Below are 126,944 nucleotides of genomic sequence, written 5' to 3'. Positions count from 1 at the left end.
TCTTTGAATGAGAAGGCGTGTCCAAACTTTTGGTCTGTACTGTATATGCGATAGATAGATATGAGATAGATATAAGATAGATAGATTATACCTGTCTCCAGGAAAGCTGGTTTAGCGTCCATTCACACGCCCATATGTGTATTGCGGATACCGGCAGACTGCACATCGCCGGCACTCTCATAGAAAATGCCTTTTCTTGTCCGCAAATGCGGATGCGGACAGCAGATTCCGGCCCTATTGAAAATGAATGGGTCCGCAACTGTTCCGCAAAATTGCGGAACGGATACAGACCCATTTTGCGGACGTGAACTGCCCACAGCATTCCCTGAACTGGACGTAATTGTGTAACGGCTAAACATACTTGAACAGAAAGGTAAGAGTCTTTGGGATTTTTCACCATCTTGTAGGGAATTGCCATTTAAGACATTCAAAATTGGATTCTAATGGGTGATAAACTAATGTGGACAGCAATGCATTTGGCATTCCTAATACACTGGGTTCTGCAAGAGCGGTGTGGACAATCAGGGAACAGAGGGGTTAAACGGTGAAGATTGGTAACAGCTCCGATCATGGCTGTTGCAGGGTGTTAGCTGTATAAGGGTGGTTTCAAGTAGTCTTTTTTTCTTTGTGTCATTACTGTTTTTTAGACTTTTTCCCCCCAATGTGTCTAGAATGTCACTTTAATGTCTTGAATTCTGAAATTCATTACAAAGCTTTTTTTAAATATAAATTAGTCACAAAAAAAACAAAAAACTGGATTCAAACCATTTTTAAACCATTAGTTATAAAAGCTCAAAACATTGCATCTTTATACTGTACCCCTTAGTCAGGCTGTCTAGACCTGAACCAGATTCATCACAGGGGCTCAAGTTGGACGATATATGTGGTGGAGGGCTAGACACTTGTCTAACTCTATACCAACTATTGGTTGGCTTATTTTGAAGAAGAACTTTACACCAGAATGGTGGCTCAATTTTGGTGCCAAATGGTGCATCTTAGGCCAAGTCTTATTCCAGTTAAACCCTGCCCCTTTTTGCTAAACCCATTCCCTTTTGGAGAAGTTGAAAAAAAAAAGGTGTAAAAACCTTAGTTGAACCAAATTGTGCCAGAATTGCTCCAATTTCTGCCACTTTCTAGACAGATTCTAGGTGCAGACACATTACTAGATCTGGGCCTGTGTGTGTAATTTTTTTTTAAACTTTGAAAGAGTCATGTACTCTCAAGATGATCTGTAATACTCAGAAGTGTTGCAAGACTGCAGCATGCAAAACATTTCTCTTACTTCTTCAATTAATGATAAAACAACCCTTGGTTAAATGATTGTGTAATGACCCGGAGTGCCATTACCACTCCTGCACCCCGCTACTGTCTCCTATGGTCTAATTTCATGTCATCTTATGTATTTTTTTGCAGGTCAGTCACAATGTGCATATCTATTTCTTGTAACGGTTATGTTCAGATGTAAGGTACCTGGAAGCAAACATGGCAATGCTACTTTTACAGAGGATGGCACCCTTCTTTCCATTCTAAACCCTCTCTCTAAAGAGACTAGTTAGTTGAGAGTCCCCCCCTGCCAAGGGAGGAAGCAGGTCCATGTCCCTGCTGGACGTGTCATGCCTTAGCCAGTTAGAGCACCTTCAGCTCTGCTGGATATGGAGGCCACAGCTTGGAGCCTCATCAGCCAGGATGAAAAGTTCCCTGGATTAATCTAGAGTCAAACTACAGAGATAGAAGTTGAAGGCTAAAGCAGAAAGCAAAGATTCCATTTGAGCCTGTCAGCACAGCAAAGCCAGAGAGTAACAGATGTAGCAGAGTTGAGTCTGCCCATTACGAACACCAGGGACCCTGCCGCCAAAGCACCTTAACAAAAACCCATTCCACTCAGGGCACCTCAACCACCATCTAATGAGATTCCCTGGACAAACAGAGAGTGCCCCGAAGGAACTGGTGCTGTCCTTCCCATCAATGCACGCTGGCCCAGGGAGGCTCCGCTAACCATGAGTAAATCAACTACTACCCCCATCGGCCCACCGTGCCTCACGTGTTGCCCCTGCGGACCCGATCACTGCAATTGCTTAATGCAGGAATCTTTTCTAGGGGTACCATCAATAGTTTTTTTATTTATTTTTTTATTATTCTGTTGAACCACAATTTAAAAGTAATGTCAGATTTTCATTAGTTGATTTTCAGTAAATGTTTCGTATTACTTTTGTCAGTTTCAAGATATTTTAGTGACCATTGTGGATTTTTCTTTCTTTAATGGAAGGGTGCCAACAATTTTGTCCATGTGTGTATATCTCCTAGACTCCAACCAAAAATTATTACAGTTAATGTGGTTATTTAAGATAATACAAAATCTTGGATATGCCCTGAATAATGGTAGCACCCTTGGCACACATCTCTAATCAGCCCACATATAATACCCCCCTCCCCCCAATATCACTGAAAAATATTGTTGTGCAAATATTAAAATAAAAGTGAAACTTAAAACCTAGTAACTTGGCCAGGGACTGGAGTACAGTCTCTTTTTCTGGCAAGAAGAAAAATGTACACTACCAATATACATGCACCAATAATCCCACAATACTGTGACCACACAGTGGTCAGATACCATGTATACATAGGACCACTGCAGAGCATTATCACACTGCAGATCATACATGAGAATACAGCAATCAGACCCAGTCACAGGAAAAACAAAAGACAATTAGAGGACCTGTCACCTCTCCTGAGCTGTCTCTCATAGTAATAATAATACTTTTATTCCTAATGAAATAACAAGTCTCTTCATTATTCCATTCCTCTGTGTGTCCTCCTGGAAATCTATAAATAAGCCCTAGACTTCTTGAGATGCAACTAACTGATTTTAACTATTATGCTATATTACAGTTTAAAGCAGGCATCCTCAAACTGCGGCCCTCCAGCTGTTGTAAAACTACAACTCCCACAATGCCGTGCTGTAGGCCGATACCTGTAGACTGTTCGGGTATGCTGGGAGTTGTAGTTTGGCAACAGCTGGAGGGCCGCAGTTTGAGGATGCCTGGTTTAAAGTCTTCATGTAGGCTAGGCCTTATTTATATATTTCTAGGAGGCGTAGAAGTCCACAAGTAATGATGCTCCAGAATTTTTCTCTCTGGATAATGCAAGGATCTACTAGAACACAGGTAATGTCTCCACTGACTGTAGACATTCAGTTTCCTTTTCTTCTCCATCCAACCCTGACTACTTTAACATCTCTTGATGTCTCAGTTTGCTGCTGACACACCTTTGACAACTCGCTTCTGTGCCCAATCAAAAGCATTTTGGTTAAAAGGGTTTTTCTCTTTAAACTACATTTATCCACTATCCGCAGAATTGTTTAGGGTCTGACTGCTGGGACCCCTACTAATCACATGAATCCAGTTCACCTTTATGAATGGGACCTCATATTTGTCTTGGTTTCTCACAGCAGCATGCCATGTAGCAGCCAGTCTTGAATCATTTGACATGGCACTATAGAGCAGTTAGGCCCATTAAGGGGAACCTGTCAAGGGGAACCCGCAGCGCTGCCGGCAGCAAACTTTCTCCGCCCTCATGTAAGAGAGGAGGGAGAAAGTCTCCGGTGCAGGGATTGGGTCCCCCAGCTACCCCATAAGGCACCGATGTCAGCCGTTTAACCCCTTCCAAGCCGCGGTCCATAGGGACCATTGTATGGAAGGGGTTAACAGGGAGGGGGCTCCCTCCCTCTCCCATCGGGCCGCTGCACTGGTGTGGCAGCGTCCCAATGGTTACCATGGTGACAAGACGCATTCACAGGCTTCTGGCTTGCCATGGTGTAGCCTGATCAGGCTCCTGGTAAGGCAGGAGCCTGATCAGGCTACGGTCTCTTGCACACGACCGTATGGCTTTTTCAGTAGTTTGCAGTCCGCAAAAAACGGATCCACAAAAAATGCAGATGACGTCCGCGTGCATTCAGTTTTTTTTGGAACGGATACACTATATTACGGGCAGTGGATGTGGATTCACTGTGCCAACTAACCGGTTAGACTTTGGCCTAGTCCTGTGGGCATTATCCTGTCGGTTCCCTGGTTTTCACCCATTAATCCCTATACAGGGATCTGGCCTTTGCTACAGGAAACCAACCAGACCACTACCTCTTGGAAAAGTGCCAGTGTGGTTGGCTGCTGACTCACTGGGATCAGAGACACCAGTGCCTGGCACAGATGGATCGGGAAATATACGTATTCAGAAAACAGGCAGGAGTCAGGGCTGGGAGAGTTTGTGTGAACCTGGGAAGCAATCCAAAAGGTCAGGATAGCTTGCACAGCATCCAGGATTCAGGCAGTAGTTGGTACTCAAGCCTGTCCCCAAATGACTGTACATAACCCCCCATCTTCCATCCCCCTGACACACAAAACTAAAGCGGAGACAGACAAATCTTGCTTCTGTTCAGTACAATTGAAAGAGGTATGCTTCTTAACTACACATTTACTAAAATAATGTATATGTAAGAGTGAGTTCAAAATATGAGGTATTCTACTTAATTTTCCCGGAAAAAAAAAACAGAATCCCATGAGGCACCTTAAACCAGCATCTTCAGTGCAGAATGTATTACCAGGCATTATGAGGCCTGTCGTTCAAATTAGACACATGTATAACTTCTAGCAGAAGTCAAGTTGGTAAGTCAGGTGTGTCTATCTATCCATCTACCAAAGACTGATTCAAACTTAGGCTACTTTCAAACTAGCGGCAGCCTTCTCCGACAGGCTGTTCAGGCGGGTGAACAGCCTGCCGGATCCGTGCTGCCGCTAGTGGGGGCGGGCCAGAGTTCCGGCAGCAGCACGGCAAACATGCCGAGAGGCGGCCGGAATAAAACTACGACATGTCCCGCCGGAACAGCCTGCCGGTGAAGGCTGCCGCTAGTGTGAAACTAGCCTTAGACATACAATTTCACTTAAGGTGTACTCAGCATTCAAGATGAAGTGTGTCATTCATTCTAGTCATGAATTTCCACACAGTAAGGAAATTCCAAATTTATTCACCTAGCTGCTATGATCTTCCGAGCCTGATGCAATATTCTTTGTAACAATATGTTGTCATCTTTATTACCTAATCCTAAAATTCTCATTTGGGTTCCAACACTGGTGCAGAAGAACTCCCTGAATAAAGTCAATAATTCCCTTCTAAAAGGCACCCAACCTATTACAATACAAAAACATATGGACTAAGTGTACATCCTCCACACCATATCTAGTGCAAACCCTTGCTTAAGGATAATTTACAAATCATTTCTAGTATTCTGTTCCATTGTTCCTCAGTTAAACCTTCACCAATTTATACCTAACCTTGAAAGGGAATGCTTTCAAATATGACAGAAGTTGTTTATATACTGTATTAAGGATATAGCCCCTTTGACCCACCCTTTCTGTGCAATGTACTCTAACAAAACATAAAAGGAGGCCTGGACCGACAACTCCCTATTAAATGCATGAAGTAACTGGAGAAACTGAAAAATGAGTCTGTAGGTACAACGTTTTACAATAAAACACCTCTTCTCTCTCGCGAATGTAACAAATTCTGGCAATTGTGGATTTCTCCACAGGGGAGTATGCAGAGACAGACTTCCAGATTTCTCCCAAGTTTTAATCATAAGCAACATAGTGGGGATTTTGACCCCAGTCGCCTCCATTTATTTGGCCACAAGGGCAGCCAGAGGGTTAGGTTAACCAGAGACATTTGCCACTAATCTCCTGACACCCCTGAGATCTTTTGCATTTCCTCAGCCCTTCAGAAGTTGAAGATGCTCCACCAAGAAGCATAACCATGGATTTGGAATAGCCAATGCACCAGACTCTTAATCCTAGGAATCTTTTTCTTCCAAATCAATTCCCGAAATATATTTTGAATTGTATAGAAGTGCCGATAGGGCAACCACACCGGAGAATTATACAAAATATAAAGAAGTTGGGGCATTTTGATTAAAGGAATTTTCTGATCATCTACAATTAGGGGGCATATCGCTAGAATATGCCCCCATTGTCTGATTTTTGCGGGTCCCAACTCTGGGACCCCCACCTACAACGAGAACGGAGCAGAGAAATGAATGGAGGGCGTACTGCGCATGCGCAGCCACCCTCCATTCATTTCAATGGGACCGCTGAAAATACTTGCTCGGCTATTTCTGTCTGCCCCATAGAAATGAATTGGAGCAGGGGCCGCTCGTGCGCTGTTTGCTCCCATTCACTATCGATATGCCCCCATTGTATGTGATGGGAATACCCCTTTAAGTTACTTCTAATATAATAATAGTTACTTCTAATATAAGAAAGCATAGATCTTGTACCAAGAGACAGGTCAATTCTGGAAAGGGATTACCAGGAGCCAGAATGGCATGAATATTGCCTAGTGGTGGGGTGTCTAAGCAGGGGTGCACCTAGCTTTTCTGCTGCCTGAGGTGAAAACTGAAACGGCGCCCCCCCAATACCAATTTCTTAACCTAACCCCTTTGCCTCAATGAAAACGCTCATTGCCCATGGCCCTTCCGATTCCTCCTTCTTGCCCCTACCTGGTGCTGCCTGAGGTGATCGCCTCACTTGGCCTGATTGTTGGTGCACCCCATGTCTAAGTCTCCACAAATCATGTAGATCACATTCAGACAACAGTCTTGTCATACCAGTTAGGGGAAGGGGGCTTCAGGAGCCACAATGTCACTATGGTATTTATCTAGAAAAGTTCATAAACATTTATTAAACTCTCCTATCAAAAGAACAGGAGCCATGAGGATTCTGCTATAAACACAATAACCTGTTTAAGGAGCTCTGAGGAGTTGCAAGGTACGTATACTGCTGCCAACACAAGATGAACCTGATATATGGACCTCAGGATAGGTCATCAATATCAGATCGGCCGACACCTGGCACCCCACCGATCAGCTGTATGAGGACATGGCGCGCGCAGTGCGCACGTGACGTCTCCCTTCTCTCTTCCTGTCCGCTTCTGTAGTCTATGGTCTTTGCCATAGACAGGAAGAGAGACGGAAGGTGGCGTATAGCTGGTCATCAATAGTAAAAGCCTAGACAACCCCTTGCATTTCAATACTGTCATGAAGCATAAACCAGTCTTTGAACTGTCAATTATAATTGTTTTATCATATCTTTGGACATAGAACCTGAAAGAATGTCACAGAATAATTTATTTCTAATCATGGTCTATAAACATGAAGTGAATTGAGTTAAACGCACCTCTGAAATATTAGGTTATTATTAACTAGCAAGTTAAAAAGTACAATACTGCCCATGGCCAAAAGGTGGCAGTAAATACTATTTTGTAAAATTCAAGAAGGTCAAATAGTAAAAAGTAGTAGAAAGAAAGCAAATGAGTACGTCATGGGTTGTTTAAGGGCAAGTGTAATTTTTACCCCCAGCAAAATGTATATGAGAATGAGGTTTTTAGGACGGATAGCTGTTTGCATAATGATCGTTTCGCTAACGGCTAATGTGTACAACTGCCTTAACTGCTTACTGAAAAGTACATGTACATGTGACATACAAATACATGTAGAGAAGAAACAACACATCTAACAGGCTAATACACTGCACAAAACTACCAATAGATGCATATTTTACTGTAATCTAGTCCAAGATGGGTCAAAATCTTCATCACGGTGTACATTAACCCTGTACTGGTAAATCACTGTCTGCATTTTCCCGTGCTCTGCTGGGTTCCCTCGCTGTAAACATCTGGTTTGACATCACTGGCCGCGGTGGAGGCCGGATCGGATCCCCTTGCGTCATGTGACCATTTGTCACGAGATAAGGGGACACGGTCAAAGCTAGGGCCAGTGAATGAATAGGTCCACATCCAATCTGCAAAAAATGCGAATCGGATGCGGGCCAAAAATACCGTCATGCCTGTGAAGCCTCAGACAGCACTGACCTAACCTTTCACCTGATGTTTTATGCAGTCATCTGCTATAGGCCACATGCACACGAACGTATTTTCATTCCGTGCCCATTAAGTTTTTTTTTGTGAACCGTAAATGGAACCATTCATTTCAATGCAAAGAAAAACGGAAGGTACTCTGTGTGCATTCCTTTTCTGTATGTCCGTATTTCCGTTCCGCAAAAAAATAGAACATGTCCTATTATTGCCTGTATTACGGAGCCGGATAGGACTGTTCTATTAGGGGCTAGCTGTTCTGTTCCGCAAAATACAGAATGCACACGAATGTCATCTGGATTTTCTGCGGACCGTAAAATGCATACGGTCGTGTGCATGGGGCCATACTTGCAGCTTGCACAAGCTTGACTGAAGCAGTGGTGAATCATTACTAGAAACTGCCTACGCTAATAGAGCTTTGCTGCTAATGCTGTTGCATTCCACCAACATGTGCGTTGCACATACTCAGATGTACTGTGACATGCAGGACTCTGATCTATTGTCACAATTTACAGAGGATTTGATTATATTAAAGCCAGCGCTGATGGTCGGGGGGACATCCTCCCTCCATTCTGTCTGTCTTCTATGTTTAGAAGGCGTTCTATATGGAGAAGGAAGGAAAGAGATGTAAAAACATGCTGGAAAATCTCTTTCGTCAGTAGCAGAAATGTCTGCAACAGATTTGCCACGTGTATTCAGGGTGGTTTCACAAATAGCACTTTTTGGAAAAACTCTATGGGGGTCATTTACAAAGACTTCTATTATGACGGAAGGCAATACGGAATGCCTCTTATAGGTTTCCGTGGTGCATGCCGTCATAAATTTCCGTTATGGTCCGTGGTAGCGGAATCCATAACGGGATTCTTAGATAATCCGAACCTTGTACACAGTTTGCTCAACACTAATTTGAAGTCACTTACAAAGACCAGCTATTTACACCGGTCTTTGTTTTACCTCTGCTCTGCTGGCGGGTTTGCCTAACTTATGACGAGGTGTATGCTGCCTCATAAATTAGGAGCTCCTCTGGCATTCCATGGGGGAGATTTATCAAACTGGTGTAAAGGAAAACTGGCTCAGTTGCCCATAGCAACCAATCAGCTTTCACCTATCATTTTCCAAAGGAGCTCTGAAAAATGAAAGGTTGAATCTGATTGGTTGCTATGGGCAACTAAGCTAGGTTTCCATTACACCAGTTTGATAAATGTGCCCCTATGTACCTGAAGTAAAAACTACTCCAGCTTCTGACTAGAATAGTTTTGACTCCATGTTAGGCTAGGTCTACATGACGACATTTGTGTCGCGCGACAGATAGGGCGCAACAGTTGTCGTGCGACATTTTGTTGCACCAATGTCGCGCGACAATTTTTATAATGGCAGTCTATGGTGTCGCACTGCTACATGCGACATGTTGCAACTGCGACGCGACAGTCGCAGAAAAATCCATCTTGAATGGTGTCGCAGCATGTCGCATGTTGCAGTGCGACACCATAGACTGCCATTATAAAAATTGTCGCGCGAAATTGGTGCAACAAAATGTTGCGCGAAAAATGTCGTTGTGTAAACCTAGCCTTAGGCCCCTTTCACATGACGGATTAGGTCCGGATGCGTTCAGGGTGCGTTCAGTGAAACTCGCACTATTTTGCAAGCAAGTTCAGTCAGTTTTTTCAGTCTGCGATTGTGTTCAGTTTTTTCTGCACGGGTGCAATGTGTTTTGATGTATTTTTCACGCGCTTGATAAAAAGCTGAAGGTTTACAAACAACATCTCTTAGCAACCGTCAGTGAAAAACGCATCGCACCCGCACTTGCTTGTGGATGCAATGCGTTTTTCACGCAGCCCCATTCACTTCTATGGGGCAAGGGATGCGTGAAAAATTCAGAACATAGAACATGCTGCGATTTTCATGCAACGCAGAACTGATGCGTGAAAAACAACGCTTATGTACACAGACTAATTGAAATGAATGGGTCAGGATTCAGTGCAGGTGCTATGCGTTCACGTCACGCATTGCACCCGCGCGGAAAACTCGCTCGCGTGAAAGGGGCCTTAATGCTTGTTTTCAGGTGCAAATGAAATTTGCCAGCCCTCACCATTCCCAAGTGCCGAGAAAAGCTCAAACACCGGGACGACAAAATATAGTTGCATGGGAGTCGCAAAAAAGGGTCTTGCAACTTTCATTTTAACATTAAAAACTGCCATCAAATGTTCAGAAATGCCCCCCTCATCACCTAGGAATATATACAGTGTAAAGGGTGCTACTCAGAATTTAGAATACATCTCAGGGTTTGGCTTATTTTGTGGAACCAGAAATCTCAGCATGCCTCAGCTGAAGCCAGGCTGCTGGAAGTAGAGAGGGATGCGAGAGTAGATATAGGCGTTATTTTGAGATTTGGGAGGGGATCTGGGAGGAAATGTTGCTGCTGAGGAGGAGGAGGGGGTGGGAAATGCTGCCTGGAGTGTGGAAGAAGCAGGAGTCTAGTCTCTATTTACATAAGGACAGGTGGGGCTGGAGTATGACTGAGGGGTTCCTAAAACATTTGGCACTTTCCTGTTCCTCTGAGGGACTGGGTACAAAGGCTCAGTCAGCACTGGGTGACAGCACAGTACCTGACTGTTCGTGGAGTGCACTCACAACTACTCCCATCTAGGAGCTGCTGCTATTAATCGCCAGGATTGTATTGCTCAAGCTGGTTGTCGGACAGAGGCTGCGAACTCCACCATTTACAGGTATCTTCTGTTATTTATTGCTGGGTAGGGTCAGACAGGTACAGATGTAGCAGAGCTGAGTTTGCCGGCATCAGAGTGTGCAAAGAGTGAGTGACAATTTTACCACAGTATAGACATGTGTCCCTGCAGATTGAGGCTGGGTTTTTACACAATCAGATTTTCTGATGCAGTTTTTGGGGCCAAAAACAAAAAAAAATCCACACTTAATTTTGGCTTTAAAAACCCCATGAGAAATCCTGAACATGAAACCCAGTCACTATGTAAGTAGACGCTGGCCACGAAGAGATACAAGGCTCATGCATGACCATACACATTAGTATAAAGTAGGGATGAGCGAACTTGTGTTTTTAAGTTCGGTGTACAAGTTATGGTCCGTGGTAGTGGAATCCATGACGGAATTCTTAGGCTACTTTCACTCGCGTTTTGTGCGGGTTCGTCATGGACGGATCCGTTCAGAACGGATTCATTTGTATTATCTGTAACATAGCCAAGATGGATCTGTCTTGAACACCATTGAAAGTCAATGGAGGACGGATCCATTTTCTATTGTGCCAGATTGTGTCAGAGAAAACGGATCCGTCCCCATTGACTTGCATTGTGTGCCAGGACGGATCCGTTTGGCTCAGTTTCGTCAGACGGACACCAAAACGCTGCAAGCAACGTTTTGGTGTCTGCCTCCAAAGCAGAATGGAGACTGAACTGATGCATTCTGAGCGGATCCTTTTCCATTCAGAATGCATTAGAATGCAAACTGATCCGTTTCGGACCGCTTGTGAGAGCCCTGAACGGATCTCACAAACAGAAAGCGAAAACGCGAGTGTGAAAGTAGCCTTAGATAACTCCAAACCTTGTACGCCAAACTTGAAAACACAAGTTTGCTCATCCTTAGTACTAACGTGATTTAATTCACAGGGTGAACAAGGATCAGTTGTTTTAGTCGACCGATGACAGACGGGATGGAATATTTTTTATTCAAATAAAGCTTATTCCTGGATGAAAGGGTTCTACGAAAGAATATTCTCAGAAAGATTGTTCGTCCTTCACCTAGTTTCATTGAGCATTTAGTGGGGGCCATTTACTAAAGACTAGAGTTTCACATGGCAGTCTTAGGGCTACATTCACGAGACAGGGGGAGAAAGACAGACGTAAAAAAAAAAAGGAGAACGGTCCGTTTGTAACTGCCATTTCATGGATGCCTTTCTGATAAACAACCATGTATTGCATGGAGGCTGTTGGCCATTAGGCCTCTTTCACACTGGCGTGTGCGCCCCGTTGCCGTATTGCGGACCGCATTTGTGGATCTGCAATACACGAGTGCTGTTCCTATTCACTTCAATGGGTCTGCAAATCCAGAGATGCGGAATGGTGCAGAACGAAACCCTACTGAAGCACTACGGAGTGCTTCCATGGGGTTTCGTCCTGTACTTCTGTTCCGCAAAAAGATAGAAGATGTCTTATCTTTTTGCGGAACGGCCGGATCGCGGACCCATTCAAGTGAATGGGTTCGCGATCTGCTGCGGCTGCCCCATGGACTGTGCTCGTGCATTGCAGCCTGCAGCACGACCACTGGGCGCACACGCCCATGTGAAACAGGCCTTATTCGCAGCACATTATAAAATAGCCCTTTGAATAGACTGCAATGCACGAATGTTAGTAAAAATCCTGCTGGAGGTAGGAGGCACACACCTCTTAATAAGGCTCCATTCACACATCCGCAATTCCATTCCGCATTTTGCAGAACGGAATTGCGGACCCATCCATTTCTATGGGGCTGCACGATGTGCGGCCCCGATCTGGAATTGCGGACCCGCGCTTCCGGGTCCGCAATTCTGATCCTGAAAAAAATAGAACATGTCCTATTCTTGTCCGCAATAGCGGACAAGAATGGGCATATTCTCCTGGTGCCGGCAATGTGCGGTCCGCAAAATGCCGAACACGCATTGCCGCTGTCCGTGTTTTGCGGATCCGGATGTGTGAATGGACCCCTAGTTTGTCACATATTCTGCTGTCCGTCTGCCAGCACTGAAAACACATTGTATCTGGATGCCTCCTGTTTTTCACACAAGCACCATTCATTTCTTTGGGGCCGGAGCTGCGATTTATATATAAACGTACACAGGCCCATTGAATTAGTCAGGATTCAGTCCTGATAGTATGCGCTTGCAACACGCATCGCATCTGGGTGGAAAATTAGCTTGTGTGAAAGAGGCCCAAGTGTATCTGAACACAATGCGGATTATGTTTGGTTTTTCTGCGCAGATTCTCATGCAGAAAAAATCCAGCGTACTACAGTACCAGCGAAGTGTATGAGATTACGCAAATCTCATGAACACTTAGCTTTTTTTTCTTAGGTGCAGAAATTGACCTGCTGTGCGGATTTTAAAATTTTCTACGTCAGTTGTTGCATTTTTCTTGTGCGGATTTTAGTTTTCAATGGAAGGGGGAGCTCTGCGGAAAGTCTGCATCAAATCCACAATAAATATTGCGGATTTATGTGCATTTTTTGTGAGGTTTTGGTGCAGATTTCTTGAGCATTTTCTGAACACAAATCTGCACTGTGTGACGGCATCCCAAGGCTGCTTTCACACGTCCGTGATTATGATCAGTAAGGGTACTACGTTGGATGAAACATCCAAAGTCAATTCGCGTAAAACTTGAATACTGTACGGAGCGCTGAGATGAGCCAAAGTTATTACTTCGCGCAGTCTCGCGAGACTTCGGGCAATAATTTCAAAAATGAATTTCTATTGTTAAAAACCTTTTCCTGGAACTCTGGTTCGGTTCCAAGTGGTACCTTGGAACCGAACCAGAGTTCAGGAAAAGGTTCTTAACAGTAGAAACCAGGAGTGGATCTAAAAAGTGGAGAAGTTGCATCTGTCCTTAAGGGCTCATTCATACGACTGTAGTCCACTAGTGCTGCTGACGTCTAATTGCGGTCTGCAATACACAGGCACAGGTCCTCATCCAAAAGCCTGACTGTGTTGAGAGAACTTGTGTTTTCAAGTTCGGCGTACAAGGTTCAGGTTATCTAAGAATTCCATAATAGTCTCCGCTACCACGGACCATAACCCGAAGCCGCACCTTGTACACCGAACTTGAAAACACAAGTCCGCTCATCCTTGGGCCTCATGCACACGGCCGTTGTCCAGCTGTGGCCGCATTGCGGGGGGTCCGTAATATGCGGACACCGGCCGTGTGCTCCCTGCCTCATGGATACGGACCTATTCACTTGAATCCGGAGCTGTCCTGTGGAACGGAGGCACGGAACCACTACAGAGTGCTTCCGTGGTGTTTATGTCCGTGCCTCCGCACCGCAAACAATAGAACATGTTCTATTTTTTTGTGGTGCAGACGGATCACGGACCCATTCAAGGTGAATGGGTCTCAATCAGTCCCAGCTGCCGCACATAACAGCCGCACAACGTCCACATGCATGAGGCCTTAGTCAGCACTCTGAGGTCTCATGCACATGCCCATAGTTTGTATGCAAAAAAAAAGTGGATCGGATGCGGACCCATTCATTTCAATGAGGCCGCATAAGATGTGGACAGCACACATTCCGTTCTGCCGCCCGCAAAAAATAAATAATTATAGGACGTCCTATTTTTGTCCATTTTGCGGACAAGGATAGGACATTTCTACAGCTGTTAAAAAATATATTGTGGCATGCACCAGGTGTTCACTCGCAATCACTGATTAAAGTCGCTGACCAAAACACTGACTTGTGAATCAGACCTAAGACCTCAATCAAATTTCCATGTCTGTTTGCCTTCTGTGAAAAAAATCTGTCCGTTTCAGATGTCGTGTTCGCCCATCTGTTCTTGCCCTCAGTGCGTAATCCATATTCTACTGCTACTCTAAAAGTTAATCGAGCAGAGCATCTCCTATTAATGGTCAGTGAAAAATGGACCAAACATGGTCACAACACTGATTTCATCATGTCGTGTCCATGTTTTTTCACGGACCCATAGATTTATCAAAACTGGTGTAAAGGAAAAACTGTCTTAGTTGCCCATAGCAACCAATCAGATTCCACCTTTCACTATCCAAAGGAGCTCTGAAAAATGAAAGGTGGAATCTGATTGGTTGCGAGGGGCATGTTTGGTCTGCATGTAGTGCATATCTCCGTGATTTTTTTTTTTTTTTACTGACCCCCGGTCAGTAAAACAATACTGATATGTGAAAAGACACATTAAAATCAATGGGTACATATGCTGTCCGCAGAAAACGTGGACAGCACACATCAGTGAAAAACAGAAATGTGAACAAGGCCAAAAGATGAAGGCGCACAAAGTTCAAAACCTTAATACGTTAGTAAGACAACTGATGGTCAGACTTAGGCCTCATGCACACTGCCATTGCTCGGCCAGTCCGTGGAGGCACGGAGAGGAACCCTACGGAAGCACTCCATAGTGCTTACGTGGGGTTCTGTGCCTCCGTTCCGCACATCACGTTCCGGATTACGGACCCATTGAATTGAATGGATCCGCATCCGTAATGCGGTGAACACACGGCCGGTGCTTGCATATTGTGGACCTGCTGTTTGCGGGCAGCAATACGAGCCACGGCCGGCAACGTCCGTGTGCATGAGGCCTTACTATAACAAGGTTTATGTGGAATTTTTCACTATTTTCCTTCTGCTCACACTAAAAACTTCTTGGTTGCTAGACATGGTTCCATCACTATGGGAGAATAAAATGCAATATTCAATAATGCAATAAACAATATTTCCCAGTTGTTTTCTTCACCCTACCGTGGGGATTTGGTCTGGTAGTTAGGATAAGCGGGCGCAGTACAGAGGCAAAATACAAGCTTGTAATTGAAACTTCAGTGTTTATTCACACATGGTGCCAAAAAGAAAACGTCACTTTTGCAGTGTTGGTGTTACTTCACACCCAATGGCAAGTTAATATAACAAAAAGTCACCTTGGTGGCAGTTCTGCCTCAGAAAGTCCAAATACAGGCTTTAGGCGGCCTGTTCCCCTGACACATGGGTCTCAGCTCTCCAGCACAGACCTCAGATCCCAGCACACAGACATGGCTTCAGAGCCCAGCTGCATATTTAAGGAGAACCAGGTGCTGCCAAAACCCGGATCGGCACTTAAAATCCAGTCCGATATTTGACCTCACCTGGCTGTAAATCAGCCCAGCAGGACATGCTGAGAGGAAAATACCTGTTTTCCCAGACCAAACCTCTCACTGTGTCACTATACATATGACCATTACTTGTGGGAAGGATCTTCCTCAATACTTAGTCGTGTACGAGCAGAAATAAATGAGCTTGGTGTAAGTCAGCGAGACCAGAAACACATTTTCCAAGCTGTGAGCTGTCTGCTTTGCTCTCCATGAGGTATTATGGGTAGAAATTGCTCAGTATAATTACTCACATCCAATGTGAGGAGCAATATATTTCATTGTTTTAATATTAGATTGTTTGTATTTAACTATAGCTTTTCCTGGAAGTATTATGTTATTGAGACATTTTGCAAGTCCCAACAGGTATTAGACACGTCATCGTAATCCACTTCTTCTACACGCAATATAAATTGCATCACTTAACTCTTTCACTGCTGGTGAGGCCAAAGTGTGTGATGCATGGCTGCTCGTACAAAGCTTATTGCATATCGGAATCGGCAGTTTGTTTTATTAACTCCATGAGTGAGTTAATTTGGCAATTTAATCTCAACATGCCTTACAGATGTCCTGAAGTGGGATCCCTGTTAGGACCTCTCTATGAGCCAGAGGGGAGAGCTGTTCTTGAGGACCTGGTCCATTTATGTATTGCAGGGACGGCCATTCATTTTGTCGAGAGTCAGAACTGTTATAAAAACAGCCTCTTAAAATGGAGGAAAAGTTGGGTGCGACTTGCAACACAAAATCCATCAGGTCTGGATTTTTTCATGTCGCAGCATGCCACATGTTGCATTGCGACACCATTGACAATCATTATATGAAATGTCATGCGATGTGTGTAGCCGAACCCTTATTGGTTCATTCCTGATAATTGCCTGCTTGTCACTGGAGCTGCGTTTGCAAGCAGCGATCACCTCCACGGTATGGGGACAGGCAATGGCTGAATCATTGATAAGACAGGGGCTATGTCTCTCAGGCTGCCTCAGACTCCCCACAGACAACTGTAGTCAGAGGGGTAGATTTATCAAAACTGATGTAAAGGAAATGTCTTAAGGGTATATTAGTCTGGCAGATTTTCTGCCTGAAAATCGCTAATGAGCGTTCCTATAAATGCTTGTTAGCGATCCTCTGGCATGAACGAGCAAGCATGTTAAAAGTTCCTGATAACCTGATGAATGAGTGTTTTCTCGTTCATCTTGTAATCAGCGGCAGTTCTACACTGCCAGATGATCGTTAGGAAGCGTTCATTAACGATACACGGGCAGATTATCATTAAGAGTATTAGGGTCTTAAAGTGTTCTGAGAAGTGGAGCCAATTATTTGGCTTAGTGGCCAGTGAGAAAACTGCAGGATTTTATGGTTTTTGTTTAAAAAGACAGTGGATATTAACATGAAAAATTAAAAATAATGCTATCAAAAGTTCTTTAAAAAAACCTTAAACATAAAAACATGATTTAAACAATAGGTCATCTCTGATGATACATTTCCTTTAAATGATCATTCAAGGTTAAATTAAACCGGATGTACAATCATTTTGATTGAAAGCATGTAGTTTGATTAGCTTTAGCAACAAGACGCACAATATGACCTCAGTGTCACGATTGGGCATTAGAGTTCATCATCTTTCCCGTATCTTGCTCAACCCCCCCAACAGACCTATCTATCACGATCAATGGCTGCACACTCTCTCCCCGGTCAGCCAAGTCCGCTGCCTTGGAGTGACCTTGGATTCTGCCCTCTCCTTCCGACCGCACGTCCAAGCCCTTTCCACCACCTGCCGCGTCCAACTCAAAAACATCTCCCGCATCCGCGCTTTCCTTAACTTTGAATCTGCGAAAAAATGCTTGTACATTCCCTCATCATCTCCCGCCTAGACTACTGCAACACTCTCCTCTGTGGCCTTCCATCTAGCACCCTCGCACCCCTCCAATCTATCCTCAACTCTGCTGCCTGACTAATCCACCTGTTACTCCTCTGCCTCTCCCCACTGCCAATCCCTTCACTGGCTCCCCATTGCCCAGCGAATTCAGTTCAAAGTACTAACAAATACATACAAGGCCGTCCATAACCTGTCCCCTCCCTACATCTCTGAGCTACTTTCCCGATACATCCCCACACGCACTCTCCGATCCTCACAAGACCTCCTTCTCTCCTCTCCTCTTATTGCCTCTTCCCACAATCGACTCCAAGATTTCTCCCGTGCATCCCCCATACTCTGGAACTCGCTACCCCAACACATCAGACTCTCACCTACAATGGAATCCTTCAAAAGAAACCTGAAAACCCACCTCTTCAGACAAGCCTACAACCAATGACCCTGCTGCCTCTATACCGCCATGACCAACTCAACCCGCACCTACTGTGTCCTTCTCCCATACCATGTAGATTGTAAGCCCTCACGGGCAGGGCCCTCTATCCTTCTGTACCAGTTTGTAACTCGTCTTGTTTATATTAATGCAATTGTCCGTATTATGTATGTATGGCGCTATAATAATAATTAGCCAGGTGGCACAAATGCTTCCGTATCATGAAGCTACATGTCCATAGGGCACTAACTTTAAACTTTTATTAATCAATATTAAAATCCATTGGTCGGCAATGGGTCCGCTTGCACATTTCACACTACACAGCATGAGTTAGCTCACTTACAAGACAACATATGTGTTTGTTCTTGTAATTGCTTGCCTTTTCCCTATCTAATACACACTGAATGCTAAGACAGGGAGATGCCTGTTTACTCATGCAGTGCCCCCCATTGCCTCACATAGAACAGGCATTCTCTGTACATAACATTCTTGAATATATCTGTGGACTGTCAAAACTATTTTCTAATATACATCTAGAAATATTTCTAAAGTAAACAGACTATACTAACAAAATACTATGATGGCCCTGGAAAAGTAGACATTCCCTAATAGTGTTGTAGAAGAGTTTCAGCTGTACACCAAGGCAGATGGAGAAATGTTATTTGTGCAGAGATCCCGGGTGGGAAGAGCCAGATGAAGGGAGTGGCAATAATGGTGGCAGTCCTCACTCTAGCGCTCCCTAGGCCATGCAGGTACACCCTAGTTTTGGGGCTCTTGTCTGGTTCTAGGTGGATTTGGGGTAAAGGGTCCTAAATGCTTCTTGCTAGACAAAGGTTCTTTCGCCGACATGTTGCATCTGGAATAAACCTCAACAAAAGGACGTGCTGTCTCTAGCGTTCCTTTTTTTTTTTTTTTGCACGCGAATCATCCGATTAATAATGGGGAAGCTTACCACTTTCACAGGAGACGTGCACCTATCACCTGCTTACGAGGTGTGCTGCCCACCCCCTACATTTCTAGGTCCTGAATACAATGCTGCAGAAATGAGGCCGGTTTAGAAGATAATAGATGGAACCCTTTACTGAAAATCTTGGCAGTTCACAAATACACACTGGCAGAGGTAGGCACAGTTCTTATTAAATGCAGTGACCCAGCGGATCACTGCAAAAAGGTTAAAGTCATCAAAGAGCACATGCTAGCGAATGTTGAGATTTATTGTTAAAGTACTCCATTCCTTATGCGCTATTACTAATGGTTGTCTATGGGCAGCAGTTAGTTAAAACTGGCAGTCTTAGTGCAGTTGCCTGGGTGATGGGCTGGTCCCACCCCTAGTTAGTGAGTCTTTGCTGAACAGGCCTAGAGTGCATGTGCGAACTCCTGAAAAGTAAGCCTAAAGAGAACCCTGGTCCAGGGAATCTCTATCCTTGAGATTGAAACTGAACTGAAAGACTACCCCAGAAAGAAAGAGAACAAGCATTTTATATGGTTGAGAACCACTTTCAAGGCCATGCTGGAAAGAGAGTAATTTACTCATTTATGGCAAAATACTTTACTGCTTGTGGAAAGGGTACATTGCTTTGGTGCCCACCACACTTTTGAGATAGACTGGCCATCTGGATCTGAGTTCTGATGAAAGTCTCTTCCACTAGCTGACACAGAATTTAGGTAAATTCTGAAGAATGTTTATGATGTAGGGTTCCATTGACTGGACACCTACCTTTTATGTGCAATATACTCGAATCGCACACATGTAGCTGAATATAGAGTGTGTCTGTGACTTTATTATAACCCTTAGCCATGGTTCCTGAGATCTTGTCTCTCTGACTATAATGCTATGTAGAGTGCACAAAACCCTTTCACATTTCTTTTAGGTCCTGGAAATCTGACACTACATCCTAAGGAAAGGTTCATTCAGATCCATGGCTGTTGGGTTAGTTATTTTACATTTTTAGCAATCTGTCAGTGGCAGAAAAGGGGTTTGAGCCCTTGCATTCTGGAAATCGGCAGTGTCTGAGATCACGGGTTCCACCAATGCGATCTTCTCACATTTATCTACTGGGTGAGATTTATCAAAACTGGCGCAAAGGACTGCTGGCCTTAGCTGCCCTTAGTAACAATTCACATTCTCGTGTTGTTGTTTGTTTTTTTTGTTTGTTTGTTTTTTTTGTTGTTTTTTTTTGCCAAATCCAGAAGTGGATCCAGCAAGAAGACGATTAAGTGGCTTCTAGTTCCAACTACTTTTAAATTCACTTTGGGTTTTGACTCCTTAATGTGCGTCAAAACTGCAGTGGTTTTCTGAAAGAGCCGTGTGTGAAACCGCCCTCTATATAGTAGATTGCTTGGGTTAGATATCTGCTGTAGGATAATCAGTCTACGCATTTCTAGTTGTGACAGTAGATTTCCTCTTTGACTTTTTGAATGGGCTATCAGCCAACTGATATCTTTTCACAATTACGCAATGTAATCATGTGATGCTTGGTAGTTGTGTGTAGTCAGACATGGTTCCAGGGTATCTATTCTGCATATACTATGTGCTAATGTGATTTCCATGTCACACTTTGGACACTTTTAAACCGGTTTACATAAAATTGATCCTTGCCAAGTCGCCTTTGCTGAATTACTAATGCCTGTTCACACTATGTGAATTGTGCTCCATTTTTGTCCATTTTCAACCAATCCTTGGTATAAGAGAAACTACATACATATTGATTACCTTATGGCCCTGATTCATCAAGACCGCCATCTGCCATGCCAACCTTGATGGGGCATCATAAATTACATGGCTCCTCCGGCAATTTGTTTGCTGGAATGAAATCTTCGGCAGCTCAGAGCTGCTGTAGATTTCAGTCATTATTTATGCCAGTTTCCAGTTAAGTAATTGTGGCCTTAAACGGGTTGTCTCTCTTCAGTAAATGGCATTTATCATGTAGACAAAGTTAATACATTGTACTTACATGGTGTCACGGTCCCTCCCATGACAGAGGTGAGAAGATCGGAGAGACTGGCGGCATGTGAGGGTATCTGACAGTCTCTCTGTGTTCTCCTTTCAGTGCTGTGCTTGGTAAAGACCACACCTCTTGTCTGGTGCAGCTGGTGGTCATTACTGAGGCTATTTAGTTCAGACTCACACTGCTTACCTTGCGGTTGATATTTCCTGCTGGAGTTGGTTGAGCTGATGTGTTATTCCTTTGGATCTCCTGCTGCTCCATTCTGCTTTAAGCTAAGTGCATTTTGTCTTGCATTTTTTGTTTTTCACTTGCGTGTGTAGTTGTCTAGGCCTCCGGAAGACGCTGGTTCCTTCATCTGGGAAGGAACCAGTAGTCTCATTCCCTGCCACCATTCCTAGGGACTTCCATGGTCTTCAGGGACTAGGTTCCAGTGTATGAGTATTTCCACCTTTAGGGTTTACTCATACTGGCAGGAGTCAGGGAGAGGTTTAGAGATTCCTAGGAGGTCACTATCCCTCTCACTTAGCTTTGAGGCCTAGACTCTGGTTTATTCCTTCTGTGTGTCATTTAGTGTTATCCCCTCCCCATTACTCGTGACACATGGCAGCTGAATGGAGCATGTGTGACTGCCAGGCCACTGAAACGAGACAACATACGGGGGGTTCAGGGCCACAGAGGTTGGACCCCTGCCCATCAGACACTTCTCTATCCTGTGGTTGGGGGATAAGTCTTTGTCATGGGACAAACTCTTTTAAAAGGGGATGTCTCACTTCAGCAAATGACTTTTTTGTCACGTAGAGGAAGTGAATACAAGGCGCTTACTAATGTATTGTGATTGTCCATATTGCCTCCTTTGCTGCCTAGATTCATTTTTCCATCGCATTATACACAGCTTATTTTCAGGGGGCTACGGCGATCCAGCAGTGGTGGCTGTGATTGCACTCTATAAGAAAAAGCGCCAGCCTTTCTGGTGGCCTTGACCATGGGAGCTCGCCTAGACATGTATGCGCATCCTGTTCCAGCAACCTCATATCTACACTGCAGTGGTGGCCGTATTCCCTGAGAACGCGCAGTGTATAATGCGATGGGAAAATGAATGGAGCGAGCAAAGGAAGCAATATGGACAATCACAATACATTAGTAAATGCCTTGTATTAACTTTCTCTATATGATAAATGTTATTTACTGAAGTCAGACAACCCCTTTTTAAAGGGGTTGTTCCATGACCAAGACTTATCATATATCCTGTGGTTAGGGAATAAGTGTCTGATCAACAGGGATCCGACCTCTTTGGCCCTGAACGGGTGCTCTATGTTCTCTCGCTTCTGTGTCCTGGCAGTCATGAATGCTCGCTCTGCTATTGTGCCACTACTAGAGCAATGGTGCAGGGGCAAGGTTGTCAGGGCCAGATGAGATGTCTGGCTTTGTCCATCAAGCAGTGGGGGGGTGCAGAACTGATTTGCTTACCTCAATAAGGCAAGTACAAGCGCTCGGCTACCTCCAACAGTCCGAAAGAGTTGAATGGAGAGGCAGGACACATGCATCACTGCCTCTCCATTCAAATGGGAACACTTTCTTGTCGTCAGCGGCAGCCACAGCAGTAGGACCCCTACTAACCAGACACTTGCCCTGTAGATTGGAGATACATCTTTCTCATAGGACAGACAGAGGTTATTTATTAGTGCAGTCAGTGCCCCTTTAAAACATGGATGATATGCATGTTAATCTCAGGGTACAGTTGTGAAGGCCTGATACATGTCACGCTGTGATTTCTGTCTATACTTTAAGAAATACTTGAAGAAATTGCTAGATATACATGTGAGTGGCAGTCTTCTTTTTCTGTAATTATACCTTTCTGTACGCTATTGGTGCAGAGTATAATCACAGCATGACGAACATGAGAAATGACAAGGTGAAACAATGCTACGCTAACCAGACCATGAGTTTTAATTACAGTTAACCATTTGTTGCTGCCTGAAAGTCATGACACAACTGGAGCACTGAAAAGCATTAACTCTTTAAGTGATGGGAAGAATTATTTTCTATTTTTGCTGTGACTTTGTTGCAAGTCACTATCCCAATGGTATATATTTCACACTCTATTCATGACAAGCTGATTGTACTGTAATGGTATATGATAGCTGCCGTGTAGTAAAATGCGTGCTGTCAATCCTGTCCTCAAGTTCTCCTTGTGGTGATCTTAAAGAGAGTGGTTTCTGCACATTTAGGCAACAACAACAAAAAAAATCCTCTCCGCTCCCCCCTCCAAATTACTATGAAAAAATATTTATTCGAAGTGTGTGACATGCATTTGACACATGCTGTTGTAACTCACCTCTGGGTAAGAGCTGTGAGGAGGATGGGAGTGGTAATAGTGGCTGGGGGTGCTACTATTGTGTCCTTGAATTGCTGCATTTTTATATGTTTTATATGCAAGGCTATGTAATGCTACATGTGAAATACACAACATGTCGTTTTAACCAGCGGAGATAATGGCCAGCTGTAGGAAGGTTAACCACCCTGTTCCAGCCGTCTTGGTAGGACTGGAGTGGGATGATCTGACTTCTATCTAAGAGGGGAAAGTCCAGTGTAGTGAGGCAGTCTAGGGGAGTGCTAGGAGGAGAGGGGATGAGAGAGGTCCTGTAACGATGGTGGGGGTGTTGGGAAGTATCTCGCAGAGCAATCACTCCCATGAACCATATCTAAGTTCAGGATCCAGATATCCCTCTCCTGCCAGAAAGACAGCTGACTACAGCCTTAAAGGGACACTGACAGGCCCAATAACCATAATTAGCTGTACATATGCATGCACAGGTCTTCTAATGTGCATTAAAAACATATAAGTATCCCCCCTGCCCACATTATGAATACAGTAAACTCACGTTTTATAACCTGAAGTAATCGCTGTTCTTTCTGCCCAAGGGGCGGGGTTTCAGCTTCTCTTGTGCCCAGCCAGCATCAGTGGAGCTGAAACCCCGCCCCTTGGGCAGAAAGAACAGCGATTACTTCAGGTTATAAAACATGAGTTTACTGTATTCATAATGTGGACAGGGGTTATACTTATATGTTTTTAATGCACATTAGAAGACCTGTGCATGGATATGTACAGCTAATTATGGTTATTGGGCCTGTCAGTGTCCCTTTAAGTAAAGCCCTGAGAATCCAGACAGGACCTGGACAGCAGTGTGATCAGCCAAAGACACTACTGCAAGGTAGGGTTGCCACCTGGCCGGTAACTCGCTGGCCAAGCCGGTAATTTAGTGCCGCTGTTGGTGCCGGTCATTTTTTTTTCTACCGGCAATAATAATTGCTGGTATTTTCCTATAAGGATGGCTACTAATGAGCGCTTCCATTATGAAGAGCTCATTAGTACAACCTTTAGCTCTCGACCCCTCCCCCACGTGTGTTAAGAAGAAGAAAAAAAAAATTCATCCATTTGATCGAGCCGTAGTGAACACTCGCTGATCACTGGAAGCTCAGGACAGGACCTACGAGATGTCATCACGCTGGAGCGCAAGTCCTGTCCTGAGCTTCCAGTCAGCAGGGAGTGTTGACAGCAGCGCGATCAATTGATTTTTTTTCTTTGCACAAGCAAAAAAGGGAACTGGGGGCTTTAGTAATTCTGGGGGGCACTAATGGGGGCATTACTATTACTGGGGCACCAATGGGGGGTGCTAATGAGGGCTTTATTAATTCTGTGGGGCACTAATTGGGGCGTTAATATTACTGGGGGCACTAATGGGGGCATTATTAATTCTGGAGGGCACTAATTGGGGCGTTAATATTACTGAGGGGCATTAATGGGGGCATTATTAATACTGGGAGCCACATTATGACATGGTGACTTAACACCTTGTGTTAAGCAATGCCACACAACCACACCCCTTTGGGTTGTGGCTTAACTTGGCCAGTATTTTTTGTTGGGAAAGGTGGCAACCCTACTGCATGGTGAGGGACAACAGCCAAGGCACCCATCACCAAACAAATCATTAGGCCAGGATCACCTAACTGCAGAACTGCAGCCATCCAACCTGCCACCATACTGCCTCGGGTGGTACTAGAGAAGAATTGTGCTAAAACCTGCTGCTACTGTATAGATTTCAAATTATACGTTGCACTTAGTAAAAGGGACCTTGTTAGGTTCAACTCTGGCCTCATTCTTCAGTGATAGAACTTTCACTGCAGAAAACTCCAGGGAGTGACAGCCTGAGGTAGGACATCATGACACTACATCATCACATCAGGGCCACTACCACTCCTATCTTCTACACCGGCTTCCACAAGGGCTCGCTGCACACACCCTGAGCCTTTTGGGGACTCCTGCCTGGTGATAGTTAGGGTGCCCTTGATGCTGTATGGTTGGCAGGGCCGGGCCAGCGAAAAGTTAATAGATGCTCAAAGGGTAAAAATATATTCATTCATTGTGTATGCTGCTATTATCACTGTTGCCACCTACACTGATCTTATTGCTGCATATTGTTGTGTTTATTTATCGCGTATATAAGATTTTATCCCTGATTTTATTATTGTTTTTTATCATTGCTGAATTAAATTGTTGGTATACACTCCAGTAAGTGGTTGTGCCTGTTCATTCCCCTTTTTTTTTCTTTATGAAAAGTTAATAAGAGTCAATGACCAGGCCTCTTTGGTGGCAGTAAATAAAATCTATCTTTACTTCATAAAAGTCCACTGGTTGATCATGTACATTTAACTCCTCAGATGCCATGGTCAAATGTGGTTAAAGACTGGAAGCACACACTCTTAGCCATGTTCAGGCTCCTCCCTGGAAGGATCGTGACAGGAGGCTGTTGCACATTATGTCTGTGAAGGTTCTCATTTATCCAGGTCATGGTATATATCTGTAAAGAACGTCCAGTTGCCTTGATTTATTCTTTACAGATATACTGTTGCACATTAGTTCCTATGAAGCCCCTACCTGTGGAAGGGCTCCATAGGAACATGTGGGGTCATTTATCAAACCAGTGTAAAGTAGAACTGGCTTAGTAGCCCATAGCAACCAATCAGATTCCACCTTTCATTTTTGACGGCTCCTTTGGAAAATTAAATGAGGAATCTGATTGTTTGCTATGGTCAAGTAAGACAGTTCTACGTTACACCAGTTTGATAAATGACCCAGTAGTGTAATCCTCATAGATTCCAATGCTAATGCATTGCAGTCTATGACAGAATAGTTGCCTATGGGAAATATTAAATAATTTTAAAAAAGAAAATATATATTTTTTTTTAAATAAAACAATTATAACAATTGAAATAGATATAAAATAGAGTGGTAGAAATTAAAATAGATAAACAATTAAAAAAATAAACATCATGGGCATCATCGCATGCGAAAATGCCCATGCTATTAAAATAAAAAAATATTTATTCCCTATGGCAAAATGGGAAGAAAAAAAAAAGTCTAAATGGCCAATGATCAAAATGTCATACACATGATATCAATGAAAAGTACAGATCACCCCGCACAAAATGGACCCTCACACAGCTCTGTACACATAAAAAAAATATCCCCCATTTGGAATTTTTTCCCTACTGCATTATTTGCAACTGTAAATGGTGCCATTAGAAACATTAGAAAGTACAACTTGTCTATGGCTATGTAAATGGAAAAATTATGACTTTGGGAAGGCTGGGATTATAAAACAAAAATGAAAAAACAAAACCTGAAAATCACCTAGTCTGAAAGGGTTAATGAGGCCTTATTGCTTTTTGCTATTTTACATTGTGTTGCTTGTTCTTGTTAAAAATTCTTCTGGTTTCATTTGGACCAGAGAAATGTAGCTCTATGCCGCTGTCAGTCCTGCAATTGTCATTGGTGCACCCACAAGTGGCACAAGACAAGTCTAGCAAACCATTTGCCAAAGGCCAGTTGACACAACTGATTTTGAAAAACCCGCTTAGAAAAATCGGTGCGGAATATACATCTTTTTTTTTTATTTTTTTTTGCGTGTTTTTTTTACGCGTCTTTTTTTAACCTCATCTTGAGGTTTTTGAAGCAGATCTGCGCCAAAAATTTGACAAAAACGCACACCAAACAGCATGCTGCTTCTTTTTTCGACAATTCTTTTTTTAACATGTGGGGGGAAAAAAAAGCGCCTCCAATTGAAATAGATAGGAGGCTGTTTTTAAAGCATTTTTTTTATTTATTTTTTGTGTGCAGATTTTGAGGCAGAAACACCCCAAAATCAGCGCAAAAAATCTGTGTGAACTGGCCCTAAGGGTCCTTTTACACTATAGCCCAATTTCAGGCCATAACCAGCGCAGTTGGTTTAACATGCCTTTACACAGGCCTATGGGAAGTCATGCTCTTATACAGACGCTCATTCCGATAACTGGCTTCTACTTCTACTGTATATTAGAGGTGCAGAAACAGCTAGTAAATAAAGAGTGCCTAAGGCTGTATACTCGCTTTCATGTAGGCTGACTACAGATCAGGAATGTGCTTTAAGCTAATGCATCTTGACATGTCTGAACATATTATATAACAGATTGTTCTTATTGTGTGCTTCCAGTAAGGCATGGGAACTGCAGTGGCGTACAACTTATCATCAACTGATGTTAAAGTGCAGAACTGCTTTGACTTGTAATTTGCAGTTTTCTTTCCCACAAGAAAACATTCTAACTTTCAAAAATCATAGATCACTCCAAATTAAAGATGGCTTTATGTCTGTAAAAAATAAAATAAAAATAAATTATTGTACCATCCAGACATGGGTGGCACCTTCATTACACACCCCTGTCTCTGCCCGAACTATTTACAGGTGCTTAGCAAAAGGAAATTTGGTGTCATGGTGCCTAATATGTTTCCTGCCATTGACAGTGAGCTACCATTGCCTTCAGAGGTGTAGCTAAAGGCTCAGGCGCCCTGGTACAAGAGTTCAGCTTGGAGCCCCCCTTCCTTCAGTGCTTTGTGGCCAGGGGACAGGGAAGCACATAGCCTTCGTGCTGCCTGAGGCAAAAATGTAAATGGCACCCCATGCCAAATTCTTGCATGCGCTTTCCATAATACCAGAGTCTTCTAATGGGGCACAAGGGTCTTTGGTCCTCCTCAGGCTCCTTGGCCCGGTAGCGACTGTTACCTCTGCACCCCCTATAGCTATGCCCTGATCGCCTTCATTTGCAGTGGTGTTGTGAGTGAAAAACCTGGACTACCATAGACTGGCCTTTAGCAACGAATCCAGGTTCTGTTTGGGATCCGACATAGAGGTTTGACTATAGAGGCCTCATGGTGAACGCTTGTATCCTGCCTTTGCTGTGGAGCGACACACTGCCCCAACCACTGGCACGATGATCTGGGGAGCCATCACAAACGACAGTCGGTCACCCTTAGTAGTGATACGAGGGACACTAACAGCTCAGAGATGTGCAGGACCTCTTGCAGCCATGTGAGTTGCCTGTCATGGCTGGGCTTCCAACTGGCATTTTTCAGCAGGACAATGCTCGCCCACACCACTTACCAGATTGCAACACCTCCTTGGCCTGCCTGGTCACCAGATTTATCACCAATTGAGGATTTGAGGGACCAGCCAGCTTCGGCAACCTATGAGTGTGCAGGATCTACATGCCCAGCTGCCACATCTGCGGGCAAATGTACCGCAGGATATCATATGGAACCTGTGTGCCGCCATGCCCAACCACATCTCATCTTGTATCCAGGCTAGAAGTGGCCCATCGGGGTACTAGAGAATCCTTTCAATTCTACAGTTTTCCTCAATACACGTATCTTTCTCTCTAACCTTGTAATAATTTAAACATATCATCATTACATTCACACATTTCATTTGATTCCAACAACCCCTTGTTAGTGCATTATTTTTTATTTTTTGTCAATAAGTGTTTTTACCGTATATAGTTTATGTGCATATTGTAGTTTGCTTTTATATTGTTTATCACATGATGATACATGAAGGAGAAGTGAAATCCATTACCTCTAGTACAGATCCCTTTCATTGCCTCTAGTCGCCTGTTGTGCAAGAAGTTTTGAAACGTCAAGTTCTGCTTTCTAATAGACTTTGGTGGTTAAGTCCTGCTATGTCTGCATGTGCTCTACTAGAGGGAGGTTTGCTGTCTTACATCTTTCTGGCATTGATTTGGCTAATAGACCATGTAGCAGGCAAATATTGATTTATTTAGAATATATAATTTGTGTGCATTGGTATGTAGCATGCTATACAATAACATACCTCCATATAGAAATCTATATAGAAACTATCATTTAGTTGTCTTTTTTTGTGTGAAAGCGGTTGTTTTGCTCCTACAAAATGACATGCTTGTGTATATTTATAGTGGATATGAAAGGAGGACTGTTTAGCGCAGCATTTAGGCTCCGCCGCTAACCACATCTGGGAACCATTTGCACAGTGGCTTATAATATAGTCTCTAATAAGAAGAGCTTTGAAAGACAGTGTGACACAGAATCTTTGCCTGTGGCCCAAGCCATAACATTTTTGGCATTTTGTTTGTGGGATTGATCACAAGTTTATACATACAGTGCCTTTCTAAATGTAGTTATCTTTCTAATTTATGTTATGTAAAGAAATAAATGAGGCTTTTTAGCAATTGTCTACAAAATAATGGAACATTTATTAAACTCGTCATAAATGGATGCATGACTATTAAAGAGAAACTCAACTTTAGAAAAACTTTTGAGAGGTCATAGTAACAAATCAAAGGTTTTTATTGTTGGGGGTCCAGTGCTAAGACCCCTGCTGATGGCTAAAGTGAGGAGTTAGGGCTTGTTCACACGACTGTGTGAAGCCCGTGTCCGTGCTGTGGACAGCAAATTGCGGTTCGCAATGCAGGGGCACGGACCGTGGCCCAGCCACATGGGGATCGTGGACCCATTCACTTGAATGGGTCCCGCGATTCGTCCATTCCGCAGAAAGATAGAACATGCTCTTTATTTATGCGGTGCGGAGGCACGGAACGGAACCTCAGAAAGCACTCCGTAGTGTTCCGTGCTTCCGTTCCGCATCTCTGGATTTACAGACCCGTTCAAGTGTATTGTGGATCTGCAAATGCGGGCAGCACACGTTTCTATGAACGAGCCCTTAGAAGCAGTCAGTCTCTCCTCACTAATGAAGATTGCCTCATAGATTTTCTATTGAGCCTGTCTAAGGCTGCGTTCACACGGGCGAGATTTCCGCGCGGGTGCAATGCAGTAGGTGAACGCATTGCACCTGCACTGAATCCTGACCCATTCATTTCAATGGGGCTGTGCACATGAGCGTTTTTTTTCATGCATCACTTCTGCAATGCTTTAAAATCGCAGCATGTTCTATATTCTGCGTTTTTCACGCAGCCCTGGCTCCATAGAAGTGAATGGGGCTGCGTTAATAACGCATTGCATCTGCAAGCAAGTGCGGGTGCAATGCGTTTTTCACTGATGGTTGCTAGGAGATGTTGTTTGTAAACCTTCAGTTTTTATCACGCGCGTGAAAAACGCATCAAAACGCATTGCACCCGCGCGGAAAAAACTGAACAACTAAACGCAATTGCAGCCAAAACTGACTGAACTTGCTTGCAAAATGGTGCGAGTTTAACTGAACGCACCCTGAACGCATCCGGACCAAATCTGTCACGCTCGTGTGAACTCAGCCTAAAGCAGCGAGGAGAGGCAACACTCAGGTGAGGGCTTCTGACTCCTTGTTTTGGCCATCAGCAGGGGTCTCGGCACTCGGACCTCCGCTGATTCCAACCCAACAACTCCTCCTTGGTGCTTTTATTTTTGTTAATAAGTGTATTTACTGCATGTAGATTATGTGCATACTGTAGTAGTACTGCTGGTTTAACCCCTTAATGCATAATGCTGTACATGTATGGCATTATGTGCCTGCAATTGTATGGGGCGGGCTGCTGCAGTGTGCCTGCTCAATATATGGCGGGTGCCGACTGTATCATACAGTAGGCACCTGGCCGAAATGACGGGCAACGCTGATTGTGGCATCTGTGAGGTAAGGCAGAGGGATGTGGCTCACTCTGCCTTACGATCTTAGCCCCTGCAGTGAAATTGCAGGGCTCCGATTGGTTACTATGGCAGCCTGGACGCTTCTGAAGCCTTCCAGGCCTGCCATGGTAAACTCCCTGCTGCTCTGTGTATGAGGCACAGCTCAGCAGGGACAGTGTCAGACTCCTATTCACCCTAATTGTCCTATTCACCCTAATAGAGATCTAAAGATCAAAAGACCCCAGGTTCTACAGGTAAACAGTGAAGAGGAGGCGGCGCTGGCAGGGCTCGCGGCTTCTCTTCAAACAATTGATCGGCGGGGGTGCCGGGTGTCAGACCCACGCCAATCTGATATTGATGACCTATCCTGAGGATAGATCATCAATAAATATAACTTGGACAACCCCTTTAAGGGTACGTCACACGGTCGGGTTTGCTGATGCAGTTTTGGAAGCCAAAACTAGGAGTGAATAAAAAAAAATGAGAATTTGTAACTGTCCATATCCTATGCTTTCTCTCCTTTTTATCATCCACTGCTAATATTGGCTTTCAAAACTGCATAAGGAAACCTTGACGTGTCTCTGTACCCTAACACATACCGACTGTACCAGAAAACAAAGTGGAGCATCCGCATCTGGTGTCCAGAGGAGCAGTTCATCCTGGCACAGGTAGAAAGACCGCAGTACAGTACGTAACCAATCTGTGCACACACTTATCTATGTAAAACCCCTTTTATGTGCTACATTCCATGTGGCACCACTGACTAGTGGTATTGTGTTCACACTGCATAGAAGCTTACTTTAGGCCCTATATTTTGGTAGTATTCCAGCTCTGTGTATTAAAGGAAATGAATCCTCTTTATTTTTTTACTTCTTAAAACCAGATCATGACACACACAACTTTTTCTATTCAGTTTTTATTCTCTGGTTGTAGTGTGTGTGTGTGTGTGTTATTGGTGTTGTCTGTCATTGTAATCCTGCTTGCGATGGTAATGAGATGTCGTTTGTGGCAGTATTGTTTGAGCACTGTATGGCACCATTTTGTTAACATTATATGGACATTGTTATTTGCACATGGGATGGCTATTCGGTGTAAAACATTATTTGGTGTAAGCCTAAAGCACAGATACTGAAGAGTGGTAGATAAAGTCTATTGTGGTCTGTCTTGGAGAGTGAAAAAAGCACATTCCACGTTGGTTAGGGGAGTTGAGTGGCGTGAGGGTTAGTTTTTATAAAAAATCTATGCAATGCCTTAGCAAAATGGCAACTTTTTCAGACACTTACCTGGCAACTACTGTGCAATCACCCACCATCTGAAAGTTTTACCTCTATCTGTCTGTTCTAATGGAAGAATAGTGTTCAGAGGCGTAGCTATAGGGGGTGCGGAGGTAGCAGTCACTACCGGGCCCAGGAGCCTGAGGGGGCCCAAAGACACTTGTGCCTCATAAGAAGACACCGGTATTATAGAAAGTGCGCGCTGGGAGGGCTCTGTTATAGATTTTGCCCTGGGTACCATCCTCTTTAAGGCTACTTTCACACTAGCGTTCGGGCTGAACGGATCCGCTCATAATAATGCAGACGGAGGCTCCGTTCAGAACGGATCCGTCTGCATTATATTAGCTAAAAAAAGCTAAGTGTGAAAATAGCCTCGGACGGATCCGTCCAGACTTTCAATGTAAAGTCAATGGGGGACGGATCCGCCTGAAGATTGAGCCACAGGGTGACATCTTCAAACGGATCCGTCCCCATTGACTTACATTGTAAGTCTGGACGGATCCGCACGCCTCCGCACGGCCAGGCGGACACCCGAACGCTGCAAGCAGCGTTCAGCTGTCCGCCTGTCCGTGCGGAGGCGAGCGGAGCGGAGGCTGAACGCCGCCAGACTGATGCAGTCTGAGCGGATCCGCTCCATTCAGACTGCATCAGGGCTGGACGGCTGCGTTCGGGTCCGCTCGTGAGCCCCTTCAAACGGAGCTCACGAACGGACCAGCGAACGCTAGTGTGAAAGCAGCCTAAGTTACACCTCTGACTGGAGGGAAGGGGTTAGGTCAATAATTTTGGATGGGGGTGGAGGGGGGGCTGCTGTTAAAATTTTTGCCTCAGGCTGCAGGAAGGCTATGTGCTCCCCTGCCCCTTCCCACAAAGCACTGAGGGAAGGGGGGCCCAAGCTGAACTCTTGCACCAGGGCCCATGAGCCTTTAGCTACACCCGATAGTGCTGTATACTGTCCTGTGCAGATTCAAGTGTAATACTGCTAGTTTAGGTACGTAATATCTCAGTCTGCCCAAACAATCTCATTGCACAATTTCATAATGCATCCATCTGTCGACTTTTAAAATTAGTACATAATTTTTTCTTAAACTCGGATCGGTTGAATTTATAGGCTATGACTGGGATATTAATCGCCTAAAATAACTGGCTTCTTATGATTTCTCTTGAATAAGTAGTGTCTTTTTCTACTCCAGGAATCGAAAGTGAAGTATGACCGATACCTCATCCCTCCAAAAACAAAGTGCTCTAGATATTGATGACAGCCAAGGAGATGACGTCTCAACACACAATGAGAACTTTCCTCTGTCTTCCTTGGCCAACTTGTTTGATAATGAAGAAGGGGCAGTACCCACAGAGGTGAACAGGACTCCACAGCCTTCTGCAGATGGCAAGCAGAACCTTAGGATTAGATTTCAAGGTGCTTTCAAAAAAGGTATTTCAAATCCAATGGATCTTTTGGAATCAACCATTTATGAGTCTTCAGTTGTTCCAGCACCAAAAAAAGCCCCTATGGACTCATTGTTTGATTATGGGACTTATCACCATCATCCTACAGAAAACAGGCGTAGACGAAAGAAGATACTTGCAGAGTAAGTAATGACCTCTTATTCCTGGAGACGTCTGTGGTTTTAAAGGGAATGTATCGCCTGGATTTTTATTTATTTTTTAATCCGTTTTATTTTCTGATCTAGATTTATTTTATAAAAAAAATTTTAATCCTGTTTTCTGTAATTGATTACGAGGGTGACATCTTGTGCTTCTGTTAAAGGGCATCTGTCAGCAGATTTGTACCTATGAAACTGGCTGACCTGTTACATGTGCACTTGGCAGCTGGAGGCATCTGAGTTCCCATGTTCATTTGCACCCCCATTGGCGAGAAAGATAACGCTTTAATATAAGCAAATGAGCCTCCAAGAGCAATGGGGGCTTTGCCGTTACCCCTAGAAGCCTTGCCCTGTTAATCAAAGTGGAGAGGGTGTGGCAGTTGTAGAGAGAGCTGGGCCTCTAGGAGTAATGACAATGCCCCTGTTGCTTCTGGAGGCTCACATATAATAAAACTTCATTTTTGCCAGCGAGGCAGGTACATATGAACATGGGACCAACACAGACACCTTCAGCTGCCAAGTGCACATGCGATATATCAGCCAGTTTCATAGCTACAAATCTGTTGACAGATGCCCTTTTAAAAGCATTCAGAGATGTGCTTTACAGAAAACACATGGACCATAGGAACCTGTAGTCTGGAGATGTTCATTGACTTCTATAGGAGAGTTTTCTAGGCATGCTTTGTTCAAAAGTCAATGTGCAGGTAAAGGAAGAAGGTGAGCTGTGTGGATTTTGTGTTATTTGTATATCAGTGTTATCTTTCACTGTAATCCTGTCTGTGATGATAATGATATTTTTACAGGGAGCCTATAATAAGGCTCAGTGCCTAGTGTGACCATTGCAGGATTTTTGTTTAAATATAGACAGTGACATGAAAAAATAATTAAAATAAAAAAATCCTTACAAAATTAACAGTTATTGAATATCTGATAAGTCGGAGTTCAACTCCTGCTGGAAGGGACGGCTGCGCTTGGCATTTGTGCAGCTCGGTCTGTCACGAAATAGGCTCGTGACCGACGAAGGTAATCACTGAGCAGTTAATTGGAGTCCACACATGAAGTTGCAGGTAAAGTTACAGATATTCCAAGTTCCCATATTGAAACAAATCCAGGAGGAGAGAATGCATCAGCTTGTTCTCACACCTCCCAACAATGGACTACTACCTCCAGTCTCTGAGATATCCAGAAACACATCCGCCCCTCCTCTGTCTGTACTAGCAGGGGCCGGGTTTACTACCCCTGCGGAGATGAATGCTTTGAAGCCTGGACAGACCACTGTAGTAGTGTTGAGATCCCAAACCTAACATGGTCATCATCAGCATACCTTATCTCTGGTACCAGGGAGATGTGAAGACAATCACTGCAACCCCCAATATCTAATACAACACACACTGACTAATAAATGAGCCACATTGACCAGATATATACAAAATCCTAGAAAAATTATATAGTCCACTGTCACACGGTCCCATTCAGGTGTATCAAATTGAGCTGCAATACCAAGCACAGCCACTTTATAATGGATGGCAATGTGATTGGTGACCTAGGAAGAGGCTGCAGCGCTTGTCCATGCACCAGCAGGTGTGCTGTGAGCCCTATGGATAGGTCATCAGACCAGATAAAACATGAATTGCCTTCTAGTATTCTCTGCTCCTCTTCAGCTCCAGGTGCCATCCACCACACTGCATCCTGACACCAGCCGCCATACACACTATGTCCTGACGCTAGATGGTAGCCTTATTTCCTGCTCTGGTCCGATCAGAGCCCTAGATAATAAGGCTAGGTCTATATGACGACATGTGTCGCGTGACAATAAGTCATGTGAAACATAGGGCACAACTACACTGCAACATTTGTCGCGCGACAATTTTTATAATGATAGTCTATGGTGTCGCAATGCGACATACTGCGACAGTCTCAGAAAAATCCACTCTCATTATAAAAATTGTCGTGCGACAAATGTCGTAGTGTAGACCTAGCCTAACAAGTCCCTTTGAAATGAAACGCGCAGACGTGCCACTATTTCTCCCAGCTCCGCTATACACATGCATGTTCAGCTACAGTAGGCCAAGTGGGAATGGGCAGAGAATAACGCTGCAACTAGAGATGAGTGACGTTTTGGAAAATTCCATTTGGCTGCTTCATTTTTTTTGTAAGTAGCCGCTGCAATGACGGGGAGCTCTGACAGTGCCGCTCCCCATCTTTGTACCCCTCAGATGCCACGTTCATACAGGATTGTGCCATCTGAGAGTAAAAAGGCAGTGTAAAATTTACTGAAAAAAAGATTAAATCATCCATTTGCTTGCGATGGGCTGGCCGCCGCCATTGTGCTTGAAGATCTGGGGCAAAATCTCGTGTGGCCCAAGATGACGTCATCGCGCCGGCCAGCGTGGTGACGTCATACATCACCACTCACGGGATTTTGGCCGAGATGATATTTAAGATGGCGGTGGCCGGCCCTTGGCAAGCAAATGGAGGAGGTAAGTATGATTTTTTATTTATTTTTTAATTATTATTTTTTACACTATTTCAGGTTAAATTGATTCGCTAGCATGAGGAATTCTCAGCAAATCAAAAATATCCTGGAATTTGGATTGAATTCCACTTTGTTGGATTTGATTCTCTCATCTCTAACTGCAGCCATGTGATCTGACTCCAGCTTATCTCCAAGGCACCAAGCATGTTAAAATACAAAAGGGGCCATAAACTTTAGACTAACGTTGTTTGAATCCAATGATTTGGTGACGCCTGATGATCTGTTTTGTCCCAACTCTCCCTCCATGACCGATGTTGGAGGACAGAATGAACATGCCTGATTCTGTGTTTTCAAGGGAGATACATACCCCAGGTTTGTCAGTAAATTATTTCCCACTCCCTATTGAGAACACTTGCATGCTCGGCTGTGCCTAGCATGGTTGTGTATGGAATAGCTGTGGGTGGCCAATTGCTATCTAAGGTATATGACGGTGCATGATCCCTCTTTTCCCCACAGCATTTCCCCTAAGGGGACAGTCAGGAGATCCCCATGCAAATGGCCACCTTTTGGGTGTAGATGCTTAGGTTAAAAAATAGCATTGCAAGTAGGAGAGATTCTCTTTAAAGAGAGCCTTTCACTAGAATAAAACATCTAAACTAAGTATACAGACATGGAGAGCGGTGCCCAGGGATCTCCCTGCACTTACTGTTATACCTGGGCACCGCTCCGTTCTCCCGGTATAGGTATCCGGTATGTGCAGGGAGAACTCTGGGCGCCGCTCTACATGTCTGTATAGTTAGTTTAGATGTTTTATTCTAGTGAAAGGTCCTCTTTAAATACACTTTACAAAAGCTGCACGGATGAGGAAACATGTGAGGCATGTCGCTGTGCCTCCTGCACATAACTGCGGTATCCTCCCTTTAGTAAAGGAGCAGGAGTGCGAGTTATTACACAGTCTGTCTGAAATAGCTTTAAAGGGGTTTTCTCAGACTTTTTAACTGGCCTATCCTCCGAATAGGTCATCAGTATCTGATCGCCCGGGACCCCTGCAATCAGCTGTTTCAGAAGACTCCGGAGGTCCAGTGAGCGCCACTGCGCTTGCAAAAAACACGCGCTGTACTTGCATTCATGGGCTGAGCTGCCCCTAGGTCATGTGACAGATGAATGTGACGTCACATGGCCTACGGAAAACTGCGAGAAGGCTGTGACACTACTGCGAGTGCCAGTGCCGTCTCAAACTGCTGATCGGAGGGTGTCCTGGATGTCGGACTCCCAGCGATCAGATACTGATGATGATGTCTCTGAAAATCCCTATTTCTGTATCCCTATTGCTATAGAGAATGTTAATTTGTTAAATGGGTTATGACCCCTTCCCGTCATAACCTCGATCCACTGACTCACATGAAACGTTGTGTAGTTTTCCAGCCTTGTACTGTACAGAATGCTGGTAGTCTTTCCTGAAACTGTTTTCTTCGTCTGTAGAATAATAGACCTGGGACTGTGCACCCTTTTCAACTGAATGTGACCTATACGGGTGGGGAGCATTTTCCTTGCAGTCATTTCCGCTGGTCTCTTTGCAGCAGTGAAATGAATTTCTATATTTTACATGAACCTGTAACCAGATTGGCCTCTTATGTGTCTAGGACTTGCATAGATAAATGGCTTTACTTTCTCAGTTTTCTTGACCTATTGGACCCTGTGTCAATTATGTTCTGTAAGGCTAGGTCTACACGACGACATTTGTCGCGCGACATTTTGTTGCACTAATGTCGCACGACAATTTTTATAATGGCAGTCTATGGTGTCGCACTTGCAACATGCAACATGCTGCGACTGCGACGCAACAGTCGCAGAAAATCCATTCGAGATGGATTTTTCTGCGACTGTTGCGTCGCAGTCGCAGCATGTTGCAGTGCGACACCATAGACTGCCATTATAAAAATTGTCGTGCGACATTAGTGCAACAAAATGTCGCGCGACAAATGTCGTCGTGTAGACCTAGCCTTAAAGACAGACGGCAATAAAGCCGAAATATAGAAATTTCAGATTTGAAGATGAATTAGAGCTGCCCCGTTTAGTTATGACTTCTAGCTTGTATGTCCTAAGGAGTCATGCTTCCATCTTCTGGTCCCTGGCTTATTTACTTCCGGACAAGTTATTGACAACTGTGCTGCTGCAGCCAATAACTGGCTTCAGCAGTGGTGTGTCCCTGGGCAGCATGATACAGCTGGGTCACAATCTGCTTGGGGACATGTCACAGGTCCTGGAAAAATCGCACAAATTAGATAATCCCTTTAAATTTGAGCAGGATCCAACTACATTATCTAATGAATGGCGACAGTCTGGAGACTAGAAAGGTTAAATCTTAGCCTGGCCCATTCTGCCCATCTCCTACCAGCAATGTCAGAGCCCTATGTTGATATGCTTTACTCTGGCTAACCTGTCTTGCACCACATTGCAGACACTGACACTGTTAGGAAATCTAGCACTTGATAGTGTCATTATTAGCAGCAGGATATGTGCTTTTACTTCCTACGACATACACTAATACTTGGAGCACAGACAGGGAGTCCTCCTTTTAGTCTTACTACATGGTGGTGGGTTGTGATACCTTGTTTTTAAAGTTTATGACTAAAAGTCACGTATTAATTAATAGGACTAGGTGGGCGTAAAAACAAAAATGGATTTTTGTTGTCCTTGGGCAACTTGACATTTTATAAGGTTATTATCCCTACTATCCATTTGGAATCTATTGTATCTAATCATTTGTTTTTATCACATTCATATTGGGGTAAAAAATGAAATGTTAACCTTAGCATGCATTCACACAGCCTTTATTTGCAGATCACACAGGGACCTATTCATTTCTATAGGGCCGTATGCTGCCCGTGGGATCATTTCATGTGGCCCCCGGCCCCCTGCCAGAACATATTGTGAAAATCCTAATGACCGCTTCCATTATGGCAGCGGCCATTAGGTGAGAACAGCACTGCATTGGCTGTCCTCAACTTCCCTGGTCTTCTTCGAGCCCCGCACTGTGTCCTGACATGCAGCGCCAGGATGTAGTGCACGTAGATGCGCACTATTACCGGATGCTGTGTGCTGTTAGGTCACAGTACAGCACGGCAGGAAGAAGACCAGGGAAGGTAAGTGAATCTGCCAAGAGGCAGCGCTGTCCAGAGCTGGAGAGGTACGTTTATTTATTTATTATTTTATTTATTTAAAATGTCTGATCTGAAGTCTTATTGGGGCTGATCTGAGGCTAGTGGAGGGTGGGGAAGGTCTGATCTGAGGCTAGTGGAGGGTGCGGAGGGTCTGATCTGAGGCTGGGGAGGGTCTGATAGGGGTCTGATCTGAAGCTGGGAGTCTGATAGGGGTCTGATCTGAGGCTGGGGGGCCTATTGGGGGTCTGATCTGAGGCTGGGGGGCCTATTGGGGGTCTGATCTGAGGTTGGGGAGGGTCTGATGGGGCTGATCATGGGCTAAGGAGGGTCTAGTCTGAGGCTAGCGGGGTCTGATCGGAGGCTAAGGGGTCTGATGGGGGTCTGATCTGAGGCTGGGGGGTCTGATCTGAGGCTGGGGGGTCTGATCTGAGGTTGGGGGGTCTGATCTGAGGCTGGGGGGTCTGATCTGAGGCTGGGGGTCTGATCTAAAGCTAGGGAGGGTCTGTTTGGGGTCTAATCTGAGGCTGGGAGGTCTGATGGGAGTCTGATCTGAGGTTGATGGAGGTGGGGGCAGATCTGAGGCTAAGAAAGGGACAAAGGCAGGGACAGTTGCAAAAAAAGAGGCAGGGAGAGTGAAACTGGGTGAACCCCTCTTTGGACCCCCCTGGGATGAGCTTCCTGCCATTAATACCAAATAAAGAACTAAATAAGTAACATTCTAAACTTAAAAATTAGACTGCTATGTGTGGTCAAAATGGCATCTGTACAATATGTAATAAAGTGGATATAAAAAGTCTACACACCCCTGTTAACAAAGATCATTTCAGAACTTTTTCCACCTTTTAATGTGACCTATGAACTGTACCACTCAATTGAAAAACAAACTGAAATATTTTAGGTGGAGGGAAAAAAACTTTAAAAAAATTAAAATAATGTGGTTGCATAATAACTGGGGATGTAGCTGTGTTCAGAATTAAGCAATCCCATTCAAAATCATGGTAAATAGGAGTCAGCATACACCAGCCATCATTTAAAGTGCCTCTGATTGACCCCAAATAAAGTTCAGCTGCTCTAGTTGGTCTTTCCTGAAATTTTCTTAGTCGCATCCCACAGCAAAAGCCATGGTCCACAGAGAGCTTCCAAAGCATCAGAGGGATCTTGTTGTTAAAAAGGTATCAGTCAGAAGAAAGGTAAAAAAGAATTCCCAAGGTATTAGATATACCATGGAACACAATGAAGAGTCATCATCAAGTGGAGAAAATATGGCACAACAGTGACATTACCAAGAACGTCCCTCCAAAATTGATGAAAAGACGAGAAGAAAACTGTTCTGAGAGGCTACCAAGAGGCATACAGCAACATTAAAGGAGCTGCAGGAATATCTGGCAAGTACTGGCTGTGTGGTACATGTGACAACAATCTCCCGTATTCTTAATATGTCTGGGCTATGGGGTAGAGTGGCAAGACAAAAGCCTTTCTTACGAAGAAAACATCCAAGCCAGGCTACATTTTGCAAAAACACATCGGAAGTCTCCCAAAAGCATGTGGGAAAAGATGTTCTGGTCTGATGAAACCAAAGTTGAACCTTTTTGGCCATAATTCCAAAAGATATGTTTGGCTCAGAACAACACTGCACATCACCAAAAGAACACCATACCCATAGTGAAGCATGGTGGTGGCAGCATCATGCTTTGGGGCTGGTTTTCTTCAGCTGGAACTGGGGCCTTAGTTAAGCTAGAGGGAATTATGAACAGTTCCAAATACCAGTCAATATTGGCACAAAACCTTCAGGCTTCTGCTAGAAAGCTGAACATGAAGAGGAACTTCATCTTTCAGCATGACGACAACCCAAAGCATACATCCAAATCAACAAAGGAATGGCTTCACCAGAAGAAGATTAACGTTTTGGAATGGCCTAGACCTGAATCCAATAGAAAATCTGTGGGGTGATCTGAAGAGGGCTGTGCACAGGAGATGCCCTCGCAATCTGACAGATTTGGAGTGTTTTTGCAAAGAAGAGTGGGCAAATCTTGCCAAGTCAAAATGTGCTATGCTGATAGACTCATACCCAAAAAGACTGAGTGCTGTAATAAAATCAAAAGGTGCTTCAACAAAGTATTAGTTTAAGGGTGTGCACACTTATGCAACCATATTTTATTCTTATTTTTTTCTTCCCTCTACCTAAAAGATTTCAGTTTGTTTTTCAATTGAATTGTACAGTTTATAGGTCACTCTAAAGGTGGAAAAAGTTCTGAAATGATTTATCTTCGTCTCAATTATTTACAGCACAGAAACCTGACATTTTAACAGGGGTGTGTAGACTTTTTATATCCACTGTGTGTGTGTATAGTGCAGGCGCCATTTTGTGCTGCAAAATACAGCACTCTAGATTTTTTTTAATTTTTTTATTGAAGTACAATTTCTGTAACTTACCCCTAAGTCAATTAGATGTTTGACCAAATACAGTAGTCAAATTTGAGAATTTTGTATGGCCCCCGAACGATGTTACAAATATCCAAATGGCCCTCGGCAGCAAAAAGGTTCCCCACCCCTGAATTATCTTATGTCCAACTGCTCTGCTATTGACACCAGCATCTGAGGGATTAAACAACCAGCATCTGAGTAACCTACGATCCTGCCCGTTGCAGCCATGTGTCAGCTATGTAGCATGGCTGGCACCTGCCGTGTATGTAGTAGGCTCTGCTTTTAAGCCTGCGCCATGCATTCTTAGCAACCAGTGACGCACATGTACCTTCATTGGTTGATAAAAGGTTAACCATGTTTTTCAAACGTGTTACGGTTTCTTCATTTGGGGAATACAATATCTCCATATAGGCCTAAAAATAAGTCTTGTAGGCCATACATGCTCCTCTGGAGTTCTGGGAAGAAGGTATGGCAATAAGCTCTTAATAAGCTGTGCCTCTGATGCCACCAGATGTAAGGCAGCTATCCTATAAGTCAGTGTTCGACCTTTTGAAATAGGCCTTAAGACATGACTTGGACAATAATTAAGCCATCAGCAGCATTATAGGCAGAGCTTGCTAAGAGCTCATTTGCATACCCTCTTCCCATGGTTTTTCCATGTCTAATTGTTGAGATTTTCATACTGGCCTTTGAGCTCCACAGTAGACTGACACTTTCTGTTCTGTAGAGATTACTTCTCACCAGTCATCTAATTATCATCACAATGAAAGGTAACTCTATTGTAATCTCTATTGTAAATCGGGAGGTAAACTAGTGACAATAGGTGATGGCCACTCCGTGAATAGTCTGAGCAGTCACACTTCCTTCCTTTATGACCAGTATGTGCTTTCTGGAATGAATGGGAGTCAATTGACCTCTTGAAAGAGGTTTTTAGGCTGCGATTTGTCAGTTGAGTTCTGGAAAACAGGTCTGGTGACTTTTTATATGCCATGAAATAAATCTGAGTCATTTACATATCACCTTACCCTCACGTTGACCTATTTGTCTGAATATCCTGGGAGAAACTAATTATGTGAATGTGTTTCTTTGGCAATGCTTACTCTGTATTGTTCAGGTAGCATTTTGTAATAGAAAATAGAAAGAAACATTCTTTTGTTGAAATCTAAAAAAACAAGAATATATTTTTGGAATGCGTTATGTCTAATTTTTCAAAGGGGCCATTATGTGCTTTCATTTAGTAAGATTGACATAGTCTTGAAGTGGTATGATTAGAAGACAGTTCACCTTGATCCTATTTCTGGTGAAGTCTGATGCATGCTGCAGTTTTTGTCCGGCCGCCTCTCTGCATGTTTGCCGTACTGCGGCTGGACCTCCGGCCCGTCCCCATTATAGTAAATGCGGCCAGAGCGCACCTCCGGTGGCACACATGGGCTAGCATTAGTACGGATCTGGTAGGCTGTTCCCCTGCCAGAACAGACTGCCGGACCCTGCTAGCGCAAGTAGCCTTAACGAGGAACTGGTATAACCCTTGGGAATAGCCTGCAATAAAGAACTGATCAGTGCTGCCGCTCTGGTTCTCTCTGCGGGTTGTGTTTACACAGCTGCATTTTGAGGACATGTGACTGCTGCAGCCAGTCACTGGTCTCTTTGGTGCACTGCAGAGGCCAGTAAGTGGCTGCAGTTGTCATGCGTTATTAATGTGATGTCACTGCTACAGCCAGGTAAATAGAGCCCAACTGGGAGAACCAGAGCTGCGGCGCTGCATCCACCAGGTAAGTACTGATCAGTTCTTTATTGCAGTTTGATCCCTAGGATTGTCAGATTTCCTCCTGATACTAGACACCTTTAAAGGCCATCTACATAGGTGAATTATTGGCCAAAAAAATCTCACTTTCGAAGCTCGTTCTCTATTATTGCCCTGTGTATGTTTATGTATAATATGGTGGGCAGCACAATGGCTTCTTGCAGCGCTGGAGTCCTAGGTTCGAATCCGACCAAGGACAACATCTGCATGGCGTTTATGTTCTCCCCGTGTTTGCGTGGGTTTCCTCTCACACTCCAAAGACATACTGATAGGGACCTTAGATTGTGAGCCCCATTGGGGACAGCTTGATGCTAACGTCTGTAAAGAGCTGCGGAATATATCAGCGCTATAAAAATGCAATAAATAAATAATATACAGCAAAAAGCTGGTAAGTGCTTTACATTACGATTTGAAGAAAAAAGCTATATGTACACATAAAACATTGATTTCTAATGTTGGCATTACGTAGCCAATCACCTATGTCCACTGTGTAAATTGTAAATACTACTAATTTCAAGTACATCGCTTTTATAGTAAACATTTAGGGGGTCATTTACGATCCACAAATATGCCTATATTAGGCGTATTTCTGTCGCAGATTGTTTGCACTTTTTCCCACTCACAGAAGGGAATGGGCTGGCAGGCCCGTCTCATTCATCATGTTCTACTCCTGTTTTAGGTGTAGAAAATGGTCTACATGTAAGGCAGCAAGGAAGCGGTCTTACATTTAGAACTGGAGTTGGATACGCCAAAGTAATGTGGAGGCTTATTAAGGCTGGCATCTAGAACGCCGGTCTTAATAAATGACCCCCTTAGTCCTTAAAACCACATCCACCAACTTCTAGTTAATGGTTATAGTCTATAAATAATTCATAATAATGTTTCTCAATTTAACTTGTTTTCTGTGCTTGCTCAAAGACTTAACGGTGCAGTGCATTAGGGAAGCTTGCATCCTGAAAGGTTAGGTTCTGTCCATACAGACATAGGAAGGAAGGAATATGGAATATGTTAATATCTGGAAAACTGGTTACTTTAAAGTTGATACTATTGTACTGTTAAACAGAGAAGTGACTGTAAATATGAACAGTTTTGTAGAATTTATAAATATGGCTAAAACGGGTTGTATGTTTATAGTCTATAGTCCATCTACCTCCTTTTATACTCTCTGTGGGGTAAATGGAACAGAGTAAAGGCTGTATTAGACTGGCCAATTATTGGCCAGTTTATCGTTAATGCTTGTTAGTGATAATCTGGCAATGTAATACTGCCGCCGATTCCCTGATGCTCGTTTATCAGGCAATTGGAAGTTTTAATCATGCTTAAAAATCCTCATTTGCCGGCTGCAAATCGTCCTGTGAGATCACAATCTGCTTCTGGCAAACAACTAGACAGGTATGGAGATGAGCCATGGCACAGGGTCAGACTGGGGACCCTTGGCCTGCCAGAGGAAATCTTTCTCGGGGGCATAACCCCAAAGAAATAGACCCAAGTGGCAAGTTATTGGCTCCAAAGGCAGATCCAAATATCTTTTTCTCCTGGACCTTTGGGTCCCACTATGGCAGTGATGCCCAACCTGTGGCCCTCCAGCTGTTGCAAGACAACAACTCCCATCATGCCCGGACAGCTTACAGCTATCAGCCTACAGCAGGGCATTGTGAGAGTTGTAGTTTTACAACACCTGGAGGGCCACAGGTTGAGCATCCCTACACTATGGCATCAGAGCCTGGGCCCACCAGAGGATCCTAAAGCTCTGGTGGGCTAGTCTGATGCTGTGATGGCATAACGGTCATGCTGTGGAGGAGATCACTGACTGTAATTGCAGCAGTCTCTTCCGCTAATGAGTAGGCGTTTGCCTGTAACGAATGCTCCCCCCGCCCGATAATCACCTTATGATTTGTTCAATGTAATACAGGGATAACACATGAATGCAGTATCAGACTACAACCAGGGTTTGTTTGTAGTCTGTAACCATGGTGACATATACATCTACATAGTAGCTGGTTACATAAAACAGCAGGATGTTTTTTTACTTTACTTCATTTTTCTTTTTTACACCCATTGCAATAATGATGGTTGCTGAAGTTTACAGACAGAGGCTTGCATCTGGAAATTTGCTAAAGTTTGGTGCATGAACACTTTTCGATTTAAATGAGCTTTAGCAGTAACTGTTGGTTTCAGGAATAGTGTTCAGTGATCTACTCCTAAAACTTACATTGGTAAGTGGAGAGGTAAATGTACTTTTTTTTTTAAACTAAGATTTAGAAGTGCAACTTGTAGAGAGAGGGGATGAGCAATACAATTTCCCATGTATGGTGTCTAGACTTTTTTAAAGTATTACTATCACCTGCTCTCTTCCAGGAAGGAGAACCAAAATTCCCAGAATTCTAGCCCTGACCCTCCTCCTCGAGTTATCAAGATGTTTAATAGACATATCCTCTTTGACATTGTGTCGAGGGGTGCCACATCGGAGCTGGAGGGATTCCTGCCTTTCTTGTTGTCTCAGAAGAAACGAATGACAGATGAGGAATTTCGAGGTTAGGTGAAGACATTAAAAAGGGTCCTGTGTATCTTTAACTTTGGGTTTAAGACTTTACTGCTGTTTTAATCTGAAGGAATCTTAAGCTTCTAATATAAGCAAATTCCTGCGTGCACTTGTGGAGTAATTGTAACCCATTAATGCCCAGTGATGTTACAGTTTATTGCAGGCACTGAAAGTTAAAATATAATAGACTATTTATTTGTAGAATATATATTTTTTGTTAATGAGTGTATTTTGCCTACATATAAACGAAACAATTAGAAATGTTTTTGATGGGTGGCCAATTAATATTCCCTACATAGGTAACACATTGGGACCTTCAAAAATGAAGCTGCTTTTCTCAGTCACTTTCTTTCATATGGATTGTATGGGAAAAGATGTAAGGTTTTACACTAGCCTTTAGCAGATTAATTTCCAGAATGACACTGCAAAGTCAGAAGAATATATTGAAGAACTGAACTTTTGTTAAGTACATTATTATAGAAATATATTACAAATACCGTAGGACAGTAGTAGCCAAGAAAGAATATATCGGTTATTTTCTTTGTTTACCATAAGCAGAAAACAAGTCGAAGAGAAAAATAGAAAGTCCCTATTTTTCATGACTCATTACTTTACAAGAACTTTAGCATGTCTTCAATAGAATGCAAATATATTATAAGTTTGTCTTTTTGTAACTTTATTTTTTTATTTTTTTTTCCCCAGAACCATCAACGGGAAAAACGTGCTTACCTAAAGCTCTGTTAAATTTGCAAGGCGGAAGGAATGACACGATCCCACTCCTGGCAGATATTGCTGAAAAAACAGGGAATCTCCGTGAATTTATCAATTCTCCTTTCCGAGATGTTTATTATAGAGGTATATGCCTAGTTTTATAATATCTGCATATTCTGTGGCAACTTATCTTTATCTAGCTACTTTCTGTGAAATGAATAGGAGCAGATATTTTTCCTTTTTTAAAGAGCATCTGTCAGCACAATCAACCCTGATAAACCAGGCGTACTGGGTTAATCATACTGAGTAAAACGATATATGTCTCTTATTTATAGGGTTAAAGGGGGTGTCTGCTTTTTACTATTAATGACCTGTCCTCAGGAGAGGTAATCAATATCAGATCGGCAGGGGTCCGACTCCTTCTCTGCTCTGTTTAAACGCTCGCTGTAGCAATTGCGGTGGTGAGCAGGTGTATTTACAAGTATGGCATCCCCTTTCACTATACACTTGAACAGACCTCCCCATAGAAGTGAATGGGCATGCTATACTTGTAATTACACCTACTCACCACTGCAGTTGCTTGTATGAGCCCTGCCTTCTCTTCAAACAGCTGATCGATGGGAGTTCCAGGAGTCGGACCCCTGCCGATCTGATATTGTATGACCTATCCTGAGGATAGGTCATAAATCGTAAAAAGTGGACAACTCCTTTTAATAGTTGCAGAGATATATTTATGTAAATGACCTATTTGGAGCACCAAGTGGCTGGTTATGGCGCTAGGTGCACGACTAGCACAATGCCCCTGAGTTCTGTGTAACCCCCTCCCTTTGATTGACAGGGCTGGCACCCTGAGTGCAGCTCTCAGGGTATGTTCACACAGTTAAAATCCACAGCAGACAAATCAGTAGCTAAACACAGGTCATTTTTGGTGGCAGATTTGTAATTTGGTGGTGGTTTTAGAGGAGTTTGTACAAGCGTTCTAGAAGAGTTTTTAGTTGAGGCTTCTCTGCTTCTACATTGACTTCTACAGAATCCACAATCAGATCTGCTTCTAGCAGGGCCGGTGCAAGGATTTTTGCCAACACAAGCGAAGCTACATTTTGGCGCCCCCCCCCCCCCTCGCTTCTCCTCTCTGTGGTCCTGGTATCTTCTCTCTGCTTCAGACAATCGCTGGTTTAAGGACCATATTTTTCGCCCTCTAAGACACACCTAGGTTTTAGAGGAGGATAATAAGAAAAAAATATTTTCCATTACACCTCAGGTCCGACCAGCAATCAGACCCCCAATGTTAATCAGACCTCAGCTCACAGCCCCAATTAGACCCCCAATGTTAATCAGACCTCAGATCAGAACCCCATGTCAGACATCAGCCCCCAATGTCAGCCATCAGACCCCCATGTCACATTTCTCCCCCTCCATGTCACATTTTTCCGCCCTCACCAAGGGTGCGCCCTAAGGCGGCCGCTTGGTCTGCCTTATGGTAGCACCGGCCCTGGCTTCTAGCATGTCACCCCTCAAGTGTTTTTCAAATCGGCTACTGAAAAAAACTCTACCATTTGTCCAAGGTGTGCACATGGTCTAAGTTTTTTACACTGAAGTCAATGAGAATCTGTTGAAGGTTTGAATGTGGATTTAGCAGTGGAAAACGGGTGAACATACCCTAACTGAGGATCTGGCACAACCATACATTACACAGAGAGCCCAATATCCCTACCTGAAGGCATTAAATGGCAATTGAAGCATAAAACAATCCAGGGTAGATGGGTTTAATCTAACTATGTATTGCTTCTAATTCTATTATTAAAAGTCCTACTGTACAGCTTTCAGTCACCTACTGCAAAAAAACTATCAGACCCTCTTTTAGATGTTCTGAATATTGTTGTCTGCTACTAGATCATACTTCCAAACTTTTTGAATGCTTAAAGGGATTGGCCACATTCTGGTCAGTAGTAATAAGCGTGCCTATAATGTCCCCTGGATTTGCAGTGCCCCTGTAGTTTATATTCTTCCCTCCACCATACAGTCCCATGTAAATAACATCACACCATCTCAACTGCCCCCTCCAGTATACAGGTCCTTCTCAAAAAATTAGCATATTGTGATAAAGTTCATTATTTTCTGTAATTTACTGATAAACATTAGACTTTCATATATTTTAGATTCATTACACACCAACTGAAGTAGTTCAAGCCTTTTATTGTTTTAATATTGATGATTTTGGCATACAGCTCAAGAAAACCCAAATTTCCTATCTAAAAAAATTAGCATATTTCATCCGACCAATAAAAGAAAAGTGTTTTTAATACAAAAAAAGTCAACCTTCAAATAATTATGTTCAGTTATGCACTCAATACTTGGTCGGGAATCCTTTTGCAGAAATGACTGCTTCAATGCGGCGTGGCATGGAGGCAATCAGCCTGTGGCACTGCTGAGGTGTTATGGAGGTCCAGGATGCTTCGATAGCGGCCTTAAGCTCATCCAGAGTGTTGGGTCTTGCGTCTCTCAACTTTCTCTTCCCAATATCCCACAGATTTTCTATGGGGTTCAGGTCAGGAGAGTTGGCAGGCCAATTGAGCACAGTAATACCATGGTCAGTAAACCATTTACCAGTGGTTTTGGCACTGTGAGCAGGTGCCAGGTCGTGCTGAAAAATGAAATCTTCATCTCCATAAAGCTTTTCAGCAGATGGAAGCATGAAGTGCTCCAAAATCTCCTGATAGCTAGCTGCATTGACCCTGCCCTTGATAAAACACAGTGGACCAACACCAGCAGCTGACATGGCACCCCAGACCATCACTGACTGTGGGTACTTGACACTGGACTTCAGGCATTTTGGCATTTCCCTCTCCCCAGTCTTCCTCCAGACTCTGGCACCTTGATTTCCGAATGACATGCAACAGTCCAGTGCTGCTTCTCTGTAGCCCAGGTCAGGCGCTTCTGCCGCTGTTTCTGGTTCAAAAGTGGCTTGACCTGGGGAATGCGGCACCTGTAGCCCATTTCCTGCACACGCCTGTACACGGTGGCTCTGGATGTTTCTACTCCAGACTCAGTCCACTGCTTCCGCAGGTCCCCCAAGGTCTGGAATCGGTCCTTCTCCACAATCTTCCTCAGGGTCCGGTCACCTCTTCTCGTTGTGCAGCGTTTTCTGCCACACTTTTTCCTTCCCACAGACTTCCCACTGAGGTGCCTTGATACAGCACTCTGGGAACAGCCTATTCGTTCAGAAATTTCTTTCTGTGTCTTACCCTCTTGCTTGAGGGTGTCAATGATGGCCTTCTGGACAGCAGTCAGGTCGGCAGTCTTACCCATGATTGCGGTTTTGAGTAATGAACCAGCCTCAGGAATCTTTTGCAGGTGTTTAGAGTTAATTAGTTGATTCAGATGATTAGGTTAATAGCTCGTTTAGAGAACCTTTTCATGATATGCTAATGTTTTTAGATAGGAATTTGGGGTTTTCATGAGCTGTATGCCAAAATCATCAATATTAAAACAATAAAAGGCTTGAACTACTTCAGTTGGTGTGTAATGAATGTAAAATATATGAAAGTCTAATGTTTATCAGTACATTACAGAAAATAATGAACTTTATCACAATATGCTAATTTTTTTAGAAGGACCTGTATATTCCCATGTAAATAACATTACTCCTCTCCCTTCAGCCCCACCAACATACAGTCCCATGTAAATAACACCTCCTCCCCAGCCGCCTCCAACATGCAATCTCATGTAAACATCACCCCCTTAACATTCAGTCCCATGTAAATAACATCATTCCCCCCCAACAGCCACCTTCACCACACAGTCCCATGTAAATAACATCGCCCCTCAACATTCAGTCCCATGTAAATAACATCACTCCCTCCCACAGCCCCCTCCAACATTCAGTCCCATGTAAATAACATCCCTCCCTTTAGCCCTAACATACAGTCCCAGTTAAATAACGAAAACTCCCAGAATTGCTCTGCCTCTCCCTTCACTTACCTCTCCTCATGTAGCAGACCTCGCCACAGCTTCTCCTCTTCACTGCCATCCTTTCCTGCACTGGTCAGTCACATGATGGTGATATCATCGCAGGTCCTTCTCAACCACTGCCTGTTTTGCTGGGCACATGACCTGTGATGTCACCACAGGTCCTTCAGATCTTCCAGTGTATTAGATTCAATTGTATTGCCCTCCTGAGGACAGCACTACAGTTGTATCTAGCAGGCAGGACATTCGGGGCCTGGGACAAAGCATCAGGCAGGGCCGGCGTCATAACCCGGCATCCCCGGGCAAGTGCCAGGGCCCAGTGCTCCTGGGGGGGCCCACTGAGCTGCTATGAGCACTTCCATCAATACAGATGGGAGCTCTCACTGCTGTCATTTCACTTACGCAGTACCCCTTTGGTGGGCCCTCTGAGCTGCAGAGACTCAGGACACGCCCCCTCTACACAGGACACGCCCCCTCTACACAGGACACACGCTGCCTGAGGAGAGAGACCGCAGGGCTGGAGCTGTGAGTGAGTCTGCACTGTGACTGTCTCTTGTCTGTGGGACAGAAGGGGGGGGGGGGGGCTGCTGCTTCATTCTATTTAGTTGTATTACTGTTTCATTAAGCAGTTTGCCTCCATGATACCTGCCCCCCCCCCATATCCTGTCCTATCTCATCCTCATGGGGCCCCTGCTGTCTCCTTTCCCCTCCTATCTCCTATTGCTGCCCTGCACAGACCTCCTGCCCCTACTTCTTGTATGAATCCCCCTCAGAGCCCCTTCCCCCTACTTGCTGTGTCCACCCCTCCTGTCCATCCAGGGCCCCTGTCTCACTCCTCTGCCTCTCATTATGGTGGCATCTGAACCGCATTCACCATAAGGACCTTCTAACGTCACAGGGTCATGTGACTGTGCCCCCCACCCCGTACTGTGCCCCTTTATACCCTGCATTGTGCCCTCTTACCACACCTTGTGCAGTGCCCTTAGTCATTCCCTGCATTGTGCCCTCTTACCACACCCTGTGCAGTGCCCATAGTCATTCCCTGTACTGTGCCCTCTTATACCCTTTTATCCGGTCACTGTATGGTGGTTTTATCATTGTATGGCGGTGTTATCACTATATGGCGGTGGTATCCAATAACTGCATGGCCATAACTGTATCCCCTTCCCTGCCCACGCCATCCTTTTTTAGACCTGGCATGAGCGGGAAAAGATACAGATTGCGGTGCTAAGGACCTTTGTGCCACAATCTGAGTCAGAAATACGCCTAAGGCTACTTTCACACCTGCGTTTAGGTGCGGATCCGTCTGGTATCTGCACAGACGGATCCGCACCTATAATGCAAACGCTTACATCCGTTCAGAACAGATACGTTTGCATGATAATGCAAACGGATCCGTTTAGACTTTACATTGAAAGTCAATGGGGGACGGATCCGTTTGAAAATTGAGCCATATTGTGTCAACTTCAAACGGATCCGTCCCCATTGACTTACATTGTAAGTCTGGACGGATCCGTTTGCCTCCGCACGGCCAGGCGGACACCTGAACGCTGCAAGCAGCGTTCGGGTGTCCGCCTGCTGAGCGGAGCGGAGGACAAACGCTGCCAGACTGATGCATTCTGAGCGGATCCGCATCCACTCAGAATACATTAGGGCTGGACGGATTCGTTCGGGGCCGTTTGTGAGAGCCTTCAAATGGAACTCACAAGCGGAGCCCCGAACGCTAGTGTGAAAGTAGCCTAACATGGACGTATTTCTATATAATAAATGACCCCCTAATTGTATTATTATTTAGGGGTAGGGCTAATATCTTTATAGTATATAGATTCTAGTGCATTATACTGTGCCCTGTATTTCCCAGTAGAAAATGATCCTTGGGAAACACAGTCCTCATCCCTGACCACCAGGACCAGGTAGTGCTCTGTCAGTACATGGCGGCCTCCCCTCTCCGCCACGCTGCTCCGCTGTGTACTGGTGCTTATTCTGACACTAGGGCTGGGTTCACATCCCATTTGTGCCATCCATTTAATGTATACCAAAAATATATGCGTTACCAGATGCCCCAGACTGATGGCGTACAGTGGCGTCCGTTCACCGTACAGTTCCATGGTAGAAAAACATATACGTTAACGTATGCATTTTTTACTTGACTCTGCAGGATACAAAAACGTGGAGTGCTGCACATTTGTATACATCAAACCGATAGGAAAAACGTGATGTGAACACACATTGGGGGGGAGGGGGGCGTACTAAAATTTGCTGTGGGGCCCAGTCAGTTCTAGCTACATCACTGCACATCTCCTTCTCTCCTCCAGGCCTGGCTCACTGCTGCAGCGGCCGCCGGAGAGAAGGAGCGCAGGGAGCTGCGGTTAGTGAATGACAGGACCACCAGCTCCCCTGCAATGATAGGTATGTGAGGGGGCCACTGGGGGGTCATTCATCACACTGTGAGGGCCCCTTACACAGTATAATGACTCCCAGTGCCCCCCATTTAGTATAATGATCCCCATTGACCCTCCATTTAGCATAATGACCACCAGAGCCCCCATTAAATATAATAACCCCTCGTGCCCCCTCCATACAGTATAACCCCCAGTGTGGGGGCGATTGGGGGTCATTATTCTGAATGGAGGGTCACTGTGGGGTCATTATACTGTGAGGGCCCTTTACATAGTATAATGACCCCCAGTGTCCCCCATTTAGTATAATGACCCCCAGAGCCCCCTCCATACAGTATTCCCCCAGTGTGGGGGCTACTGGGGGTAATTATTCTGAATGGGGGCGACTGGGGGTTATTATTCTGAATGCAGGGCCACAGGTGGTCATAATACAGTGGGGGGGGGGGGAATTGGGGGTTCATTATACCGTGTGAAGGGCCACTAGTAGTCATTATACTGTGTGAAGGGCCACTAGTAGTCATTTTACCGTGTGGGAGCCACAGGGGGACATGTCAATGTAAAAAAATGCCTCATGGGGGCCCACTGGGATTTATCGCCCAAGGGCCCACATGAACCTGGAGCCGGCCCTGGCATCAGCGGCCCAAGCCCCCAATGTTTTAACCTAGCAACCCCCCTGCATCAAATCTTGGAGTTTGACTAATATAAAGTGTGGATCTGGATAGAAACTTTCTGGAACAATTTTCTAAATATATTACTGCAAATTTATTATTTTTTGAATCAAAACAACAACAGGGATTTAGGAAAAAAGTAAGGACTAGTTCTCCAAAAAAAGTGAGACTTGAAAGCAATGTTCTAGATTGTTTTATGAGCTTGTAAAAAACTAAGCCGGATTGTCTGCTGCGTTCTTTCAGGGCAGACTGCTCTTCACATAGCTATTGAAAGGCGCTGTAAGCATTATGTGGAGCTGCTGGTAGAGAAGGGAGCTGATGTCCACGCTCAGGCCAGAGGGCGCTTCTTTCAACCAAAGGATGAGGGTGGATATTTCTACTTTGGTAAGTCTGAAGTTGTGTTTTATTCCAAATTTGCCCTATTATTTCCTGATGCTTATGTAGTGCAAACATACTCCAAAGCATTGTACAGAGTATTGTCCCCACTCCCATCAATCCTAGATGGATGATATTATGAGACATGCTTATCGCACAGTGTGGGACAATGAGAAACTTCAATACAAACTCTGGATGGGAGGCATCAATGATAACTATACTTAAAGAATTCTTCTGTATGAAGTCTCACATCTCCAGCCTGTTGGAGAATATCTGCCCAATAGATTCTAAAGGGGTTTAACACAATAAAAAATGTATCCCCTATGCACAGAATAGGGTATACATGGCTGATCCATCCATTCCCACGAATGAATGTAACTGCAAGTTGAGCATGCATGCTGCCACTCCATTCATTCTCTTTGGGACTGCTGGAGATTGCAGAGTACAGCATTCTGGCCATAGAGTGTGAATGAAGCAGCTGCATTTTATACTCAACCCATTGCTCTATTCATATGAAAGAACAAGACCCCTGTTCCTTCCTTCTTTCTCTTCTCATGCAATGCAGTTTGGTATCGCTGTATTAATGTTGAGCCGGAGAATAAGAACGTAATTTTTTGAGAACAGTGAACGCTGTGATGTCAATTTTTTTTTTTTTGTTTAACCTCACAAAGATTTTTTTTCGATTTTCCAATAAAAGACATGGTGAATTAAATGGTGTCCTTAAAAATACAACTTATCCTGCTATATGAACAGAAAATGAAAAAAGTTATGACTATTAGAACGTGGGGAGAAAAAAACGAAAATGCAAAACCAAAAATCAGACTGGTACTTAAAGGGTAACTGTCATGTTTTCCTTGAGTTTTTCCCTTAGTTACGGCTTTTTAAACATTTACAATATTATGATCCTTCTCAAGATGGCTCCTTTGCCAGTTCTCTGAGGCCAAAACTGCTTTCCCTGACTTCCCATACACACTTGCTGTAGCCAGCAGCTCCCTGCCAGCCAATCAGATTGGATTACTGATAGACACGCCTCCTCAATATGAAGTCTAATGCAGTGTTTCCCAACCAGTGTGCCTCCAGCTGTTGCAAAACTACAACTCCCAGCATGCCTGGACAGCCTTTGGCTGTGCGGGCATGCTGGGAGTTGTAGTTTTGCAACAGCTGGAGGCACACTGGTTGGGAAACACTGGTCTAATGCAGGCATGCAGTGTGAAGGACCGCCCCCCATCTTCCTGTCGTCTTAGCCATAGACGGATGAGCCATAGCAACTGTCTTTTAAGGGAGCAGTGGAAAGGGACAGAGGACATTAATGAAAGCTGTTATTATAAGGTAATTACAGATCTTTTGATAATTATTGACAGACTAACTCTGGTATATATGCCTAGCTCTAATAAACTATCAAATAAAAAAAAAATATGACAGTTACCCTTTAAGCCAGGTATCCTCAAACTGCATCCCTCCAGCTGTTGCAAAACTACAACTCCCAGCATGCCCGAACAGCCTACAGGTATCAGCCTACAGCAGGGCATTGTGGAAGTTGTAGTTTTACAACAGCTGGAGGGCTGCAGTTTGAGGATGCCTGCTTTAAGGGGTTAAGTTGTACACCGGTGAGGTGTTATCAGTGATTGATAGCATTCTCTGTGTAAGTGTATATAGAGATAGCTGTCAGTCACTGATTGCTGTACACAGGGAGGTGCTATTAGTGATTAAAAGCATTCCCTGTGTAAGTGTATATACAGAGATAGCTGTCAGTCACTGATCCGCAAAAAAATACGGATGACATCCGTGTGCATTCCGTATTTTGCAGAACAGAACAGCTGACCCCTAATAGAACAGTACTATCCCTGTCCGTAATGCAGACAGTAATAGGACATGTTCTATTTTTTTGCGGAACTAAAATACGGAAACTGAATGCACACAGAGTAACTTAATTTTTTTGCGGAGCCGTTGAAGTGAATAGTTCCACATACAATCCACAAAAAAAACGGAACGGACACGGAAAGAAGATACGTTTGTGTGCAGGAGCCCTAAGTGTGTATACAGATAGCTGTCAGTCACTGATAGATGTACACAGGGGAGTTGTTATCAGTGATTGATGGCATTCTCTGTGTAAGGGCTCATGCACACGACAGTATTTTGCGTTCCGTACACGGACCGTATTTTGATTCCCTATACGGTCTGTATACGGAACCATTCATTTCAAAGGGTCCGCAAAAGATGCGGACAGCACTCTGTAGCTCCGTTCCGTGACCTCGTAAAAATTGAGACATGTCCTATTCTTGTCCGTTTTGCGGACAAGAATAGGCATCTCTATAATAGGCCTCCTGTTCCGTTCCGCAAATTGCGGAAGGCACACGGGTGGCATCCGTTTTTTGCGGATCCGCAATTTGCGGACCGCAAAAAACGGCACGGTCGTGTGCATGAGCCCCAAGTGTGTATACCGAGATAGCTGTCACTCGCTGGGATATGTTATCAGTGATTGATAGCATTATATGTGTAAGTGTGTATACCGAGATAGCTGTCAGTCACTGATTAGAGGTGGTCTTAAGTATACAAAGAGCAGAGGTTAAAATATATAAATTACAAGTTTTACTGAATCGCATTGCATTTTGTGATGACAGGCCCACCTTAACGACGTACAAATTTTTGTGTTTACTCAAATTAATTAGAGGACCCTGCGATTTTCGCGATTTTTGCTTTTAACTCGTCCGCCAACCGAATCATTGTTTGCTGGCAGTAGAGACTGTTTGGACAGCGTGATCTACTGCCAGAAAACAATGATTTAGGAGACCGTTTGTTTCACTCATTCACGGGGGAATCGGCGCACCTTTAAACCAGCAGATAATTGCTAACAAGCGTTCCTACAAATGCTCGTTAGCGATTATCTGGCCTATGCTTGGCCAGTGTAAAAGGGCCTTAGAAATAGGACAACCCAACAGTCCAATGAGTATGAGGAGCTCTCCTGTGGCATGTGATGTCAGGATAAAAAAAAGGATTGGTAGTTTCAATGCCCTATCATCCTATTGTTTTTCCTGGAGATAAGCTTCTGAGATGTTCACTAGTGGCTTTCTCTTCTTTAACCACTCATAGTACATTTACGCCCAGCAAACAAAGCACCTATGGGTGACACAGGAGCAATTTTATTATTGCATTGTACTCACTTTGAGCTAAATCATTTTTTCTATTTGGTCTTTGATACTCTCTAGTAGCAAGCGCTGCATTTTTTTAAGTTCACATTTTAACTATTTAGTAAATTAGTTCCTTAAGTTAGTGTGAGCCAAAACTAGTAGTGAAGCCTCCTCAGAGATCGGGTATAATGGAAAGATCTGCACCTGTTCTGTGTATTGGACCTGCACCTGGCTTTGGCTCACAATAAGGCCTCATGCACACGACCGTGCTGTTTTTTGCGGTCCGCAAACCGCGGATCCGCAAAAAACTGAAGCCGCCCATGTGCCTTCCGCAATTTGCAGAACGGAACGGGCGTCCCATTGTAGAAATGTCTATTCTTGTCCGCAAAACGGACAAGAATAGGACATGTTCTATTTTATTTGCGGGGACTCGGAACGGAGCAACGGATGCGGACACCACACTGAGTGCTGTCCGCATCTTTTGCAGCCCCATTAAAGTAAATTGGTCCGCACTCGAGCCGCAAAAACTGTGGCTCTGATGCGGACCCAAAAAACGGTTGTGTGCATGAGGCCTGACTGATGAAAATAACTGACCAAATAACTGAAGTGTGAACTGAGCCTTACTCTTTCTCGTCAGGCAGCTCAGCTGCTGGCTTCTCTCTAATCTTATAAATGCTCATTATAGCTCAATTCTGATCTTGCTGATAAGGCCTCATGCACACGACAGTTGTTTTTCTCGGCCACCATTCAGTTTTTTTTGCGGATAGGATGGGGACCCATTCATTTCAATGGGTCAGCAAAAAAATGCTGATAGTTCATCCGTTTGTGTTCCGCGTCCGTTGTCCGTGTTTCCCTTCAGCAAAAAAAATTGTGCATGTCCTACTTTTTTCACATTTGCAGACAAGGATAGGCATTTATTACAAGGGATCTGTGAAAAAAAGGATCCTCCCCAAAAAAAAGGATGCCGCATCATTTTTTTTTTTTTTGCAGACGCACAATTTGCGGACGCAAAAAACTGTCGTGTGCATGAGGCCTAAGTGTGACTTTCAGTCTTGACCTTTTAGTAATTTAGAGATCAGGTTTAATAGATGACCAGAACAAAGTGAAAGTGAAAATACAATTATCACAGCTAGACAAACGGTTAACTATTTGTGACAGAAGGCTGAATATTTTTAATAAAGACCAATAAAAATTTTTTTTTTTAGCCCAAAATGAGTAAAATACAAACCTAAAAAAAATTGCCCCCGAAAGTGTACATAGCCTTTAAGGACCTTGACATGGACTGATAGAGCTGACAATAATTAGGAATTAGACAGTTAATTACTGATCATTGTATTTTGTTTGCATTTAGATGCAGCAATGACCCGAGCTGTATGGGGATGACTTGTTACTACGATCATTTGTCTCTTTACAGTGTCTGTGATCAGACACAGTTGCCCAACAGACAAGCAAATGGGATCAGTGGCCTGGGTACAAAGCTCCTTTAACATAGCTGCCCATGAGATATTTATATTGGCCAATTATTTTGATGATGAAACTATAAATGTAGGTAAAGATTCTTTAATTTATAGCTTACCTTTTGAACTTCTTCAATTGGTTCACTCCAAAAATGCATTATTAAAAGTTAGACATTTACACAAGACCTAGCTTCCTGGCACACAACCCTAGTGAGAGTGAAATTTGTTCCGTATACCCGAATGGAGAAGTGTCTACACTAGGTACATGGAGAATGATATAACCTAAAAACTGTCTTACATTTATTAATAGTGACATGTTTGTTTATTTTTATTAATTTTTTTAACCTATAATTTATAAATGCTCGCTCCACATTTACCCTGGGTTCAGACCTGAGCGTTCTGAAACGAGCGCTCTGTATGCCCGATTGTACGGGCGTTTACAATCGCGCACACAGAGACAAGCGAACGCCCATTGTCGCGCGTTCCCGAAAGTCTATGTACGGGAACGCGCGACAAACGCCCCCAAAAAAAGCTCAAGAACTTGTTTGAGCGTCGGGTGTTTTACAGCGCGATCGTACGCGCTGTAAAACGCCCAGGTGAGAACCATTCCCATAGGGAAGCATTGGTTTCTCCTTGTTGAGCGTTTTACAGCGCGTAGGAACGCGCTGTAAAACGCTCAGGTGTGAACTTAGGGTTAGGCCCCTTTCACACGGGCGAGATTTCCGTGCGGGTGCGATGCGTGCGGTGAACGTATTGCACCCGCACTGAATCCTGACCCATTCATTTCTATGGGGCTGTGTACATGAGCGGTGATTTTCACGCATCACTTGTGCGTTGAGTGAAAATCGCAGCATGCTCTATACTGTCCGATTTTCACGCGACGCAGGCCCCATAGAAGTGAATGGGAAGCGTGAAAATCGCATAGCATCCGCAAGCAAGTACGGATGCTGTGCGATTTTCACGCACGGTTGCTAGGAGACGATCGGGCTGGAGACCCGATCATTATTATTTTCCCTTATAACATGGTTATAAGGGAAAATAATAGCATTCTGAATACAGAATGCATAGTAAAACAGCGCTAGAGGGGTTAAAAAAATAAATAAAAATATTTAACTCACCTTAGTCCACTTGATCGCGAAGCCCGGCATCTTCTTGTGTCTCCTCTGCGCTGAACAGGACCTGGGGTGAGCATTAAATAGAGGTTAAGGACCTTTGATGACGTCACTCCGGTCATCACATGGTCTTTTACCATGGTGAATCACCATGGTAAAAGATCATGTGACGTACCATGTGATGACCGGAGTGACGTCATCAAAGGTCCTTAACCTCTATTTAATGCTCACCCCAGGTCCTGTTCAGCGCAGAGGAGACACAAGGAGATGCCGGCTTCGCGATCAAGTGGACTAAGGTGAGTTAAATTATTTTTATTTTTTTAACCCCTCTAGCGCTGTTTTACTATGCATTCTGTATTCAGAATGCTATTATTTTCCCTTATAATCATGTTATAAGGGAAAATAATACAATCTTCAGAACATCAATCCCAAGCCCGAACTTCTGTGAAGAAGTTCGGGTTTGGGTACCAAACATGCGCGATTTTTCTCACGCGAGTGCAACGCATGACAATGTTTTGCACTCGCGCGGAAAAATCACGCATTTTCCCGCAATGCACCCGCCTCTTATGCGGGCAAAAAAACTGACGCCCGTGTGAAAGAGGCCTTACCCTAAGTTCACACCTGAGCGTTTTACAGCGCGTTCAAACACGCTGTAAAACGCTTAACACGTGAAAACCAATGCTTCCCTATGGCCCTGGTTCACACTTGAGCGTTTTACAGCGTGTTTGAACGCGCTGTAAAACGCCCGACGCATAAACAAGTTCTTGAGCTTTTTTTGGGGCGTTTGTCGCGCGTTTTGGCCCATAGACTCATTGGACAACACTGCAGTCAATCACACAAACGCGCATTTGCTATTGCAAAAAGCGCGCATAAAAACGCGCGACAAATACGCGCGTCTCAGAAACGCTCAGGTGTGAACCCAGGGTTAGAGTGCCCCTACATGCAGAGGAATTGTGCAGCATGGCCGAGAACTGCTTAGTAAAGCCAGACACTGGTTTATTTTATTGTTTTTAACTAATTCAACAGGGAAATGATGTAATTCACCTGTTGAAGCTGTGTTGCACTCCACCAGTGTGTACGGGTGCCCTTGATCGTTTGCAACTATTACATGTGTCTATGTGAGTGGTGCACCTTTGTGTTGATGTAATGATAAAACACGAATGTCAATGCAGTTCCTAAACATGGATAATAGATCATGTTGTGACAACAGCGAAATCCTGATTTCACCTGTTGAATACAGAAAGATGGGACTTCCCCTTTCTGTTATTTCATACTGGCATAAAGGGCATTTTCCATAATCGACACTTATTACCTCTTCAAGGAATAAGTGAAAAAATGTGTGATCAATAAGATTGACTAGACATTTGTTTAATCCCACTTAAATACACAGCAACTGTGGGTTATAAAAAGCAGCTCTTCTATGCATAATGTTTCTGGAGGATTTCAAAATGACATATGTGATTTAATGTAGTGTTCATATGTTAGATGTATATGTGTCCTCGTCTTTGCCTGTAGATGTACCTGTGACTTCGTCTTTTTCTGTAGTTGTACCTGGGACTTTGTCTTTGTCTGTAGATATATCTGTGACCTCACAGAGGAAACCCACAAAAACATAATGAACATGCAAATTCCATTAAGATGATGTCCTTAGTCAGATTTTGAACCACTGACACTGCACTGCCCACTTACACCATGAAAAGTGACTGTGGGAAATGTAATTAATTGTGGAGGGGAGGGGAAAGGGCTGTCTACTGTTATCTACTGAATAGTAGCAGCTAGAAGCATGGGACTGGTCTTGGTTGAAAGCTGGCATTCCAGCCCAAGCCCCATGACAGCATTAGTCCAAACAGGAGATATCACTGTTAGAAATCGAGTCGGGAATAATTGAGGGTAAAACCTGCTTTTATTTTCACTTTCTGCTGTATTCACTGTATCCTGATTTCTAACAGTGATATCTTCCCATGTACTGAAGATATTGCTGTCATTCTGGTATTGTTTGAAAGCTTGGAATGCCAGGAGATAATAGGAGGCAGGGGGAACAAAAAGTGGTGGGGCACTTGTGTAGGAATAGAGTGATGGAGCAAATGTGTCAGGGGCTCTGTGAAGATAAGAGGGCAGAGGTGAGAAAAAGAACCTCTGCCCTGAGTGGCCCTTTGGCAATTTCTTTTTGTAGGTGGGCATAATAGTAATTATTCTTATTTGCTATTCCACTATGCATTATCTACAGAGGGCAGGTTAAGCAACTGGAGCTTACAACCAGGTAGGCCCCAGGGGGTATTTGTTTCATAAACTGTAGGACCAGTGGGGCAATGCCACTAGCATCATTCTGGGGGTCCTGAGGAGCCCAATTGGAGCATAGAATATGGCCTAGAGGTGTTTTGCAGGGTTCAGGCAACATGGAGCTCTCAGTATATGCACAGAAGACTGGTCGGAGCACAGCCATTCTAATAGCAATTTCTATGCATAAAGTGGAGTCTGAATGAGGCTTAGGCTGCATGCTTGGTGCAATTGATGCAAGCACTCTGCAGTAGTTCGGAGGCATCTGTGCTCTTCATTTAGGAGTTCAAGAACCTACCCTCTGGGAGTGCTGCCCCCTTTGAGCAGTGATTTATCCTTTTACATTAACAGTCTGCTTGGCTCCCATCCTCTCCAATTAGCAAATTACCTGGGCAATTGCACCTCCGGCCTGGTGGTAGAAATAGCTCCGTTGATTAGAAGATCATTTTAATGAATGGTCTTTAGTGGAGCCCATTGATTGAAAAAAATTATAAAAGTCTTTGTTATATTGAACTTTCATACCCTTTCATCAGGGAGTGCTCAGCCAATCACTGATTGAGTAGGGTAATCGCTGCAGCCAGTGATTAGCTGGGCATCACTACCATCCAATTTCACCTGTGTCAGGACGCCAGCTGGAAGTTGATCACAGGGGGACCCAGCAAAGTCGGAATGGCAATGGCGCAGGATCAGTGATCTCTTTTCAAAGCTCAAAAAGAAGCAAAGCCTTTTTTGCAGCCAGAATTCTGGAGTACGGGGCTTGGTAAATTCCCCCTATGTCTGTATGGGACACGGCTGTTATTTCCAGGAGTAGCACTATGTTGCAGTACACTAATCCTTTTCTATGTTTTATGCCGGCCAGCCTTTCCACTGTCTGCACAGTGCTGTTTTCATAGTCTTTCCTGGTCAGGAAGTGAGTACACAGAATGTAAATACATAGCGAGCCACTATGTCCTGCAGTAAAGGGAGTTCCCTCTATGAACAGGCTGACTATGTATATTCACCGATGACAACATTGCCAGAGGACAGAGGCTTGTTGTGAGAGTACCAATGGGGCCTTTCATTCATCTTCACTAGGCAAATTACAGTTTAAGTGGCATAATCTCACCCTAAGTCTGGATGATGATGAAGCACAGAATCTGTGACCTGAAATGAAGTGCTACTATTCATTGTCACATATCTGCTTAGGGAAACGATAACCCTACTAAAATATGAATGATGAATTTGGACGTTTCTTTAACCCCCATAACTCTGTTGTAGTCAGGGCTAAGCTCACATTCCTGTGTCTTTTCAAACAGCAAACTGAATGTATTGCTTGCTGAATGGGTGACCGTGCATTGAATTTTAGAGCAGGCTGATGCCCCTGGCACTCTGCTGAGCACATTTTGAAGATGGTGCACTGTACTTCTGTCAGCTGTCCATTGCGTCTTGACAGTCCACTTTTTTTATTTTTATGCCCACTTTCAGTGATACATGGGGCTTTATTTTTATGCAATTTTTTAATGTAATTTTTATTTTGTAGAAATGATAGAAAAGGGACAAAATTATCGATTTTTTTTTTTTTCTGTTTTTTATTAGATCAGTGATATAATAAAAATAAAAAAGTGTGTGTGTGTGTATATATATCAATTATTTTTTTTTAAGCTATGTTGTCTTTTTTATTTCATCAACTATTTTGCCTATGTAACGGGCTGACCCCCAGTTGCAGAGCTAATACAGCCCCCTGAGATTGTAATTAGGCTCTTTAGCCTTACTGCAGAGCTGATCTGAGTCTCCTAAGACCCAGCAGCTCATGCACATACTCAGCTCCCAGCAATCACAAGATCGCTAGGACCAGAGCAGGAAGTGGCATGCCACTTCCTGATCTGTATACAATGCGCTTATTGAGTGCTGTATATACAGTGATGGAGGAGACAAAGATGAAAAAAATAAAAAAATCACCCCTTCCTTTTTTTTTTTTTATAGGGTGTCATTCACAGCAGACTCTGCACTTCACCTTTCCCTTGGTCCTGTTTTGTCTCATATTACAGTTAAATCTGTGAAAACATAAAAAAAAATCTGCATCCCAGGAGATCACCCATGCCTTATCCTCCTCCTCCTCCTCACAGCAGGACAGACTGTGACCAGCAGTAATGAAAGTGGCTGCAGCAGGAGCTTCCCTGCTGTGCCCAGTCTGCAGCAGAACAAAAAGATTGTCAGACCTCACCCCTCTGCCAATTACTGCCCTCTTATTAGGTCTCCAAAGATTGGAGCAGATCAGCAGGAGATTAACCCCTGTGTCCCAATAATATTTCTGCAAGACACTCTGCATCACTTTCTGCATCGTCCAGATTTGTGATGCTGTATGCAATCTGCCTTCACAGGAACGCTCACCAATGTACAGTATATGACTGGGCCGGAGTGGAGTCTATAGTGGGGCCCTGCCCACTCGCCCTACGCATCTTTGCAAGTAGAAGCAACCCATCCTAGTAACAGTCCAGGACGTGGTTGCTTCTGGCTATTTTAAATTATTCTCAGAGAACCACTTTAATAGGAACTTTACATTGCTAGCCTGGAAGCCTTCATGAGGCCTGCCATATACCTTGAACACTGTGGGACGGCTGTGTGGTCGGTGGAGGGAACCCCCTCCCTCTAAATGACTTCTCGGGTGCTGTGTTAAATAGTAACGTAGTTTGTAAGGCTAAAAAAACACATCCGTCCAGCCTGGTATCCTGCAAGTTGATCCACAGGAACTTAAGGCCCCCTCTTCCCCGGTAAGGTAGAAGTCAATTTTCCAAATTTCATACCTTCCAACCGTCCCAGATTTCAGTGGCTGTCCCGGTATGGGGGAGGCCGCTGCTGCTGGTGGCGGCCACAGTTTCCTGCCCGGCTCCGGGGCTCTAGTGCTCCGTATTCCCCACTGCGGTGATGCCGCCTCATGCCGCACGCTGGATGGATGTGTGTACACAGCTCTCCGGCAGCAGAGATGCGTCTTGTGGTCGGGGCTCTGCAGATGACAGAGGACTTCTCTCCTAGACTCCTGGCCAGTAAAATTACTGGAAATGAGCTGGCTGCAGCAGAGGAGGTGCCAGTACAATGGGGCAGAGTATGGCGCCCGCCCCCTAGAAGTATGTACCACGCTTTTTCAAAGACCTGAGTAATTCCCCTGCACTGCGCACTGCACCCCCATAATCCTGCTTGTGAAGGGGGCACATATCTGGTATAACTACTATGAGGGGGCATACAGAGGGAATAATTACTATGTGGAGGCATTTAGAGGACTGGTTGGGATTAGGTATTTACGTATGTTTTGGGCAGAGTTAGGCCCCTTTCACACGGGCGAGTTTTCCGTGCGGGTGCGATGCGTGCGGTGAATGCATTGCACCCGCACTGAATCCTGACCCATTCATTTCTATGGGGCTGTGCACACGAGCGGTGATTTTCACGCATCACTTGTGCGTTGCGTGAAAATCGCAGCATGCTCCTCTTTGTGCGTTTTTCACGTAACGCAGGCCCTATAGAAATGAATGGGGTTGCGTGAAAATCGCATGCATCCGCAAGCAAGTGCGGATGCGGTGCGATTTTCACGCATGGGTTCTAGGTGACAGTCTATTCACTGTATTATTTTCCCTTATAACATGGTTATAAGGGAAAATAATAGCATTCTGAATACAGAATGCTTAGTATAATAGTGCTGGAGGGGTTAAAAATAATAAAAAAGTTAACTCACCTTCTCCTCTTGTTAGCGTAGATCCCGGTCTGTTCTTTAGCTGTGGCTGAAGGACCTGTGGTGATGTCAGATCACATGCTCCATCACCACGGTGATGGACCATGTGATTGGAGCATGTGATCTGACGTCACCACAGGTCATTCAGTCCACAGCTAAAGAACAGACCGGGATCTACACTAACAAGAGGAGAAGGTGAGTTAACTTTTTTATTATTTTTAACCCCTCCAGCACTATTATACTAAGCATTCTGTATTCAGAATGCTATTATTTTCCCTTATAACCATGTTATAAGGGAAAATAATACAATCTTCAGAACATCAATCCCAAGCCCGAACTTCTGTGAAGAAGTTCGGGTTTGGGTACCAAACATGCGCGATTTTTCTCACGGGAGTGCAAAACGCATGACAATGTTTTGCACTCGCGCGGAAAAATCGCGCATTTTCCCGCAACGCACCGCTTCTTATCCGGGCAAAAAACATGACGCCCGTGTGGAAAAAATTTGCTGCTGTGCTCTTTATCCCTCTATCTTCTTTTCTAAAGTTGGGAGGTATTTAATTCTAGTAAGTATAACCTGTAATATTATTACACTCCAGAAATACATCCAGGTCCCTCTTGAATTCCTTTATTGTACTCACCATCACCACCTCCTCAGGCAGAGAGTTCCATAGTCTCACTGCTCTTACCGTAAAGAATCCTCTTCTATGTTTGTGTACAAACCTTCTTTCCTCCAGGGGTCAGTACAGAGATCTCTCCCATCATCTACTTCTCCCCAGGACTGTGACGAGGGGACTGTGTCCCCTCGTCACAGTCCTGGGGATAAGTAGATGATGGGAGAGATCTCTGTACTGACCCCTGATTTATTTATACACTGTTGTTAGATCCCCCTTCAGATGTGTTCCCCCCCCCCCCCTAAACTTTTAGTTATTACTTCTCTGAACCCTCGCCAGCTCTGCTATGTCTGTCTTGAGCTCAGGAGCCCAGGATTATACACAATACTCCATAGGAGAGATTTATCAAAAGTGGTGTAAAGGAAAACTGTCTGACTTGCCCATAATAGCCATTCAGATTCCACTTTTCATTTTCAAAAGGAGCTCTGAAAAATGAAAGGTGGAATCTGATTGGTTGCTATGTTTTCCATTACATCAGTTTTGATAACTCTCCCTCTATCTCTATGTGGTCTTAGTGATTTGTAAAGTGGTAGGACTATGTTCTCATCACGGGCATCTATGCTCCTTTTGATGCATCCCATGATCTTATTGGCCTTGGCAGCAGCTGCCTGACCCTGGTTTCTACAGTTAAAGGGGTTGTGTCACTTTAGCAAATAGCATTTATCATGTAGAGAAAGTTAATACAAGGCACTAATGTGTTGTTTACAAGGTTACGATCACCCTGCAATCCAGCATCCGTGGTCGTGCTTGCGCAATATAGGAAAAGCGCCAGCCCTATTTTTTCCTATAGTGTGCAAGCACAACCACCTCTGCTGGATTGCAGGGTGGTCATAACCATGGAAATGAGCAGTGTATGATGTGATGGAAAATTGAATCAAGCCAGCAAAGGAAGCAATATGGACAATCACAATACATTAGTAAGTGGCTTGTATTATCTTTCTCTACTTGATAAATGCCATTTTGCTGTAGTCAGACAACCCCTTTAAGTTTGCTGTCCACTAAAATCCCTAGGTCCTTTTCCATGTCACTGTTAGAACGCATTCACACGACCACTCCGTATTTTGCGGTCGGCAAATTCCCTGATGCCGTCCGTGTGTGTTCAGCAATTTGCGGAACGGAATAGGCGGCCCATTATAGAAATGCCTATTCTTGTCCGTGATTGCAGACAAGAATAGGACAGGCTCTGTTTTGCTGGGCTGTGGAACGGAACAAAGGATGTGGACAGCACACGGTGTGCTGTCGGCATCTTTTGTGGCCCCATTGAAATGAATCGATCCACATCCGTTGCGGTCATGTGAATGATCCCTTACCCAGTATTTTACCTTTTTAGACCACGGCATCTGAGACGTTTCAGATGAAGTGTGTCGTCTTTACTCATATTATGATATCTGGCCAGGACATAACTTTTAAAATACATAGGAGCCTATTGTATTACATCCTGCTCCATAGGTGTTATTAGCATTCAGTGCATATTAACCCTGTCTATGCCGCCACCTGGAGCAGAATGTTGATGCATTAGGCACCTATGTATTTTAACAGAATGTCCAGGCTAGATATCGGGCTATTAGTAAGGATGACGCACTTCATCTGAAACTCATGTACTACTTTTGTCTCCACTCCAAAATCTTCTTCTGAGCGGAAACCTAACGGAACCCATTATAGTCTATATGGTCCTTAGGTTCCGTTTGGCTCCGTTATGTGCCGAATCCGTCCTTTCCGTTCTCCTGCTCCTAAACGGAGCTGGAGAATGGAAAGGCTGAACGGTGATGTGAATGAAGCCTTACCTAGACCATAATGTTCTTTCCTGGAATTAGCTTTTCTTGAAGGATGCCTTTATTGCAGTATTTATCAAAATGTGAGTTCGGAAAATATCAGTTTTCAGCCATTTGCTTCTGCAACATACCATGAACTCCATAGTTAATCTATTGTGTGCTGAATAATTCTATAACCATAGTATCTTCTAACAGTCTAGAAAACACAATTCAGAAATGTTTTTGAATTAAAGAGTGTTAAAGGGGTTCTCCAGGATTTTGATATTAATGGCCTATCCTCAAGATGGGTCATCAATATTAGCATGGCAGGGGTCCAACTTCCGCCACCCCTGCCAATCAGCTGTATGAAGAGGCTGCAGCGCTCAGTGAGTACTTGGGCCTCTTTCTAGGCCTGTGACGTTGCATTCATCTGTCACATGTCCTAGGCGCAGCTCAGTCCCATTCAAGTGAATGGGGCTGAACTGCAATACCAGACAGTCACTATGCAGTGGATGGCACTGTGCTTGTTAAGCTGCTAGGAGGCCAGACCCTCACTGATCTCCTATTTAATTACCTATTGTGAGTATTCAGAAAATCCCAGAGAATCCCTTTAAGGTCCTTTTACCTGTATTGAAATATTAACAATGTGACCAATGCAATTACTGTTCAGAACCTTGATATATATTTTTGGTTAGCGATGGATCATGACATTGTAACATGAAATCATTTTGGTGACCATTTTTGTTCCCATTTCAGCAAGAACATACATTCAACAAAAGGCCTTCAGGGTTTTGATTTTATCTGGAAAAACATAATGCAGTATAACTGGGCCTTCTACCAAGAATTCAGTGTTAATTGTATTAAAGGGTCAGTCTTGTCTAGACAATCCCCTATTAATTGCCTTTGGGATAATAAAGGGGCTACCCGTTTGGAACTCTGTCTATTAACTAAAGGGAAATGCTGCTGCAAGGAGCTGCATTCATTATGGGGATCTGGGTCATACACGGAAATCAATACACAACCCAGCAATATGTATGGAGTGCAGTATAATGGTTACTTTTTCCTGTTAGAATAGATTTAATAGAATTCACTGCTGGGTCCATTCACACGTCAGTATTTTTCTATATCCGTTTTTTGCGGATCCGTTGTTCCTGAAAATGTTTCCGTATGTCATCTGTTTTTTGCGGATTCATTGACTATGTATTGTACCAGGATCCGATTCCCTTTAGTTTCAAAGTATTTTATTAATACCATCACGTAAATCATATAGCATACATTGAATGGCATAGAATTAATATGTACCATAAATCCAATGAGATGAGTAAGTACCATTACATCCGTACAGAAGATGATAAAGTACATATTATGGGGAAAACAAAAAATAGAAATAAGGATAGGTAAAACAAAACAAATTAAAATAACATGAACATACGGAGATCATACCTGGGGGTCAGAATAGACCAGTTTAGTGCCAGAACATATAGAGACATACACACTGCCGTACAGACAGGTACCATCAAGACATGTGCCCTCAGGTTTACAATCAATAATGGGCCAGGTCGTGCTGTAGTGTCACTGAGTACGAGGAGGACATCCAGGGTTCCCACAATTTCTCAAAGGCTTCATATGTATCTTGGCGAATGGCATTTAATCCGATTCCCTTTACTTTCACACGCAAGTGTGAAAGTAGTTTTCACGATCGTGAAAACTCAGATCTGAAAAAGCTGTTATGAACGGATACCATTGTTTGCATTTATAGGTGCGCATCCATCTGTGCAGATACCAGATGGATCCACACCTAGCGCAAGTCTGAAAGTAGCCCAAGTCCAGTCCGTCCTCTCTGTAATTCATAGTCTCCAAGCAGAGCAGAGAGGAGGCTGAGGCAGCTCTTTACATCAGTGTTGTGAAGTAACTTGTCCTGCTGTGTGATTAGGACAGATTTAGTGTGTACTAATAGGATGGAGGCCATTTTATTTTCCCTTGATTGCTGCCCAGACAGACAAAATTAGGCATTTAATGAAAGGTATTTGGGAATATATTTATAATAAAGTAATATTTAATTCCATTTTCTCAATTCCCAGAGAACCCCTTTAACTTAGGGAGTGGACAGGGGTCACGTGTACTGCTTGGGGGACATGTTGCTACTGTGTCCATTTCTTTCATCTTATTTTTTCATATTACAAATAAAACTTTAAAATATATAAAGACATCTTCTCTGTGTGTCCTAGAAGCTCAACCATGCCCCCCTCCTCCTTCTCCCTGTAATTTGCCTGACTGTAAAACAAGTGCTGTAGCTGGTGACATACTGTACATAGCTACAGCCAATCAATAGCCTCTGAAGTGTACAGCATGAGGCCAGTGATTGGCTTCAGCGGTGCAAGGGGTGTAACCACAGCAGCCACAACAATAGGGGGTCTTTCACACGAGCGGATGCTGTGCGGGTAATCCTCTGCGTGAAAGAATGCCAAGCCCCGCTCTGGACAGCAGAGACACGGAGCATTAACATGATTGATAATGCTCCTTGCCTCTCTGTGATCTTTTTACTACAAAATCACAGTGACAACTTTATCTCACTGTAATTTTGTAGTAAAAAGGTCACAGAAAGGCACGAGCATCATCAATCATGTTACTGCTCCGTGTCTCTGCTGTCCAGAACGGGGCTTGGCTGTCTTTCACGCAGCGGATTACCCGCATGGCATCTGCTCGTGTGAAAGAGCCCTAAGTCACTGGCTGTGGCCCAGTGAAGCCACACCCCTTTTTTTCTTTTAGACCATACCCTTTTTGGACTAGGTGCAGAAACCTTCTGTAAAGCAAGATGCACCAAATTGTGCCACTTTTTGGCTCCATTAACTCCAAAATCTAGAAGTTAAACATTAATAAATGTGCTAATAGACTTTTGAAATCTAGCACTGCATTTTATAAGTTAACCTTTTATAAAAAAAAATATAATAATAAAAATGCGGTTTTTTCACTGCTTTTGCCTGATACATTTATTTGCATTCTTTGTTTCTTTTATCATAGATCATGTAAAGAGTAGGGATGAGCGAACCCGAACTGTATAGTTCGGGTTCGTACCGAATTTTGGGGTGTCCGTGACACGGACCCGAACCCGAACATTTTAGTGAAAGTTCGGGTTCGGTGTTCATCGCTTTCTTCGGCGCTTTTTGAAAGGCTGCAAAGCAGCCAATCAACAAGCGTCATACTACTTGCCCCAAGAGGCCGTCACAGCCATGCCTACTATTGGCATGGCTGTGATTGGCCAGTGCAGCATGTGACCCAGCCTCTATTTAAGCTGGAGTCACGTAGCGCCGCACATCACTCTGCTCTGATCAGTGTAGGGAGAGGTTGCAGCTGCGACTGTTAGGGCGAGATTAGGCAGTGATTAACTCCTCCAAAAGACTTAATTCAGTGATCGATCTACAGCTGTGGATCATTGAACTGCTGCTATTCAATTGCTCACTGTTTTTAGGCTGCCCAGAGCGTTTTTCATTCACTTTTTTCTGGGGTGATCGCGGCCATTTTGTCTTGTGGTGCCCACAAGCTGCCACCAAGTGCATTTAACCATCAATAGTGTTGTTTATTTTTTTGGGCTATATCCTACATCATGGGGCAAGCTGTCACCAAGTGCATTTAACCCTCAATAGTGTGGTTATTTTTTGGCTATATCCTACATCAGGGTCAAGCTGTCACAAGTGCATTTAACCATCAATAGTGTGGTTATTTTTGGGCTATATACTACATATGGGGCAAGCTGTCACCAAGTGCATTTAACCCTCAATAGTGTGGTTGTTTTTTGGCTATATCCTACATATGGGGCAAGCTGTCACCAAGTGCATTTAACCATCAATAGTGTGGTTGTTTTTTGGCTATATCCTACATCAGGGTCAAGCTGTCACCAAGTGCATTTAACCATCAATAGTGTGGTTATTTTTTGGCTATATCCTACATCAGGGTCAAGCTGTCACCAAGTGCATTTAACCATCAATAGTGTGGTTATTTTTGGGCTATATACTACATATGGGGCAAGCTGTCACCAAGTGCATTTAACCCTCAATAGTGTGGTTGTTTTTTGGCTATATACTACATATGGGGCAAGCTGTCACCAAGTGCATTTAACCATCAATAGTGTGGTTATTTTTTGGCTATATCCCATATCAGGGGCAAGCTGTCACCAAGTGCATTTAACCATCAATAGTTTGGTTATTTTTTTGGCTATATCCTACATATGGGGCTTGGCTGTGCTTGCTATTTTATTGAGGGGTGAAATACAATTGCCAAAATAGCAGTACCCTAAATCTGGTGTTTCAGCTGTGGCCAGCCAATTGTAATACTGTCTGCTGTCTGGCAAAGGATATATTTTTGTTCAGGGTTGAAATACAATTCCCAATTTAGCAATTTCCTAATTTAGTGGTTTCTGCTGTATCAGACCTACTTTAAATCTATCCCTAAAAGGGTATATTAGATTCAAGGTGCAGATAGGGTCATTCTCAATAACTTCACACACACACGCTACTGTGCATTTCCAAGTCTAATTCTGTCTGTAAACGTATACCTTTGACCCAGCGCCTAAATAATAGACCTCAAATTTACATTCATCTAAATCTGTGTTTATTGCTGTGGCTGGTCAAGTTATTTAGTGTCCGTCAAAGCACAGTTTTTGTTCTGGGTTGAAATACAATTCCCAATTTAGCAATTTCCTAAATTAGTGTTTTCTGCTGTATCAGACCTACTTTAAATCTATCCATAAAAGGGTATATTAGATTGAAGGTGCAGATAGGGTCATCCACAATAACTTCACACGCTACCGTGCATTTCCAAGTCTAATTCTGTCCGTAAACGTATACCTGTCATCCAGCGCCTAAATACTAGGCCTCAAATTTATATTCAGCTAAATCTGTCATTACTGCTGTGGCCTTTATTAGTGTAATACGGTACCTAAATAGATAGCCAGATAGTGTTAGGTGTCTGTAAAAAAAGGCCTGAATTTGAATTCAATACATTGGGCCAAGTAATATTTTTCTTATTGTGGTGAACGATAACAATGAGGAAAACATCTAGTAAGGGACGCGGACATGGTCGTGGTGGTGTTAGTGGACCCTGTGGTGCTGGGAGAGGACGTGGCCGTTCTGCCACAGCCACACGTCCTAGTGTACCAACTACCTCAGGTCCCAGTAGCCGCCATAATTTACAGCGATATTTGGTGGGGCCCAATGCCGTTCTAAGGATGGTAAGGCCTGAGCAGGTACAGGCATTAGTCAATTGGGTGGCCGACAGTGGATCCAGCACGTTCACATTATCTCCCACCCAGTCTTCTGCAGAAAGCGCACAGATGGCGCCTGAAAACCAAGCCCATCAGTCTGTCACATCACCCCCATGCATACCAGGGAAACTGTCTGAGCCTCAAGTTATGCAACAGTCTCTTATGCTGTTTGAAGACTCCGCTGGCAGGGTTTCCCAAGGGCATCCACCTAGCCCTTCCCCAGCGGTGGAAGACATAGAATGCACTGACGCACAACCACTTATGTTTCCTGATGATGAGGACATGGGAATACCACCTCAGCACGTCTCTGATGATGACGAAACACAGGTGCCAACTGCTGCGTCTTTCTGCAGTGTGCAGACTGAACAGGAGGTCAGGGATCAAGACTGGGTGGAAGACGATGCAGGGGACGATGAGGTCCTAGACCCCACATGGAATGAAGGTCGTGCCACTGACTTTCACAGTTCGGAGGAAGAGGCAGTGGTGAGACCGAGCCAACAGCGTAGCAAAAGAGGGAGCAGTGGGCAAAAGCAGAACACCCGCCGCCAAGAGACTCCGCCTGCTACTGACCGCCGCCATCTGGGACCGAGCACCACAAAGGCAGCTTCAAGGAGTTCCCTGGCATGGCACTTCTTCAAACAATGTGCTGACGACAAGACCCGAGTGGTTTGCACGCTGTGCCATCAGAGCCTAAAGCGAGGCATTAACGTTCTGAACCTTAGCACAACCTGCATGACCAGGCACCTGCATGCAAAGCATGAACTGCAGTGGAGTAAACACCTTAAAAACAAGGAAGTCACTCAGGCTCCCCCTGCTACCTCTTCTGCTGCTGCCGCCTCGGCCTCTTCTGCTGCTGCCGCCGCCTCAGCCTCTTCCTCTGGAGGAACGTTGGCACCTGCCGCCCAGCAAACAGGGGATGTACCACCAACACCACCACCTGCGTCACCAAGCATCTCAACCATGTCACACGCCAGCGTTCAGCTCTCCATCTCACAAACATTTGAGAGAAAGCGTAAATTCCCACCTAGCCACCCTCGATCCCTGGCCCTGAATGCCAGCATTTCTAAACTACTGGCCTATGAAATGCTGTCATTTAGGCTGGTGGACACAGACAGCTTCAAACAGCTCATGTCGCTTGCTGTCCCACAGTATGTTGTTCCCAGCCGCCACTACTTCTCCAAGAGAGCCGTGCCTTCCCTGCACAACCAAGTATCCGATAAAATCAAGTGTGCACTGCGCAACGCCATCTGTAGCAAGGTCCACCTAACCACAGATACGTGGACCAGTAAGCACTGCCAGGGACGCTATATCTCCCTAACTGCACACTGGGTAAATGTAGTGGCGGCTGGGCCCCAGGCGGAGAGCTGTTTGGCGCACGTCCTTCCGCCGCCAAGGATCGCAGGGCAACATTCTTTGCCTCCTGTTGCCACCTCCTCCTACTCTGCTTCCTCCTCCTCCTCTTCTTCCACCTGCTCATCCAGTCAGCCACACACCTTCACCACCAACTTCAGCACAGCCCGGGGTAAACGTCAGCAGGCCATTCTGAAACTCATATGTTTGGGGGACAGGCCCCACACCGCACAGGAGTTATGGCGGGGTATAGAACAACAGACCGACGAGTGGTTGCTGCCGGTGAGCCTCAAGCCCGGCCTGGTGGTGTGCGATAATGGGCGAAATCTCGTTGCAGCTCTGGGACTAGCCGGTTTGACGCACATCCCTTGCCTGGCGCATGTGCTGAATTTGGTGGTGCAGAAGTTCATTCACACCCCGACATGTCAGAGCTGCTGCATAAAGTGCGGGCCGTCTGTTTGCGCTTCCGGCGTTCACATCCTGCCGCTGCTCGCCTGTCTGCGCTACAGCGTAACTTCGGCCTTCCCGCTCACCGCCTCATATGCGACGTGCCCACCAGGTGGAACTCCACCTTGCACATGCTGGACAGACTGTGCGAGCAGCAGCAGGCCATAGTGGAGTTTCAGCTGCAGCACGCACGGGGAAGTCGCACTGCGGAACAGCACCACCAATGACTGGGCCTCCATGCGAGACCTGTTGCGCTGTTTCGAGTACTCCACCAACATGGCCAGTGGCGATGACGCCGTTATCAGCGTTACAATACCACTTCTATGTCTCCTTGAGAAAACACTTAGGGCAATGATGGAAGAGGAGGTGGCCCAGGAGGAGGAGGAGGAGGAGGAGGAGGAGGAGGAGGAGGAGGAAGAGGGGTCATTTTTAGCACTTTCAGGCCAGTCTCTTCGAAGTGACTCAGAGGGAGGTTTTTTGCAACAGCAGAGGCCAGGTACAAATGTGGCCAGCCAGGGCCCACTACTGGAGGACGAGGAGGACGAGGACGAGGATGAGGTGGAGGAGGAGGAGGATGAAGCATGGTCACAGCGGGGTGGCACCCAACGCAGCTCGGGCCCATCACTGGTGCGTGGCTGGGGGGAAATGCAGGACGATGACGATACGCCTCCCACAAAGGACAGCTTGTCCTTACCTCTGGGCAGCCTGGCACACATGAGCGACTACATGCTGCAGTGCCTGCGCAACGACAGCAGAGTTGCCCACATTTTAACGTGTGCGGACTACTGGGTTGCCACCCTGCTGGATCCACGGTACAAAGACAACGTGCCCACCTTACTTCCTGCACTGGAGCGTGATAGGAAGATGCGCGAGTACAAGCGCACGTTGGTAGACGCGCTACTGAGAGCATTCCCAAATGTCACATGGGAACAAGTGGAAGCCCAAGGCCAAGGCAGAGGAGGAGCAAGAGGTCGCCAAGGCAGCTGTGTCACGGCCAGCTCCTCTGAGGGCAGGGTTAGCATGGCAGAGATGTGGAAAAGTTTTGTCAACACGCCACAGCTAACTGCACCACCTGATACGCAACGTGTTAGCAGGAGGCAACATTTCACTAACATGGTGGAACAGTACGTGTGCACACCCCTCCACGTACTGACTGATGGTTCGGCCCCATTCATCTTCTGGGTTTCTAAATTCTCCACGTGGCCAGAGCTAGCCTTTTATGCCTTGGAGGTGCTGGCCTGCCCGGCGGCCAGCGTTTTGTCTGAACGTGTATTCAGCACGGCAGGGGGCGTCATTACAGACAAACGCAGCCGCCTGTCTACAGCCAATGTGGACAAGCTGACGTTCATAAAAATGAACCAGGCATGGATCCCACAGGACCTGTCCATCCCTTGTGCAGATTAGACATTAACTACCTCCCCTTAACCATATATTATTGTACTCCAGGGCACTTCCTCATTCAATCCTATTTTTATTTTACCATTATATTGCGGGGCAACCCAAAGTTGAATGAACCTCTCCTCTGTCTGGGTGCCGGGGCCTAAATATATGACAATGGACTGTTCCAATGTTGGGTGACGTGAAGCATGATTCTCTGCTATGATATGAAGACTGATTCTCTGCTGACATGAAGCCAGATTCTCTGTTACGGGACCTCTCTCCTCTGCCTGGGTGCCTGGGCCTAAATATATGACAATGGACTGTTCCAGTGTTGGGTGACGTGAAGCATGATTCTCTGCTATGACAAGAAGACTGATTCTCTGCTGACATGAAGCCAGATTCTCTGTTATGGGACCTCTCTCCTCTGCCTGGGTGCCGGGGCCTAAATATATGACAATGGACTGTTACAGTGGTGGGTGACGTGAAGCCAGATTCTCTGCTATGGGACCTCTCTCCAATTGATATTGGTTAATTTTTATTTTATTTTTATTCATTTCCCTATCCACATTTGTTTGCAGGGGATTTACCTACATGTTGCTGCCTTTTGCAGCCCTCTAGCCCTTTCCTGGGCTGTTTTACAGCCTTTTTAGTGCCGAAAAGTTCGGGTCCCCATTGACTTCAATGGGGTTCAGGTTTGGGCTGAACTTCTCGAACCCGAACATCCAGGTGTTCGCTCAACTCTAGTGAAGAGCCTAAACATACACTGAGCAAAAATATAAACGCAACACTTTCGGTTTTGCTCCTATTTTGCATGAGCTGAACTCAAAGATCTGAAACATTTTCTACATACACAAAAGACCCATTACTCTCAAATATTGTTGCACTTCTCCGTTGCCGAGATAATCCATCCCCTCACAGGTGTGGCATATCAAGGTGCTGATTAGACAGCATAAATATTTCACAGGTGTGCCTTAGACTTTCCACAATAAAAGGACTCTCTGAAATGTGCAGTTTGATCACACCGCACAATGCCACAGATGTCGCAACGTTTGAGAGAGCGTGCAATTGGCATGCTGACTGCAGGAATGTCTGGCAGAGCTATTGCCCGTGCAATAAATGTTCATTTCTCTACCATAAGTAACAAAAACGGGCCAACTGACCCAAGAAAACCCCAATAAAGTGCACATCTGCAAATATAAAAGCATGTAAATTTTATTGAAACATAGAGACACACAGACAGCTTAAAAATTGTATACAATAAACCAAGTGCTGGTATAAGATAAAACCAGACACACACAGCTCCCACCAGAGTCCGAAAATAAGGACACAATGTCTATGGTTGAGGTTAGACAATAACAGGTAGCACAGGAACAAAGGAACCAAATAAAGGTCTACTATATAGAAATAATAATGTGGCATCAAGGCACTTGATATCTGTATAACAGTGCAACAGGTCAACCTGAATCTGCATGGATGGGTCTGTGGCATCCAAGTAGTGCCCATTTCTCTGCCATAAGCCATCTCCAATGGCGTTTCAGAGAATTTGGCAGTACATCCAACCGTCCTCACAACCGCAGACCACATGTAACCACACCAGCCCAGGACCTCCACATCCAGCATGTTCACCTCCATGATCGTCTGAGACCAGCCAGCCGGACAGCTGCTGCAACAATCTGTTTGCACAACCAAATAATTTCTGCACAAACTGTCAGAAACAGTCTCAGGGAAGCTCATCTGCACGTCGCCCTCATCGGGGTCTGGACCTGACTGCAGTTCGTCGTCGTACCCGACTTGACTGGGAAAATGCTCACATTCTATGGCGTCTGGCATGTTGGAGAGGCATTATGTTCACGGATGAGTCCTGGTTTTCACTGTTCAGGGACAGATGGCAGACAGCATGTGTGGCGTCGTGTGGGTGAGCGGTTTGCTGATGTCAACGTTATGCATCGAGTGGCCCATGGTGGCGGTGGGGTTATGGTATGGGCAGGTGTATGTTATGGACAACGAAACACAGGTGCATTTTAGTCATGGCATGCACAGAGATACCGTGACGAGGTCCTGATGCCCATTGTTGTGCCATTCATCCACGACCATGCAGGGCCCCATATTGCAAGGATCTGTACACAATTCCTGGAAGCTGAAAACATCCCAGTTCTTGCAAGGCCCAGCCTACTCCTCAGACATGTCACCTATTGAGCATGTTTGGGATGCTCTGGATCAGCGTATACGACAGCGTGTTTCAGTTCCTGACAATATTCTGCAACTTCGCACAAGCTATTATAGAGGAGTGGAGCCAACATTCCACAGACTACAATCAACAACCTGATCAACTCTATGCAACGGAGATGTGTTGCACTGCGTGAGGCAAATGGTGGCCACACAAGATACTGACTGGTTTTCTGCCCCCCCCCCCCCCCCCGTAAGGCAAAACTGTGCACATTTCAGAGTGGTCTTTTATTGTGGGCAGTCTAAGGCACACTTGTGCAATATTCATACTGTCTAATCAGCACCTTGATATGCCACACCTGTGAGGTGGGATGGATTATCTCGGCAAAGGAGGAAGTGCTCACTAACACAGATTTAGACAGATTTGTGAACAATATTTGAGAGTAATGGGTCTTTTGTGTATGTTGAAAATGTTTGTTTCAGATCTTTGAGTTCAGCTCATGCAAAATGGGAGCAAAACCAAAAGTGTTGCGTTTTATATTTTTGCTCAGTGTAGATGTTTCTCAAAGGAATAATGAATGCCCAGAATAATGTATATTGTGTAGCCCTAATTATGTCGTGAAAAATATTATGCAAACAACCCATTCTAATGACACAGACCTGAAACTAATCTATCATTTAATAGACACCTGCGTGCTGTCCCCAGGGCAGGTGGGGGTGTGAGGCTTTTTACAACGTTACCACAGCAGCAGCATGGTGACACCCGAGCAGTAAGACTATAGAATTACATACATCAGGCTCCAGAATATCATATGAATTCAGTGTAATGTTACATTTTATACACCGCAGAAAACGATGATGATTTTAAATAATCTGTTGTTTATATGAATCTTTTGACATTCCTGGAAATATTGTGCATAAAATAAATGCAAATATACATGTGTGTGTGTGTGTATAACCAGTGACATAAGGACAGGCTTTGGAGTAGATAATAAGTCTGAACACTCTAAAATACAGAAACGCCTGCACAGCAGAGACGACTGTGTTCGTTTTGTGGACTGCAAAAAGCAGACACCGGCCATGTGCTCCCCGCATTGCGGTGCGACCTATTGACTTCAAAGGGTCCACGATCCCCAAGATGGGACTAAAGGTAGGACATGTCCTGTCTTTTGTGGCACGGCACTTTTGTGTGTCCCCGGGTCCTTGCGAAAGATGGGACATATCCTATCTTTGGCTGCAGATTGCAGACCCATGGAAGTCTGTGGGTCCACACTGCTATGTGGGGTGCACATGACAGGTGTTCATGTTTTTAGATCTGCGGTCCTCAAAATGGACACGGTCGTGTGATTGAGGCCTTAGACTGGAATCACACGTGCAGTTTGTGTTGCAGTTTTTGACAAATTAAAAAAATAGGTGTCGGGCTTTAGTAACCCGCTTCCTGTGTCTCTACAAAAAATGTATTTTAATAGAAGTGGGCATGTTTTGTCTATGCAACTATAACTACTATAATACTTACTATAATAAAAGGGGTTAGGCCACGAATGGTGTAAAAAAAAAAAAAAAAGAAAATTGGATACATTATAGTACATGACATGGATCGAGCCCCTTCCCCATTCATTGCTCCAGTTGCTCTGTTAGATTCTCTTCAGGTTGGCAGTGCAGGGTGTGTCCTTTCTCAGGGGCTGTTTTCTTTCCGCTGCTGCTCAAGCGGCGTGTTCTTGCTGCTGCAGCTCACTCCCTATCGCATATGCTTTCTGCTGCAGATCTCCCTGTAACTGTCACAGTGGGTAATAGAAGATGGGGCTTGGTTGAAGTTGAAGGATGCACCTGAGCATGTGTAACCACCTCAGTAGGTAAATTACAAATGTAACTAGTTTTTTCTTAAATGTAATATTAATCTACTATTAACATTGGCAAACCCCTTTCATTTATGTTGTGGTTTAGACTGGTGAGAGAGTTGAATGATCTTTTCTGGTCTAGGGTATTGAAGAGCTGCCCCATGGTACTTTTAATAAGCAAAGCCTTCAGTGAAACTTCTATCTATACCCTTCCCATTCTCTAGGATCATGATTTCCATGAACCCTGGGAGAGGTCCATTATAACAATTAACCCCCCCCTAAAAAAAAAATATGAAAAATTGTTGACCATTGGTAAATACATGTGTCTTTATTTTTCTTATTTCCTATTTCTTATTATCCCAGGTGAACTCCCACTATCTCTGGCAGCTTGCACCAATCAGCCTGACATTGTGCATTACTTGACCGAAAATGCTCACAAGAAAGCAGATCTACGTCGTCAAGACTCAAGGGGAAATACTGTCCTTCATGCTTTGGTGGCTATCGCTGACAATACAAGGGAGAATACCAAATTTGTTACAAAAATGTATGATCTTCTTGTCATAAAGTGTGCCAAACTTTATCCTGAAATTAGCCTGGAGGCCATTTTGAACAATGATGGCATGTCTCCCCTTATGATGGCAGCAAAACTGGGTAAAATAGGGGTGAGTATTTCACCTGAATTCTTGGTTTTAAAGGGAACCTGTTATCAACTTTATGCTGCCCTCTGTGATTGGCGACATACATACTGATTTCAGCGGGGTGTCAACCATGAACTAAAACTAAGTGGTTGCCAAGAACCAGTGGTGTAACCATCACAGCCTGGGCTTGGAAGAGAGTCATAGCTGCCTGAGCAGAGTCATGGTTATTCATGTTCTCCTGCTCTCCCCACTCACCTTCTGATAATTGGCAGTTCTCTTCTAGAGAAGAAAATAAGGAGAGAACTGCCACTCATCAGCTGGTGAGTGGGGAGAGCAGGAGATCATTAAAGATTTGTACCCATGAAACTGGCTGATCTGTTACATGTGCACTTGGCAGCTGAAGGCCTCTGTGTTGACCCCATGTTCATATGTGTATGCATTGCTAAGAAAAATGAAGTTTTAATATATGCACATGAGTGTCTGGGAGCAATGGGGACGTTGTCATTACACCTAGAGGCTCTGCTCTCGCTACACCTGCCATACCCACTGCACTTTGACAGGGCCAGGCAGTGAAACCATATTCACTCCTAGTCCTGTCAACCAAAGTGCAGAGTGAGCAGCAGCTACAGAGGGAGCAGAGCATCTAAGTGTAATGACAACACCCCCGTTGCTCCTAGAGGCTCATTTGCATATATTAAAACATCGTTTTTCTCAATACAGGCATATATGAACATGGGACCAACACAGATTTCTCCAGGACAGCCAGTTTCATGGGGTACAGATCTACAAATGCCCTTTTAAAATAATGAGTCTTCTCGGGCAGTCATGACTCAAATGAAACCCAGGACTCAGTGACATGGTTGGAATACAAGTCTGGTACTAATTTCTTGGGTTTGCGGTGATGGCAATGCTGTTGTTTTTAGTTTGGTGTTATACTGCTCTCTAGTGTTCATAGTGGTAATTACACCACATTCTAAAGTACATTTTGTGTTCCTTAATGTGTGTCACTTTACAGATCATTTCACATTTCATTAAAAAAAAAAATGTAAATCAAGAAAAAATGTCCTTGTTACTAGTTTATGATAGTGAATCATACTGAGATGTCCATGCCTGAACCAGATCATGGACATCTGTCTCTGTATCGATACTCTGGAAACAATCTTGCTAATAATGCGTATGAAATGTAATAATAATAGTTAACACCAGTTTCCTATATTTTTCGGTTTCAGATATTTCAGCATATTATCCGGTTAGAGATAAAAGAGGAAGAGGCCAGGCACTTGTCTCGTAAATTCCGGGATTGGGCTTATGGCCCTGTTTACTCCTCCCTGTATGACCTATCTTCTTTAGATACATGTGGTGAAGAGGTCTCTGTACTTGAAATCCTGGTTTACAATAGCAAGGTTGAGGTAGGATCAGATACTATTGCCTTGTTCTCTGTAAACCGATATCCTAATACAGCAATATATTGTAAGGCTGGGCTGACTGCATCATGAGAACTCTCGTTGAGGCTCCATACACATGACTGTGTGTATTTTGTGGTCCGCAAATTGCAGAACCCCAAAATACGGATAGCTGTGTGCTGCAGCTGCATTTTTTGCAGACCTATTGACTTCCACAAAAAGATCATGGAACCACGGATCCTTTGAAGTCAATGTGTTTGCAAACAAAAATAAAATATCAGGACAGCACATGGAATGCATGCGTAGTTTGCTGTCTTGCAATTTGCGGACCGTAAAACACAGACGTTGTGTGCATGAGGCCTTAACATTTGGCAGACTTTTACTTGCAGTCTCGTATTCAATTACAGATAACGTCTCATGCACATGATCGGTCTACAAACCACAGATCAGCAAAATCCAGACACTTTCCGTGTGCAATCTGTGTTCTTCTCACTCCCATTACTAAAATGGCTATTCTTGTCCCCAATACGGACAAGAATAGGATATGTTCTATAATTTGCAGAACAGCAACACGACAGCACATGCCCATCCGTGTGCTGACCATTTATTTTTTTGCTTACCCATAGAAAGGAATGGGTTTGTGTGAAATCTGCAAAAAATGCACTTTGAAGATGGATACAAAATGCGCTCGCGTCCATGAGGCCTAATACTATGTGGGAACCAATGGAGAGGTGGGCTTGATCTGTTCACATGATTGTGGTATTGGGTGTGAACTGGAGCATTACACTTTAGATGTCTGTCAAACCCTCGGGGGATTCGGCCAACCATCTAATGAGTAAGGCTCCATTCACACGTCCGCAAATGGGTCCTCATCCGTTCCGCAATTTTTCGGAACGAGTGTGGACCCATTCATTCTCTATGGGGACGGAATGGATGCAGAGAGCACACAGTGTGCTGTCCACATTTGCGGAGCGCGGCCCCGATCTTCGGGTCCGCAGCTCAGCAAAAGATAGAACATGTCCTATTCGTGTCCGCAGCTGCGGACAAGAATAGGCATTTCTAAAGGGGTGCCGGGCGGGTGTGTTGCGGGTCCGCAATACACCACAGACATGTGAATGGAGCCTAAGGTTGGGCAGCCAGGTTGCACCTGCAAATGCTTTGTTGCAGAGATTTTGGTCGCCATGTGCTTCTGTGCTTTATAATAGTAAGGGGCTATTCTAATGAAAACCCAATAAATGTCAAGAAACAGCTGCTCCTCATGTCCATTTTTAACAATAATACACTGCTGTAAAAATTAGGTATACAGATAATATCTGTTTTTCTCATGTTCGGAATTCCATAATGCGTTTTGCGGATGTCATACTCCACCCTGTTATGTGTCCGCTCCTAAAGTACAAGTGTCAAGGTAACGATACTGGAAATATTAAAAGGGTTTCCCATACTTAGAACATCAGTATCTATCATCAGGATATGCCCTCAATATCAGATTGTTGGCGGTCAGACATTCGGCATCCCCACCAATCGGCTGTTTCGGGCAGCCTCCAGGATTTGGAAACTATACAATAGACGGATCTGGAAGCACACATTTCTGCTCGCTGTGTAATGGCTGTGCTGGAGTACTGCAGCTCAGCTCACATTCAAGTAAATGGGAGCTGTGCTGTGGTACACCAGTGTCGGAAACTGCACTGTGGATGGAGCCTTCCATCCACAGTAGTCTCCAGTGCCAGCGGCTACCCGAAACAACTGATTGATGGGGGATCTTACACATAGACCTTCACTTTATTTTAAAATCAGAAATTCTTTATTCTGCAGCCACCTTTGTCCACAATCTGTTACTGCTGCATGTTTTTGTGTCCATTCTATTTATAAAGATACTATGGATTATTTTTTATGCAGAACCGTCATGAAATGCTGGCAGTGGAGCCCATCAATGAACTGCTGAGGGACAAATGGAGGAAGTTTGGCGCGGTCTCATTCTACATCAGTGTTGTCTCCTACCTCATTGCTATGATCATTTTTACATTAATTGCTTATTACAGGCCCATGGAGGGCAAAGTAAGTGTATACTAAATTACAGTCAGGAATATAAATCTCCAGGACAGGGTAGATATGGATTTTGAGACCTTCTGTATACAGGTAGAGGGCTCGTTCGTACGCTCCGCAATGCACGTGCACCTTCCGTGGGGCAGGCGCATGGGGATCGCAGACCCATTCACTTGAATGGGTCTGCGATCCTTCTGTTCTGCAAAAAGATAGAACTTGCTCTATCTTTTTGCAGTGCGGAAGCATGGAACGGAACCCCAAAAAGCACTCCGTTAGTGTTCTGTTCCGTGCTTCCGTTCCGCATCTCCGGATTTGCAGACCCATTGAAGTGATGTCAATGCGGAATGGCCATGGAACGGTGCCCGTGTATTGTGGATCCGCAAATGTGGTCCGCAATACGGCAACGGGCATCACACGTTCGTGTCAACGAGCCAAAAGTTACTGCAGTTTTATTATCTCTGTAGTTTTTAGTGTAATAAAACAGCTTTTGTTCTGAATTTAATTTTTCATGTTGATCCATGTCTTTCTCATAATCCAACAATTAAGGGCATCTCTATTACAGTATATTTGAGATCAGTGAAGATATCAAGTGTCTGCAAAAGGTTAGATACTTCCTTTGGCCATTAAAGGGAGTCTGTCACCACAGTATGCCATTATACACTGCTTACATAATACTGTAGCATAACTATAGATGAATCAAATGGCACCTGTCTACTTTTGTTTTGATGTTCACCAAAGGCAAAAACGCAGTTTTATTTATATGTAAATGAGGGCTCGCGAGTGTCCAGGGGCGGCGTTCGGGCTGTAAGTGCCCAGGCTGCTCATCCTTCTTCTCACATAACCCCTCCCCAGCCTGTTGCTTGGCCCACCCTGTAAGCCTCTTACGTCATCCAGTGTACTGGACGAGATCCCGCTGGCACATGCGCACTGCATGGAGCGATGCTGCTGCCCACAATGGTCATCACAGTGCGCATGCGCAGGTGGGATTTCATACAGTAAACTGGATGACACAAGAGGGTAGGCCAAGCAACAGGCTGGGGAGGGGTTATGTGAGAAGACGGAAGAGCGGCCTGGGCACTTACAGTCCGAATGCCGCCCCTGGACACTCGCGAGCCCTCATTTACATATGAATAAAACTGCGTTTTTGCCTTTGGTGAACATCAAAACAAAAGGAGACAGGTGCCATTTGATTCATCTATAGTTATGCTTATTGGTGACTCTAGAAACAATATATAAGGGGGGGGGGGGGGCGGGGGCACATAAGATACCACAGTCAAAAATGGGGGGGGGGGGGGCACTAATCATTTTCACAACTTAATCATACTACTGAAAAAGAGTTGGGCACAGCGCCATCAAAGGTGGGCGATATGAAAACCTAAAATAATTGTCACATCAAAGAGAGAACCCCTGCACCATCGCGTACAATACAGTATAACCCCTGCACCATCGCGTACAATACAGTATAACCCCTGCACCATCGCGTACAATACAGTATAACCCCTGCACCATGCCGTACAGTATACATTATAATCCCTGCAGTACGCCATACAATACAGTACAAATTATAATCCCTGCAGTACGCCATACAATACAGTACAATCCATACACCATGCTGTACAGTATACATTATAATCCCTGGTGCAGGGATTATACTGTATATTGTACAGCATGGTGCATGGATTATACTGTATTGTACAGCGTCAGGCATGTTGTATTTGAACATGTCCAATTCCTTAGTCGCCTCAGAATAGACTCTGTCAGCAGTCCCTACCAGAAGCCAACCCCCCTCTTCCTACTGAAATATCCAATATATGGCTTTAAAAGTGGTCTCACACATACAGTCAGGTCCATAAATATTGGGACTTAAACACAATTCTAACATTTTTGGCTCTATACATCACCACAATGGATTTGAAATGAAACGAACAAGTTGTGCTTTAACTGCAGACTGTCAGCTTTAATTTGAGGGTATTTACATCCAAATTAGGTGAACGGTGTAGGAATTACAACAGTTTACATATGTGCCTCCCACTTGTTAAGGGACCAAAAGTACTGTGATAGAACAGGGATGGGCAAACTTGGCCCTCCAGCTGTTGTAAAACTACAAAGCCCATCATTCCCAGTCTGTCTACAGCTATCAGCCTACAGCAGGGCATGATGGGATTTGTAGTTTTAAAACAGCTAGAGGGCAGAGTTTGCCCATCCCTGGGATAGAATAATAATCATAAATCAAACTTTCACTTTTTAATACTTGGTTGCAAATCCTTTGCAGTCAATTACAGCCTGAGGTCTGGAATGCATAGACATCACCATACGCTATGTTTCATCCCTGGTGATGCTCTGCCAGACCTCTACTGCAACTGTCTTCAGTTCCTACTTCAGTTTTCAGTCTTCAGTTTTGTCTTAAGCAAGTGAAATGCATGCTCAATCGGATTCAGGTCAGGTGATTGACTTGGCCATTGCATAACATTCCACTTCTTTCCCTTAAAAAAACTCTTTGGCTGCTTTTGCAGTATGCTTTGGGTCATTGTCCATCTGCACTGTGAAGCGCCGTCCAATGAGTTCTGAAGCATTTGGCTGAATATGAGCAGATAATATTGCCCGAAACACTTCAGAATTCATCCTGCTGCTTTTGTCAGCAGTCACATCATTAATAAATACAAGAGAACCAGTTCCATTGGCAGCCATACATGCCCACGCCATGACACTACCACCACCATGCTTCACTGATGAGGTGGTATGGTTAGGATCATGAGCAGTACCTTTCCTTCTCCATACTCTTCTCTTCCCATCATTCTGGTACAAGTTGATCTTGGTCTCATCTCTCCATAGGATGTTGTTCCAGAACTGTGAAGGCTTTTTTAGATGTCGTTTGGCAAACTCTAATCTGGCCTTCCTGTTTTTGAGGCTCACCAATGGTTTACATCTTGTGGTGAACCCTCTGTATTCACTCTGGTGAAGTCTTCTCTTGATTGTTGACTTTGACATACATACACCTACCTCCTGGAGAGTGTTCTTGATCTGGGCAACTGTTATGAAGGGTGTTTTCTTCACCAGGGAAAGAATTCTTCGGTCCTCCACCACAGTTGTTTTCTGTGGTCTTCCGGGTCTTTTTTGGTGTTGCTGAGCTCACTGGTGCGTTCCTTCTTTTTAAGAATGTTTCAAACAGTTGTTTTGGCCACGCCTAATGTTTTTTTTTTTTTGGAGCCTAATGAGGCCTTGCTTTACTGATGATGACCGCTCTTTGGATCTCATCTTGAGAGTTGACAGCAACAGATTCCGTTCACCTAATTTGGATGTAAATACCCTCAAATTACATATTGTTCATTTCATTTCAAATCCATTGTGGTGGTGTATAGAGCCAAAAATGTTAGAATTGTGGCAATGTCCCAATATTTATGGACCTGACTAACTGTTACTATTAAAGTCAGGCTGTAGGTTGAAATTGTTGTGTTTGGTGATTTTTATTTTTGCTGTAATAAAAAAAAGTGAGCTGAAATATTATTATTTGTTGCCAGCCACCCTACCCATATAAGACAACAGTGGACTACCTGCGATTGACCGGAGAGATCATAACCTTGATAACTGGAATATTCTTCTTCCTTTCCAATGTAAGTTCTGGTATTTCTGTCAAAGATTTTGAACATGATCAGTAACCTCTAGCATTTTTCCCAGCCGTGGACTTAAGATGGTACAATGCAAGAAGCAGACTTCATTTGGATGGTTTCACACTATTTTATTGCTTTGTTGTTTATTGTACAGTGTAGTCATGCTAAGGTTAATATGACATCTCTGTATTATTTTTGAAGGTTAAAGACTTGTTCACGAAGAAGTGTCCGGGGGTAAATTCCTTATTTATAGATGGATCTTTCCAGCTGTTGTAGTAAGTGTTTCTTGTCTAAATAAATAATGGCTTATTAAAGGGGAACACTTACCTATACATAAGTCAATTCTAAATGTTTATAGAATTTCTTATCCAATCACACTATAATTGTTGGATGAGGAATCACCGTTCTATTATCTCTCTCTATGAGAGATACAGAGGATATCGGCAAACCTACCTCTTGGTCCACAGTGCAAAATCGGTAACAGGGCCCTTTTCATTTTGTGGCTTTAAAGGGGTTGCCTGGTCCCACAACAAATGGTCAGGGTCAGGAGAGGGTTTAAGATAAAGGGGAAAAAAATGCGCTCACTAATTCAATGCCACTTTAGCCTAACGTTAAAGAGGACCTTTCATTACAATAAAAAATCTAAACTAAGTATGCTGACACGGAGAGCGGCACCCAGGGATCTCCCTGCACTTACTATTATCCCTGGGTGCCGCTCCGTTTTCCCGGTATAGGCTCCGGTATCTTCAGATTTTCAGCTCAACTGGGAGGAGCCTGCTTGGGTAACTCTTTTCTTCAGACTTGATTAAAAGCAAACACACTGTTTTATCATTTATGGTTTTATGTGTAAAGCCAGCAACACCTCATATTGGTCCATTAGTTGATAATGTTTGATAATCCATTGTACTGATTACTGTAGGAAAACAAAAATTTTCTTGGAATCGCATACAGAATTTAAATGGGTTTGTACATCTAGAGTAATATTACCTTTTTCTCTTTCCTACTACCTTTTTATTTATTTATAAATTTTTTATTTTTTTATTTAACCCAGCTTCATCTATTCAGTATTGGTCATTGTCAGCGCTGTCCTTTACTTGACTGGTATTGAGGCTTATCTGGCTGTAATGGTGTTTGCCCTGGTATTAGGATGGATGAATGCACTGTACTTTACCAGAGGCCTGAAACTCACGGGAACATACAGCATTATGCTTCAGAAGGTGGGATTACATTATGTGTGGTTATTTCATATATAAAGAAAGGTTACCTTAACCTAAAAATCATAAAGCCCATATTATTGATTTTATAAAAATATTTAGCCCATATGGTGAAACGGGGGAAAAAAGACAAAATGGTTGATTCTCAGTTTTTTGGTCGCTTCTTATCCCAGAAAAAAATGAAATAAAAAATTTATCAAAAAGTCATACACACACCAAAATGGTATATGAAAAGTATAGATCACCCCACAAAAAATAAGCCCTCATTCAGTTCCATACACATAACTTAATAAATAAGTTATAGGGGTCATAAATGTAAAGAAATGTTTGTTTCTTTTCCTCAAAAATTATACATATGGATAGGTCATCAATATGAGATTGGCGGAGATCCAACTCCCAGGACGCCCGTGCCGATCAGCTGTTTGTAATTACAGTAGGATGGAGCTGTCCCATTGACGTGAATGGGGACGGCGGAGTTGTAATTACACTGTTCACCGCTGCAGTTACAACGGTGAGCAGGTAAACATGGAAGAGAAGGCAGCGCTTGTACAAGAGCTGCGTTCTCTTCACATAGCTGATTGGCGGGGTGCCGGGAGTCGGCCCCCTGATGATCTGATATTGATGGCCTATTTTGAGGATAGGACATCAATATAAAAAAGCGGACAACCCCTTTAAGGGAAGATTTTAAAAAAAATCCCCAGTGGAATTCTTAGAAGGCAGTTGTATGCAAGCATTGCTACCGATTATACAGAACTGCCCTTTATAGAAGTAGAGGTTTCAGCAAATAAAGCTCGGCAGTTGTGCAATGAAAAGTTTTCTTATGTTCTTTGTGTATGAATCAAATCAGTGAGACAATCTGTCTTGGTCACATGGAATTGACACACAGATGCTTGGAGTGTTGCAATGCGCAGCCTCCATATGCCACCATATAGGGACAGACATTGGTCTTCTAACTGCTGCTTCCGTACAAAAGCAACATCATACTTGTGCAACTTCTGCTTGTTGTAAAGTTCAACTATCTGAAACTTTGGTGTGTATTTGGCATCAGAAGAAAATTGTTGAAAAATAGACACAATGATGTTGCTTCTAAAGGGTATATTAGACTGCCAGATGACTGCAGACTGCTGCCCTGCTTGGGGATGAGCGATGGCACAGTCATCGCTCCTCCACGTGACATGTAGGACATTGCAGCATGTAATAGCAATCGTTTCCTCTGCTAGCTATCTGACAATTGTTGGGAGGGAACGATCCCCCCCCCTCCCCCCGACAACCGTCTGCGGCATCGGGGTGTTTAATGCACCCTTAAGTCGCAGGGTCAATTAGGATGTGTTTCTTTGTCACATGCCAAATTTTGTAGTCCTTTGTATCTGTCAGTTGAGTTCACGGAACTGCAACTCCTAATTTCTCCTGACTTAAACACTTGGTATTCTGTTTTTTAGATCTTGTTTAAGGATTTGTTCCGCTTTCTCCTTGTGTACCTCCTCTTTATGATTGGCTATGCTTCAGGTATGTACTTTACAGGAAGATAAATGATGTCAAAACTTAAACATAAAGCAATAGAAATATAGAAGAAACTTGCTTTGCTTGAAAAGTTATACGTACAATGGCAAATGCTTATTAAAGGAAACATGTCACCAAAATATTTATCTGACAGTTAAAACCAGATAGCAACAAATCTCCTTTTTTCTAATCTGATTACAGATTTACTTATTCTATTTCTTGAACATTACAGGTGAAACTCGAAAAATTTAATATCGTGCAAAAATCCATTTATTTCAGTAATGCAAGATAAAAGGAATTGCATTAATGCAGCTTAAAATTAGAATTTAGTGAAAAGGTTCAATATTCTAGGCTCAAAGTGTCACACTCTAGTCAGCTACTTAATCCATATCTCCTGAGCAAAGGGTACCTCAAAATTGTGACTTTGGGGTTTCATAAGTTGTAAGCCATAATCATCCAAATTTTAATAAAGACTTGAAATATCTCGCTTTGCGTCTAATGAGTCTCATATGTTAGTTTCACCTTTTAAGTTGCATTACTGAAATAAATTAACTTTGCACGATATTCAAATTTTTTGATTTTCACCTGTATTATGGGGTCGGCCATCGTGTCTGAGCTGTTCTCAACAGCATCTAGAGAGCATTTAGAGAATTGCTTTACAGCAGCCACGTGGGCCATAGACGCAATGGTCAGGAGGGGACCTCGTTGACTTCTATGGAAGAGTTTTCTAGACATGCTCGGTTACCTGTGCAGAGGTCATTGTACAAGGAAATGACAGATAAGCTCTGACAACCACCTATTGTGAATGGTGGATCCTGCCCTCTCTATACGCAAAAGTGATATCATTACAGGCAGGTGTAGAATGAAAGATAAGAAGGTACTTTCCTATTATTAGGCTTAGTGGCCAGAGCAAAAACTGCAGGATTTTATGGTTTTTGTTTAAATATAGATATTGACATGTAAAATTTAAAATAACCATCAAAAATTATTTAAAAATATGTTAACCTATTGTTTAAATTACATATTTATGTATATTTTCTGATGACCCATTCCATTTAAGCAATGTACAAGAAAAGACTGTGTACACGGACTGCTATAGATGTGCCTATTTTTTTTTTTTAGGAGGCATCTGCCTCATAATAAATTTGGCGCATCTAACTCCAGCACTGAGGGATCAAAACTGGCATGTGGTAATGCCAGTCTTGATACATTTCCTTCAATATGTAGTATCATGGGAGAGAACTGCATTATATAGAGTTGTAGGGACTGCTTTAAAGGGTCTCTGCACATGGCTTTGCCAGCGATTGATCTAAAAAAGTTTGCAGGGGACTCAAAAACTGTTTATGCTGAAAAAAATAAAATGATGGTTTGACTTTGGACTTGGTTTTAGATTTTCAAAATGAGAGACCTATACATTATGTAATGATACTGCAGTGAGTTCTTGTGGCTTCACTTGAAGCTTCAAAGTGAATAAAGGAAAACCAGATGCGTGAAATAAAAAAGCCATAGTATTGTGTTACAGTGAAATGGTGTATGTGGTGTGGCGATATATTTAGTAAAGCTTGTCATTCCTGACCTCTTCCCATAGCTCTGGTGTCCTTGCTGAATCCATGCTCCACACAGGAGATTTGTAAGAATAATGGAACAGACTGTTCTGTGCCCGAGTACCCATCTTGCCGTGATAGTAGCACCTTCAGTAAGTTTTTGCTGGACCTCTTCAAGCTAACCATCGGAATGGGAGACCTAGAGATGATCAACAGTGCCAAGTACCCGGCTGTCTTCATCATTCTCCTGGTTACTTATATCATCCTCACCTTTGTCCTCCTCCTTAACATGTTAATCGCTTTAATGGGGGAAACAGTTGGTCAAGTTTCAAAGGAGAGCAAACAAATCTGGAAGTTGCAGGTAAAATATATACGGATATATCTAAAATTATGTCTTAAAGGAAGACTTGCATAAAATGTGAGTGGGGATTCTACTGCCTGTCCTGAGTCCATTATCTTTCTCTGTGTTCGGATTTTAGACTGTGGCATGCAGTCACTTAACTCCCTCAGTCAGGCCATCACTCTGACCAGATTGAGAGTCCCACTGTACATACTCCGGTTAAAACATCACACAGTGCAGTAATCAATGCAATGCTCCTCTGTGGGCATCTTTTTTAGGCCTATTAAAAGAACAATAGAACTGTCATACTAATATTGCAATTCTACACCTTTTATTATAATGAGGGTTACCCCTCACATCTTCCCCTCACAGCAGTGGTAAACTGACAGTGGGTTACCTGTCTATCTAGGAGGTCTTATCATTTGTGATTTATGGCTCTCTGTTGTGCCATTTCTTTGGAATTTCTCCACAAGTTAATGAATGAATTGCTAGCAGCTTGCAGTAAAGGTACAGATGGGTGTTACCAGTTGGGGGTGTGTCCTTTCACAGTATGACACCAGCAGCACTGATTGTACAGAGTAAGACACACCAGCTACACCCAGCAGTACCTTTACTGCAGATTGCTGTCAATTAATTTGTGAACTTGCAGGAATAATACAGGACTGGGAATGCATGTAGTTACTAAAACAGAAAATGTCAGGAGAGGTGACAGGTCCTCTTTAAAAACATACACTTTCAAATCTTGAAAATAACCAGTTTTTACAAATTTGTTTACCAAATTTGCCACATATATTATAGAGTCATTACCACATAAAATAACAAACTTTAGATTTGAAAAATGGGGCTTTGTCCTTAAAGGCGCTGTTAAGTTTCTGAGATTGGTGGGGGTCCAACTCCCGACACCCCCTGCCAACCAGCTGTTTGAAGAGAACACAGTTGTAGTTACGCTCTGTCCCATTTAAGTGAACGGTACGGAGGAGCTATAATCACATCTTCTCACTGCTGCAGTGTTGATGGCCAGCATCCTGAAAGGCATCAAATTTAACAAACAAAGCGCAATGTTTAGTATTACACGCATGATAAATTCCCTCCAAAGTGTTTACTGAATTTTCAGTTTATTGACTTCTCTAGAGCCTGTTTTCTGTGTCTGCTTTAGGATAACAACTGTTGTAAAAATGCAGTCTGCTGCTTCCATTGCAGTGGTCTCTGCTGCTGTGTGATGTCGCCCCTTGTGACTACTTCAGACATGCCACAGTGCTGAGATATTGTGACTACAGTGCCTTGCCTGATTGGCATTGTAGTTATATGATTACTATATGACAATATATCACAACCTAGCAGTGTAATATCCAAGATCAACAGCATGCGAACCTTCAAATGGCAAATACCGTATGTTAATTGTTCTAATGCAGCCACAGTAAACAGGTTTTCTGATGTTCACTGATGTCTTTTTTTTAGCTACTCTTTGGGTAATATGGAAAACCAATCCATTGACATTGAATTATTTTATTATCAGTGGGCCACCACCATCCTGGATATTGAGCGGTCATTTCCAGTCTTCATAAGAAAAGCTTTTCGATCTGGAGAGATGGTAACAGTTGGGAAGAATTTAGATGGGACTCCTGATCGACGATGGTGTTTTAGGTAATGTTTTCATCTTACATTTTTATTTTAAAAATACATTTTAAAAGTCCTGACATTAATTTTTGTAATATATCTTATCGATTTTACAGTTTGACAAAAAAAAATTGGCACCTGAAGTTTAGGGTGTCTATAGCGCTTTGTAATCCATACGCTCCTATGCTGCAGTGCTGACATGTATGCGTATGGATTCAACAGTAACATCACTGCGATCTTAATTCTGACAGGAGCACACATCACTGCCAATGCATGTGACTGCTTGGCTAAATCCTGGTATAGTCCATCAGTGAAGGGACTCCTCCACCGATGTGCTATGCAGAACTTTTTGCTAAGCGGAGTAGGAACAGGCAGGAGATTTGCATAACCTAGGAAACCATGCATCGATGTGCTATGCCACAATTTAGCCGACCAGAGCAGGCACAGGCAGGAGCCGCAATGTGTGCTCCTGCCAGTACTCTGCGTGCTGCTATTCCAGCAGCACGTCTGCATACATATCAGTGGCACACAGATTGCAAAGCGCCAAAGACACCCTAATTAACATTTTTTTTTAGTAAACAGTGACATCGATAAAGTGTATTATAAAGATTTAGAATACAAACCGGATTCCCAAAAAGTTGGGACACTATACAAATCGTGAATAAAAACTGAATGCAATGATGTGGAGGTGCCAACTTCTAATATTTTATTCAGAATAGAACATAAATCACGGAACAAAAGTTTAAACTGAGAAAATGTACCATTTTAAGGGAAAAATATGAATCAGAATTTCATGGTGTCAACAAATCCCCAAAAAGTTGGGACAAGGCCATTTTCACCACTGTGTGGCATCTCCCCTTCTTCTTACAACACTCAACAGACGTCTGGGGACCGAGGAGACCAGTTTCTCAAGTTTAGAAATAGGAATGCTCTCCCATTCTTGTCTAATACAGGCCTCTAACTGTTCAATCGTCTTGGGCCTTCTTTGTTGCACCTTTCTCTTTATCCACTCCAGGACCGCCGTACGCAGGATTGCGTCCTGCCGGCGGCCCTGCTCTTCTGGGTGGACGCATATACGCGTCCTCCCGCGAGAGCCGAGATTTCCTGTGAACGTGCGCACACAGGCGCGCGCGCTCACAGGAACGGAAGGTAAGCGAGTGGATCTCCAGCATGCCAGCGGCGATCGCTCGCTGGCAGGCTGGAGATCCGAATTTTTTAACCTCTAACAGGTATATTAGACGCTGTTTTGATAACAGCGTCTAATATACCTCCTACCTGGTCCTCTGGTGGTCCCTTTTGTTAGGATCGACCACCAGAGGACACAGGTAGGTCAGTAAAGTCGCACCAAACACTACACTACACTACACCCCCCCCGTCACTTATTAACCCTTTATGAACCCCTGATCACCCATGATCACCCCATATAAACTCCCTGATCACCCCCCTGTCATTGATCACCCCCCTGTCAGGCTCCGTTCAGAAGTCCGTATGATTTTTACGGATCCACGGATACATGGATCGGATCCTCAAAAAACATGCGGACGTCTGAATGGGGCCTTACAGGGGGGGTGATCAATGACAGGCGGGTGATCACCCATATACACTCCCTGATAACCCCCCTGTCATTGATTACCCCCCTGTAAGGCTCCATTCAGACATCTGCATGTGTTTTGCGGATCCGATCCATGGATCCGTAAAAATCATGCGGACGTCTGAATGGAGCCTTACAGGGGGTGATCAATGACAGAGGGGTGATCACCCATATACACTCCCTGATCACCCCCTGTCATTGATCACCCCCCTGTAAGGCTCCATTCAGACATCTGCATGTGTTTTGCGGATCCGATCCATGGATCCGTAAAAATCATGCGGACGTCTGAATGGAGCCTTACAGGGGGTGATCAATGACAGAGGGGTGATCACCCATATACACTCCCTGATCACCCCCTGTCATTGATCACCCCCCTGTAAGGCTCCATTCAGACGTCCGCATGTGTTTTGCGGATCCGATCCATGGATCCGTAAAAATCATACGGACGTCTGAATGGAGCCTTACCAGGGGGGTGATCAATGACAGGGGGTGATCAGGGAGTGTATATGGGTGATCACCCCCCTGTCATTGATCACCCCCCTGTCATTGATCACCCCCCCCCCTGTAAGGCTCCATTCAGACATTTTTTTGGCCCAAGTTAGCGCAAATTTTTGGTTTGTTTTTGTTTTTTCTTACAAAGTCTCATATTCCACTAACTTGTGTCAAAAAATAAAATCTCACATGAACTCGCCATACCCCTCACGGAATCCAAATGCGTAAACATTTTTAGACATTTATATTCCAGACTTCTTCTCACGCTTTAGGGCCCCTAAAAAGCCAGGGCAGTATAAATACCCCACATGTGACCCCATTTCGGAAAGAAGACACCCCAAGGTATTCCGTGAGGGGCATATTGAGTCCATGAAAGATTGAAATTTTTGTCCTAAGTTAGCGGAAAGGGAGACTTTGTGAGAAAAAAACAAAAAAAATCAATTTCCGCTAACTTATGCAAAAAAAAATATAATTTCTATGAACTCGCCAGGCCCCTCATTGAATACCTTAGGGTGTCTTCTTTCCAAAGTGGGGTCACATGTGGGGTATTTATACTGCCCTGGCTTTTTAGGGGCCCGAAAGTGTGAGAAGAAGTCTGGGATCCAAATGTCTAAAAATGCCCTCCTAAAAGGAATTTGGGCACCTTTGCGCATCTAGGCTGCAAAAAAGTGTCACACATCTGGTATCGCCGTACTCAGGAGAAGTTGGGGAATGTGTTTTGGGGTGTCATTTTACATATACCCATGCTGGGTGAGAAAAATATCTTGGTCAAATGCCAACTTTGTATAAAAAAATTGGAAAAGTTGTCTTTTGCCAAGATATTTCTCTCACCCAGCATGGGTATATGTAAAATGACACCCCAAAACACATTCCCCAACTTCTCCTGAGTACGGCGATACCAGATGTGTCACACTTTTTTGCAGCCTAGGTGGGCAAAGGGGCACATATTCCAAAGTGCACCTTTCGGATTTCACCGGTCATTTTTTACACATTTTGATTGCAAAGTTCTTCTCACACATTTGGGCCCCTAAATTGCCAGGGCAGTATAACTACCCCACAAGTGACCCCATTTTGGAAAGAAGACACCCCAAGGTATTTCGTGAGGGGCATGGCGAGTTCCTAGAATTTTTTATTTTTTGTCGCAAGTTAGTGGAATATGAGACTTTGTAAGAAAAAAATAAAAATAAAAAATCATCATCATTTTCCGCTAACTTGTGACAAAAAATAAAAAGTTCTATGAACTCACTATGCCCATCAGCGAATACCTTAGGGTGTCTACTTTCCGAAATGGGGTCATTTGTGGGGTTTTTCTACTGTCTGGGCATTGTAGAACCTCAGGAATCATGACAGGTGCTCAGAAAGTCAGAGCTGCTTCAAAAAGTGGAAATTCACATTTTTGTACCATAGTTTGTAAACGCTATAACTTTTACCCAAACCATTTTTTTTTTTTTGCCCAAACATTTTTTTTTTATCAAAGACATGTAGAACTATAAATTTAGCGAAAAATTTATATATGGATGTCGTTTTTTTTGCAAAATTTTACAGCTGAAAGTGAAAAATGTCATTTTTTTGCAAAAAAAATCGTTACATTTCGATTAATAACAAAAAAAAGTAAAAATGTCAGCAGCAATAAAATACCACCCAATGAAAGCTCTATTAGTGAGAAGAAAAGGAGGTAAAATTCATTTGGGTGGTAAGTTGCATGACCGAGCGATAAACGGTGAAAGTAGTGTAGTGCAGAAGTGTAAAAAGTGCTCTGGTCATGAAGGGGGTTTCAGCTAGCGGGGCTGAAGTGGTTATGATGCGCCAAATGTTCTCTATAGGTGTAAGATCTGGACTGCAGACTGGCCATTTTATTACCCGGGTCCTTCTCCTACGCAGCCATGATGTTGTGATTGATGCAGAATGTGGTCTGGCATTATCTTGTTGAAAAATGCAGGGTCTTCCCTGAAAGAGATGACGTCTGGATGGGAGCATATGTTGTTCTAGAACCTGAATATATTTTTCTGCATTGATGGTGCCTTTTCCGACATGCAAGCTGCTCATGCCACACGCACTCATGCAACCCCATACCATCAGAGATGCAGGCTTCTGAACTAAGCGTTGATAACAACTTGGGTTTTCCTTGTCCTCTTTGGTCCGGATGACATGGCGTCCCAGATTTCCAAAAAGAACTTCGAATAGTGACTCGTCTGACCACAGAACAGTCTTCCATTTTGCCACACTCCATTTTAAATGATCCCTGGCCCAGTGAAAACACCTGAGCTTGTGGATCTTGCTTAGAAATGGCTTCTTCTTTGCACTGTAGAGTTTCAGCTGGCAGCGGCGGATGGCACGGTGGATTGTGTTCACTGACAATGGTTTGTGGAAGTATTCCTGAGCCCATTCTGTGATTTCCTTTACAGTAGCATTCCTGTTTGTGGTGCAGTGTCGTTTAAGGGCCCGGAGATCACGGGCATCCAGTATGGTTTTACGGCCTTGACCCTTACGAGATTGTTCCAGATTCTCTGAATCTTCGGATGATGTTATGCACAGTTGATGATGATAGATGCAAAGTCTTTGCAATTTTTCGCTGGGTAACACCTTTCTGATATTGTTCCACTATCTTTCTGCGCAACATTGTGGGAATTGGTGATCCTCTACCCATCTTGGCTTCTGAGAGACACTGCCACTCTGAGAAGCTCTTTTTATACCCAATCATGTTGCCAATTGACCTAATTAGTGTTAATTGGTCTTCCAGCTCTTCGTTATGCTCAAATTTACTTTTTCCAGCCTCTTATTGCTACTTGTCCCAACTTTTTTGGGATTTGTTGACACCGTGAAAATTTGAATCAACGTATTTTTCCTTTAAAATGATACATTTACTCGGATTAAACGTTTGATCTGTCATCTACGTTCTATTACAAATAAAATATTGACATTTGCCATCTCCACATCATTGCATTCAGTTTTTATTCACAATTTGCTTAGTGTCCCAACTTTTTTGGAATCCGGTTTGTATTTTTAAATACACTTAGTTTTTTATTTTTATTAGCCTTTGAATAACTCTTGGTAGGAATGTTTAAAGGCTATGGACTAATTTTTTTTTTTGCATTGCCTGTATCATGGGATAAAAACCTAGTGCACAATTTTTGATGAAATCAATTTGCAAAATCATTGCAGGCTCCTCAGTCCTGTTCATTGTGAAATCCCCCCTTACTTGCTTTGCCTCTGCCTGATCTTGCCAAAACAGCCAGGAAGGGGCTGGCCACAGGCATGAGTGGAGCTTGGTTGCAACAAGAGCAATAGTGACGCCCTCATGGCACCAAAGGCCTAATTTGCATATTAAGAAAACGTATCATAACTCTGGAACTGAGCCTCAGATTAAAAAACAAACAAAAACCAAACCAAACGTGTTTTAATCAGGTGAACCACGGATTACCTTTAAAAAATGCACAAAGGTGTCCATGGACCTTATGTGACTATTTAGCTACCACAATTGGAGCACCATCCACTATGTATAGTATGCTCAAAAGCTGATATTTCTGTAGTTCCATCAAAATGTTGACATTTTAGAGGGATTTCTATACTGGATATGTAAAGGAGTTTTCTGAGACTTTATAACTGATGACCTAACCCAGGGATGCCCAACCTGCGTCCCTCCAGCTGTTGCAAAACTACAACTCCCAGCATGCCAGGACAGTCTACAGCTATTAGGGCATACTGGGAGTTGGAGTTTTGCAACAGCTGGAGGGCCACAGGTTCAGCATCCCTGACCTAACCTATCCTAGGTTTTTAGTATCTGATCGTTGGGGGTCTGACACCCAGGACTCCCTCTTGTCAGCTGTGTGAAAAGGCATCGGCGCTTGCAGTAGTGCCGCCCCCTTCTTGCAGCTTTTTCTTGGCCAGTGATGACACGCTCATCGGTCACGTGGCCTAGGAGCAGCTCAGCCCAATAGAAATGAATGGGGCTGAGCTGCGATACCAAGCACAGCCTCTATACAATGTACAGCGCTGTGCTTTGTAATCATGGAAAATGCTGTGACACTCACAGGAGCACTGATGCCTTCTCAAACAGGTGATCGGCGGACGTCTTTGGTGTCAGACCTCCACCCATTTTGGAAAACCCGTTTAACTCCATCCCTAATTACAATTCTTACTCCATGTCCCTATCGACCCCAAAATAACATTTAGATAGAACCATAAAAATGTCAGGTTCTGGAAGCAAAGATTGACCCACTTAAATGTAGTTTGCATGTAAAGTTAGTATTTGTGCTTTAAGATATTAAGAATTTTAATTGTATAGAAAAACCTTTCAAGGGCTAGGGATTAGCACTAGCTATTAACAAAAGTCTGATACTAATGACCAACCTGAAAGGTTTATAGCATATCTACAGAATATGACATAAATATCTGTTTTGTGTGGTTTCCACCTCTGAGACCCACTCCAGTCTCCAGACTAGGGGTCCAAAGGCCCACCTGGTAAGGTGGCCATTGACTGCCGCATCCAGGCAGGAAATGGATGGAGAAGTGGCCACGCATGTACATGGGTTTTCTCAATTGGTCTCTCTAGTTGTTATATAAACAGCCCACCCCTCTGAGATCCTTTCGATATAACCCTTTAACACATGGGAATACAGAGATGGCATAACTACATATTACATAGTATGGTTGGAAAAAAAACATATAAGCAATTTTTTTTCATAATAAGTCCAAGTATATAAAAAATATATCTGATTCTCCAAGCTATAATTTAAACAATTTCCTGATATGTATTGCAGTAAATATAACTTTTTGCAATTGGCCAAATCGGAAAACGGAGCATCCTTTATACGTCCAGAATAGTTTACTTACTGCTAGATAATGCAGCCATCAATCCACAAACACCGCATCGTCTCCCTGATTATACAGCAATTTACAAGCAATTTTAGCACAAAAGGAACTACTGGTAAATAATTTGTTTCTCATTTGAGATCACCTTGCTGTATGTGATTGAACTCTGTACAGCACGTCAGGAAGGCACGGGGTCTTTACTTTACAAAGGATGAGAGCTGCAAATGGAGGGGTGTTCCCTTACTTTCAACATATTTTACTTTGTGTAATTTTATAAATAATGTCTGTAAATGGACATGTTCGTTTTCAAATTTAATAGACCAAATCGATCACCGCCTTTTGCATATGCTTTGCCTTTAAAGTGGCTCTTGGCATTTACATTGAACTTGTATACAAAGCGGTTAGGCCAGATAGGTTCCCAAGGGCATCACTCGTGATCATTAAAGTGGGGGCTGTGGTGGGTCCTCATTTGCATATTAATAAAGTTTCTAGCTATACCACAAGGCACAGCATGAATTAACAGATGGTATTTAAATCTTCTGGTAAATATGAGAGACAAGCAGTGACTGGCAATTATGACAGTATTTAATGGAATATCTGCTATTGATTCATAATTAGACCTCATTAGACCCTTGTCTATTTTGTGCTAATTTCTGCTTGGAATGAAAAGGTTGCTTTAGTTCATCAGCCAGCTAAACCAAACCTCTGCTTTAAATGCGAGACTCTGAGAAAACATGTAGTGCCACAGGGCTAACATTCATATTAAAATACACCTAGATCAGCATTGCACAAGTAAATGTAGTGAGTATGTCGGTAGAACATTTTCAAAAACATAACCTAAAATGTCAGAAACAAATACACTGGATATCATCGGTTTACATACATTTTAACAAAATATACAAAAATATGGGTAAAACTGTGCTTGTCAGATCTGTACATTTCTTTCCAAAATCTATTTCCTCTAAAATCTATGGCCCTAACAGGAACGAAAAATATGGCTGTGTGAGCGCTTCCGAAAATGGTCATATGAAAGTACAGTACTAGGACTTTATACATTGAATATACCTGATTCCTGGCAGTGCTGCTGATCAGCCGGATGTAGTGCCTTGCGCCCTGTATTGTTTAACCAGGGAATTAACTATATAGAAAAAAGAGGATTTGGCGGCACCAGTAAACTGGCTCAGGAGCAGCGTCCAAGGGAATGGGCTTCTCACCCTTGATATATGCCAGAAATAGGACAGCACTCCAAGACTTGAAAAAACTGTGTCTTTATTCACCCATGTGAAGCAGTGTGTATATATGTATGCATGTGTGTGTGTGTGTGTGTGTGTGTGTGTGTATATGTATATGTGTGTGTGTATATATATATATATATATTATATATTATATACTGTGTCTGGTACTATGGCTCATTTGCTTTCAAGTGAATAAGACTGAGGTATAGTACTAGGCATATCCGCAAGCATAAGGACGGAGCTGTGTAAACAATGCTTGTTTGATTGGTGGGGGTGCCAGGAGAACTGCTACTGATCAAATATTCTTTACTCAATATTAAAGATCTTGTAAAACATCTTAAAAGAGGTTGTGCAGGAATGAGGAGGTTTTTGGCAACCTCTCCCCCCCCCCCCCCCCCCCCCTCACTTGACCGGATCTCCTTGCATCATGTGCCATTTGTCATGACATAAAGGGATCTGCTCACCGCTGCAGCTGCTTGGTTGCAGGCAGCATTTTTGGTTGTTTTCAACCAAAAATCACGGTGAGGAAGCTGGCAGCCTGCGATCGTCCTTCCCTCACCGCGCCTGCGCAGAATACCGAACGGTGCGAGATTTCCCCAGGGCACAGGGCAGGCAGAAGGATGCAAACAATGCCTGGCCCTGTCCATCAGCACTTGGAAGGCGTGACTTGAGGTGGGAGACGGGAGCCTATAGGTCAGGGGTAGGCAACCTCCGGCACTCCAGCTGTTGTGAAACTACAACTCCCAGCATGCATACTTGTTCTGCTCTTCTAAGAACTCTCATAGAAATGAATGGAGCATGCTGGGAATTGTAGTTTCACAACAACTGGAGTGCCGAAGGTTGCTGATCCCTGCTCTAGGTGCAGAAGCAACGCCCCTTCTGCTCCTAGAGGCTCATTTACATATTATAAAAGTAAGAATTCTACAGTAACGGGGGCACGGATAATCATTAGAATAGCAGAGTTGGGGCAGCTGACATTAGCACATCGCTAATGTCAGCCAGTTTAAAGGTGTTCTCTGGGAATTAAGAAAATGAAAATACTCAAATATTACTTTATAATAAATATATTCCTAAATACCTTTCATTAGTTATAACGGCTTGTTATGTCTGGGGAACGATCATTAGGAGAAATAAAATGGCCTCTGTCCTACCAGTACACACAGGACCTGTCCTAATCACACGGGAGGACAAGTTACGTCACGACACTGAGGTAAAGAGCTGCCTCATCCTCCTCTCTTCCCTACTGGTCAGGGATTATGATCCTGAATACATCAGACAAGAACTTTAGCCAAATCTATGGGGAATTTAGTACAGAGAGGCTGGACAGGGCAGTCTATGGCTCTGGTAATGGAGACTGCATACAAATGCTGCTGCTCATTAGCTACATGCCCACCTTCCTCTCATGTCTCCTCATCATCTCCATTCCCCAGAGATTCACCTGTATTCAGGATCATGATTCCTGACAAGCAGAGAGGAGGATGAGGCAGCACTATGGCTCATTGTGGTGAAGTAACTTCTCTTCCTGTATGATTAGGACAGGTTTTGTGTGTGCTGATAGGACGGCGGCCATTTTATTTCTCCTAATAATTGCTACCTAGACAAAACTAGCCATTATAACTCATAAAAGGTATTTGGGAATATATTTATCATAAAGTAATATTTTAATATTTTCATTTTCTGAATTCCCGGAGAACCCCTTTAAGAGTTTCGACACGGCAAACTAAAAGTGCAAAGCTCCCTGGGAAACGGCAACATTCCAAATCCAGATATCCCTCAATAATATATATAATAATATATGACTGCAGTGAAGTGATCTGTACAGACCAAGAAGTGGCACCTATTAGGTTTATGGGTGTATCAGACACCCCGATCACACAGACGATTGTCAGAAGCCTGCTCGCTTGCTGTGGAGACTGCCGCTATTACTTGCAGCGATCACCTAAGCAACATGGGAAGGAGTGATCGCTATGCCATCGTTCATCCCTATGCTGCATAACTATTTGCCTGTGGCAAATCTTGATCTTTCAACATGCTGAAAGATCTGGATTGCCTGATGAAGGAGCATTTGCTTGTTCATTGTGCAATTGGCGGCAGTATTATGCTAATGAGTGTTAACACTTGTTAGCGACGAACGGGCAGAAAATATGCCCGTCTAATACATTCTTTAATGACTAGTGCAAAAACCGCAGGAATTTATGGTTTTTGTTTAAATATAGATAGTGACATGGAAAAATAAAATCATAAAAAATTCTTTAAAGATATGTTAAATATAAAAACATGATTTAAACAATAGGTCATCTTCTTTCTGATGACACATTCCCTTTAATGATATGGTGTTGTATTTGTTTTAGGGTGGATGAAGTGAATTGGTCACATTGGAATCAGAATCTTGGCATCATTAACGAGGACCCCGGGAGGAACGATACTTATCAGTATTATGGTTTTTCACAAACTGTGGGGCGTCTCCGGAGAGGTAGGCCTGACATTTATTACGTATTCACTAGATACATTGAATTTTAAATTTAAGAGATTTTGACAATCTGTCCCTCTCCCTTTTATGCTTATGAGGGCATCGCTTTATTTGCATACTGTGACTTCAGTATGCTTAATGGATTAGTTCTATTGCTAATAGCATGTTTTGATTTTAGGAGTAAATGATCCATCACACATTCCACTGACAACAGTGCAGCTCAGTTCAAAAATGAGCAGATTGTTAATGCACATCCAATGGTAATGGATGAGCCCTTCAGCATCCAGAGTTCATGGCAATGGCTTCATCAGGGGTTAACATTCAAATACGTTGTTTTTTTAGAAAATATTTGCAAAAACTGTGTACACAGTTCTTCTCAATGTTAATGTATGAAACTGTTTTGACAATGCTGGTTTTCCGTATACCGGTAGATGTCAAATGTGTATACCGAGGAGGATAGAAAGGGTACAGCCACATCGAGCAGAGAAATCAGCAGCAGCAAAGTGGATGATTTAATGTCATTCATGCTTTGTGGAAAATTTCCCCAATGGAATTTTCAAATACCTTAATCCACAGTGAAGATTTAAAAGGTCAATTTATGCTGCGGACTTTGACAGCTTTTGACACATAGGCTGAAATTTGTGGCAAATCCGCATAAAAATCGGCACTCTATTTTTCAAATCAAAATCTGTCTTATGTTCCCTAATAGGGTAAGGTGGTGGAATAAAAGCAGGGAATAGTAAATTAATAATCATGATTGGGCTTGAAGGATGCCAATCCTCAGCATTCACAGGGTAACTTGAGTCAAATGATCTGGAGAAGTATGCGAACTAAAAGGAGTTTTCCTATTTTAGACATTTATGGAATATCTACAGGAAATGCATTACTTATCTGATGTGGTTTTCAACTCAGAGTCCTGTCTCTATCTCCAGGTTTCTCAAACCCCTTTCTGCAGCCACTGTAAATTGAAAGGTCCGCTTTAAAACAAGACCTAGCTCACATCTCTAGTAGCTATACGGCCCTCCTCTCCCAGTATAACTGTACATGACCCCAGGGAGGGGGGTAACATAGACTGCTGTTAGGGATAAGCGAATCAACTTCAGATATTTCATACAAAGCCAATGAAGCTCATACCTTGGAACCAAACCTGAGTTCAGGAGCAAGGTTTTTTACAGTAGAAATTAATTTATGAAGTTATTACCCGAAGTCTCACGAGACTTCGCAAAGTAATAACTTCGGTTCATCGGAGCCAATACATTCTCGCTCGCTCCAGTACAGAATACAAACATAGTTTTATGCAAATCGACTTCTGATGCTTCGCTCATCCCTAACTGCTGTGTATATCGACCCACCCCCACTTGCTCTCTGATTGTCACATATTGGGTGGGCTTTTTAAAGAAAAGGTATGAGAAGATGAGTGCTTGCTCTTCTGGTCACCTCTGTGCCCAGTTAGGTTGGGTATTGATGCCATGACCCAGACATTTACAGCATGTGGATCACAGTGTCAAGTCACACCAAACACGGGCACCACCACACACACAAACCTAAATTATGTTTACATTTTACACTGTCCCATTCCTGATCTTAAAGAGTAACTAAACTTTTGAATACATTTTTAACATGTCCCTAATGCCCTAATAACACTTTTTGTAATGTTTTTTTGTATTTTTAATACACTTTTGCCTCCCTAAAGTGCAAATTTCTCTGTGCGCTTAAAATCTAGTTTTCAGTACACCGCGTGTTCAAAGCCAGCAGGTGAAACACGCGTCGAGGTGGACTTTCGAGTCTAGCTGTGCAACGCTACATTCTTATGTCGCAGGATATGTACCTTTTTGGATTGATTTTTTGTTCCTGAGTTTTTTTCGTTGTTATATTTGGGGATATTGTTTATTTTCAAATAATCTATAATTTTTGGTGCATTTTTGTATTGGGAGATATGATATACTACTTATCTGCTGTTGCCATACATCAGATTTTGGCAATATTGTCTCCCGTTCACCACCTATTTCAGGTATATTTTTGCAAATTTTTTTACACATTATTGTGGCGTGATTTGCAGATCGCAACATTGTGTGCACTCTGCATTATTTGGGTTGTCTTCAATAATATACAGCACCATCAGATATTTTTATATGTATTTGAGATTTTCTACTAATAAAACGTGATACTTTTATTTTTCAGCTCGCTCTTTTTTCCTTTGTTGTGGTTTATGATAATTTGTAGAGCAAGGGTCTTTGTTAAATCGTTGTGGGCATATGTAGGTATTATTATACACTGCAATAGCTTGCCTTACAGTTCAGAATAGGGGTCTTTGAGGGCTGGTTTTTAAGTTTGGTTGGAAATCTCATCAAAAGTAATGGTTACCACAGTTATGGCCGGAGATTACCAAAGTGGAGTTGCTATTGATTCATATACTGTATGCAACTGTTAGAACTGGTAGTTTACACTACTTTGTCAGATATCAGACCTAGTGGATTAGATATGTTCAAGGGTACATTCACATGGGAAATAACAAAGTTCATTTTACCCCACAGCATTATCTGTAACAGTCACCAACTACTATGGGCCATTTTTTTAAACCAGTGACTTCTTATAAGACACAGGGGCCTGGACACAGATTTAGTTAAATGTCATCCCTGTTCCTACAATATACTGCTCTCCAAAGAGTTTTGAATTTATATGTATACAAATCAGAGAAGAAATCACAAAGTTACTCAACATTTTAATTATTTATCTGTTTTATATGTGTGAGAGTGAATGTATATCCGTATTAATTGTCCCATAATCTAATGTGTCTGTCTTTGTAGATCGTTGGTCAGTGGTGGTCCCTCGAGTGGTAGAACTTAACAAAACGCCTCATAATCCTGATGATATTGTAGTTCCGCTGGAACATATGCAAAATATGCACCCAAATTATCAAAGGCATGGGTATCCACACAGTTTCAAGAAAGATGAAACCAATATCTAATAACGTTCCTCCTCCTCAGACTTCCAACTCCCTTGGTGCCTATAGACACTTTTAACATATTGGAAACAGAAATCCATCTCCATCTGTGCTGCTAATCAGTGTCTGGAACTTTGCACTTTTGCACAAATGTTTATTTTGTATATGCCTGGAGTAGCTTCGGGAGGCCTGATCCAAACTGTAAACCAATATTTTATTTAATTTTTAATATTTGTTTTGTAAGTTTTAAAAAAAAGTTTTCTTAGTTACATCTTTGCTTCAATGTACATCCGTGAGAAGTCAAGACTGTAACATGATAGTTTTCCATGAGAGGAGATACTTTGTATATCTATATATTGTTTAAACTGCCTTTTATTTGTCTGATGTACATTTCATGCTTTAAACCTATAATATATTACACAGAGTATTATACATAGTTAAATCATTCTCCTTTGGTGTTCTAGAAGTACATTATAAGTTCTCAAGAAGGTTTGAATGAATTAGACTAGTGGTATTAAATTTATGACTAACACATTCTCCCATTCTAATAATCTCCGTTCTTTTATTTATTTGTTACTGAGAAACTAATTCAAAGGTGATAACCAATATGGAATGGGGAGGAAACCGCTGAAAGACTACTGGTAGCAACTTATCTTCCCAAAAACAAAAATATTGGGCAGTTCAAATCCAACTGCCTGTCCCTATCATCATTTGATGGTCAACTGGTCCCGCCATGTTGGGGGGGGGGGAGGTTGACCAGCATACATCTAATGTGTATGATCAGCGCCAAGTATCACTGTACTGTCACACAACTTTACATAAATCAATAGTACAAGCGACTACAAGAAACTTTGTAATACGTTTTAACAGTAAGAAATGTCTAGTTCTCATGTTATCAGCTTTTTACCCCACCCCTTTTGCTAATTTCTTTTCACTTTGAAAAAAACTTTGAATTTCATCTCGAGACAGAGCAGCTCAACAGGAGAATACGATTACATATGTCAATACAAGTCTATGGAGAGGGGAGGGAGGAAAGTGAGATGCAGCATACATCAAGACAGGACTCAAAGAGAGACACTGAAGAGACTGCAGATCCACCCAACATGTCTGAGAGATCTGCAAGCTAGATGTTCAGCATGTACAGAGGAAAACTGCTAGAAAATGCCAGATACAAGTGACCTAATGGCTAGAAATCGTGTTATTCCTCATATACACACACTGTACTACAGATTAAAGCAGTGTTTTGTTGAAAGGTTGGTTACGCTTTAAATCTGTAACATTGCAAAGATTGGTGTACTACAATGGTAAATGCAATTGACAATATACAGACGTGGACAAAATTGTTGGTACCCTTTGGTCAATGAAAGAAAAAGTCACAATGGTCACAGAAATAACTTTAATCTGACAAAAGTAATAATAAATTAAAATTCTATAAATGTTAACCAATGAAAGTCAGACATTGTTTTTCAACCATGCTTCAACAGAATTATGTAAAAAAATAAACTCATGAAACAGGCATGGACAAAAATGATGGTACCCCTAACTTAATATTTTGTTGCGCAACCTTTTGAGGCAATCACTGCAATCAAACGCTTCCTGTAACTGTCAATGAGACATCTGCACCTCTCAGCAGGTATTTTGGCCCACTCCTCATGAGCAAACTGCTCCAGTTGTGTCCGGTTTGAAGGGTGCCTTTTCCAGACTGCATGTTTCAGCTCCTTCCAAAGATGCTCAATAGGATTGAGGTCAGGGCTCATAGAAGGCCACTTTAGAATAGTCCAATTTTTTCCTCTTAGCCATTCTTGGGTGTTTTTAGCGGTGTGTTTTGGGTCATTGTCCTGTTGCAAGACCCATGACCTGCGACTGAGACCAAGCTTTCTGACACTGGCTAGTACATTTCTCTCTAGAATTCCTTGATAGTCTTGAGATTTCATTGTACCCTGCACAGATTCAAGACACCCTGTGCCAGACGCAGCAAAGCAGCCCCAGAACATAACAGAGCCTCCTCCATGTTTCACAGTAGGGACAGTGTTCTTTTCTTGATATGCTTCATTTTTTCGTCTGTGAACATACAGCTGATGTGCCTTGGCAAAAACTTCGATTTTTGTCTCATCTGTCCACAGGACATTCTCCCAGAAGCTTTGTGGCTTGTCAACATGTAGTTTGGCATATTCCAGTCTTGCTTTTTTATGATTCGTTTTCAACAATGGTGTCCTCCTTGGTCGTCTCCCATGTAGTCCACTTTGGCTCAAACAACGACGGATGGTGCGATCTGACACTGATGTTCCTTGAGCATGAAGTTCACCTTGAATCTCTTTAGAAGTCTTTCTAGGCTCTTTTGTTACCATTCGGATTATCCGTCTCTTAGATTTGTCATCAATTTTCCTCCTGCGGCCACGTCCAGGGAGGTTGGCTACAGTCCCATGGATCTTAAACTTATGAATAATATGTGCAACTGTACTCACAGGAACATCTAGTTGCTTGGAGATGGTCTTATAGCCTTTACCTTTAACATGCTTGTCTATAATTTTCTTTCTGATCTCTTGAGACAGCTCTTTCCTTTGCTTCCTCTGGTCCATGTCGAGTGTGGTACACACCATATCACCAAACAACACAGTGATTACCTGGAGCCATATATATAGGCCCAATGGCTGATTACAAGGTTGTAGACACCTGTGATGCTAATTAGTGGACACACCTTGAATTAACATGTCCCTTTGGTCACATTATGTTCTGTGTTTTCTAGGGGTACCATCATTTTTGTCCATGCCTGTTTCATGAGTTTATTTTTTTACATAATTCTGTTGAAGCATGGTTGAAAAACAATGTCTGACTTTCATTGGTTAACATTTATAGAATTTTAATTTATTATTACTTTTGTCAGATTAAAGTTATTTCTGTGACCATTGTGACTTTTTCTTTCATTGACCAAAGGGTACCAACAATTTTGTCCACGTCTGTATATCTAAACCCGCACTCTGAGGTTAAAAATTAGACTTTCACCAATATATTCTTATATCAAGAACATACCGGAGCCTGCGCACCTCGTCAAGGTCTCTCATAGTGGCACAGGACCTAATGCTAACCTACCTGTGCCATATGGGCAATTACAGGAGCTGTATGGGCAATTACAGGAGCATAAGGCCCGACACACAGCATAAACGCTTTAAATCTGGTCACACACAAGCCATCTGAAAGCATTTTCTCCAGACCTCCCCATAAACACGCGATAAGCAGCTTGGGCATATGTATTTCATTGGGAGAGACTGTCATGGTCTTACCTCCTTGCTGTTCCCTTCGTTTGACATGTGCTGGCGGCCATCTTGGTTTCTGGGTTTCCTTGTAGCCTCCCACCCTGCGGCTCCTCCTTCCCACTGGGAGGAGCTGGATGCCCAGCTCATATATATAGGAGGTCTGTGGCTTCAGTTCCTTGCTTGGTCCTCCTGTGTTCACATGCTTCCAAGACTGCTGCTGCTTCTGGTTCCTGATCCTGGCCTCGTCTGACTACCCCGTTGGTTCCTGATTCCGGCTTCGTCTGACTACCCCGTTGGTTCCTGATTCCGGCTTCGTCTGACTACCCCGTTGGTTCCTGTTCCTGGCTTCGTCTGACTACCCTTCTGGTTCCTGACCTCTGTCTCCGCAAGACCCTGCTTCGGTTTAGCCATCCGTTCGGACTTTGCTTACGGCTTGCTCTTCAATAAAACCTTCTTATTTTCCACTTATCTCTTGTTGTACGTCTGGTTCATGGTTCCATGACATTAGGACCAAGCCATGAATTCTGACGGTACAGGGCCACCCTCGCTACCTACGCTGGTTGCCAGACTTGATCAGCAGGATCACCTGTTGGGTCGGTTCGCTGTGGCGTTGCAAACCCTGCTTGAACGCACGGCTCATTTAGCTTCCGTTGCCGATGGGTCGGTTGTCGCTCCTGGGCCCGCTCCTACTGCCGCTCCGGTTGTTGCGCCAGAGTCTACCCTGACACCTGTTGCTGTGCCTGTGGTGTTTCAGGGTATGACCGGTTCTGCCCCCCTTCCACAGCGCTTTGGGGGAGAGCCAACTCAGTGCCGAGGTTTCCTTAACCAGGTGGGCATTTACTTCGAGTTGCTGCCACATGCCTTTCCTACTGAGAGATCAAGGGTGGGCTTCTTGATCTCGCTGCTCTCGGACAAGGCCTTGGCCTGGGCCAGCCCTTTATGGGAGAACAACAATCCGGTGGTTGCCGAGTTTTCCGGTTTTGTTGCTTCTCTTCGGAAGGTATTCGATGTGCCGGCTCGTGCTGCCTCTGCTGCGAAGCTCCTTATGTCCATCAGACAGGGTTCACGATCCGTAGCTGAATACGCCATTGAGTTTCGTACCCTGGCAGCAGAGGTGGGCTGGAATAATGAGGCTCTGGTCGCTGCTTTCTCTCATGGTCTCTCGGATGCCTTGAAGGATGAGGTTGCAGCTAAGGACCTACCAGTGGAGCTCGAGTCTCTTATTTCTTTCCTGATTTTGATTGACACCAGACTCAGGGAGAGACCTTCCTTTAAGGAGAGCCTGCGGAGGTCTCCTAACAGATTGGCGCCTACGTTTGCTGTCCCACCCGTGCCTCCCTCTCCTCCCACGCCTCCTGGGGATGACTTGTCTGGGGGTGAACCCATGCAGCGGGGGTTTGCTCGCCTGTCTGAGGGGGAGAGGGTACTCCGGAGACGCGAGGGCCGATGCATGTACTGTGGTCTCGGTGGGCATTTTCGGTTGGCATGTCCGAACCGTCCGGGAGAACGCTCGCACCTGAGGTCCTGTCGGGGGCAGATCTTGGGTGGAGTCTCCTCGTCCCCGGTTTCCCGTGTTGACAAACCACTGATCACGGTTGTCCTCTCCTGGGTCGGGGGCTCGGTGACGACCCAGGCGTTGGTGGACTCTGGTGCTGGTGGTTTGTTCATTGATAGAGTGTTCGTTGCCGCCAATTCCATTCCTCTGCAGCCTCTAGGTTCCCCACTGGCTCTTGAGGCGATAGACGGCAGACCCCTTCTGCCGCCACACGTGACTCATGAGACCCTTCCAGTGGGGATAGCCATTGGTGCCGTTCACAGAGAGTCGGTCTGTCTCCAGGTTATTTCGTCTCCACACTACTCGGTGGTCTTGGGGTACCCCTGGCTCCAGAAGCATAATCCGACTTTCGATTGGAGATCGGTCGAGATCCTCTCGTGGTCACCGCAGTGTGGGGCTAGTTGCATCCATGGGCCTGTCAAGTTGCTGTGTACTTCCTCGGACTCTCTGTTGCCTCCTGAATACGAAGAGTACCGGGATGTATTCGATAAGGTGCGCGCGGTTGCCCTACCTCCGCACCGCCCATACGATTGTGCCATAGAGTTACAATCCGGTGCCGTTCCTCCTCGTGGCAAAGTCTATCCACTGTCGGTAGCGGAGAATGAGGCCATGGAGGAGTACGTGAGGGAGGCGCTTTCACGCGGACACATTCGCAAATCCTCGTCCCCGGCAGGGGCTGGATTTTTCTTTGTGAAAAAGAAAGGCGGCGAGTTGAGGCCTTGCATCGATTACAGGGGTCTCAATCGCATCACGATCAAGAACGCTTACCCGATACCCTTGATTTCCGAGCTGTTCGATCGCCTCAAAGGGGCCACGGTCTTTACCAAACTCGACCTGAGGGCGGCATATAACCTGGTAAGGATCAAGGCGGGCGATGAGTGGAAGACCGCGTTTAACACCAGGACCGGTCATTATGAATCCTTGGTTATGCCCTTTGGGTTGTGCAATGCGCCCGCAGTCTTCCAGGAATTCATCAACGATGTTTTCCGTGACCTGTTGCAGCAGTGTGTGGTGGTCTATTTGGATGACATCTTGGTATATTCTGCATCCATGGAGGCCCACATTCTGGATGTCAGACGAGTGTTGCAACGCTTACGAGAGAACAAGCTGTTCGGTAAGCTTGAGAAATGCGAATTTCACCGATCCCAGGTAACCTTCTTAGGTTACATCATTTCCGCTGAGGGGTTCTCCATGGATCCTGAGAAGGTTTCGGCTGTCTTACAGTGGCCCCAGCCCAGTGGGCTTCGTGCCCTGCAGCGCTTTTTGGGCTTCGCCAATTATTATCGGAAGTTCATCAGGGACTTTTCCATGCTAGCCAAGCCTCTCACGGATCTGACCAGGAAGGGCAGTAATCTTCAGGTCTGGCCGCTCGAGGCCATCCGAGCTTTTGAGGCTCTAAAGTCCGCCTTTGTGTCGGCTCCGATTCTGTCGCATCCCAACCCTGGGTTGCCTTTTGTCCTCGAGGTGGACGCGTCTGAGACGGGAGTAGGCGCCCTCCTGTCTCAGCGTAGAACACTAGAGGGTCCTCTGCTTCCTTGTGGGTTTTACTCCCGGAAACTGTCTTCCGCGGAGTGCAACTATCAGATTGGTGACAGGGAGTTATTGGCCATCGTGCAGGCCCTTAAAGAATGGAGGCACTTGCTCGAGGGCTCGGTGGTTCCGGTTCTCACCCTGACGGACCACAAGAATCTGACCTACCTCTCTGAGGCCAAGAGATTGACACCACGTCAGGCCAGATGGGCTCTGTTCTTGTCACGTTTTAATTACGTGGTCTCCTACCTACCCGGCTCCAAGAACATCAGAGCGGATGCCTTATCACGGCAGTACTCCGAGCTGTCCGGGGAGGAGTCGATTCCGACTACGGTCATACCCCCGAATCAGATCCTGGCCGCTATTCGCACCAGCCTGACTTCTCCTCTGGGTGAGCAGATTTTGGCGGCTCAATCTGGTGCTCCCTCTGGGAGACCCAACGGCAGATGTTTTGTGCCTGAGGAGTTGCGCACTCGGTTGTTGCGAACCTACCATAACTCCAAGGCTGCGGGGCACCCTGGAAAGAATCAGCTGTCCTGGGCGGTTTCACGTCTGTTCTGGTGGCCTTCTCTACGTTCCGACATCGCCGCATATGTAGCGGCATGCTCCGTTTGTGCCCAGAGTAAGTCCCCTCGGCACCTTCCGTTGGGCCTTTTGCAACCCATAGCCACCGGGGAGCGTCCATGGTCACACCTGGGGATGGATTTCATTGTGGACCTCCCTGCATCCCGAGGCCATACGGTCATTCTCATGATTGTGGATCGGTTTTCCAAAATGTGCCACTGTGTTCCTCTCAAGAAGTTACCCTCTGCACAAGAGTTGGCCTCGATTTTTGCCAGGGAGGTCTTCCGGTTGCACGGTTTGCCCAAGGAGATTGTGTCGGATCGGGGGAGTCAGTTTGTGTCCAGGTTCTGGCGCGCCTTTTGCTCCCAGTTGGGGATTCATCTCTCTTTCTCCTCGGCCTACCACCCTCAGTCCAATGGGGCCGCAGAACGATCCAATCAGGCCTTGGAGCAATTCCTTCGTTGCTATGTCTCCGATCACCAAGACAATTGGGTTGACCTCCTGCCTTGGGCTGAGTTTGCCAGGAACACGGCGGTGAACTCTTCCTCTGGGACGTCTCCCTTCATGGCCAATTATGGGTTCCAACCTGCCGTGTTACCGGAGGTATTCTCTCCCCAGGATATTCCGGCTGTGGAGGATCACCTTTCCGTCCTACGTGCTTCTTGGGTACAGATCCAGAGGTCCCTTGAGGTCTCTGCGCAGCGCCAGAAACTCCAGGCTGATCGCAGACGAGCGCCCGCTCCTTCCTACCAGGTCGGAGACCGCGTATGGTTGTCCACCCGCAACCTCAACCTTCGAGTGCCCACTCCCAAGCTGGCGCCTCGCTTTGTTGGTCCCTTCCGAGTGCTTCGCAGGGTAAACCCGGTAGCCTATGCCCTTGCGCTTCCTCCTGGCATGCGGATCTCCAACGTGTTTCATGTCTCCCTGTTGAAGCCACTGGTGTGTAATCGTTTCACTTCCTCGATTCCTCGGCCTCGTCCGGTCCAAGTGGGCAATCGTGAGGAGTATGAGGTGAGCAATATCCTGGACTCACGCCTGGTCCGCGGCCGGGTGCAGTTTTTGGTCCATTGGCGTGGTTATGGTCCAGAGGAGCGTTCCTGGGTTCCCTCCGCAGATGTCCATGCTCCTGTCTTGCTCCGAGCCTTCCACGCACGCTTCCCTCAGAAACCGTTCCTTACTCCGCGGAGGAGGGGCCCTTGAGGGGGAGGTACTGTCATGGTCTTACCTCCTTGCTGTTCCCTTCGTTTGACATGTGCTGGCGGCCATCTTGGTTTCTGGGTTTCCTTGTAGCCTCCCACCCTGCGGCTCCTCCTTCCCACTGGGAGGAGCTGGATGCCCAGCTCATATATATAGGGGGTCTGTGGCTTCAGTTCCTTGCTTGGTCCTCCTGTGTTCACATGCTTCCAAGACTGCTGCTGCTTCTGGTTCCTGATCCTGGCCTCGTCTGACTACCCCGTTGGTTCCTGATTCCGGCTTCGTCTGACTACCCCGTTGGTTCCTGATTCCGGCTTCGTCTGACTACCCCGTTGGTTCCTGTTCCTGGCTTCGTCTGACTACCCTTCTGGTTCCTGACCTCTGTCTCCGCAAGACCCTGCTTCGGTTTAGCCATCCGTTCGGACTTTGCTTACGGCTTGCTCTTCAATAAAACCTTCTTATTTTCCACTTATCTCTTGTTGTACGTCTGGTTCATGGTTCCATGACAGAGACTAGTCACTGAGACCCCTCTAGCAGCAGCTTATCTGGAAGTAAAGGATTGGCATAAAATACAGCATGCTTGATAATTCAATATTTACCACCAGTGGACTGTTGGGCTGCCCTTATACTCATTAGATATTTTTTTGTATGTATGCATCACTTAATATATATCCCTCTTATAGAGGTTGTATGTTTTTTAAATAAAAATGGTGTCAAACCTGAATAAAGTCAACAATGTATATGTATGACGTATGTTCTGTTGGAAATCCTAAAATAAAATGGGGGACACTTATTAAAGCTTTAACACCTTTATCAAATTTTGGCACGAGTCCCATTTTGTGCAAAAAAAATTTAAATAAAAAATTCAACTTTTCCTACTTTTACGTGACCCTGGACAATTTTCTTAAAAGTTGGCAGGGCATGGGTGAGATGGGGTGGGGAGTAGGCATGACCTATGTGGCCCAACATATTTAACAACACTTTTTCCTGAAAACTGGATTACATTACAATAGAGATCTACGCTACTCCTTGCTGGCATAGATTTCATTTTCTAGCAAGCTGTACTCCCAAAACTATTAGACTAGGTTCACACCTGAGCGTTTTACAGCGTGTTCAAATGCGCTGTAAAACGCTCAACACATAAAAACCAATGCTTCCCTATGGCCCTGGTTCACACTTGAGCGTTTTACAGCGCGTTTAAAACGCTCTGAAAAACGTCCTACACTCAAAAAAGTTCTTGAGCTTCTTTGGGGCGTTTTGTCGCGCATTCTCATACATAGACTTTCGGGAACGCGCGACAATGGGCGTTCGCTTGTCTCTGTATGCGCGATTGCAAACGCCGGTACAATCGCGCATACAGAGCGCTCCATCACGAACGTTCAGGTGTGAACCCAGGGTTAAGAGGCTGCCTCTTTTGGCACATCTTTTACCAGGGTATTTTTATTTTTATTTTTTTTACAGACCACTGTAAGAAACACAAGCCTTAATAAACTGCCCCCTAATATACCAGTTCTGGAGTTGATGAGCTGCCAATGTCCTGGTTGTGATTAATTACTATCATAACAATTGTCTATTATTCCGACTTGGTTGGCATTCCAGCAATGTCTGAAAATGATATTTCCTGTCCTTGTTCTTTCTACTTGTTATAGATGAAGTTACATTTTTCTTTCACCAATAAATTACAAAAACACTTGAAGACACACGGATTCTCTTTATCAGAAATATTGGTGTACACAGTTTTCTCAGTCAATTTAAAGGTTTACAATATCACTGTTTAATGAGAGTGGTACTGTGCTGACTATCAATGAAGGACTGGCTGCGGATGCACCATCAACTGGAATTGTAGTGTAATGGTAAGAATCAGTGTAGGACCTAGCAGCCAGACCCCTATCAAGTATAACATTTCAAACGTGCCTATTATAAGTAGGTAATTTAATGCTTTGGGAGGAAGAAGAATGTCTGGCCCACAGGGCATCCTCTATGGCATATGTATGCATGTCCTACAGATTGGGGGCTATGGCCTCCAGTTATTTCCTTTTAAGATTTGCTACAGTTGTGGAGTATACTGCAACCTCCCAGTGCTTGTTTACAGTTTTTGTGTCATGTTTTTGACAGTCCTCCATGCATACACTCAGAGTAAAGGTCCCCATACAAATAAGTGCATTGGCCATACCTGGGACGGGCCAACAAGCTAATGTGTATGGGGAACTCATGGCTCACCTCCAACTGATAATGTTCTGGGAGAGATTGATTGGGCAATTGCATTTTTTTTTGCCTGATCCCTTTGTTCCCCAGGGAGGTGATCTACCAATGGAGGTGTCAGGCAGCAGCCCCCCCCCCATTGAAAACACATGCACTCAGCTGAGCAAAACATGTGTGTGTATGGTGGAGTCGCGAGAGATAATGAGATTGTTTGCCCAACAGGTACTGAAGGTGTAAGGTATACTCACAGAGGCTAAAATAGACCTCAAGGGTCCATCAGAAGAAACTCTTATCTGGTGCCAACTTTGGAGCCAATGATTTTAGATACATCAATCATGTCTTATGGTTTGATTTAAGGGCCCTTTGCACGAGCCGTGAATCGCATAGATCATCACTAACGAGCATTCATAGTAATCGTTAGCGGGGGTCTGGCGGTGAATATGTACTGCCAATTACCTGATGGACTAGGGAAACGCTCATTCATTGGGTAATTGGATCGTCTGGGCAAACACAAAAATCCTTGTTTCCTGACAGCAGATTGTGCTGTGTAAACACGATCTGCTGCCGGGAAACAAGTCGTTATGGGGAAGAGCGATGGCATTAGAGATTGCCCCTCCTCATCTCTGGAGGAGATTTACATGCAGCGGTCTCCTCCACTAGCGAGTAAAGTCGGGAAGACAATCTGCTGCAATGTCGTCCCGTGTAAAGGGACCTTTACAAATTGCCCGCTGGATCTTATTGATTATATGTCTGGTCTGTGCAATGATGACAACAACTTGACAATGTGATTACACCATGAACCCTAGTCACATAGTGGAGACGCCATTTATTTAGATATAATCACCACAAATGGTTATACATTATACTGTAATTTTAAGTTTTGTATTTTACTTGGACTTTAATTCCCCTAGAAGCCTTATCTTATCGATTTAGGTCGTTTTTCATTCTCTTCTGCTAACAGCACATACTTTACATCTGCAGTCTGTGTATTTTGTACCTTAAATTAGACATTATCACTATTCTATATCCATTCAGCATAGTGATAATGTACCTCTTCTATAATGTTTTCCTTTCACTAACACTGATGGACCAAGTAATTTCTCCATGTTACAATGTAAGATTTCTATGTTGCTGCAATTGTTTTAATTTTAACTTTATATAATTGATTTAATATATTAAAGGTTTTTTAGGTTTGCAGCCACATCCTTTGAAATAATTTAGCTATAATGTTGTAACCTATTTCTTTTATTGCTCCTAGCCTTCATTCTGGACCACACTCGCATGGCCATATCCATGCAGCTCTTTTTTTATTTCCTGTGATGTTATGTCTATGTAATTAGTTGGGTGGCAGTGTAAAAGCAGTAAACTGTAAATTTATAATGTCATGGAACATGCCGCCCCCCAGGGCTGATCGTGTCCCGGGTTTATCGGAATGCCGAGTGGTGTGGAGTGCCCTCAATAGTTTTATGTGTGTGTCACGGTGCTCCTACCTGGATACTGTTGCTCCCCATGGTTAGGCTCTGAAGCAATAAAGGGGAGAGTCATGTTGGAGGTGGAGAAATAGTAGAGTCCAGACTTTTATAAAGTTCAACAGATTTACTTGAATCAACTTGCATATGTACAAGAAGAGGTGTTTCTCTTGGTTCCATCAGGCTTTGGCATAAACTGGCAGGCAAACGTAAATATTCAGCTTTATCTCTCTGCTGTGCTAAACTGTGCATTAGTCTGGTTACTGGACATTAGGGATGTTCTGGTACCTTTTGGAGTGAGGTGCCTTTAGCTGCTGAGCCCTTTGCAAAACTCTGTTGGTTAATCTGTCAGGGTGATTCTCATCTCCTTCCAACTCTAGACTAGATTAAGGGCTCATGCACACGAACTTATGTTCTTTTGGTGTCCGTCCAATTTTTTTTTGCGGACTGTATGTGGAACCGTTCATTTCAATTGGTCCGCAAAAAAAAACTGAAGTTACTCCGTGTGAATTCTGTTTCCGTATTTCTGTGCCGCAAAAAAATAGAACATGTCCTATTATTGTCCGCATTACGCACAAGGCTAGTACTGTTCTATTCGGAGCCAGCTGTTCTGTTCTGCAAAATACGGAATGCACACGGACCTCGTCCGTATTTTTTGCGGACTGCAAAATACATACGGCCGTGTGCATGAGCTGCAAATAGGTTGTGTGCATGAGCTTCTTGCAAATAGAAAAACAAGAAGCAATGTGAATATAGTCTCCGATCTTAGAAGACTGACTGAAAACTTCCTGCATCCCCTCCCTTGGTAGGAAACGAGACTGGCCCACTTCTGCCCAAAAGGTGGAGAATGGAATAGTAAGTTCCACTGTATGTAAAGAGATCTCTGCCATATGCACTGCCACCTGCTGGTGAACCAGTCATATAACCTGTAATACAAAAAATAACCATTACATAGCAGAACAATTAATGCACAGTGTAAGAGGACCTGGAATAATTACACATGATGGTAGGAGGGTGTAGGAATGGTAATACCACTCTGGGGTATTGCATGTCGTGCTACCGTACAACTGCTTTTTAAATTGTATCTTAAAAAGTTTCCTGATCGGGATCCTCCGTTAGTAGCTGGAGAGCAGTCAAGACTTAGCTGTGGAATGGCAGTGTCCATTAAAAACGCTAACTTTAAATATTCCCTGAAAATAATCAGTTTTTACTGCAGATGATCTTAATGTAGTCATACAGATGCGCATGCATCTGATACTGCTGAACTCCTCCCAAGGACCAACCTTACAAAATGGGTATCTTTAGAAAGCTAAACTCCCAACTTCATAACAACATGCTGGTGGTTCAGTGGCTTCAAACCTAGTGTAAATTTCACTTAAATTGAATACAGCTGAGATGTAATACAACACATAATGTGTATAGATGTGCTGCTGTTTTGGAAGAAAGCCATGCTTTACTTTCTGGGCTCACTTGCAATATTGCATGGTCTTTTAGCAGTAGGGATGCTTCCTCCCATGATCAGCTTGACTTCAGAAGACTTGAGATGTCAACCTTGTTAAAGCCTAGAGGCTCATTTATATGGGCCGACTGAGCAGGCAATTATCGGAAGTAAACTATGCATTACCAATAATTGCCTGGTTGTTAGCTGAGGTGAGAGCGGCTCTACTGTATTATTATTATTATTATTATTAATACATGGCGCTGTACATATGATAAGGGTTACACATACATAATAGAGACAATTGCAAACTGATACAGAACGAAAGAGGGCCCTGCCTGTGAGGGCTTGCAATCTATGATGTATGTGGATGAGTGGTCTCTACTGCTATTGTATGTCCCCATACAGATGTATTGTTTCTGGGCAGCATATATCTGCTGCCAAGAAACGATCATTTAGGTTTCCACATCAACAAAGCTTTCAACTGGTTATTGGTGGCATCTTTACATGGGCACAGTATGGGTGTTCATATGAATACTCGTTCCCAATATTTAGCTTGATACTCCTCCCATGTAAAGGGTCCTTAACTTCACCGAACAAATTTTCTTCTAATTACAGCAATAACATGTATGTCTATCATCGAACAATTTGAAATACAACTAAATACTGATCATTTAGATAAGGCAAGATACAAATTATTCAACCATACAATTGTGATTTTTCACAACTATGTCACTTGGCGATCACAACTCCAATATTTATATAGTACTAATTTATGAAGGTCTTTAATACTCTAAGGTAGTTCCTTGAATTGAAGGTGTTAAACAGAATGTTTCATGGTGAAAGTGGCTTCTAGACTCTGTCTCATACAATTTGCTCAGTCTGATCTTAAGTCGAATTTACAGAAGTAGTTAAACTACTCGTGTGTTGATCTGACAACTCTTTTCTCATGGCTTACATCTCACTGTATTCTAAGGACCAGCTGCCTGGGGGAGAGCAGAGCTCGAACATTCAAGGGCACAGAATATCTTGCTTGTCCTTTAACCAATGTAATACAGAGTACCCAATATGGCTAGACAAGTGTGAAACCTAAATGGTAAAAGAGGAGCCCATTTCATGAGACTTGTTTTGATACTGAGTGTGTAAAGGGAATATGACAGAAAGAAATTCATTGAAAAGAAATACATGGATTATAGAAATATGGTAAACATCAATATATAATTGTAAATGCTTCATTGCCTTCTTGCAAATAGAAAAACAGCAAGAAGCAATGTGGTTATAGTCTTTAATCTTAGAAGACATCTAAACCAACTCCACTTCAACCCAAGAAGACCAGGGCTGCATTGAGAGATTGAACTACCCCAGACATTGTATGTATTAAAATGCACAACTACATCATTGGCCATTGCATTTATATGGGGTACCTCTGATCAATAGACCCAAGTAACCAATATGATAAATACAGCTGTAGAGTGGTTTGCAGGTACGGGAAAGAGCAGGGGCATAGCTATAGGGATTGCGGCGGTAGCTGTTGCACCCATGCCATAGTGCATTGGGGGCTCATAGGTCTCTCTACTGCAAAAGGAGACACCAGTATTATCAATGACACTTGTTAGGTGGAAATCTTGAAGTGAGCAGGAGTCTGAATGGAGTACCCATCTCTTTCCATCAATGCCATGCTCAAGAGCAACTGTATTCAAATGCTGTCTCTCAGCTGTCATGCAGTAAGGAGAAAGAAAAAAACTTTCTATTGATTGTAGGGGTCGCAGCAATCATTTATCACCAGCTGAAGAAACAAAAACAGCACTTACCAGGTGCCCCATTTTTCATCTTTTCAGCTGCAAATCTGTCGATTCCTAGGCACCTCATCTGCTATCCAAGAGGTCAGCACTATTTCTCACATCAGTAGTCAAAGACACTTCCCGTTTGCTCCGCCCTGCTCTTGTATTGCCAATCCGAGGGCAGCAGGAAGTGTCTTGGACTACCGAATGCACCATGTACTCTGAGAAGCAGTGCAGCCATCTTGGATATCGGCAGAGGAGCCTGGGAATTGGCAGATCTGCAGCTGAAAAGATGACAAGGGGATCAACAGATGGCTTTGCGGTTCACCCGGCGGTCGTTTTGCGGCAAAATTTTCAAGTACGCGATTCGCCGAACAAGCGAACATGTGGCGATATTTGCCGGCGCCATATTCTTTTGCATGGGCCGAACTTTAAACCATGACACATCCATCAGATGGGACAGGACAGCCAATTGAGACATTTCAGCACATGGACACACCCCCACCCTATAACGGAACCCAATCTGGCAGCCATTTTACATTCTGTGTTTTGCCAGTGTAGGGAGAGGTTGCTTTGTGGAGAAGGGACAGGCTAGCTAATAGGGCCACAAAAGTCCTTTTAAGAATTGGTATAGGTGTGATACACAGAGGAGTATGAGACACTTATACTTTCTAACGTAGAAAGTATATTATTGTGCAGCAGTTGTGTGTGGTTCTGCTGCGATACCGCAGCTATATAGAGGGATAAGCGCTATTGGAACAACTATTTGCAACGGGTGTGATATACCTGTTGCCCCAAAAAAATAATTGAGGGGTGTGATATACCTGCTTCCACAAAATACTGATTAAGGGGTTCGATATACCTGCTTCCACCAAATATTGATTGAGGCCTGCGAGGGGTGTGATATACCTGCTTCCACAAAATACTGATTAAGGGGTTCGATATACCTGCTTCCACCAAATATTGATTGAGGCCTGCGATATACCTGCTTCCACAAAATACTGATTAAGGGGTTTGATATACCTGTTTCCACCAAATATTGAGCCTAAAATGTTAATGACGCCGGGTAACCCTCTTGCCCAACGGCTGACCGCTGGCTTGTCGGAACTGCTACTGCCATATAAAATGGTGGACTCGGAGGCCTTTTAGAAAATTTGTGGCCATTGGCAATGGAAGGTCCCCAGAAGGAAATATTTATCCCAGAAGGGCATCCCAGAGCTACAGTGGGATGCGAAAGTTTGGGCAACCTTGTTAATCGTCAATGATTTTCCTGTATAAATCGTTGGTTGTTACGATAAAAAATGTCAGTTAAATATATCATATAGGAGACACACACAGTGATATCTGAGAAGTGAAATGAAGTTTATTGGATTTACAGAAAGTGTGCTAGAATTGTTTAAACAAAATTAGGCAGGTGCATAAATTTGGGCACTGTTGTCATTTTATTGATTCCAAAACCTTTAGAACGAATTATTGGAACTCAAATTGGCTTGGTAAGCTCAGTGACCCCTGACCTACATACAGAGGTGAATCCAATTATGAGAAAGAGTATTTAAGGGGGTCAATTGTAAGTTTCCCTCCTCTTTTAATTTTCTCTGAAGAGTAGCAACATGGGGGTCTCAAAACAACTCTCAAATGACCTTTAGACAAAGATTGCTCACCATCATGGTTTAGGGGAAGGATACAGAAAGCTGTCTCAGAGATTTCCGCTGTCTGTTTCCACAGTTAGGAACATATTGAGGAAATGGAAGACCACAGGCTCAGTTCAAGTTAAGGCTCGAAGTGGCAGACCAAGAAAAATCTTGGATAGACAGAAGCGACGAATGGTGAGAACAGTCAGAGTCAACCCACAGACCAGCACCAAAGACCTGCAACATCATCTTGCTGCAGATGGAGTCGCTGTGCATCGTTCAACCATTCGGCGCACTTTACACAAGGAGATGCTGTATGCGAGAGTGATGCAGAGGAAGCCTTTTCTCCGCCCACAGCACAAAAAGTGCCGCTTGAGGTGGGCTAAAGCACATTTGGAATAAGGTGCTGTGGACTGATGAAACTAGAATTGAGTTATTTGGCCATAACAAGGGGCATTATGCATGGAGCAAAAAGAACACAGCATTCCAAGAAAAACACCTGCTACCTACAGTAAAATATGGTGGTGGTTCCATCATGCTGTGGGGCTGTGTGGCCAGTGCAGGGACTGGGAATCTTGTCAAAGTTGAGGGACGCATGGATTCCACTCAGTATCAGCAGATTCTGGAGACCAATGTCCAGGAATCAGTGACAAAGCTGAAGCTGCACCGGGGCTAGATCTTTCAACAAGACACCGACCCTAAACACTGCTCAAAATCCACTAAGGCATTTATGCAGAGGAACACGTACAACGTTCTGGAATGGCCATCTCAGTCCCCAGACCTGAATATAATTGAAAATCTGTGGTGTGACTTAAAGAGAGCTGTCCATGCTCGGAAGCCATCAAACCTGAATGAACTAAAGATGTTTTGTAAAGAGGAATGGTCCAAAATACCATTTAACCAGAATCCAGACTCTCATTGGAACCTACAGGAGGCGTTTAGAGGCTGTAATTTCTGCAAAAGGAGGATCTACTAAATATTGATTTCATTTATTTTTTGTGGTGCCCAAATTTATGCACCTCCCTAATTTTGTTTAAACAATTATAGCACACTTTATGTAAATCCAATAAACTTAATTTCACTTCTCAAATATCACTGTGTGTGTCTCCTTTATGATATATTTAACTGACATTTTTTATTGTAACAACCAACGATTTATACAGGAAAATCATGAAGATTAACAAGGTTGCCCAAACTTCCGCATCCCACTGTATATGGTCACGTTCAGTGGCAAGTGAATCAATCTCTGGCACACAGTGTCGGTGCCAAGATACATCTGGCCACAGACACATGGTCTAGCAAACATGGGCAGGGAAGGTACATAACTTTTACTGCCCACTGGGTGAACCTTATGACGGCTGTTTTCTTCCTCTCCTCCTCCTACTCCATCCTCAGTCTCCTCCTTTCCCACTGCTACCGCTTCTTCCGCTGCACCCCCCAAGCTCCTCAGAACCTATTCGACGTCCCAGGTGAGACGTTGCCCTGCTGTGCTGCGGCTGTTGTGCCTGGAAGCCAATAGCCACACCGGTCCTGCACTGCTTTCAGCTCTGCGGTCACAGGCTGATCAGTGGCTAACCCTGCTCAATTTGACAGCTGGTAAAGTGGTGTGCGACAACGGTGCCAATCTGCTGAGAGTGCTGAAACAGGGCAAAATGACACACGTGCCGTGCATGGCACACATCCTGAACTTAGTCGTTCAGCGATTCGTTGCCAATTACCCCGGGGTCCTGGACGTCTTGCGGCAGGCCAGGAAAATCTCTGGTCATTTTAGATTTTATACGGCCATGGCTCGCCTTGCTGACATTCAGCGGCGACTAGTTATGAGCGGCAGGGGCAATATTCGAATTTGCTATATTTAGCGAATATTCAGTAGAATATTAGTCATATATTCGAGAATTCAAGATGATTTTCTTAATTGCAAAATCGGCAATGCA

At 43.9% G+C, this 126,944-nt stretch overlaps 1 protein-coding gene across 1 annotated transcript; it reads left to right on the top strand.

The window, feature by feature from the left end:
* The first annotated feature begins 10,349 nt into the window (after nucleotides 1-10,349).
* Nucleotides 10,350-109,711, top strand: TRPV4 (transient receptor potential cation channel subfamily V member 4). Its single transcript, XM_044288749.1, has 16 exons — nucleotides 10,350-10,643; nucleotides 33,459-33,854; nucleotides 46,096-46,271; nucleotides 46,982-47,134; nucleotides 54,270-54,410; nucleotides 81,305-81,603; nucleotides 82,809-82,988; nucleotides 84,879-85,037; nucleotides 88,544-88,636; nucleotides 88,835-88,908; nucleotides 89,685-89,850; nucleotides 91,287-91,353; nucleotides 92,936-93,252; nucleotides 94,748-94,875; nucleotides 105,330-105,451; nucleotides 108,256-109,711. Exons 2-16 carry the CDS (start codon nucleotides 33,475-33,477, stop codon nucleotides 108,414-108,416), a joined length of 2,616 nt encoding a protein of 871 aa, XP_044144684.1. The 5' UTR covers nucleotides 10,350-10,643; nucleotides 33,459-33,474; the 3' UTR covers nucleotides 108,417-109,711.
* Nucleotides 109,712-126,944: the final 17,233 nt, after the last annotated feature.

This window comes from Bufo gargarizans, chromosome 1 (genome assembly GCF_014858855.1).
Source record: "Bufo gargarizans isolate SCDJY-AF-19 chromosome 1, ASM1485885v1, whole genome shotgun sequence".
Taxonomy (NCBI): Eukaryota; Metazoa; Chordata; class Amphibia; order Anura; family Bufonidae; genus Bufo; species Bufo gargarizans.
This window is presented reverse-complemented; position numbering and strand designations above follow the sequence as displayed.

Bases quoted from the DNA above. Each gene is read 5' to 3' on its own strand.
- TRPV4 (XM_044288749.1), top strand. From the start codon at position 33,475: ATGACCGATACCTCATCCCTCCAAAAACAAAGTGCTCTAGATATTGAT. The intron at 88,909-89,684 runs GTAAGTGTTTCT...TATTTAACCCAG, and splicing joins GGATCTTTCCAGCTGTTGTA to CTTCATCTATTCAGTATTGG. The intron at 105,452-108,255 runs GTAGGCCTGACA...CTGTCTTTGTAG, and splicing joins TGTGGGGCGTCTCCGGAGAG to ATCGTTGGTCAGTGGTGGTC.